The 144,179-nt window shown below is 40.0% G+C and overlaps 4 protein-coding genes across 10 annotated transcripts; 3 read left to right on the forward strand and 1 right to left on the reverse strand.

Annotated features, from left to right (window-relative positions):
• The first annotated feature begins 12,077 nt into the window (after positions 1–12,077).
• On the forward strand, positions 12,078–43,430 carry impg1b (interphotoreceptor matrix proteoglycan 1b). 4 transcript variants are annotated; one of them, XM_080871243.1, is made up of 18 exons: positions 12,078–12,613; positions 12,721–13,050; positions 17,470–17,685; positions 19,913–20,079; positions 20,195–20,217; positions 20,527–20,561; positions 20,784–20,830; positions 20,927–21,079; positions 22,483–22,541; positions 23,378–23,568; positions 23,651–24,073; positions 26,367–26,992; positions 34,953–35,172; positions 36,274–36,484; positions 38,235–38,420; positions 38,534–38,717; positions 41,873–41,956; positions 42,416–43,430. In XM_080871243.1, exons 2-18 carry the CDS (start codon positions 12,984–12,986, stop codon positions 42,497–42,499), a joined length of 2,976 nt encoding a protein of 991 aa, XP_080727369.1. In that variant the 5' UTR covers positions 12,078–12,613; positions 12,721–12,983; the 3' UTR covers positions 42,500–43,430. The 4 variants fall into 4 exon arrangements, with proteins under 4 accessions (XP_080727369.1, XP_080727368.1, XP_080727371.1 ...); XM_080871242.1 differs by having other exon boundaries at positions 12,078–13,050; XM_080871245.1 differs by lacking the exon at positions 12,721–13,050.
• An 806-nt stretch (positions 43,431–44,236) lies between these two features.
• Positions 44,237–88,381, reverse strand: myo6b (myosin VIb). 3 transcript variants are annotated; one of them, XM_080871062.1, is made up of 33 exons: positions 88,210–88,381; positions 84,829–84,977; positions 82,571–82,640; positions 82,416–82,489; positions 81,870–81,999; positions 81,514–81,619; positions 81,075–81,130; positions 80,884–80,981; positions 80,615–80,779; positions 79,914–79,994; positions 77,969–78,149; positions 75,720–75,864; positions 74,323–74,480; positions 74,092–74,183; positions 73,500–73,572; positions 72,053–72,180; positions 71,275–71,370; positions 69,660–69,830; positions 68,470–68,508; positions 68,208–68,301; positions 67,259–67,389; positions 66,945–67,022; positions 66,702–66,831; positions 63,987–64,077; positions 61,478–61,628; positions 59,990–60,198; positions 59,346–59,424; positions 55,676–55,836; positions 55,497–55,547; positions 53,073–53,176; positions 51,870–52,004; positions 50,564–50,782; positions 44,237–45,662 (listed from the first exon to the last, which is right to left on the reverse strand). In XM_080871062.1, the coding sequence occupies exons 2-33, from the start codon at positions 84,943–84,945 to the stop codon at positions 45,463–45,465; spliced, it is 3,813 nt and encodes a 1,270-aa protein (XP_080727188.1). In that variant the 5' UTR covers positions 84,946–84,977; positions 88,210–88,381; the 3' UTR covers positions 44,237–45,462. The 3 variants fall into 3 exon arrangements, with proteins under 3 accessions (XP_080727188.1, XP_080727186.1, XP_080727187.1); XM_080871060.1 differs by lacking the exon at positions 55,497–55,547; XM_080871061.1 differs by lacking the exons at positions 44,237–45,662; positions 50,564–50,782; positions 51,870–52,004; ... (13 more) ...; positions 71,275–71,370; positions 74,092–74,183.
• Positions 88,382–90,172: 1,791 nt separating this feature from the next.
• colec11 (collectin sub-family member 11) lies at positions 90,173–93,055 on the forward strand. Of its 2 annotated transcripts, none has more exons than XM_080870936.1 (7): positions 90,173–90,657; positions 90,933–91,098; positions 91,203–91,274; positions 91,796–91,867; positions 91,975–92,028; positions 92,148–92,243; positions 92,393–93,055. In XM_080870936.1, exons 2-7 carry the CDS (start codon positions 90,963–90,965, stop codon positions 92,800–92,802), a joined length of 840 nt encoding a protein of 279 aa, XP_080727062.1. In that variant the 5' UTR covers positions 90,173–90,657; positions 90,933–90,962; the 3' UTR covers positions 92,803–93,055. The 2 variants fall into 2 exon arrangements, with proteins under 2 accessions (XP_080727062.1, XP_080727063.1); XM_080870937.1 differs by having other exon boundaries at positions 92,411–93,055.
• Positions 93,056–96,052: 2,997 nt separating this feature from the next.
• dcdc2c (doublecortin domain containing 2C) lies at positions 96,053–109,951 on the forward strand (the record flags this gene model as incomplete). The annotated part of the gene is made up of 12 exons (XM_080870796.1): positions 96,053–96,336; positions 96,696–96,744; positions 96,918–96,994; positions 97,132–97,263; positions 97,566–97,721; positions 97,846–97,894; positions 101,474–101,597; positions 103,144–103,244; positions 103,829–103,957; positions 106,770–106,839; positions 108,806–108,863; positions 109,924–109,951. The coding sequence occupies 11 exons, from the start codon at positions 96,053–96,055 to the stop codon at positions 108,829–108,831; spliced, it is 1,197 nt and encodes a 398-aa protein (XP_080726922.1). The 3' UTR covers positions 108,832–108,863; positions 109,924–109,951.
• Positions 109,952–144,179: the final 34,228 nt, after the last annotated feature.

Here is a 144,179-nt window from a genome sequence, read left to right on the forward strand (position 1 = left end):
TCGCTCTGTGTTGTAGCGTCCTGATGACACCCAGTTTGTGCTCCAGTGGATGATGAGAGTCAAACCTTAGATACTGATCCGTATGTGTAGGTTTACGGTACACGTCAGCTTTTAGATGTCCCCCATTCCTGATGGAAATCTCACAGTCTAAGAAGGTTAACCTGCCACTTTTCATATCCTCCCTGGTGAATTTGATGTGTCGGTCCACCGAGTTAATGTGATCCGTGAACTGTGGTACGTCCTGAGATTTGATTTTCACCCAGGTGTCATCCACATATCTGAACCAATGGCTTGGTGGTGTCCCAGGGTAGGATAGCAAAGCCCTCTTTTCCACTTCTTCCATGTACAAATTGGCCACGATGGGTGAAACTGGGGAGCCCACGGCACACCCATGTTTCTGCCTGTAGAACTGACCCTTGTGTGTGAAGCAGGTGGAATGAAGACACAGTTCCAAAAGCAAACACACTTGGTCAATGCTGAGAGTGGTCCTGATGCTGAGGTTAGTGTCATCCTGTATCTCTTACGGACTACCTCCAACGCTTCTGTGACTGGGATGCAAGTGAAGAGAGATGTAACATCTCTCACCTTCTCAACAAAATCCAGGGTGTTCTGGATGTGGTGTTCAGAGCTGCCCACCAGCGGGTTGAGGATCAAAGCCAGAAACTTGGAGATGTTATAGGAGACAGAGTTGATCATGCAGACAATCGGTCTTAAAGGTGCATCCTGTTTATGTATTTCTGGTAAACCATACAGACTTGGTGTAGACTCCCCTGGGTATAGCCTGTGGTATGAGGTCCGGTCAATAGCCTCGTCTTGTTCTAACTGCTTCAGACAGTCTATCACCCTCTTCCTGTAGCCACTTCCTGGGTCTCGTTTCAGGGGCTCATAAGTATTTTCATCACTGAGTAGTGACAAAATTTTCTCATGATAGTCTTTCTGGTTTAGCAATACTGTGCACCTACCCTTGTCTGCCGGAAGGATGATAATGTTGTTGTCATCACTAAGTGATGTGAGTGCCTTCCTCTCCTCCATGGTGATGTTGGATGCTGGGGGCTTTGCATTGCTGAGACAGGCCAAAACTTTCATCCGTAGTTGCTCTGCTTCCACTTTTTTTCTAAACACCAGGTCTCAGTGGCTTTTAAACCCCAAAACACGCTGCGCCACGCTGCGTTCATTTAAAATGGTTACTTTCCCGGCATAGGCCTGGCTTTGAATCATAATCCATAAATTTTCAATAAGGTTGAGGTTGGGGTGTTGGGAAGGCTGTTTTGGAAGTTCGATGTCAGCCTTCTTTAACAAAACCAGTTTTAATGTTCGATCCGTGTCCTCTTGGAACACTCGTATCCAAGTTTCAACTGTCTTGCAGTTTAGTTGAAGGATTTTGAGGTAGTTCTGCTTCTCCATTATTCCATCCACTTTCTGCAGGGTACCTGATCCACTGGCAGCAAACCGGCCAAAGAGCATGATGCTGCTAACACCATGCATGCGGTTGCTATAGCGTTCTTAGCTCTGAAAAGCTCATCTTTACAGCTCCAAACATACAGTCCATGGCAATTTCTTTTTTTTTTTCTTTTTTTTTTGTGTCCCTGTCCATGGCGATTTCAAATTGGCTCCACTATGGCATTCCAGCAGTTTCCATTTTCTGGTAGGATTGAGTCTTGGTGGTTCCTGGGTTGATTTTGAACATCCTAAACAATTACCTCTCATCTGAGGGTCACAAGTTGGGTCTTCTTCTAGACCTCGGCTAAGTGTGACACATCTGAATAACTTACATACAATTTTTTGAACTGGTGATCTTGGAATCTTCAGTTGTTTAGAAAGGCTCCAAGATATTTTCTCAACTTAAAATCTACAATTTTTCTGCTTATATCTCCAGGTTCAAGGTTCGATCCCTCCAGTCTGCATGCCAAAAATATCCTTGGGCTAGATACCAACCTGAAATTGTTCTCCGATGTATCCATTGGAGCGTGAATGTGTGTTAATGCTAGATAGGAAGCAATTACATAGAAAGAGCATAGAAAAAGTCCTTGGGTGAATACAGCAAGTTGTGTAAATCGCTTTGAGTGCTCAGATAGAAAAGTAAAAAAAACATGTCCACTTATCATTTACCAAAAAAAAAAAAAAAAAAAATCTGTAAACTACCAGTTATAGTCAGTCATAATCATAAAGTTAATATTAGTTGGTTAAACAACATTATGGAACCTTCAGCACCATAAAATATTTAAGTGATTACATGCATATATTTTAGCCTCTCTATTATTTTGACCCTGTGTGTATTAGACAAAATCTGAAATAAATTTGAATTTGCACCACTTTAGCTCAGTGGGTGAGCAAAGGACCAAATACCAGATCTTCAGCATCAAACTATCCAATAAAGACGAAACATTATGGATGCTGCACAATCGTTCCACTGTTGTGGACAGTTCAAATAAATCCTTAAAATCTCAAAAATACCATGGCCTCGATGCCCATGATGAGTGTATGCAAACGTCTGACCACACTGACCTTTTGGTTTCTTTCTTCATTTCACTGACAGGGCAGAACGGGACAGCAGTTCTGTTGCGTAGCTATGACACACATCCTTGTATATAAGAACAACTAGGACTTTATTTTTCTTTTTAATACTCAGGAGATAAAAAGAAGCTGACCATTTCAAACCAATCTTTTGCGATCATCCTAAGGATTAAAATATACTTACTGAGCCAAATCGGGTTTCTCAGCTCTGCCCATAAAAAGCAAAAAACACGCTTAATCTCAACTTGGCAGATCTCTTCTCTGAATCATCTGCTTGTGCACCTCTGGATGACTTCCAGCTGTGTTTCTTCCTTGAAACTCCATTCTGCTCACTGGCATGTTCACATTTATTAATCAACCTTATATGTACAACCGATGCTTCTGCCTGACCCAGCTTTCCACCAGCTTCAGACCAAATAAGAGTATTCAGCCGAAGCATCCGCATGTCCAAGCTCACAGCAGCACGGGTCAACGTGGTGTTCTACTCCATCATCCCAAGGCCTCTGATGTAAAATGACCAGATCTATGGTGTGTCCTATCATAAGCATTAATTCATTTCCTCCTCGAAATGAGCTGTTGGCTCATTTCGAGGAGGAAGACACAAATCCCTTGAGGATTGTGTGAGAAAATCTAACATACCAGTGTTGTGACTTCTTATGTATAAGGTGGCAGTCAAAAGTACTTTTTAATCATCGTTGGAGTGGTAGACTTAGAAATGCATCACTTCTCAATTATTTTACCGATTACTTCTAAAGTGTTGTGGTTATCATATTATCTCAACAAATTAATCATGTTCTCCAATTTGAGATATTCGAAGCAAAAAGATAAAATAGAAGGAATGATCTTGTTTTTATTCAGGAGCTACATTTTTTGTAGAGTTTTAGTAGGTTCCAGTTTTTTTTTTTATTTCTGCTAACTGATGAATTTTGTCTATCAGGTTTAAATGAAGTCAAAACTGTGGAGACTGACCCACACCCACTTGAAACATGTGTAACATAAAGTACTACACCTTGAAATGTTATAGCTGTAAATCATGCTCCAGTGTAGGATGTGGGTGCAGTGTGTTTCCATTCATAGTTGCTTTTTTCCAGGTCAGCCTTATCTCAGAGGTCCACAAAAAACCTCTGAGGTCCACAAATTCATCTTAACTACACATTTTGAAGCTGCAGGTCCTTCCTGATTTGACGATGGCCTTCCACCGTGGAGGGAAAAAAAGATTTCACCCTAATTTCAAGTGGTTTGTGTCCAGAGGGGCAGGAAGTGGCAACATTGCCATTAGAAATTCTGATTGGAACCCCGCTGCTTCTGCTTAACACATCTCATGACTGTGATGGGTGAGTAGATAATCGATTTGAAATGTCTCAAAGAGGAGAAAGATGTGGGCCAATGGAAAAATCAAATCAAATGAAAGTAATGCTGTATTTCTTTGAAGAGCCTGAGGTTATATCTAGTACTCCCTCTTCGCTTCCTTACTGAATAATTCAGGTTATTATTCAAATCTCAGGTTGTTACATAGATTAACCAGTAAAGTCACAGCTTTGACAACCAAAAAGACACATGGCTGTGATCTAAAGATCAATGTCATCAAAGGGTTATTTTAAAAAGGTCTTTTTTTGTTACAGCACGTTGAAATAAAAACCCCTCACATGCTATGATAAACTGTTCATGCTCAGTTAGCAGTTAACATTTTGGTCAGCCCTATTTTAAGTGTGTATTCTTACTTATGTTAAAGAGATCGTGTTTCGCTACTAAGATTTCAAAGGCACTGAGAAAGATGCAGAGGATCTCCAGACAAAGCAAGAGCTCTCTAGTAAAGCTCCCCTGACAAGATTAAAAATGTCTGATCCACTTAATCTCGGAGGAGACGCGAAAACATACATAAATGAGCAGATGCGCACGGGAACAAGAGCGCGCATCACCTGTGCGGCAGTCTCGGGTTTGCTGCGTACTTCTGCACATGTCTGCTTTGATGGCCGTGAAATTCATCAGTCGCATCGGTCACTGTATTTGATTCATGTTTTCGTCACTTTTCATGCTTAACTCTGCTGTAATCAATCCTGTCATAACAGCGCTACAGATATATGTTTTGGCCTGTGGCTGATGCAGCTTTATATTGCACGTTTATATTCTGAGGTTGATTTAGTCATGGTTTCCGTGCTGCCCGTGTCATCCTGCTGTGGGACAGAGATTTACCCTGATGGGCTGTTACTTGACCTGACCTCCTCCTTTTTTATTTTCTCTTTGGCCTTTATTGTTCTTTTGAACTCTTCCATGTAAATCTTTTTTCCCCTTCTCAATATTTTCTGCTCACTGGGAACACAGTAGACCGGATACCAGGAGCCACAGTTCCATCCTGCTTCTCAGAACACGGGGGTGTAGGCTTTCCACTTCTCTCCAACTAAGAGAGCATGAGGAAAACCTCACGGGAATCTAAACTGGCACCTCTTATGAGAAAAAAGACATGAAGAATTAATTTCTAGACTTCCACCTGTCAACAAACTCCCCCAAGAAGCCACAAGCCTTTTTAAGCTCCAATTACACGGGATATTGAAAGGGTCATTGATGATGTTCATTTTGTCACATATCACAGATAACTTAATGATTGCTAATTTGAGAGAGTGCTCCCTGGTGTATGAGCTGATTTTGTCATTGTCTCCAGTGATGGAAGTAATCAGTGTTTGAAATCATTGTCTTCATTATCATATTCTGATTGATTGGATTTGAGTTGCATTGTGATTGGATTAGCATTAGGTGAGACAAACCCAACCCAATGTAAAATCTATTCAATAAAAACTGCATCTGACCCAGCTCGTACAATGAAACTCATTTGATTTATTCATTAGTTTTCCTCATCCAAACTTTTTATTCTCCATCATTTCGATTTTGTCCATCCATCCATCCATCCATCCATCCATCTTCATCCGCTTTATCCGGGGCCGGGTCGCGGGGGCAGCAGCATAAGCAGAGAAGCCCAGACCTCCCTCTCCCCAGCCACCTCCTCCAGCTTATCCGGGGGAATACCAAGGCGTTCCCAGGCCAGCCGAGAGATATAATCTCTCCAGCGTGTCCTGGGTCTGCCCCGGGGCCTCCTCCCGGTGGGACATGCCCGGAACACCTCACCCAGGAGGCGCCCAGGGGGCATCCTTGTCAGATGCCCGAACCACCTCAGCTGGCTCCTTTCGATGTGGAGGAGCAGCAGCTCTACTCTGAGCCCCTCCCGGATGGCCGGATTTCTCACCCTATCTCTAAGGGAGAGGCCAGCCACCCTTCGGAGGAAGCTCATTTCTGCCGCTTGTATCCGCGATCTCGTTCTTTCGGTCACTACCCACAGCTCGTGGCCATAGGTGAGGGTAGGGACGTAGATCGACCGGTAAATTGAGAGCTTCGCTTTTACACTCAGCTCCCTCTTCACCACGACGGACCGGTGCAGCGTCCGCATCACTGCAGCTGCCGCACCAATCCGTCTGTCGATCTCTGGCTCCCTTCTCCCATCACTCGCAAACAAGACCCCGAGATACTTGAACTCCTCCACTTGGGGCAGGAACTCATCCCCGACCCGGAGTGGGCACTCCACCCTTTTCCGGCTGAGAACCATGGCCTCAGATTTGGAGGTGCTGATCCTCATTCCCGCTGCTTCACACTCGGCTGCGAACTGTTCCAGTGCGAGCTGGAGGCCCTCACCTGATGAAGCCAACAGAACCACATCATCCGCGAAAAGCAGAGATGAGATTCTGAGGCCACCAAAGTGAAAGCCCTCCGCCACTTGGCTGTGCCTAGAAATCTTGTCCATAAAAATTATGAACAGAATCAGTGACAAAGGGCAGCCCTGGCGGAGCCCATCACCCACCGGGAACGAGTCCGACATATTGCCGGCAATGCGAACCAAGCTCTTGCAACGGTTGTATAGGAATCGAATGGCCCCCATTTCGATTTTGTTTTTAGTGTTATTGAGCAGTAAGCATACAGCGCAGCACGTCATGATGCTAAGAAGAACATAAACTAAATGTGTGTTTTCCATTTCATGGCATTAGCTGTTTTGATGTTTTAAATGTGAACCATAAATATCATTTAGGATCATGAATTCCTTCTTATTTCAGAGCAGCTGGCATAAGTGATGGATGGAGGGAATTTTACTATACTGCTACTATCTTAAATCTTAAATAAAGCAGGAGGAAGGTTTCCCAGGATCACTCTCCAGTATTCTCCTCATGTATTCTTTGTTTTTCCAGTTATTCACTGTGTATTATTTTTTTCTTGTCCAATTCTTTTTTTTTTTTTTTTTTACCTGAATCGTGCTGGATTTCTTTTCCTTTCCCCTTTTGCCTCTCTGTGTGTGACCTGTGTCTGTCTGGATTAAGTATTTGGAGTTTTGACTGCCTAATGGTGCAATGCATTTTGGCCCTCCTAGGAACTGTTGCTAACATGATCAGACTGAATAAGTAAATTCCTTTGAGCCCATGAGGCCGTCAGAACAGAAGCATATTTGGTAGTCCTGGCAACCTTGCAGCTTTAACCCTGTAACACTAAGTGTGCCATATTTGATACATGAGGGGTTTTTTGAGTCTTTGTGACTTCTACATCATCATTGTGATACCTTTCCCTTCAAAAACCCAAATAAATTGCACAATACATTTATTTAAAAAAAATGTAGTAAATATTATACAAATTAAAAATCCTGTATGCAAATTAATCTCTGATTTTATCTGTATTTTGTCAGGAGGTCAGAAGGTTGCTAGAAATGTTAATGTTTTAGCAATTATTTCATTAATAATTTAGGCTTTACAGGGTTAAGGGACTTTCCATGTCCCAGCCACATGTTTACAACCTCTCGCCTCATATTCTGTTATCTTGCAATTGCATATATTGCATACGTGCATGCATGCAAAGGGGTATCTTGCAAACTGTCTGTATACCTGTATACTGTAGAAAGAAATGCTTAAATGCATTGCTGCAGGTTCCTAATCATTTTAGTATCTTCTTTCAGCATGTTTGTCCAATCTTCAAATAATACTTCTTTCTTTCTTTCTTTCTTTCTTTCTTTCTTTCTTTCTTTCTTTCTTTCTTTCTTTCTTTCTTTCTTTCTTTCTTTCTTTCTTTGGGAGTATATGTCTGTGATTTTTCCACATTGTTTTCTAAAATATTTCCTACTTTAAGTGCTTATAAAGTGGGTCATGCGTTTTTTGGTAAAAGTAGCTTGGACAATAAGAGGTTTATTTCTGAATGAATTATTTTTGTATCTGCAGAGCCTGAACACTTTTTCTTTTCATTGGCTTTAAATAGTTCAGGTTTTGAATCCTGACTGGATTGCTTAGCATAACGCCCTCTGTTGGCGGTTCAGCAATTTTGGCCACGATGGTGCACAATAACAGGAAGGGAAGAAAACTGTAGGGTACAGATTGCTTCTTTTAGTAGATATTACTGCAGACATGTATCAAAGCCCCAAAACCACAAAATATTTATTATATTAATAGATACAAGTTTATTTATATTCGTCTTTTTCTATTCTCATTTTTATACTTGACATATCTATCTATCTATCTATCTATCTATCTATCTATCTATCTATCTATCTATCTATCTATCTATCTATCTATCTATCTATCTATCTATCTATCTATCTATCTATCTATCTATCTATCTATCTATAATTAAATAAATAAAACATGCACTATATAGTAAATTTGACTGCTAGATCAGTTGTCTGAGTATTAATTTGTCTTACTTATTTAACTAATTAGTGTATAATTTAGTTTGTGTAATTAATAAGTTCCCTCAAGGCTGGCAAAGCCCCCACAATTCTCAGAGAAGGCAGGATTGCCTCCACATGAGGAATTAAGTACACGATTAATGTGTCAAAAAACACTTTCATATTAAAGTGTCCATTAAAGTTTCCTCTGCTTAATCTCGACCTTAGAGAGCAGAGTACAACTTTGTAGACAAACATTACTTTAATTCCCATAATTCTACTGTAAAATGCAATATAGTAAAAAGTGTCTCAAATATGTAACAACCTGTGCTGCTACTGAATACTGTGGTGGTTATCCATGAACACAACCTGACCTTTACCATTCACAGTTCTTAATATGTGTCTACATGTGTTAACAGCCTCGAAAGAAATTCACAAGTTCAGTAGAAACTACACTTACAAACCTATCTTCATAAAAGATTATTAAAGAACGTCCTCGCTTATGAACTCCAGTAGCGATTCACAGAGCTGATGATGGCACTAGCTACGATGGCACGTTCACCGCTGCCGGTCTACTAGAGTGGATCACACTGATAATCAGCCCAGAGTGGATTTTCTCAAAGAGGAATGTTACGACAAACATGACTCTAATATTAGACTGCCAGCCCCGGGGCACTCATCTTCTCTGCTCTCCAAGGGAAGGTTAAAAGCTGGAACCTCAGTTGAAGCAGATCACACAAGTTTTTAGATGATGTGTTGTAATCTTTTGGTTACTCTTGTGCAGAGAATCGTAACTGCAAACAGTTAAATCGGATAAAAATCTCTTAGATGTTTTTTCGTTTTATGTCTGTTTAGGGTCATTACTGGCAGTGAATGCAAGACCTAAATGTATAAAAGTACTGCATTAGGGAATTGTACTTTACTGAGGGGGAAATTTTCATTTTCAAAAATGAAAAAGGACACAAATTAATTACAGTACAGAATAGGTTAGATATTTGTAGCTCCATACTGTTGAGGTTAACATCTTGTGTCAGGAGAGCAGCCGAAGGTACTTTTTATTTCGTTTAGAGATTTAAAAACAGTAAAGTGTCTTTACTTTCATAGCCTTCCCCTGCCATCCAAGATTTTATGTAATACATGGAGCATCTTGGAGTTGCAACAGATTTGTCAGCTGCACATCCATGATGTAAATCTTGGGAATATTATTGGGATCTGTTGACCATGGAGGTCATCTGACTTCAGTAATTTGCTATTATGTTCAAGAAATCACTACCATCACCAGTCTGAACTGTTGTTACAAGCAGAACAGATCCTTGGTTTCATGTTGATTATGTCAAATTCCAACAGGGTTGACTGAATCTAACGAAAAAAAAATAGCCTTTATTATAGCCAATGAAACATATTTAAATAAATGATAACATAAAGTGAACAAGAACTAACAAAACCAAAACTGGGAAAAACCAAAACATGAAACCTGAAAATCCTGACGCCATGAACCATGGAGACGTGAGGAGGTAAACAGAAAGCTCGACAATGGCTAATAATGGAAGTGAAAACACAGCTGACACGATACCAGAGGGGAAGCAAAACTAAACACACTAAACACGGAACACAAGACTGTCAAAATAAAACAGGAATCATACTGAGACGTAGACTGTGAAAACACACGCTTGACAATAGGACATGGAACACATGACAGATTAGGGAGCTGGAATAGAACACAAGGAGGGGAACACGGGGACAGGTAAGGGGGACGAGGCACGGGCATACACAGAGGACAAGACAGACTTACACAGGAAACAGAAAAAGACACATAAACAAGGAAGCATGGATGATAGCATTAATTAGACTGAAACCTAGCTAAACTATACTAACAGTAAGCACTAGAACTAAAAATGTCCCCAATACATCAAAAGAAATCAGAAATACAAAATAAACTCAAAATGCTAGGTCACTGACCCAGCACCCTGACAGCTGTAGCCCATCTGCTTCAATGTTTGATGTGTTATCCATTTAGAGATACTCTTCTGCATTCATTTTTGGATAATTTGAGTTGCTCTTGTCTTCTTATGATCTTGAAACAGTTTGTCCATTGTCTTCACCACTGAGATCAAGAAGGTACTCAGGCCTAGAAAAAGGATAAACCCTAGTAAACCCTGGAGATGATTGTGCAAGAAAATCCCAGCAAATCAGCAGTATCTATGTCTAATTTTATGTTGTAATGGCTAATTTATCATCAAGATTTATTTGTGAAATACCTCTTTGGCTGTTTATCCAATCAGTGTGTGGAGGATATCAACAGCAAAAGCAAAAGTAGTGTCGATGTAGTGCCAGTGTAGCAAAGCATGTGCACAGAGTCTAAGACACATAGTTGATTTAAGGTGTAAGGAGCACTTCTGCCATTTACAATAATCATGGAACAGCTACAAACACATGCAAACAGCCCCTCCATTGCAGATTTTCTGGCATTTTGTTTCTCGACAGAGAACAAACTCTATATCTTAGCCAGTGTTTTAAAGTATAGACTAATCATTTTGTGTCTCCAACACTGTGAGTTTTTCAGTGTGCACCCATAGCCTAAGCACACTTTCAAGCTCGGTACTCCGGCTGCTAGGCAGTCTGGGTATCCACATCAGTGCAGTTGTCTAGTACCCATTAACAAATACTGACCAAGGATGAAGTCAAATTCTCAGCCTGAAATCTTCTTTCAGTCTCCCTCTGGACAAATGATGAATTTAACGGCAGGTGTCTTTCCTGCTGTGCCAGACTGTGGCAGTCAGCAATACCCAGGCTCTGTCCCTAATGAAATAACCCCTTCTGACAGATGGCAAGTACCACTTTCCCTCTGCTGCATAATTTAAACTGACCTCTCTAATTGGACAATGATTCAAGTCATCAGCCAGTGGGAGAAGGTCAAGCCTGTCTGAATCAAATCTTAGTTGAGATGGACAAAGCTTTGTTTATCTTGGGAACAATATCAAAGTAACTCATGAAAACAGAGCTGAAATACATTATTAATGTGCAAGTCTCAGCTCCAAGATTAGCTGCTTTTATGCATAAACAATGCTTCAGTTTGACAGTGTTTTGCTTTATTTTCAGTTTATTCTAATCTCATCTCAGATGTTAAAAACAATTCTTCTTAATCGTCACCTTGAACCTTGAATCTCTGACTTTACCTTTTGTGTTATCATGAAGGATTCAGGTCAGCGTCACAAACTGGAGAGACATCCTGGAACAGTCAGATTTAACAACACAATTTCTCTTTTATTTACCTTTTTGAAATAGTCTTACAGAAAAAGAAGATCAAGACATTTGATCTTCTACCTTCTATTGCATGCACATTGATGCCCTGCCTGTTAGTAGCTCTGCAAAGCCCGTGACTGCTCTCTCACCAAGCTGTTGTTGGTGGTTGGTTGGACCGCAATCATTTCACAGATAGCCATGTGTAGTGACAGTAGCTGGGAAAAAATGATGGGGAAGAAGTCGGGCTACAAACTGGATTCTTGTTCGACAGGTTTTTGGAAACATCTCTATCACGTCTGATGGATGTGAAATTGTTTTTGGACACAAGGGTCTAGGTTCTATTTTTGCATAGAACAAGCAAAAATAAATGATTACTTTTGTTTTGAAAGGTTCAGAAAAAGTCATTGTTCAGATTAGTATGTATAAAAAAGTGCCTGGATGGATTATGAATATAATGAACAGGCTTATTTATTGCAAAAGAAAGAAGGAAAGAAAAAAAATTCTAACAGCCAACAACAGCAGTTAATCCTATTCACTAAAATATGTGGGTGGGGGTGGAGACTAACAACACAGAGCCTTTCCACCCTGGCACACCAAACCAGGAAAGCCTACTCACTTCAGTGCAGTCATCACATGTCAAGGATGCTGCTTATTTCATAGCTGTTAGTGTCGCAGCATCATGGGATTGGACGCAAGAAGAACTAGTCACAGATAGCAACCAAAGAACAAAAGCACACCATAGGAAAGTGCTCTCAAGTAAATTACCGAACTGGTAATGGGAAGGAAGGTCAGTAATGTTCTTCTTCAGGACCTAGAGGAAAGAGTCTTAGAGGCTCAACATGCCTGTGCAGCGAGAACAACAACAAAGCACATTGTTTGTCTGGTAGCTTGGTGTGTAGGACAGAAACAAACTGCTGACCTCTCTTGACATCTATAGGACGAAGAAGAGTTGGGCAGCTTTACAGTTGCACATAGAGGCAGACAAAAACACAAAGAGGCTGGTCGTGAGTGATCAAGCCCTAGCAATTGCGGGCAGTAGTTATCTGGTCTCAGCTGGTTGGCAGATCCCCACTTTTGTTCAGCTGACAGACGAGGGTCCAGAAGGTGACTAACAGGATGAGGCCAGGGAGCCACGTGGCCCCCTCGAGGATTACAAGCAGCAAGAAGAAGGTAAAGAGATTACGCTCAAAGCAGAGCCTGCTTTTTTAACCTTGTAACTGTTGTTACACTGACAGCATGGAAGGAAACTCCTGAGCCAAAATATCATCTATTCCCAGATTCTCTTCCTTTGCCTCTCCTTCCTCCCTTGCTCCCACTGCTCGTCCATTCATGCAATCACCTCTGCAGTGTACTGGGATCCCACAGCATCCAGAAACTAACGATTGCAGAAGCTGAGTTTTGGTGCCTGCCAAGAACTCCTATGCACCGATGAGGAGACTTTTATACATTCTGCTAAAGGACTCGAGATAAGGAGATTCTGGATTTTATTGCTTTTTGCCACAGTCACTTTACAAATGATAACTTTACACTTTAGCCCATCATGCTTTTGAAGTCGGGACTATGCTTAACTTTGTGTCTGTTTACCCTCCAAGCAAGTCAAATCAAAGGTAAGAATCATCTTGTAGAATGAAGAAACTTTCTTTAAGATGCATCTGATTGATAGCTTACTAAAATTTAGAAAATAAAAGTGACTGTTCGCATTCCTTTAAGTTTGGCCAGTGACAAATTATCCTTTAATGCAAAGATCTACCTGCAAGTTTGTTTGTTTTTTTTTAGCAAATTTAGTGGTGAAATTTAGAGGAACAACAGGGTATTTCTGTTTTATGTGCATGAGACTCTGTTACCTAAATTACTCTCCCGGCAGGCTACAAAATGCCAGTTCACCCTCGGAAAGATCTTTGATTTTTAGATGTCAAGCAAATGTCAAGCAGATAGCGAACCACTCTTAAGGTCATGAATATTCAGTGTGAATTAAACTGGTCGTGACATCTAATAGGTGTTCACTGAGAAAGATAGCGAAATTTCAACAGGGATAACATTTTCATCGGCACTGGTTGTCTTGTTCAGTGTGATGTGCCCGGGTGAGCTCATTATCCTGAAGGAAACAAAAGCCATTCTGTTCCCAGTGTCGCAGGACACTAATCTTTTCTGGCTTGTAATTCTGCTGTGGGGCCTTTTTGCGGATGCACTGGGCATTAAGGCCCGTGCCAACACTCCCTCCTTTTGCCTAGGCCCTCGTGTCTGTGCATGTGCAAATGAGGCTTCAAGCAAAACCAATTCAAATGTTATGCTATGAATCTTAGGAAAAAAATGATTTGGCAGCTTAACTTGCTGAAATGTTTGGAAACTATTTTGTTCAATCAGTCTGCCTGACAGTCTCTAAACTGGAGGCTACGTTCCTCATAAAGCTACAGGTTACAATGCTAAGCATTCATTGCATTTTCTTGGTCTTATGCTACATTTGGATTAAAGAGTACTGCTTATTTCAAAGGGTTTTATTTATGTAGTGGAGTTACACATGCAACATATTGACAAATGCAAAGTAATGAACATCTGTCTAAATAAGGCTTCTTTATAACTTCCAAGTTTTTACATAGAAATAACATCAAGCATAATGAGGTTTCTCATGTGATGTCATGTGGTCGGTTTTCAGCATTAGTTTGTTATCATTTTTATCATTAACTCGGTTTTCCTGGGTCTTTTCATGTGTGTTATGAATAAATCTTCTTTTTTTCGGTACCGGTACTAGTTTTATTTTGTTGTATTTATCCGCGACACCTAAAGTGAAAATATTGTCGGGCATAAACCGGTCTGTGGCGCAAAAAAGGTTGGGGACCGATGGGCTATAGCACTAAGCCACAACTTTTACTTTGAAGGCTAGTTGTTAGCAAGAATTTGCAGACGAAGATACAGTCATTTGTGGCAATATACAAGAAACCAAAGCATCACCTTTTCTGGTTTGTGTTGCACTTCTCACTGCAGCCCAAAGACCACCCAGACAGTGTTTGCAATGTCTGTCGCTTACACTCAAACTGCGACCGCAGCAATAAGCTAGTAACCAGTCACAAGGAGGTTTATATCAGCTGGTTTGGGGAATTTTTCCCTAGTGACAGATTGTTGCCAGGCAGTCACCGATTGGTCTCTACATCTGTGTGACTGGAACAGTGACCGTCCAGCAACCAGTCGGTGATTAATCATTTTCCCCTCATGACTGATGGTTGTGGACTGGTCCCTAGGTCACTCGATCCTACAGTGATTGTCACGTGTCCCAAACGGCGGTCAAGTTAATGCCACCTGATTAGCGGTCACATGTGTGCAAAACCTAAATAGGAGACCCTATGGAAACAATCGCCACCAACATACTGTATGACTTCCAAAAAGATTATGAGACTGAAACTAGGACTCAGTCTGGGACTATGTTATAAAAGATGGACACAGCCACAGTGATGTCACCTGGATTTCCACCTTCAACTGAAGCATTGGCCTGTCACTGTCTGAGTTATTTCAAAGAAGACATGATAAGTGAGGAATTGATGAGACAGTAGAAACGTATTTTTATAAGGTGGCAGAACTAAGATGCAGATAGTGACACTGCATCCATCTTTTATGTACAGTCTAAGGTATTAATTAAATGAAGTTAACATAAATTAACACGGTGGACAAAGATAGAGTGTACACAAGCATTGCCAGCTGCTTGATTGCAACACATATTCTATCAATGTAACAGCTTTGCAATAAAAATCATTTATAATATTGCACAATAACAGTAATTCAAGTACACTGTCCACTCACTGCAAATGTTTAAACTCACTTCTTGAAACTGTCACGTATGACAATGTTTGTGATTCACAATGCACTGGTGCAACATGCAAAACAGCTCCGTGTGCTTTTATAGATATGCAAAATTTAAGTACTGAGATAGCCCACTCTCTGTATCTCCCCAGAAATATACCAGCTTCAGCTAAAAGCTCTGAGTCGAATACAATTGCAACAGTAATTACACACTCCCTATTTCTATTTGTCCGTATTCTTCATTCTCTATCCTAATCCTGAAAAGGCACAGTTTTCTGTTTGGGCTCAATGACCTCCAGACTCTGTTTTGGGGCTCATAAATCCCAGCTTATTCTCTTAAGAAGTCCTCAAAGGTTTGCCACCTGGCACGACAATGATTGCTTTCTTCTAAAATAGCTTTATTCAATGGGGTAACTGTGTTGGAGAGACTGACTGGCACACTAGCTTTTGTAATGGCGCACAATTACCTTCCTGTAATTCACCAGTGTCACTGAAGCTCGTAAAGATTATTTAATTAAACTGATCAGAAAATTAGAGCAGCTCTCATCCTCTGTGCAGCATCTCAGCGGTATAATTCATGGAAACAGGGGAATCTGTGTCATTTCTTCAATGCCTTCATTTGCAGAATTGTTCTTTTCTAACCACTGTAGCTAAATTCAATCTCTTTAAGGTTTGCTATAGATGCACACCCTTATTCGACAGTAATCCACACGCACGCATTTCTGCTCATTCATACTTGGACGTGGCCCAGCACGATCTCATCGCTTACTCTTTTAGCCACTCACCAGTCTCAGTGACGTAACGTGGGTTAAGCTGCACAAGGTCACTTCAACTTAGAAAGTCTTTCTCCATATGTCTCTACATTTTTCCAGTCACAAACAAGCACCTCTAAGATTTAGTCTCTGGATGTCTTCATATTGAAGTAAACTTACAAGCTTGAATCAGTGTCTGCGCCTTTAAAAAATAATTAAATCACACACAGAGGCTGTCTTTGGATTAGACAGTCCTAAAATACATGTACTCTATGTGTGATTTCCTTTTCACTACAAATGCTCTTTAAAAGCAGCGGTAAAGCAAGCAGCAGTTAACATACCGTAGCACAACTAAACAGATGGCACCTTGCTGGATAAAATACCTGTCAAATTAAATTCTCTCTGGTGATAGTAAGTGCTGGCTGCCCATTTTCTGATATGACAAGATTAATAAGGGTTATTTGAGATTAATAAGGGTTATTTGAAAGGGCATGACAGCATTTTAGGATTGCGTTTCCTTAAATCTGGATGGATTTTTTTGTGAGCCACCTTTTAAAATGTGGAATTCTTCATGTGAAATATATTTTGGCTGTCTCGGTCTTATTTTTAATTTTTTTAAACCCGGATGAGGCGATATTTGGGTGAGATGATATAAAGCTGGAGCATTATCAACATAGACGGTATAAAAAAATCCCATGAAGTCACATCATGAAGCCTCAGCATTTTTGCCATTGCTGCTGCGACTGTGAAGCTGCATACTCATTGGCTACTGACATGTGATGGACAAGCTGTTAGTCACTAAACATATCCTGAATAATCCACTTATCTGACTCTTGATCACATGATGATGATAATTGAATAAAACTGATAATTGATAAATGATCATAATTTACAAGATGAGCCTAATGTTCAATTCAATATGACCTGAGCACTGAGGTCATGACTTCTATGGAACCAGAAGTCTTTTGAAGGCATTTGTGCTTTGACTTCACTTTTTAGAAGCAGAAAATATTTAAATTTTATCCTGTAACACTAGTGAAGACTGACAAACCTGTTTAGCAAGGTCTGTAATTCATTGTGATATTAAACAGGAAATTGATGGCTAATTCAAAAAACAATAATACGCTTATGCCAGATTAGTTGGATTCCCATCAGCAAGAAATAATGAACCTGTTAAAAATGCAAATAACAAAGAAACACGTTGCTGTTTAATGCAAACCATTCAGCCCAATTTATGCACAATATGTGACTCACTTTGGAGCATTTAGTACATGGAGTGCAATTTTACCTTTGTTTTGTCACCCATCAGTTGTTAATTATCCCAGCCATCCACACAAACACTTGTACTGCTGCGGGAGAAATCTCACACCAACCTGACAGTCAACAGAATTACATCCACTTATCATGAAGTGTTTGATTATTCATGTTGCGAGTAAAAACATTCTGCCTGACTTAATAACTTCTTCTTTGTGACTCTTGCAGACCTTCACAACCACAGTTTTTCTGGACTCAGGGATGTAAAGTACCGACACTTTCTGGAAGCTTCCAGGCCAATCCCACATGCAACCAATGTCAGAGCAGAGCAGGGTGGACATCGGGGAAAGAGGTCAACGATCTTCACTACGGGTGTCAAAGTGTGTCCCCAGGAGAGTGTGAAAGCAGTCATCGGCAGCCACCGGGCCTATTACAAACTCAGAGGTGAGATGAAATGAGCAGTGTTAGACTTTAGTGTAAGCTTATACTGTACATGGAGTCTTTAAACATTTACTTTGTGCCTAATCACAGCAGAGTGTATTAGTATAAGAAGCCTGTCCTGAAATATTTAGTCTATTAGAATAAGGGGCAAACAGAGATGTCCTAGCAGTTGAATGAACAGCTACCAAATTGGATGTTTTATCCAATCAAAACATTTTGTAAAGACAAGGTTTAGTCAGCTAGGTCCATAGGATTTTAAACCAGTGGATTTTAGAGCAATCGATATGTGACTGACATGTAATTCAGGAGTTTTAACAAAAGCAAATTACCTCAATTTTTAAACATAGTCCCACACATTCACCTGATACTTCTACAAGGATTCACATCATCAATAAATGTTAGTGACCTGGTTCCACTGGAAGCTGTAGATGCCTGTGCCACCATCTCTGATGGATAGTCGATGAAGTATATTTATATTTAGTCTGTCTAAAGAGTTTTTTTTCCAGGACTATGAAAGGCTAATCTGGCTTTCCTGTTCTTAAGTGTAACCAGTGGTTTGTATGTTGTTATAAATCCTCTGTATTCATGAAGGAGTCTCTTGACTGTTGATTTTGACAGTCTTGTTGAGAGTTTCTTGACTTAGTTAGATGTTGTGAAATAGTTTTTCTTAACCAAGAGAAGACTTTGGGGATCATCTACTTTAGCTATCTTCTGTGTCCAGAGCAGGCCAGCGAATTCAGTCTTTTTAAGAATATAGCAGATTTTTTTAGCCATCAGAATTGTTGTCTGAAGGCCAAGAAAGATGCCAAGCAGATTGACTTTACCAAGTGGATCATCATGGCCTTGCCATATTGGTCCATTTGATTGACCTTTATTATAATTATGTATTTATTTGATTTGATTTTCGGTTGTTACAGACGGGACAGACATGACTGGGGGATAGGACAGGGAGAAAGAATGAAAGAAAGAGAGGAAGAGAAAGAAAAATAGATGGGAGAAGAGATGGTGAGACAGGGGGAAGACAAAAAAAGAAAAACAACAATGTAACAGATTGTTGATTGAACCACTGGTAAAGTTTTTGCAATCTCTCTGAAGAGTTTATTTTGTTTTCTCGTTGTAATGAGGGCCCCTTCACTTGCATCAACACTCTTTGGACCTCATATTTAGAGTTCCAGTGAACATTTAACAAATACAAGTTCAATACTTGAAATAAACTAATGATTTTTCAGTGTCTATTTGTTATAGAACAACAAGAAGACAGGCCGTATCAGGCCAATTTACCTTGGAGCCTCTCCCCTTATTTTAAAGCTGAAAGTCTGCACTTCAATCACATCAAATTGTTTTTTTTATTTGCAAAAGAGTTTGTTCTAAGTTCCGTCATTGCTTTGGTCGCAGACCACATTGCCACAATAGATTTAATGGTGCTATGTCTCTAAATCTTAATGAATCTCACTGAATACTCCCTCATCCATGGTATGATTTTGATATTTAAAAAAAAATCTTTAGAGTCTAGCTACACTGCAAAAATCCCTCGTCTAAGAAAGATGGGTTATCAGTGATTTAATAAGCTAAAATTGCCACCTTTGTCATTGCAATCGGTTATTTAAGTGTCCCAAAACAGCTGCAGTGGCGTATGATTTTAAAATGAGGCAGATTAATTTGTTGTATGGGAGATGCTCAAATCATTACAGAAATGATTTTATAAGAGAACAAATTTCCCATGGGCATCAAGTTATTGAACAATATGGTGCTTGTTTCAGCCGCAGATGCGGATAAAAAATAATGTCGCTTCGGGACAGCTTTCTGTTTATAATTTTAATTTTCGCAGAAATGTCACAGGCACAGAATGACTTTTGAATATACACTTTGACATTTATGAAACAACAGCTATAATACTGTTTGTTGCGGTCTCTGTTATTTCACATTAAATCTGTTTTGTGATTGAATACATCTATAAGGTACTGTTGTATGTGTGCTCATATGTAAAGCTCCATTGAAATTCCTCCCCAAAGGTCATAATAAGCCAACTGTAACCTGTAAATCATGACTAGCTCTGTATACTAACCGATGGCAGGATTAATATCAACAACCCTCTTTAGCCTGAGTTATGTAATTGTTTTCTAGCAGGAATTCACCTCCTGTCTATTTATTTTTTCTGTCCTTTTGATTTCAATCAGATCAGACGGTGTCTTTTTTGGTAGTACTTTAAAAAATTGTGATTTATCTTCAGTTTGTCAGGAAGCAATTTGGGAAGCTTTTCGGATCTTCTTGGACAGAGTGCCAAACTCAGAAGAGTACAGGGCCTGGGTTTACACCTGCCAGCATGAAAACCTCTGCATGGACGACTTGGCTCACAATTTCAGCAGCTCTCAGGAGCACCTGGACATGGTCGCCAGAGTGAGTGTGGAAGTCCACTTTCCATAACAGTACATTTGTACTCTGTGCTTGCTTGGTGTAATAGTAATGTAATAGCTGATATCATTTCGTGTGTGTGTTTGTTTTTAATTTCCAGAGAGTAGCTGAGGAAAATGAAGGGTAGGTAAACTTCCCTCTGAAATGTGAAAGTGTTTTCTGTGCGTGGAGTCATTTTTTTAAGAATCAGCTACACTCCAGAAAGGAGAGGCTTTTCTTTTCTTTTCTTTTCTTTTCTTTACTTTTCTGTAACTGTGTAAAGTGCCTAGTAATTGCCAAAAGACTGACAGTTTTTTAATATATGTTGTTTTTGCAACAGCAAATATTTTTACACTCAATTACAAACAGAAGAATGTTGCAGATTTTTTTTTAAAAATGGTGAAGGTGAAGATCCCTGAAGTTTTTTAAATAGTATTTTTCTTCCATTTTCAGAATTGAATCTGGGACTGCAGAGCCAGGAAGTGAATGTGAGTTTGACAGATAAACACCATTAAGGTTGAACCAAAACAGACTTGACTTAAGCCACAACCACACGCCGAGAGATTGGTTGGCAATCCATTGGCAACCAACAGTCGCTAGGGAAAATATGCATTTCCCGACTGGTTGGCGAGTAGTTGTGTCATTTTGGGCGTCATAAAACATTCATAAAGATATCATGATTTAACTTATATGTTGCTTTATTGTGTCAGGCACCTGGACTCCACCTGTGATTCTCCTTCCAACTGAGGCTGATGTGGTAGGTCAACTATAACAGTTAGAACATTAACTCATTGTCAAGTTTCAGATTTTTAATTAGTAGTAAAAAAATGCCATGTGGATTTTGGTTTGCTAGGTAAAAGAGATAAACCCCAGCATGATGAAAGAAAACTATGAAGAGTATATTGTTGAGTTCAGGATCACCATCGTGGATCCGACATACAGCGAACTGCTCAGTAACCCCGAGACTGCACAGTACAATGACATCGCCCGAGACCTCAAACAAAGGGTGAGTTTAAGCATCAAGTCCCCCTCTGTATCTTACTCCTGTGATCGTCTTATTCTGTCATTAAAAACAAAAGCCCTTCTTAATGGCGGTGTTATGTAACAAGGTATTCGTGATTGCCAGCTTGTATTACATTGCAGCGTTAGGTCTAACACACACCCTGATTGATTTAACAGCTTTAAGGGTAACTGCAGGACTTAAGACTTCTAAATGAGCGTGAGCCTGGAATAGTAAGTTCTAATTATCTCTGACTAAGAAGGCCGGGATAGATTCTCACCACAGTTCAAACAGCCACTAATGCAGAATTTCGTTAAAGAAATAGGTGTAACAGTCAGCGAAAAAATAACGTTTTATTTGGGCAGGTCTGTGAAAAACTAAAGACACTCTTACGGCTTCTACAGGAATTACGAGTGCAAGTAGAAGCTAACAGATTGCACATCTGAAACATTCAGGTGTGTGTTAGCACTGTACAATATTTTTTTGCTCGTGGAAATTGCAAAAAACAAAGCAAAAAAACACCAAAAGCTTCATCTCCATGAGATATGTGGAGATATATTTATCGCAATCTGCAGCATCACGTTCGATGAGAAACAAACACAGCATATTCTAATGTTAAATGTGAGCTTATCTCTCCAAAAGCTAAAGCTAGGCTAAAACTGGGTCATGCAACAGGAGAGTGATTCTAAGCACAGCAGTAAAACATCAACAGAATGACTGAAAAAGAAAAGAATCAAGGTGTTGTAATGGCCTCATCGAAGTTCAGATCTCAATACAATTTAAGAGAGCTGAGGATCTACGAATGCCCACAAACTTACTTAAAGTCATTACTGCTAAAGGTGGTTATTGCAGCTATTGAGTCATGAGGTAATTCAGTAGCTTGCATGAGGTACTTAGTTTTTTACAGGACTCCACAGAGTCCTAAGCTATCCTGTCAGTACCATACATGCTCTTTATCAGCTTTTTCCAACAGGTTGAAGCTGTATGAGTGTATGAAAGTCCCATTCCATTAAATAAAAATGCTGCAGATGTGTTTTGCATCATTCTAAATATGCATTTTTCTGCATGGGGCTGCAAAGAGTGTGGACAGATTTTCGAGTAAGTGTAGTGTCAGGGAGCTGTTTACCTAGTTCATGTAGCTTTCAGGGCCTAAGATCTTGGAATAATGTTAAATCTGGTGAATTGAGAAAATTGCATTAATGCTGACTTTAGTTCACTGTGGGCATTACAAAACTTCCATATATGCCTCATGATTGCAATAGTTATGCACTCCATAATGTCCAAGCTGGATTCAAAAACTCCAAGTTAAAAATTGCTCTAATTTTTTTTTAACAGTAACAACAGAAAATTCTAGGATTTCTTTCACATTTGTTTTAATTATTTTAATGCTCTTTTCATTTTTTCTGCAGATGCTTCATGTGTTTGAAAAAGTTCCAGGATTCAAAGAGATACGTGTTCTGGGATTTCGGTGAGTTAAAAGAGGATTAATTAGTGTTGGAGCTATTTGTTCTTTATTTTTTATTTTTGTTCTTATTTTTGAAATTAGTTAAAGTTTGTTCGTTTACTTATATTTTGGGGTTTATTTGTTGGTTAATATTTTGTTTTAAATGATTTGTTTGTTTGTTGTTATTTTGTTAAATTAGTTAGTAAGAGCTGTAGGGCCATTTTTTCTATAAATAAAGAGACTGGTTTAGGACCAGCATGCATTGGGGTGGGCCTATGGTTTTTTACCAGAGCAGGAGAAGCAGCAGGAAGGATCTTGTTATTGCTTGCCAAGATGGATAAATAAACCAAAACTCTCAACAAAAATGTTTGGACAATGGACTTCTTTTGCCTGCGTACGAAATATTACCTCAACTTGTGGACTTTAAGTTGTGGGACGTTTGATCTTTCAAAAGTAAAGGAATTGCCACTACAATTAGGTTTATCGTAAAAAAAGAAAAGAAAAAAAAAGAACATAGAAATGGAAACATTGATTACGGTAAAAACACATCCTTCTTTAGTTTTCCCTTAAAATAGATTTTATTGAAACATTTCATTGCTTATGTCTCGAGAGAAGCTATCCCTTCTCTGTTTCATCTTATCTTTTGGCTTATGCCTGAGTGAACAACTATTACCACTGTCAAAGGAGCTTGCAAAGAAAAGCGTCTGGACTTCTTTAAGTTGCTTGAAGACGTTTCACCTCTCATCCGAGAAGCTTCTTCAGTTCAGTTTCAGAACTGAAGAAGCTTCTCGGATTACCACTATTACCACTGGAGTCTGTGTGTTGTGAGGCTTTCTGACATGATTTATCTTGTTGCCCAGACTGGAGGATGTGTCTGTACGGTATGCTGTGGTCTTTAATGGAGAAACAGAGCTGAATGAGGAACCTGAGGGTTATGTCACAAACACAGGGGAAGACGTAAATGCTCCTAAACTAAAGCACATCATTGTAAAAGCGTTAAAGCAGGAGACATCACTACCACTGGACATACAGACACTAAGCTTTGAGGCTGGTAAGCAAAATATCACACATTTACCTGAATTAGATATTAAGTTTGTGTTCAACATTGAAGTATTTTAACACTTCCTTCTCAGTAACCACAGTTTATCCAGTTGCTGAGCTCAACTTGAATCCTGTTGAGACTGTAATAACCGAGGACGACACCACAGAGGCACCAACAGAGGACAACGCTCTCACCCAAAGTTTCTTCCCCACCTTGGGAGTGATTGAAACCGCATTCGAAGCTTCTACTGTCAAACCAGAAACACACACGTTTGTGCCTTTCATCCCCAACATCCTCCCAGAAGTCACTTCTGCCTTCACAGTGGAGAATCCTTTATCGGCAGCTGTAGAAGAGGAGTCCACAAACGATGCTGCAGAGGAGGCCGTTACACAAGGAGCAAAAGTGGAGACTCTCACAGAGCAGGTGGAGGAAGCGGAGACAGAGGTGGAGGAAATACCATCAGCTGAACATGAAGAAGGAGGTGAGGGTGAATCAGAGGAGGAGGTAACAAAAGGTAAGGCTTCCTCAGGTTAAATGTTTATAAAGCGGGATGTTTCAAGAAGTGAAAGCTCTATTGATTAACCCACCAGTCTGCGTAGTGGGGATTCCATTAAGAGGTATTGACAGATAACAGGAAGAACTCAACAACGTGGCCATCATTATTGGTTTTCTATATCTTGTTTCTCTTAATGGTGGTAAAGCTGTTGAAGGATGACCTGCTGTTAAGGGCTGGGCAGCTCAGATACATAAACAACATTAGTGAGGATCGAAAAACAAAAGACACCCAGGCAAGAAAAGTAGGGAAAAGGAGCTTACAGTAAATTTTCAAAATTAACAGAAAAAGGCAGGGAAACAAGAATACAGATAGTAATATATGACAAAGTTGTTCCCGGTTGTTTGTACAGAACATTCATACTTCAGAGGAAATAGGAATGTCAGTACAATTAGATGTGGTGGTTCAGTTGTGCAGATGGAGATTTTTCATGCTGAGAGGATACATTATATTAGAACCCATTACTAAGTAACAACTTGCCGGTGGTCAAGTCATTACATTCTCATGCTGTGCAGGCCAACTTAAACCAGCAACAACTTGATTTTTGAATTCCAGACGAGTTTCCAAAGAGACTCAATATATCATGTCCTCGGGCATTGAGAGAAATGTGTATATAAAATGATGCACGACACATGTGCTGTATTATTATTTAGAGGAATGAGTAGGAAAACTTACAATGCCACTTAAGTTCACTGATGTTTAAAACCCTGCCACAGCAATACAGTCAGGTTAAGTTGTGGACCTTGAGCCACTGTAAAATTTGTATTCTTTTCATTGAAGACATTGTGTTGTAGATTTGCTGCAGTGCTTCAGAACATTTTCCTGTTGCATGACACAGTTTCAGCCAAACTTTGGATGTCAGACAGATGGCCTCAGATTTGATTCCAGATTATTTTGGTAAATAAAATCCTAGTTGATATTATTTCACAATAATGTGATTTGTTCACATGCATCTTTCCAAAGCTCTTCATAACCCTTCCTAAGGATCCGTATCTGTTCAGTCTTTTTCTAATTGCGCTTTCATGTATTTTAACATTTAACATGCTAATTGAGGGCTGTGGAGTCTGAAAGACAGTTTTTAGGGGTTGTTTTTAATTTCACTGAGCATTGCATGCTCTGACTTTGGGATTAATTTGCCAGCAGCTCTTTTGAATATTTTCTACTCGGGAATAATCTTTTTCGCTTTAGAATAGTGAATTTCAAATTGTTTGAAGATTACCTTACGACACTTCCCTTATTAATGGGCAGCAACTTTTGCTTCTCTAAGATCATTGTTAATGTCTTTCCTCCTTGGCATTATCTGAAAACACACCTGAATGCACCAGACCAGCAAACATCTGGTCTACAGAGGTTGTGAAAGTTGCTGATGAACAACTAACAAAGTGCATTTGATTATCAGCACCTGGCTGCTACTTACAGCCTAATTCCTATGGAAGATGTAAGAGTGTAAGAGTGATGTGCAAACTTTCTTTTTCACATGAGTGGAGAAATTTGGTGAGATTTTGGCATTATAGTTTGTCTTTTTAGTCTCTCTACTTACAGTTAGGCTAAGCAAGGATAACAGTTTCTTTACTCTTGTTCTAAAAGATGAAATAAATATAATAATTATACGAAGAAACAACAATAAAAGAAAAGAGAGAGCTGTAAGTAACTATGGTTTAATGAAATGGAACATGGAGTGAATATTAAAATGACTGAAGTGACTTGGCTAACAGCAACAGCAGCAGATCAGGGTATTAAATAAATGTGACTGGCATGGCCTCAGACATACAGTCAAATGATCAAAGCAGGGAGATAACAAGATCTGGCTCAAACAGCATCCTATGATTCATAAGTCGCCTGCAAGTGGTGCAGCTAGACAGCTAGTTATTTTTGTCTTCTGTGCAACAAATTTATGTGGAAGTACACCACAAAAAATTATACATAATATGCTTTTTGGGGTAAACTTCAGATACTCAAAATAAAAATAAAAATATAAGCACTGTTGCTAAAGTGTTTTTTGCATAAGATATTTAAGATGATAAGATATCCACATGGGAATAACTGCTGTAGATGAATGGTTCCACATAAAAGCTCTCCTAGAAAATTATAGTTACTAATGTAACTCAAATTCTATGATTGCTCATGCTGATCACTCCTTGTATCATCCTGGCTCTGCCTGTATTGCAGTTATGGTCATACATAACAATAAGTGTACAAGTACATTTAAATGCAAAATATCTTCTTCCTTTTCCTGCTGTATTTTACGTTCAAGAACCCAGACAAGCTGATGGGGGGAATGAGCATCCAGATCAAAAGGATGAGGACCTTTCTGTAACAACTCCAAATCTCCAGCCTAAGGAAGTTATGACTGATGCTGAGGTTTTGACTGACCTATCACTGCCTACTTACCCTATCCCAATTTTGGAGATGTCTATCACAGAAACAGCAGCACCAGTTTCCACACCATCACCACTTGAGGGCAAAGTCCAAGGCATTGAACCAGAAACAGATGTGAAGTCTTCGCCATCCCCTGAGGATGCCAATGAGTCAAGTGGAGGGCACAGTGGAGTAGCCCCGGTCTCAGTGGACCTTATTGCTGAGAGTTCAAACAGTCAAAAGAAAGGAGGACAGAGTCAGAATGGTACAGAGTTGGTGTCCAAGCCCCATGAAGTGGAAAGTGGTAGTGGAGTCGCCTCAGAGTCTGAAGAACGCCCATATGAGTCCACTGCTGCCCCAATCATTAGACAAGCCAGCACACCTCTGATGACAGCAGTGGATAAGAGCAAAGAGTTAGTGGTTTTCTTTAGCTTGAGGGTCACTAACATGATGTTTTCTGATGACCTGTTCAACAAGAGCTCTCCTGAGTATAAGACACTGGAGAATACGTTTCTTGAACTGGTAGGTACACAAGCATTTGTGCTTGATATTGTGCTTCTCCATGTTTCATTCTCATACTTGCTTTTGTAGCCCAGAGATGAAAACTCTCAGTTTCAGAAAGTGCAACCATCTTTCCAAAAAAACTGAAAGTCACTTTGTGTTAATAAAAGCACAACTGAATAATTTGCCAATCGATTAAACCCTACACGAAGAGAAATATCCAATGTTTAAATCAGGATTTGTTTTTAAAAAATGTGTTTACTTTTTATATAAAACACCTTAAAAGGGTTATTGTTCCAACTTTTTGGGAATGGGGTTTGGGAATTTCTTATTCTCTGTTTTGTTGTTCTATATTAGTGAGGAAGCACAGTGCAATAAGCCTTATCCTCACACCAGCTTTTAATCCCAAGAAGTTATTGTAATGAATTATAAAAAGTTATATTTTTCATTATTAAATGTTGTTTTCATTATTTTTGTAAAGTGAGGTAAAGCTTTAAACAATCGCCAAGGTGGTAAAATGATTCTGTTTCACTCAGACACAACACTCTGGGTCCAGAAATTCGCCAAACCCTGGAGCTTCCAGTAAATCTGGGCCTAGGAGACAGACGACTTTAGCCTCCATACCGGTATTTTTTTCCATATTGGAACTGCAATATAATTCTAATGCCTCAGAGAAAGTTAACTAACCTTTTCCAAATGCAGTAACTAAAAAATCACGACATCTCTTAACATTTCTGACAGTTCTCAATTATTCAGCTTTAAACTTAAGCTTTACTTTCAACCTTGTAGTAAATTATAGACTCTCCTGCTAGCCTGCTACAATGCATAGTTTTTATCTGTAAGTCTGATTCTGTTTAGGGGGTTTGACTTTGTGTGTTTCGCCTTAATGTTTGACTGCAGTTTTTCTTTTACTGCAAGATGTACTATGACGCAAAGTTGTTTTGCTAGTGCTTTGCTTAATGAATCATCAAATCCCAAATTTTAAATGTAGAATATGTAAAATTCAAAACCAGGCATGAGAAATTTTGTGCCGCCATGCAGACGGCTCAACAGGTTTTCTCTAAGTTGAGAATTGATACCAGTCACGGGGCATATCATGTTAAAAAGAAATAACCTTCTCATGTCTAGGTTATGTGTTCAGCATAGTTGACCATGGTGATGTTGCCAAGCTAAAAGAGAGTCACCATTGTGACACAAAAAACTCCTGTTGCATGGCCTCAGCTTACTTATCTTACCTATTAATCTTGCTTCCTGGTACAACTCTGAAGTCTAGACTCTCTTTGACTCATTGTCAGCATACTCCTGGTTTCTGCAAACAGAGGGGTGGCCATGGGTTTCTCAAAAGTTTCTCTATAAAAAACAGTAATGATTTTCTTTATTGCTCAATCTGTGTCAGGTTAGCTTAGCACAACATATCCCATTTGCCACTTGAGGTCACTGACCCCAACCAAGTAACAGAGCATCACATCACCGCTTAGGGTTGCCAACCGTCCCTTAAAAAACGGAATCGTCCCGTATTTAGAAACAAAAGTACACGTCCCGTATTGAGCTAATAAGGGACGCACTTTGTCCCGTAATACAGTGAGAATCAAAAGTAGTCTATAACTTTTAATGGAATTAACACTTTGTTTGAAAACATAATTCCCAGCCCCTCTCCTGCTTTGTGACCAATGAGCTGACAGCACACTTATGACAATTCGAGTATGACAAGTCAGATTACCGCTCATCTCATTGGTTGAGGAAAGGTCGCTTACGGAGAAAATACCGGAAGACAACCGATGACCACAACAACAAGCATGGCCAACAGGGAAACAAACGCCGACACTGCGGTGCAAGTCTCGGACGGCACACTGTGCGTCCATAAAATGAAGGTTATAACAGAAAATCTGTCGCTCGCTCTCTCTGTCTTTCACTCACACAGACACACCACCACATCAACTTTGCTAAATTGCTAATGAAAAACATTGATCAGGCAGCTGTGATTGAGCAGCAATGTAAATCCAACTATTTTCACGGTTGTTGTGGTCGTGATAATTTTGTGATGCCACATGGAAAAGGCTCGGATGAGCTTTCCAAAGTTCTACAAGTTGTGCCTCCATCGCTTGTGTCCAGATCACACGCTGCACAGCTGTGCTGCAACGTCTTTTTCACCGACGTTTACGTGTTTGCGCGTGAGCAGCTGCGGTGACACCCTCACGAGCGATTGATGATCGGGAGCTGGTCGTGAGGTGTTAATCGCTTCTCGTTACCCCACGTATACTACACGACGCACGATGAAGGCCAAAATCGGGCTGATCACCAAATCGGTCGCACGACTCAAAAATCGGCTCAAAATGGGCCAAAAATCGCACAGTGTGAGCCCAGCATTAGAGCAGCAATGTTTGTTCGCTCAGAGAAAGAAAAAAAAAGGCTGCAAAAGTACAGGGAGGAATGGGAAAAGGAAAACACCTGGCTGGAAAAGTGCACTATAAAGCGCACTGCACTGTGTGCTGGCGCACTTTTTCCATAGGCATGCTTCTATTGGTGGGCACATGAAGAACATGAGGGGCATGAAAGCTCGGGGAACCCTTTACCAATTTTTTGTCCGCCAGGCCACGGCAGAAGCAGATATGGTATGTAAACACTGGTTTGTTTTTTTTAAACCCTCTGGTTAAGGTTAATATGGGCATGTGCAGTGAATATCAGGGCTATGTGGCCAGAAGTGTAATAATATAATTTATTTTGTGTAATAAACAACAGCAAGGATAGATGATTACAACAAATAGATGACTAATACATAAAAGTAATACATAGATGAATAATGATGATGAGTTATGATGCGTAATCATGGGAACAAGTGGGTTTACAAACAGGAGCAGCTGATTAGCTTTAGAAAAGCTGAAATAATACCTCAACTGAAGCCAACTGTACTAAATGCACTAAATGTGCACTGTTACAAGAATATTTTTCGTTCTATTGCTTTCTATTAATTTATATAATTTTAAGTTAAGTAGGACAGAGTTCTTTTAAAGAAAGATTTACTTATATTCTCAAAAGTTAAGCATGACAGGCTTCTGTTTAAGAAAGAGACCTGTTTTATTGTGTTAATGTTGTCATTTTGAGCTAAAAATAAATGGCTAAATGATCATTTGTTTCACATGTGTTCATATCACAAAGAATATGCATCTGCTTAAATCAAGTTCAAGTCAAATGGTTAAAAAATAATTTCACACACAAAAAAAGAGCTACCACACTGGGAAGGGTGAAGACAACTGGGTTGCCCGGCCCTGGCCACGAGGTGTCCCTTATTTATTTTTCAGGGAGTTGGCAACCCTATCACCGCTCATAAAATCAGTCTAGCTAGCTGTTTCCCCACATTTCAGCTCTTAAAGGTTGCCTGCAAACTTTAAGGATCCTACATTTTTGTGCTAAGTTAGCTAAATCAGAGAGAGTCATATAAATCTGTGCACCTATTTCTTTAAAGTACAACACTGAAAGCAAAACATCTATGTAGTTATCCGTGCTTACAAGCTTTGTGGGAAGTACTGCAAATGTGCTACTAGCTGACATTGCTTTGTTATTATTTGTGAGCCTGTGAGTTTAAATTTACGTGTAAAGTGTATACTTCTTCAGGTTTTATCTTTTAAACTGGGAAATGCAGTATGCAGTGAAAGTGTCCTGCAGTTAGCTATTCACCGCAGTCTCTGACATTTATTTTTGCATTGTCATTTATTTATTGGTATGTGTGATTTTTGCTTGTTTGGGGCCTTAAAGATTAACCCAGAGAGTGGCGGAGTAAATAGTAAATAAGTGGGCCAAGAAAATATAGTACAGATGTCACATAGCTTTGTGAATTTTGTATATGTTAGAAAGCAACCTAGCTCAGGGCAGTGTGAGTCATGGGACCTTGGTCTGCCTTAGTCATTGGTTGTGACCCGAGGTAAGAAGCTTTAATTCTAGTCAGTTCCAGCACCACACACATTATGCTATTAGTGGTTTCCATCTGCTTAGTGTGATGGCAGTAAAGTTTATATGGACATCTGCATGCATTTTGCATCATTTATTCTGAATGGGTACCTGTCCAAATATGCACACTGTATATATGTACTACTATTGGCCAAGAGAAAATGAAATAAAGCCAATCACAAGCTGGACAATGTTATGTTATTTTATTTGGATATTTGAGTGTATGACCTGCATATATTTTATTTTCCCCCCAAAAAAGAAGTGTACATTAGCTGCTGGCATGTATGTACATGAGGACGATGTCTCTTTAAACCTGCATTTGCTACAAGCATCAAAGAAAGAGGCATCACTTGACATCTCTGTTTAGTTTTGATGCTTGCCCCTAGGTATTTTTAGGCTCACTCAGAAGAGCCCTGCGTTCTGTGTTATGTAAAGACCTTCAAATCAAGAAGAAGCAGCAATACAAACTGGATTGTATGCATGCAGTCATGCCAGTGGGCATAGGGAACATGTGTATTTAAAAAATATATAAATATATATATTAAAAAAATATGCATAAAAATCCTGAAAGAATAACACAAACAACACTCCATCTCCAATCTTTAATGGTTGCCCAAACCCCAGTTTCTGCAATTCTCCTTGTTAATTAATGTATTTAGCCGTTTTCAGATGAGTGCACTGGTAAGTATTTACTATACTTAATATATTATTTTGTCAGCACCCATTAGGATTTTTCAGTCTTCCTTTAAATGGGCTTTTTAAATAAAGACAGGCCCCAGTGTATCCAGGCGGGGTTATAAATCACTAAAACAATAACGAAGAAATGTCAAATAATGCATATGATGCAGCCCATTTAAATGGATGCAGTGTTTTCTTTGTTTTGTTCAAATATACATGAACAATTAGCCTTCATACCTTTTACCACACTCCCCCATTACTCCTGTACCTACTGGTTTGTGAAGCAACCAATAAAACTGGATATGGAGGTTGGAGGGACTTAGTTTGATACAGCAAATCAAAAAAATTAAAAACTTATGGAAGCAAAATACTTCTTGGGACTTTTGACACAGATGCAGGGATATTTCATTTGGGTTTTCCAAAGCAAGAACCAGTAGATACATGTGTAACCTCAGAGAAGCAAATGTGATTGTGTCAGACTGATGAAATCATAGTTTGTGCCATGCATCCTGCAAAGGTTTAGTGTATATATATATATATATATATATATATATATATATATATATATATATATATATATATATATATATAACATGGCAATTTAAAGTATCTTTAGCGTCTCAGTACAGACTCTAGTGAGAATTCTTGTAAAGAAACAAGCTTTGACCTTGCATGAAAGTCAATATAGCTGGATTGGTCATCTAAAGTGGGCGATTATAACTCAACGATTTTCTGCATTGAGACAAATGGATGACCAAACAACAGTGTGAATGTGTATTTATATTGCAAGCTGTGGCCCATTTGTTCTGGATGGTGGACCCTCCAGTAGCTACACCTTCCTTAGCTAAGACTGTTAGCTATAGGGAGCTAGCTGAGAGTAAACTGCTTGTCAATGATAAGTGAAATAACCAGATCAGAGCAGAGCTCCTTAAGGCCTCTTATCTCCCTCTCAACAGCCAGGCCTGCTAAAGCATCGTAATCTCTCTCCCGCACACTGTGGTGGTTTGATGTTTGCCTCATCTGTAGTGAACATGGAGTGGCTTGAAGGAGAGTGGTTCAGATCGATGGACATTGATGTAGGCCCATTACTTGAGCTGGTTGACTTCCTTCCTGCCTAAACAGCTCTGCAATCATTGGTTCGAAGTCCCAAAAGATTGGCTTCTCACTTATCTGGACTGCAAAGTCTGACAATGCGGGGATATTTTAAACATGTCTGCATGGGAAGTTAACTTTAACTTAAAGCTAAGACATGGCTGTGTAAATATAGAGTTCCAGACAGGTGCTGTGTTGTGTACTGCCTTTTAAAAGAAGAAGGCAGCACAGACGCAGTGAAGCCAATGTGTTTGTGCTTGTTGAGTTTTGTTGGCTATTTGGACCAATGAGTTACCTTATTGCATTTATTTGTAAATTAACACTTTTACCATCAACTTAACAAGTTTAACTGATATAAATCCCCCTAGTGTCAGGTGGCAAAGGAATAGCAGTTATCTGTGCTCCCAGAATCCTCTGTTCTCAGGGTGTGTATGTTCAATATTCTGGTGTTTGGGTCAGCATTATCATTTTACATGTGCTATACACTATAAGCAACTATAGATTATGCTTTTATGGTTCTCATGCGTTGTCCAAATACTGACATATAGCAAGATCCTTGGAACACTGGACCCTTTCCCATTACATGCCATACAATATAAGCCCGGGGACCACGGGACCCCGTGGAGCATATGCGGGTGGCTGTAGCTCAAGACTTCTAATTAAAGTGTAAAGCACTTTGAGTTGTTGATAATACCAAAATTGAAGTAAATAAACTCATCACATTTATGTAGAACTCGAGAGATCGTGACCCTTTTTTATATTTCTCATACTTCTTTGTCATGTTTCCATTATGTATCATGTAAATGTGGAGAACAACCTAACAACATAGCGTTGTTCCTGCATCACTATAATGTTTTTCTGAGACAATCAATCCAGCTGTTGACATTTTAGAGCTTTTTAATTAGAGAAAATATTACTCAGTGTAGAAGTTTGTCATCGGGTTTTTCTGCCTGGCTTTTTGTCGCATGGTTACCATTGTGAAATATTCTATTTGAACCCAAACATTATTTTCCCCCTTAACCTTAAAGTAACCACTGTAATGAAACCATGAAGGAGAAAACCAAACAGAAATAAAATCAACAAATTAACAAAGTAAAATCTAATCAGTGTTGATGACAACTGTAGACCTACATGGACTTTATTTTTTTGATAGGATTTCTAAATGAGTTGGTGCTTGGGTTCCTCACCTCTTTTTCCTTAATTACCTTAATTAATGACAGCTCAACAACATGGTTGGTCAGTTAGGTAATGTAACATCTTAGGAAGAGAACCAGCATAGGAATGACCCTGCAGTTACTGCTAAATATGCTAAGCAGGCCTACTGTATGTAGTTTTTTCTTTCCTTTTTGTGTCATTGTAATTCGTTTCTAATTAGATGCTATGGCATTAAAAAAAAAAGCTAAAAGGAAAAAGTTGTAAAAAACAAGTAGGAACAGCAGCAAGGCCTCTTCCCAGCTAGCATGAAACAGATTATTAAAAAAATGGATATGATACGTCTCAAATCAGTCTTGACTATGCTTCTCCTGTGCTTTATGTTTGTGGGGCAGTGTTACCACAGTAAGGCTGTAGTGATGCACAGATACTGGATCCAATAAACATTTACTGTCTGCCTTTGTGTTACTTTAAGGCACTTTAGATAAAAGCTTTCACTAAACAGTACAGTATATATTATAGATAGACTTGAGTTAGCTTTGTTGTAAGTGTATCATTTTTTGTCCCTGTGTTTTCTGACTGTTTTGCGACTAGAGTTAGCATGATTTGTGTTCTTATACTAATGCCTATGAACATAACCCTAATTTTATTCTGGATCTAATTACACAGCCTGAGCAGTGATGCCAGGATTTCATGCTTGCATCAAAATTTAATTATGAACTATTCATAGCATTAACACTGCAAAAAGTGACCTGAATAGCAAATTAAAAAAGAAGAAGAAGAAAAAGCTGTTGTATCATAGTGGCAGAATTAAATACTTCTCCTCCCCCGGGACTTAATCTCAGGAGGGAACAGCTCTTTTTTGACATAGGGTGGCACGTGTCTGGCATAATTTAATTACACCCAAAAATCAAAGTGAAGAAGTCCCTTTCTCTTCTTGGATCAAGAAATACATTTGTGGGATTTCCCCCCCCCCCCCCCCCCCCCCCCCCCCCCCACAGATTACTAACTTTACTAATGCCTTTTAAATAAACATTGAAAGAGAACTGCTAAATCAAATACTGAAATAGGAGCTTCTCAGAAATGAATATGCTTTTCCTCTCATTCTCCACAGCTTTTGCCATATTTGCAGTCCAACTTGACGGGATTTAAGCAGCTGGAAATTCTTAACTTCAGGAATGGAAGTGTTGTGGTAAACAGCAGGATGAAACTGGACAAGCCCGTACCTTATAATGTCACAGAAGCAGTGCACTGCGTGCTTGAAGACTTCTGTAATGCAGCTTCCAAAAGGCTTGATATTGAAATTGACAGTCGCTCCTTGGAAATAGAACCAGGTGAGATGTTCTTGCTTGTCCACTGCTCTGATTTGGTTCTTCTTTGTATTTAATAGAAAATAAATAATAAGTATACACTGATTAGTGTGTAATTATGTGTTCTGACAAACTGATGTATTCCCATGACCTTGACCATGACAGAGGTCAAATTATATATGACCATTTAACATCTGTACATGTGTATTTCCATCCTCTTTCTCATTATGTGTTACTCCTCCACCACTGTTGCTCAAACTCTTTTCTCATTTCCACACCGTCCCCTTCCCATCCTCAAGTCTCACCTCCTGAACTTAAGTCAGAACTAAAACACATGAAAAATGCATAAACTTGTTTATTTATCTCTGACATTCTTGCTATTACCTTTTGTAATACAACCTTCCTGTCTCCAGACATCTGACATAAAGCTAGCTAAACAACAAGAGCTGGTTCTAAGCTAACGTTACGCTAGCTAATGTTAGGCTCAACTGTCCTAAAAATCACACTTTCCCAGTTTGATTACCTCTCATATCATATGAGAGGTTATTCACTAAATGTTTGAGTCCAACAATGTGACAACTGAGGTAAACAGCTAACTGACAGTCCAGAGTTGTTTGTCCTAGAGGGCCACCATAGATAGTATTATGCACTTGAATTGGAAGGCGTAAGAAAACAGAATTCAGCTGATTTCAATGTGAAATCTAATGATATCTAGTGGCAAGATTTTACACACTACTTTTAATTTTGTGTGTCTCCAAGCAAAAGCGAGATCACAGTTCATTCCCATGTTGTGTGAATAAAATATGCAGGCAAGGCATAGGGAACAAAAATCCTTAATCTGCACATGCAGTGAATTATGCTTGTCAATATCATAAGGTTCGTGTTTATCTGCTGTCTGTTCACAGACTGTAACAAAGGTGTTGTGTATTGTGAGTTCATGATCGCATGGAGCCATATTAAAAGCACACGAAACAGAAAGCAGACACCTCTTGTCAAATCAGTCAGCATGCCTTCTTATTTCCCCTCTGAATCTGCAAACATGGAACGACTGCATTAATGCTAGTGAACACTCAGCCCTCTGTCTATATTTCTTTCACCTCTCTCTCCTGTTTCCGTTGGTTTTAGCTGACCAGGCAGACCCCTGCAAGTTCCTGGCCTGCAATGAGTTTTCACGCTGTGTGATAAACAGTTGGACCAACGAGGCAGAGTGTCTGTGTGATCCGGGCTACAGCACAGTGGACGGGTTGCCTTGTCAGAGCACTTGCACCCTGCAGCCAAACTACTGCCTGAACGGAGGCCTGTGTGAAATAATCCCAGGCCATGGAGCAACCTGCAGGTACACACAAGCTGATAAATGAAAGGAAGCACAAACAAAATGACCTTAAAGTTTATACTAGGTCCTTATTTTTTATTTTTTATTTTTAGCTGTGTTTGGATTTGATCCCTGATGTCACTTTCAGAGCCTTGAAGTTGGAAATCCACCATGTTTGTTTTTATTTTTCATTTGTTTTTCTTTTCTTTTTATCTTTATCCTGAATTGTAAGGCTGATGTAAACGTGTTGCTTTGTGGTGTACTCAAGGACATCCATCTCCTGAGAGCTGCTTGCTGAAAAATGTTGAATTCTACAACTGTCTTTAACAAAATTTAAAGAGATGCATCTGGAGGCAGTGCAGTAAGGATGAAAATGTGTATTTATTAATAACAATTATTATTATAGTTAGGCATCCAACTCGTAAAGGCTTTTTTAATTGTTCACAAATTTATCTTCAAGGATCATTCAGTCATTTATCAAGAACGCTACATATCTTTTTAATAGAAAGAATTTTTAATGTTTATGCAAATTTATACATATGCCATGAGGTATGTATTGAGACACAGGAACCTGAAAGCAATAGTGAGCTCTTTTGAACACGTCTCAGGAAAAAGAAAGCAAATTTTTCATTTTCTACTATGAAAAATGTCATTACCTTCAAAGGGTGCTTCTTTCTAACTTCCAGTTAGGTCTGCAAATCTGGACAGCGACACAATTTTCATAATATGAGCTCTGTATTTCACAGTAATAGATTTGTAATTAAATGGCACATTTAAGTACAGAATTTCTTTGACCCCAGGGTTTGAAAAAATATACCGTTTTAAAGTTTTTGCAACTTTATAGACTGTATTGCAGACAATTACTGTCAGAATTCACAGTGCACTCGCACGCACGCACGCACGCACACACACACACGCACACACACGCACACAGTGTGTTTTAGGTCACTGTAATGTCAAGTTCCATGCAATGAACTATATTGCATTTGGCAGAATCAGTAAAAAAAACAGCTTTTTTTAGGTTCTCCTGTCGCTTCGTCACTAAACACTCAGTGACTAAGTCCCACTGGAACGCATGGCCATGCATGTTCCACAGGTGCTGAACCTCATTAACCATTCTGGTCTGCTTCCGTGCTTTTTTCTTAGCATCATTCTGTTACACGTTGATCTGAATTCCATCTGTCTTCTAGGTTTTTTTTCGATGTTTTTGAAAGGCCATTCACTATGCAAAAATAGCCTTTCTATTCTTGAGGCTGATGAATGGTTTTCACTATGTGGCGAAGCTCTCATAAAGTCGTGCCTTTGTGGAAGAATGTTTAATGACATGCCCATCTGCTGGAGAGTGTTTTTGACTTGGGGTGAGGTTGTTAAGGGGTTTTCTTTACCAAGTGATCATCCAACACAGTTATCTTGCATGGCCTTCCAGGCCTTTTTAATTGGCCAAGCTCAACAGTGTGCTCTTTTTGTTCTCAGAACGTACCAAAGCATTGATTTGGACATTTTTATATTCCTGCCCACTCTCTTGTTTCTTGTACTTGTTTTGTTTTTTAGCAACCTATGCAAGGCATGTATCACTTGAATCGAAAGCTCTTTTAATCCCAATTTTGGGTTCGCAGTAACAGCTTCCAAGTGAAACGTCACAGATTTTTTTTTTGCTCAACTGATGATGAAATAAGAAAGGCCATATTTGGCCATAACTGTACCCAGTTATTATATATTAAGATTTTATTAAAATATTGTGCATAACTGCATGCATTTTTCTCATCTCTTTTAGATGCCCCGTGGGTAAATATTGGCACTACCATGGGGAACGCTGCAATGAGCTGGTGTCAGTGCCGGTAGACCCGTCACTAATTGTAACCTGCCTTGTGGGAAGTCTCTGCCTTGTTTGCGCCGTCCTTGGCATTATAATATTCATCAACAAGAAATGCATAAAAACCAGAAAGGCTGTAACTTTGGTGTAAGTATGAGCCCTATTTTGTGTAGTTTGTTTTTGTATACGTGACTATTTAGTCATTTTGTGTGGTATAGCCTACTGTTTCAAAAGCATTCATAATCTCCTTTACATTGTAGGCAGACTCTTGCCCCTTATGCCTTTGAGAATACTTTGAGGGAGAACCCAGTATTTGAGAATGATGATGGTGTCTTAACTCACGTGTCCACATTACCATGCCCGTCAACTTCTGCTTCCTCCCAGTCCCAACACTCTGAGCAAGAACATTTTGCCTCCATTGAAAATATACATCTGAGTATCGAGGTACACTGTGCTGCGTCGCACAGAAGACTAAACCAACTAAACTACTAACCTCAGCTCTTTGGCTACTAATAACTAAAATACTCCAACCAATTCTGTTCTAACAAATACGTTAGTATTATTTAACTTAGAGCAAACTTTGGGTTGATCTCCATCCTTCCATGCATTTAATCTAGGCTGACTTTTCATTTGTATTTAAAATTGCTCTGATGTATCTTCAAAATATCTGCCATAGACTGACAATCTGCTCAGGGTGCAGCCACCATGTCAATCCAAGACAGCTGGGATAGGCTCAGTGACCCTCAATTGGATGAGCAAAAGAAAATGGATTGATTGGTGGACGAATTACATTACAATGTGAAAAATATACTGCAGATTAAATCATTCACTGGGACTGAACATCCTCTGGTATATTCAGTAGACACTCAGAGGCTTTTATCGACAAAATGAAAGAGTTAACCGCATGATCCATAACAAAAACCCAACCGCTGTGTGTAGTTTTAACAGTGAACTGTGTGCTGATTGCTGTAGGTAGAGTCTCCTGGAGTAGACCCTTGAATAGTTACGTGTTTGCTTTCATTTGCCTTTTATATGTTTATCCTGTTCAAATGCCTTTGTTTTAATACAGTTTTTGCCCGTTGCTTGAACACATTTGGCAAAACGTCGCTCATTGTGCCAAAACTCTAAACACAAGTAAACACGACACAACACTGGGAAATATACCATACACATCTGTGCCAAAATGAAACTCCACTCCCAAAACCTAAACTCTGCTGTCAAAACCTAACATTCCTCTGTCAAAATGTAACTCTGTTGACAAAATGACACATACTTGCATCATATGCAAACACTTACAGATCAGGGGGAACACACTAGTCTTCTTTACATAAAACACTGCAGTCCTTGATTTCCATTGTGTATTCAGAAGGCACATTTACAGGAGACACATTTCCAAACAACCAAAAACGCAAATAGACCTACTCAATAGTGTACATCGCAGTACCATGAATTCAGATGAAGCAAAAAAACAAACAAACCACAACACAATAATACTGCAATAGAAAAAACACTATACTGTAAACACAAAAAACCATGACAAGTGTGCATAAGTGGGCTCATGGATCCCGCCGTCTGTTGGGGTCTGGCCACAGGACCTCATCAACATCGCAAGCTATGTCCTCTCCCGCTAGGCACCGGGGAAAATACCCTCTTGCATGCCGAAACCATCCATGGATCGCTGTCACCTCAATGTCGCCGCAGGCCTGTTCCATTGCCTGCAGAAGAGGCATGCGGGCATGTGGTTGGCAGTCATATACTCGCCATCTCCAAGCCGAAAAAAATTCCTCAATAGGGTTTAAAAATGGTGAGTAAGGGGGCAAGTATACCACTTCAAATTGATTGTGGTCGGTGAACCAGGCCTGGACCAGAGCAGCCCGATGGAAACTGACATTATCCCATATCACCACAAACCTGGGCTGATCTGGTCTGTTCTGTACAACTATGTTATGGAGAGCATCTAGAAATGTGAGTATGTGTTGGCTATTGTATGGACCTAGCATTGCATGATGGTGCAGAAGTCCTCGAAGGCATATGGCGGCACATAATGTGATGTTTCCCCCGCGCTGCCCTGGGACGTGCACAATTGCCCTGTGGCCAATCACATTACGACCCCGTCGTCTTGTTTTGCTCAGGTCGAATCCAGCTTCATCAATGAAAATGTATTCATGAGGCTGTGCAGCTCCATCCATGGCCATGATCCTCTGAAAAAAAGGGGAACATGTCACTGTACTACAGTGCTACACATACAGCACCCTCACCCCATCACACAGGTACCTGTGTAGCTCTCAGAATAGATCCATGTGGTACTGATATGGTACATATTCAGCTGCTACTGGACTTCACCAATACTCTATTGTAAATGTAAGGGACAGTTACACGTACCCGTACATATTCAGCTCGAAGTCCTTTGACCCTGTCACTGTTCCTCTCGAATGGGACTCTGTAGAGCTGCTTCATGGTGATGCTGTGTTTACCCAAGATGCGTCTGATGGTGGTGATGCTCACATGGTCTATGTTGCTGAACACTTGCCTGTCTGCAAGTATTGTCCGTCGTAGCTGGTGGAGACGGATGGCATTGTCTGCCCTCACTAGGTCCACAACGGCAAGTTCCTGCTGTTGTGTGAACAGGCGTTGCCGTCCACCCCCAGAAGGTCTTCGGGTCATTCTGGAGGAATACAACCACATATTGTCATCGGTTTGCTTATTTTTCATACAGTACTTTACTGTACGTACTGTGTCATCCACTGTACAACACTGTACTTCAATATGAGGAATCAGCCACTTTGGCTGCAAAAGGAGCATTAGCACCCCGTACACTTGATATGGTAATGTGATATACTGTAGAACAGTGCTATGGAACCATCTGAGTAGAGCAGAAGGTATGGAGGTGAAGACATACCTGTTTTCTAGTCGGAATGTTCGTATTATAGATGCCACTGTGAAGCGGCTTAGATGTGGGTGGACTCTCTGCCCAGCTTCCCTCATAGTCAGGCCATGGTTGATGACATGGTCCACCAAAGTTGCTCTTATTTCATCGGAAATATGGGTCCGTGCATGGCCTCTTCGGCCTCCTCCTCCTCTTCCTCCTCCTCCTCTACCTCTTCCTCTACCTCTTCCTCTTCCTCTTCCTCTTGCTCTCCCTCCATCCATGCTTGCGAAGTTCTTGAAATGGCTACGCTGAGGGCTTTTTGTAGTTGGCTAATTGGTGTTCGGTTTTGCAAGTAAGTGCCTTCAGGTGTGTATTTGCGTGGTTGCAATTACCCCATGTGTTTTGTATTTTGGATACATGTGTTTTCCGAATGGCACCCTGACATTTCATTTTGTGAGCGAAGTGTCTTATGTATGACATAGAGTGTAGCATGCAGGACCATGTGTGTTGCATAAAGGAGTAGGAGTGTTGCATAATTGGTACTGGGGTGCAAAGCAGCGCTTTTGTTTAAGGTATGGGTACATGTGTTTGAGGTATGGTAACAAAAGCTTCACGTTGTGTTACTTTAGTCTGAGCATGGGTTTATAGTGTTCAAGCAACGGGCAAAAACTGTAATACATTATTGAAGCGCACTGTAAATATGAAGCTTTTCTACTGCCTGCCTACACAGATCCCCAGACAACTCTACACAACAAGATCAGAAAGATTAGTCTCAGAAATGGTGGATTTTCATCACTGTATACCACACAATGAGGTAAGGAATATAAATGCACAATGTAAAATTGAGCTGTTATAAGATGTAGAATACATTTAAAGTTATATGCACTGATATTACAATTTAGGTGTTCAATAAGATTTAAAAAATAAGAAAATGTAATAACTTTAAACTGTAAATATTTTACAGCTATATGATGTTTGCAAAAGGTAAACCATCCGAGCAAGCAACTGTTTGAATGATTTTTCTTTTTACTCACAAACCAAATCACTGTTGACATTTGTGCAATTATCGCATTAACGCCTTCAAAATAAATTCTAGACCTCTAATGAGTAGTTTCAAAATAAAATTGTGCCCATCAGCACTTCAGCAGCATGCCTTTTATCATGTACCTTATGATTTAAGCAGTGCAAGCAAGTTGTAGATGCAGTTTCATTTTGTCATGTATAATTCCACCTGAAATGAGTCCATTTTTATTTTTGCTCTTGTCTGTTCCAGACGTGGCGACTGTCAAATGAATACAGAACGTGTCATGTTTTAAGGGCATCGGATAATGAATGTTTCGAAGTTTCAGTTCTCTGATGACTCCTTGTTCGTTTGAAGACTCCTGTTTCGCACTAACACGGTGCGAAACAGGAGGGAGGAAAAAAAGAACTAATGTTGCTGTCTAACTGTATATGGGTGCAGATACCGTAAAGCAGTGATCAAGTTTAATTGTTCATAGTGATGAAAGTCTCTTGTTAGACAGAGAGCTATGGATACTGCTGTGCACTTAGGTTGTGTTCAAGTGGAAGCTAATATTTATTTTATATAATGAATGGTAGGAACATTTCCTGTATACCCTTGACAAAGGTTTTTCTTTCCTCACAATGAGGTATTTATTATTTACATAAATACAAGGTGTTTACCACCACCTTGCTTACAAAAGGTGGTATCTTTTGTTTAGACTTTATGATATTGTTTACGGCAATGCCATCTTTAACATTACTGTGTTCCAAAAAGAGACTGAATGCATAAAGTATTTGGTCATACTGCATTATTCCTAAAAATACTGGCGTCTGTACCATTTACAATTTTTAACCACTAATCATGTGTCCATTAATACCAGGACATTTGTTTTTGCACATTCTATTTAAAACAAAAGAATAAAAAGTTTTTGAATTAACAAAAACATTTTTCTTTGTTTTGGCAGCTCAGAGTGTGTTAGGTCTGTGTAATTTGATCATATGTAAAGAACGAATAAAGAATGAGTTTAAAGCCTGACGTCAACGAACTTGGTTTTTGAAATAAAATCAAGATTATTGTGTTTATGAGTCCTAAAGCACCGTACAGTATACTCCTCTTACAGTCAATTCACATGTACTACTAAGTCTTTACGCAGTCTTGTAATTCTTCTTTTTTAGTAGTTTTCAGCAATTGTTCTCCAGCCTCTTTGTGCGTTGGCTGAACCCCTGTTGTGTCTACACATAACAGAAAACGTTTTTAAACCATTAAAAAAAAAAAAAAAAAAAAAGACACATTGCTATTAGCAACCTGTTGCAAAAACACAATTTTTTCCAGTTTCTGTAGTTGAAGCTATGAAAACGCCAAAGTAACGGCAGTAAGTGGTAAGAGGAGTTTTGGAGCGATGATTCCTAGTTTGGAATTTGCACTTTTTAAAATTGTAGTCAAAATGTACTGAGGAGGTCAGGAGCGAGGTGCCAAAGTGCGTTTCTACAGCCATCTGTAAAAGACGCTGGAGCCTCTGTCATGGTTAGGGGGAACAAAAGCCTGCTAGCATCCAAAGCAGAGCTTTAAACATCCTTCAAGAAACCTGGAGAACCATTCCTAAAGACTACTTAAAGAAGTTATGAGAAAGCTCCCTAAGAGATTTCTGGCTGTGTTAAAGAATAAAGGTAGTCATACCTAATATTCACTTTCAAGCTCATTAGAATTGTAAAAATGTTGCTTTTGCCTTGTAAACTGTATTTCTATATATGTTTGCACATGCTTTAATAAATCAGTGCACCTATTTCATATTTTTATAGCAAAATACAAAGAAATAAGGGGTGAGCCAAGGCTTCTGCAAAGTCTGTACATTGAAACAGCCTAAGATCCTTGAGTTTTAATCCTGTTGATCACGTAATTGGACTCACGAGCATCAGCTCGGTGACATCTGCAGTGTGTTAGCGTTTGTTGTTTAATTAACCTACATGCTAATCCTATTATCAGGAATTATCATCAGAATGTCAGATCCATTTACTGAGCACTGACCATTAACAGCTTGTTTGTGAATATTTGTGAATTAATTCGTGATTTTTCAGCTGTGTAAAATAACTTCAAAAGAAAAAGCAAATCCAGGAATATATTTATTTTCTACAATCTTCCAGTTTCAAGGCCAACATACAAGAGAAAACCAAAGAAAAAACACATAAGAGTGATTCAATAGTTACATTACTCTTGACTACTACATTTTAAACAAAGATTGACCCTTGAATAAGATGACTGAAACATTCCTGGCATAACCAACTGAGGAGTCAAGTAATCAACTTAAGAAAATACTACATAAACACAGCACACACACACACGCACGCACACAAATGACTGGCTGTAAAACAACCCCAAACCCAGAAAACTGCAAACATGAAAACAATTCCCTCTCAGATAACAAATGAGCAACAGTACAAAAGAAGTTTTTTCATGAAATTCCGTTGAGTTGTCAGAGCTCGTTAATGAATAATTAAATCAACTTATTATTATTCTGCCAGAAAAATGTATCCTACTTCATTAGGCTGTGTTGTGAGCAGTTGTGAGTATGACTTATAACATTACAGTCTTCTATATTTCACCTGTGATATTTCACATTATTACATTAGATGCACATAATCTATACAAAGTGAATTTAATTTGACTCTTGGTTGTATGGCCTTGTATTCATGATTGTCACCTTTAAGTACTTTAATCTGACAAATAAATGTGGTGTTTTTCATTACTGTCATCTCATACGAGCAGCTAGTGCATGGGCAATTATTCATAGCCACATCGCAGCTATTTATAGACACTAAATGGCAATTATGGTTGTAATATTCAGAAAACTCAAAGAATTAGAAGACAGTTATAACCCTTAAAAGTACGTCTGCTGAGGTTTTCATGATTTTGTCTAATATATTGTTGCTTTTGCAAACCATTAAGGTTTCGGGTTTATAGCTAAAAAGGCTATGCACCACTTAAGGCTTCTGTGATGTAATGTTATTGCAATATAAGGTCTCACGGTTGGATATTCTACAAACATCGATTGAGAAAACCCCCCACAAGTCGTTATGCTACATCACTGAGATGTTCTACTGCAAGCTGTAAAGAAATGTTGAAAATCTAAAAATAATAAAAATAAAGTAAATCATAAATTGTCTACAGAAAGAGTGTGTTTAGGGCACCTTTGTCTGTGATTACTGTGGGTGCAGTGTTCTGCAACCTGACTGTGCATCTTTTATATTTGTCTGTGTATAGTGTTGTGTTGTGTCTCAGGACGTAGACCAAGCTTTTGACTTTTCCCTTATCTTGTGTGTTCACTTGAGGAGGTTCTGAAGCATGGCGGTAGCGTATGTTGGGCGGGCCTGCTTGTTCTCAATGGCTTTCTTCAAGTACTGAATTCCATCACAGCGTTCCCAGATTTCTTCAAACTGCCTGGGCAGGATCTCTGCCCCTCTCTTCCGGGTCAAACCGGTCTCCTCCAGGCTCAGCTCACACATCTCCATGTCGTCTTTGCCTGAGCAGCCAAAGGGGAAGGATAAAGATTTACTAGCAGTGCATTCACTTGGACACTTGACATCACACAGTTTTAGCCAGAGTCATCTATTTATTAGACTACCACATGCCCATGCTTGGCGTGCTTGCGCTGCTGGCAGTAAACTGAAAATGATACAGTGCTTTTATAAGGTGCTAAAGGTGCATAAAGCAAAAGAATGGGCCGTTTTAGCTCATTGTTAGGTGGTTGCTTGGCAACGTGATGACGTTATATCATATCATGTATAATTTAACTTTTGTGGAGATAAATGAGATGCTACTGTCGTAAAATAAAAGAATAGGATGCTTTCATATGGGGTTATAGGTGCATAAAGGCAAAAACAAGTAAATATAGCCTGATGGTAGATGGTTGCCATGCGAGCTAGCTTACAGTGTTATAATATATTATGTGTAACTGCTGTTCTTTGGCTATAAATTTGATGACACTGTGGTGACATAAAACAGATATGATGCTTTCATAAGGCGCCGTAGGTTCATAAATGCAAAAAACAGCCGGCTGCAAATCATTTCGTAGGCAAGATGACAATGTCTGACAGATAATGTAATAATATGTGATTATCAGGGACCTAACCAAATTTGGTTGCTAAACTCCTAATCATACATTAGTTGGCAGCCAAAGAAACAAACAAATAAAAACACAAACAGAGAGTTCATGACTTCCAGGAAGATCATGTAGAGCTAAAATAGTGATCTATATATATATATGAGATATATATATATATATATATATATATATACACACATATATATATATGAGATATATATATATATATATATATATATATATATATATATATATATATATATATATATATATATATATATATATATATATATATATATATATATATATAAAACACCCAGCACGCCCCTGCGGGCGGTTTATCCTTCAAGCTCGGGTCCTCTACCAGAGGCCTGGGAGCTTGAGGGTCCTGCGCAGTATCTTAGCTGTTCCCAGGACTGCGCTCTTCTGGACAGAGATCTCCGATGTTATTCCCGGGATCTGCTGGAGCCACTCGCCTAGCTTGGGAGTCACCGCACCTAGTGCTCCGATTACCACGGGGACCACCGTTACCTTCACCCTCCACATCCTCTCGAGCTCTTCTCTGAGCCCTTGGTATTTCTCCAGCTTCTCGTGTTCCTTCTTCCTGATATTGCTGTCATTCGGAACCGCTACATCGATCACTACGGCCGTCTTCTTCTGTTTGTCTACCACCACTATGTCCGGTTGGTTAGCCACCACCATTTTGTCCGTCTGTATCTGGAAGTCCCACAGGATCTTAGCTCGGTCATTCTCCACCACCCTTGGGGGCATCTCCCATTTTGACCTCGGGACTTCCAGGTTATACTCGGCACAGATGTTCCTGTACACTATGCCGGCCACTTGGTTATGGCGTTCCATGTATGCCTTGCCTGCTAGCATCTTGCACCCTGCTGTTATGTGCTGGATTGTCTCTGGGGCATCTTTACACAGCCTGCACCTGGGGTCTTGCCTGGTGTGATAGACCCCAGCCTCTATGGATCTTGTGCTCAGAGCTTGTTCTTGTGCTGCCATGATTAGTGCCTCTGTGCTGTCTTTCAGTCCAGCTTTGTCCAGCCACTGGTAGGATTTCTGGATATCAGCCACCTCCTCTATCTGCCGGTGGTACATACCGTGCAGGGGCCTGTCCTTCCATGATGGTTCCTCATCTCCCTCCTCTTTCTTGGGTTTCTGCTGCCTGAGGTATTCACTGAGCACTCGGTCAGTTGGGGCCATCTTCCCAATGTATTCTTGGATGTTCGTTGTCTCATCCTGGACTGTGGTGCTGACACTCACCAGTCCCCGGCCCCCTTCCTTCCGCTTAGCGTACAGCCTCAGGGTGCTGGACTTGGGGTGAAACCCTCCATGCATGGTAAGGAGCTTTCTTGTCTTTATGTCAGTGGCTTCTATCTCCTCCTTTGGCCAGCCTATTACCCCAGCAGGGTACCTGATCACGGGTAGGGCGTACGTGTTGATGGCCCGGATCTTGTTCTTACCATTCAGCTGACTCCTCAGGACTTGCCTGACCCTCTGCAGGTACTTGGTGGTTGCAGCTTTTCTAGCGGCCTCTTCATGGTTCCCATTCGCCTGCGGGATCCCCATGTACTTGTAACTGTCCTCTATGTCTGCAATGTTGCCTTCTGGTAGTTCAATCCCCTCAGTTCTGACTACCTTCCCTCTCTTTGTTACCATCCGGCTACACTTCTCCAGTCCGAACGACATTCCAATGTCATTGCTGTATAGCCTGGTAGTGTGGATCAGTGAATCGATGTCTCGTTCACTCTTGGCATACAGCTTGATGTCATCCATGTACAGGAGGTGGCTGACAACTGCTCCGTTCCGTAGTCGGTATCCGTAGCCAGTCTTGTTAATGATCTCACTGAGGGGGTTCAGGCCTATGCAGAACAGCAGTGGGGACAGAGCATCTCCTTGGTAGATCCCGCACTTGATGGTGACTTGTGCTATGGGCTTGGAGTTGGCCTCTAGTGTTGTACGCCACATCCCCATTGAGTTCCTGATGAAGGCTCTTAGGGTCCCATTGATCTTGTACAATTCTAGGCATTCCAGTATCCAGCTGTGGGGCATTGAGTCATAGGCCTTCTTGTAATCAATCCAGGCAGTGCACAGGTTGGTCAGTCTGGTCTTGCAGTCTCGGCTGACTGTTCTGTCTACCAGTAGCTGGTGTTTTGCGCCTCTGGTATTCTTGCCAATTCCTTTCTGTGTCCCGCTCATGTATTGACCCATGTGCCTGTTCATCTTAGCCGATATGATGCCTGACAGGAGCTTCCATGTAGTACTGAGGCAGGTTATTGGTCAGTAGTTGGAGGGGACCGGTCCCTTCTTGGGGTCCTTGGGGATCAGGACCGTCCGACCTTCGGTTAGCCATTCCGGGTGTCTCTCGTTAACTAGCAGCTGGTTCATTTGTGCTGCCAGACGCTCGTGGAGTGCAGTCAGCTTCTTCAGCCAGTAGGCGTGAACCATGTCGGGCCCTGGTGCTGTCCAACTCTTCATACTGGAGACCCTTTCTTGGATATCTGCCACTGTGATGGTTACTGGACCCTGTTCAGGGAGGTCGCTGTGGTCTGCCCTCAGATCCTCTAGCCACTGAGCATTGCCGTTATGGGTTGCATCCTTCTCCCATATGCTCTTCCAGTATTGCTCCGTCTCCAGCCTTGGTGGTGCTGTTCTCTTATTGTTCCCTTGCCACTGAGAGTACACCTTTGCTGGTTCTGTGGAGAACAGCTGGTTTATTCTCCTGCCTTCTATCTCTCTGGTGTACCTCCTCAAGCGGCTGGCCAAGGCTGTGAGTCTTTGCTTGGCAGTTTCCAAGGCCTCAGGTATGGACAGCTTGCTGTATTTCTTAGGCACCTTATTTGTCTTACCTTTCTGCAACTCCGTTAGTTGGCTAACCTCCCTCCGTGCTACTTTGATCTTGCCCTCTAGCCTCCTTCTCCATGGAGGGTACTGCCCCTTGTCGCTGTTCAACTTGTAGCCAAGCATCTCACTGATCACTGCTGCCGTATTGTAGATCAGCTTGTTAGTGTCGGTAATCGTGGTTGTAGGTATTGCCCGTAGTGCTGCATTAACATCATCTAGCAGACCTTCTGAGGGTACTTCACGTAATCTTGGTAACCGGCTACGGGGGATCCAGGTTTCAAGCTTGGCCATGATCCTATTTTTCAGGTCAGTTCCTCTCACACTCAACGATCCTTCTCCTATCGCACTTGGGGCTATGTACCCAATCTCGGGTGGGGGTGATGATATCGCCCCCCTGACCTGGCGTCCTGACTCCTCCTTTCACTTACTTTGGTAAGTGAATGTGTTTAATTGTAGGCAGGGACATTACTGGATATTCTTGTGTAATTGCTACAGAATAATTTATGTTAAACTTTGTTATTGCTACAGGAGAATATTTATTTTATTATTTTACATATACATTTTTTTCCTGGGGACCCTGTGACACCCCATTGAAGAGCCATAGGCTGGATCTCTTAAGATCTCACTGTTGGGTTTGTAAGGCCATGTTACTCCTAAATTTCTATCTTGTTCAAAGAGAAGATATAAAACACAGTTCTAAGCTAATCGACTTTAGTGTTCTCCTTTTTAAAAAAAAAGAATCGATAAGAGAATCGATAAGGAATCGAATCGTTAAACAGAATCGAAAATGGAATCGGAATCGTTAAAATCTTATCAATACCCATCCCTAGTGGGGAGGTCCACTTCTGTCTCGCTAGCTTGCCCTGCGCTCTTCCTTCTGACCATCCTGTCTGTGTTGAGTGCTCAGTGAATCTGCGTTCGACTACTCCGCCTAGGCTGCACTCTCGAGCCTAGGCGGAGTAGTCGAACGCAGATTCACTGAGCGCTCAACACAGACAGCATCGTCAGAAGGAAAGTTGATAAAATAAATTACAAATTTTGTATTGTTCTTTTTTTTTTCTCCCCTTTGGTTTTCTTTCTTTCTCTCCCCCTCTTTCTTTCATTCTTTCCCCCTGTCCTATCCCACAGTCATGTCTGTCCCGTTTGCAACTGAAAATAAAATAAATTCATAATTATAATAAAGGTCAATCAAATGGACCAATATGATGATCCACTTAAAATAAATCCTCTTGGCATCTTTCTTGGCCTCAAGACAACAATTCTGATGGCTATAGATCCAAACGGGACACAAAAAAAAAAAAAAAAAAAAAAAAAATTGAAAAAAATTGTATTGTTCGATACATATGCGTACCGAACCGAAAGCACTGTATCGAACGGTTCAATATCGATACGAATATCGTTGCACCCCTAATTTATATATATATATATATATATATAAATAAAAATAAATAAAACTGTTGACTCACCTGCGACCAGCACGATGGGTTGTTTGTCTGGATGAAGCTCCATTTGTCTGGCTATCCAGGGCCCATCAAAGTGGGCATACCACCAGCCCTTCTTTTTATTCTGGGGATCCTTGTACTGGTCAGCGGGTCGGATAAAAGGAATGCGGAAATAACGCTGCTGCCGGTTCATGGCTACCTCTTGATGCTGGGTCGTCATCAGAGGAGCTGGGTTCTGTTCAGCTGTAGTGACACAGTGCAATCATTAGAAAAATTAGTAGTAGTAGAGGAGATGGTTTTGTACTTTCACGGCAACAGCTTTAAGTATTCACAACAAAGAACCTGTTATTTTGGCTTATATTAATGTAGCTTTGTACTAGCTTTGGTAAAAGACGAGAACATGCTGAGTGGGACAGGAAACAAAGAATACAGCTTTTAAAACATACAAGATCAAAAAGGAACAGGGATGCCCCATGTAAACACTACAGGGAAAGGCTGGGAAAGCAGCTTTTAGCCTTTTATGAAGTGGTCTCAAATACGACCCCTGCTACATCAGTACAGGCCAAAATCAGGATCCAAATATAAGGAAACAAAGTAAAGCTTTTAAGAGCCATCATATCAAAAGAGAAAGGCAAGAAAATATAGTAAAATTAGAAACAACATCTAATGTTCCCATTGTCCACAATCGAATATTTGTTTTTGAAATGAACAGGAAGACAAATGTAGTATGAGTGTGAGCTTTCAAGGAGCAGAGTAACACTTGTTTGTGTTTTGTGGCACAGAGTATGCTCGGTTGAATTGAGAAGGAAAGCAAGCTGTCATACTGGCAACATGGCTGGCAATTATTTGCTAATTAGAACACCCATTTTTGACAGAGTCGGACAGAAGGTGGCTGAATGTTTAGGCCTTGGCATTTCATCTGTTAACTGAGTGTTGGAAAACATAGGCAGGTTATCTGTGTGCAGGTCACACAGGCGGGTCTCTGCCAATAAAAGTGAAGGGCTGAGGTGGAGAAAATAACCTGCAGTAAGATTTGCATTAGTGACTGTTTATTACAGTACTCATATACAGCGTATGGGAGGGTGCAAATTTATGCTCATGTTTAAAGCAACTTTCAGCTGCTCCCTTATTGTCGAGGGGTCGCCACAACAGGTAGATCTGCATATTTGATTTGGAAGATTTTTATGCTAGATGTCCTTCTTGATGCACTCCAAACAGATTTGTGTCTCCTCTTGGGAACAAAATGGGAACCTTGTTACTCAAATGTGTAAACCACTACAGCACACTTAGTGGAATTATGAAGCAACAGAACACAATATCCTTTACTAACCATAGTCAGTGACACATTTAGGAGCCCTCAGATCGCTCCCGTCATCATTTTGTTTCTTGTTCTTGGATTTCCATGCATGATAGACCTTCAGACGACGGTGAAACTCCTCTCTGCAGGCTGCCAGCAGGTCAATGTCTGTCCCCACAACATAGCATCAGTAAGCATGCATGAAATCAAAACAATCACAAATTGGCAGAAGAATGAAAGAGAGAAGAATGAGCACCTATTTTTATTTAACACAGGCTGGTTTAATCTACATCTATCTTCTGTTTTTCAACATAAAATCCAAATCTGGAACAGATAAGTCGCAAATTACCATTTTATATAGTTTAAGAACCAGTAAAGACATCCAGCAACTAGTTGGCTGCCAACAGTTTCATAATGCCAGGACTGAAAAATTGAACTGCTATTTCCAGAAAACATTGTGTGTGCATGTCTGTGTTTTAGGGTGCAGCATGCCATCTCAGTGAAGAAAACATTCAAAACCGACAGCGCCTTTAGTGAGCATCGGGCTATAATCAGTCAGTTTTAAAGCAGAGTTTTTTGTTGGTAACACCACCGATCCCATCAAAGCAAATGGGTTCCACAAATTAGCCAGATGTCCTTGGAATCCCATCGGGGATATCAGAGTGCCTAACACTGATCAGAGTACTGTATACAGTGACAGTTATAAAGACGTTGGCATAAAGGCATCTGCTTTTCATGCTGACTGAGAAGAAGGTTGGCTGGGAATGACTAGAAAGAGTAAAAGTCAGCCATCCTCCATAATGATGATAATTTCCTCTCTCTCTAACAGTAAAAAACAAGTCGATGAGCCATAGCAGCTGTGGGAACATCCTCACATTGGGTTTTTTTACGTTGCAGGGAAGACATCTTGTGTTCTCACTCTCTACAGCTGCAGTTTTAGCTTTTTAACAGCCACTTTGGCAACTCGAGGAATGACTGAGAGTGCAGATGAAAAGCGTGTGCAGAGAGAGATGGTACCCCATGGTTTTGTGTACCAGAATGGCCAAAACATGAGCTGATGCAGAATTATTTAATGTGGGGGCTGAAAACTGTAAATAATTTTGTGATGAAGCCTCCACTGAAAAAAGCGACCTTCAATCAGGGCTTTAATAACTAAATGTGCATTTGACGGTCGAGTCAATGTGCAGACACTGCTTTTTGAGTGAGGTGAAACTGGGTAGGTTGAGGATTTCTCACCACAGGATGTGTTGATGACATCTCGCAACTCAGCATACTTCCACTTGCTAAGGTCGTACTTTTTCACACCAGCAGCAGCTTTGGTTGCCTGCACCTGAGGACCCCTATGGCAAGGAGCAGATGAGCGGGGGCGAGAGGGAGCAAAAAAGAAAAAGAAGGTGAGTGTGAAGACAGGTAAGTGTGACAAGGTGGGACTATCAAGGGATTGGGAGTTGTTACTTTCAAATATGATTCAGGTTTAACATTTTAGGGCTGTGTCAAAACAGAAAAAGCTACTTTTAACAATAAATCAGAAAATAATGAAAAAAAATTACATATGTACTTTAAAAAATATATAAAAAATTACTAAGATCTAATGTTTAAATTGCAGAAAGAATGGGTGAACATTTGCAACCAGCAGATTTATTAAGGATACCAACCTTAGTGAAAAAATGAAACAATCACTTCACTTCTTATAAACCTTCCTCATTGTCTCAGCTGTTAAAATTCACATTAGGAGCCAGACAGCAGGGGAGCTAAAGAGCACAGTTTGTCCACATCTCTGTGGCCTGTTTTTAAATTCCACGGAATTCCACTCCGTTGTGGAAGAGCTTTTGTACCAAATATTTCTTGTGGAACTTTGAGTGTATTTAAATTTATGTAAAAAAAAGAGAGATGAATGAAAAACAAAGTGTAACTGTGCACTGCTTTAATAAACAACTACTAAGTCAACTAATGGCAATTGATGGTGTTTTAGCTACTTAACAGACTATTGCAGAGCTCTTATCTCATGTCTCCAGCTTCCCTGCTGAGTATAGGCAGCTAATTCAATAATACAAAGGATTTGTCTCCTCTATTTACAGTTGGCACAACTGTTACTGTCTCTGGGTAGAGGATTGCTGATCTATGAATCATTTACTAAATTACCATTACCATTTAAGATTCACACAGACTGCAAAGATTAAACTGATTTGGGATGATGACCAGTGCTGGCTGAGGCGCGTGCCAGTGTGTAATGGTGATAAACCAGAGGAAAAAAGGTTTTACTTCTGTTGCGGAGAGAAAAAAAAGCTGTGGAAAGGATGTGATGCCCGGGGTTTTGCTTCTGGCAGAACGTAAATGTGAAATGAATCCCATTCCCCATTCAGGAAAAGGAAGACAGAAGGAGGCTGTGATCTTTCCAATATTCTTTAGCTACTAAGTCGGCCATGCCAGCCAATGTGCTTACCTCTACTGCACAAAATCGGCCTAATCTCTGTGCTAGGCACATGCAAAACATGTGTCTCTCTTCCTCTAGTTGGTTGCCAGAGGTCACCTGACTTACAGGAATACTTAGAGTCTACAACATGGGCTCTGGAGCCAGCGCTGACATAAGAAGCTTTTCGATCCAATGTAATTTGTGCTCACTGAAAACTACAGGTAAAAGCGTGCATAGGCTATTGAATGCTTTCTCCTAACATTAAACACAATGTAGCTGCAGAAATACAGTGATGCATATTGTATCTGAAACACCCGAGCTTTATTTAGGACAAGGTTTAGAGGTATAAGGAGAGCAGAGATAGAACTGTTAAACTTTCAGCAGTTTATGTAAATGGATCTGTTTTTCACTTCCCTTTTTTACATGGGATGTGCAGTTGTTCCCGCAAATAACCTCAAAATGCAGTTTCCTGCTCTGTAGCTACACAAAGATACTAAGTGTCCTCATATAGAAAGAGTGAAAAGTGAATGAGAGCGTGATTTTGAATACAGCTTGTTTGAGTACTAAACATTTTATATTAGTATTAAACATTTTGGGAAGGATATATCATATTTTGGTTAAACTTCTCTAACTGAAAACACTCTCAAAACTAGAGAATTAATACAGTCCAATTTTTTTTACCATTGAAAACTTTGTTTGTTAAGAGCCGCTGACACCACCAGTTAGAATACAGAGCGACAGTGGAGTAAGTCATACTGCCACAAAATTATAAACTACTGTATGCATGCAAATCCGAACCCATCGCTGAGGACAGTATGTTCAGTCTGTGTGGTACACCAGCACTATGAAGGCTGCAGTCATGGTTTAACCCCTGCAGAAACAAAAAGATCCGATACTGCGCTCATCTGACACTGATGATTTAGTGTGCCATATTAATTTATGGGTAATTATGATTACATATAATGAATTATCTTCTGATTCGTGTTAAAATTTGCTTTTGTAAAAGAAAAAGCAATCATGCAGATCATCAAAAAATTAGACTGGAGCGTTTTTTTCAGAATAAGGATTACAGATTTGTGTGTTGTTTTTGCATCATTGCTATAATCTTGCAGATATTTTAAGCGACTTAGCGATTCAGGACTACGACAGCAATTAAGCGAGTAAGGGAGTTAGTGAGTGAATCACTACTGCTGGTGTTAGGTACACTTGGACACTGGCAGTTACGGAAAGCTGCGCTGATATCTTACATGGCTCTGGCTGAGGATGAAGAGATAGGAAGATCTGAAAAAAACTCATCACTGGGAGAAAACACAGCAACAGGAGAAAAGGCAGTTACACAAGCAAACTGACGTCAATAGTGCTTATTTACTGTGTACAGAATACATCTGTATGCAAATGTGGGCACTGTGCTTTACATATACATTACCTGCGCAGAGCTGCATCCATCTGGCTTTCATCAGTTATGAGCTCGGCCTCATTCTGAGCGATTCTCATGGCTAACTCCCTGTCTCTTCTCTCCTGCTCGAGTACGGCAGCACGTTGGGCCTGCTCCTCACGTTCCTGAGCCAATTGGATTTCAAGCTCGGCCTGTAAACGGACACATAAACACAAAAGTATCGTAACACAGTACTTAATTCATCTGCCTAATGTGTCGATAAACCTAGCTCCAGTCAAAATACTATAATACTAATTATATTATAATACTATTATATACCAGACAGCACAGAGATGTGTTTGCCCAATGTGCCCAAGCCTGATTAGACTTATTTATCCCCCTTTTGGGCTGCTAATAAAGCTTTAGTGGTTATTTGTCTAGACAGAACAAAGCAAACAACTGAGAAACATTCAAAAGTTGGGAGATTTTTATAGACTTGACCCAAATTCAAAGTCCAGGTTTTTATGTGTTCATTTTTTCATTTTAACTAGCTAAGAGAAAGCTGTAACATAAATCAACAAATCAATAAATGTTCATGTATATAGGCTGCATAGTGTGCATTCTTCTCCTGTGTCTTATTATAGAAAGCCTCTAATAAAGTCCTCATTGCATACTTTTCTCTGAGGAGCTTTAAATATGAATACCTCTCCAGGTGAGAATATACTGCATTATTCATATTGTAGGGTGGCAGCTGTGTTACATGACCAGAGTGAAGCACGAGGGCTGAAACTCGACTGGAGAACACCCGAAACAATACATACTCTTTGGCACTGTCCTCGGGATTTTGACAATGTTTCCTGAATATACCAAATTGAATGTATTGTTTGTAAAATGAGGCACTGACTGACATCCTCATTCATTTCACAAGAAACACCAAGTTAAAAAAAGAAAAACAGAAAAAGGAAAAGGAAATGGCTGCAGAAATTACCAAAGTTATTTGTGTTGAAAAATATTCATTATACAACAGCGAACTACAGGAACACCACATGGGAAGTTTTTGTCTGAGCGGTGTTCCTTCAAGAAAATAAGCTCTGCAGAATTGAAGTGAAGGATATTGTGCTAGGGTAAGCTTTGTCATGGCTGAAAATAGCAGAGAACATAAAGCCAAATTCTATGAAAGTCACAGCAGACACCCATGGAAAGTTTACTGTTGAAGTCTGAGCTGTGGATCAAACCAGTTTTCCAAACAGTGTTCTTGGACATGTGGCTTATGACAGCCTGGTCTCACTTCTAGGGAAAAAAGTGCATACAGATGTCCAACTGGACTGGGGTGAATAAAAATGGGAGGATGGGTCAGGGCGGCTTTAGACATGAAAAGTAAGGAAAGGTGAGATATAAAAATAGAACTGAAAAAGAAAAAAAATGGTGTAGCATCAAGGTCAGAGGAGAGAACGGATAAACAGTACTGAAACAAAAATCAGCAAACACATAGAGCTGGAAAAGGTGGCAAAGTGGAGATGAGATTAAGGGGCATGATAATAAAACACTGGACAGAACAAGGTGGGATTAACTAGTTTAGTTAACAGAAACCAGGCAGAAGTGGAGTCATCAGTCAAGACCCTGTGGGTAATCCACTGGGAGTCCAACCAATGTCATGACCCAGCTGTTGCTGTAGGACACCAAACAGCAAATAAATGTTACAGCTGTAGGCAGCATTTGCCAGCAAGGGGAAACATTAGAGCCATTTCAATGGCTTTGGAGCTACATTATTTGGAGGTACACCGCTTTAGGTGTGTAATTTGTCAATTTTAACACCTTTGCTCGAAATCAAATATTAAAAATAGGCTTTTAAGGTGAAGCCGATATATTGCTCTGTTTATTACACAGTTGTGTGAAAAAGAAGTTTTCACTCAGTGAAAAACTAAGTAACCATTACAGCTTCTATAGGAATTAAGAGCATAAGTAGCAGCCATGTGATACTAATCAAATGCATCTCATTAACTGATCATTAGGAATTGTGAGCACTTCTATGAAAGCAGCGATTTTAGCATTTTGCTTTGTCTTTGTCTGGAGCATTCAGGTGTGTGTTAACACAACAGCACAAACCTTCCAGGAGTGGACCTCCCACCAAATTTTATTTTGGAATAATTAAGTTTGAGCCAAATAATCTTATGTTTGCACATAATGAACAGCTCCATATTTGGCACAAAAACCCAGACATAGCATATCAGCATAAATACCTCATACCAACTCTCAAGCACATTGGTGGAGAGGAGACAATTAGGCTACGTACACACTGCAGGTCTTAATGCTCAATTTCGATTTTTTGATCAAATCCGACTTTTTTGTCTGCTTGTTCACACTACAAATAAAATGTGACAGCAAACGCGCTCTAGTGTGAACCCTCAAAGCGGCCCGCATGTGCAAAAGAAGACGTCACACACAATGCGCTCTGTTCAGACCCAGACCAAACAGTATTGTTTGACTGATGGCCCTTAAAATGAAGACTTGTTTCGGACTTTACGTTTCCCAATTTTACTTAAAGTTATAAGGTTATTTTGTTATTTACATATGGCCTAATAATGATCCTTATTGCTGTTTTAGAGAGGAGCGGTGCTTCAAAGGATAGCTGCAGATTTCTGTCAGAATCTGCAGATTATACAGTACAAATAAAATGTTCACGTTTCTCCAACGTTGTCTTCCTAACAGTTTCACTGACATCTACACTAAATGGCCAGAAAGCGTTCATGATGTCTTCTCTGGCGCTGATAATCGGCATCTGTCTTGTTTCAGTGACGTAAAAGACGGATTTAATGCGACATGACCATTCAAACAGCAGTCGCTTTCTAAAACATCAGATATGTATCGGATTCAGTACCACATAGGAAAGTGACCCAGATCGGATTTGAAAATATCGGATTTGTGCCGTTCACACTGTCATACAATGATCGGATATGGGTCGCATAGGGTCAAAAAAATCGGATTTGATGCGCTTTCGCCTGCAGTGTGAACGTAGCCTTAGAGCTTCTTTCATATCCACACCTTGCAGTCATTGAGTTGATCATGAAGTCCTTTCTATTTCAAAGTATTCTAGGGTAAAATCTGAAACCATCTACCTTACAGCTAAAGCATGGCCCAAACTAGATCATACACCAGGGATATAATTCTAAGCACAGCTGCAAATTTACAACAAAATGAAAAAGAAAAGAATCAAAGTGTTGCAATGGCCCAGAGCTCAATCTGATTGAAATGCCATGGCGGGACATTAAGTGATTTGTGCAAAAATGAATGCCTGTAAACTTCAATGAACTGAAGCAATGCTGTATAGATGAGTGGGCCAAAATTCCTCTACGGCGATGTGAGAGACAGACAAAAACATACTGAAAAGGGTTACTTCAAATTATTACACAAGCAACTGAATCACAGGCAGGACTTAATTTTTCATAGGACTGTGAAAATTGTCTTTTCACACGATTCTATGAGTGCAACCAGTAAAGCACTATTTTTTATTTTAATCCAAGGACTGAAATTGTCTGCCACTGCAGTGGAGTGCAGGTCATTTATAAGAAGCTTAAATAAAACTGCAAGGTTTTCATTAAATTCATTCAGTGGAGTTAAAGTAGAATTTTGAAGAAGTTAGTAGTTGTTAGTTTTCCAATTTTTACGTTTTTACTTTTCAACAGAAGAGCACAGAAGTATTCAATGGGGAAATTTTCCAAACCTGCATGGCCTTGTCCTCTTCCTCTCTCTTTTTTCTGTCCTCCTCATCTTGCTTTCTTTTCAGCTCCATCTCTGCTTTCCTAAAATGTTGAGACAAAAAGGAAAATCAGAATATTTACTAAAAACAACATTTCTGAAAGTGTCAAAAAATGTTTCCTCCCCAGGCTGATTGCTCTAGAGGCCAGTGTGCCACATCAGTGAAGCACAGACCCCACTTTTGTCTTTTATTGTCTTTTGAGTCACAGTTGTTTTACACTAAAACTGTGTTTAATAATCACATTTTGGTTGCTAAACGATTGAGTGGAGTTGAACATATTTATTTTACATCTAACCTTGCAGCGTTTTATCTGTGCTTCTCAGGAGAGCTGTTAGAGCTCTGTGCAGGACTAGCTTCCCTGCAGCTTTTATTGCACTTATGCTTTTTTTGGCCAATTGAAACATTGTCTGCACTTTACCCAACTGTTCTTCTTTGTACTCCACTCTGTATGAAATGAGTGGACGTAAATTAGACTGTTAGTTTTTCTTCTTCTGGTTTCTTGGTGTGGAGTAGGGAATAAAAGTTTGTTTCTCCCAAGGCAATACTAGGAGAATCACTGTACATTATACACAAACACATATACTAGTAATTTTGCACTTAGCACTTACAGTCGTCTCTCTTCTTCCTCCTGTTTGCGTCGCTGCTCTTCCTGCTCCCTGCTCTTTCTCTCTTTCTCCATCTCGTCCTCGATGCATTTCAGCCTCTCGCTCTCTTCTTCCTCCTGCTTCTTCTTTTGCATGGAAGCAAGCAGCTGCTCTGAACGTTTCACCAGTCCTTGATACTCCGTGTCAATCTCCTTCCTGGTCATCAGTGTGGTCTAGTTGTTCAACAAAACAGCAAAGGATGATTGGAAAGGATAAAGTAGAAATACATGTCTTTATTCTGCTGTTCAACCATCAGATTTTGGGCCTCAGGTCTGAGTGGAGTTCAAACATGGCTCTCACAATGTATTTATCAGTATTAAAAACTGATCAAATGCCGATAGGATGTTAGCAGGCTAGCATGAGTGTGCTAGAATGAAAATATGCCCTGTGCTGATTTGAATTTGAATCATAAAGAAGAGTCACAAATGCCCAAACTTGCCACACTTTTCTGATTCCATAGCACAACCATCCCATGTGGCTACAAGTTAGACACTGACTGACATTGTGTGTACGTGTCACTTGAGTGCCACAGCCACAATGCTCACTTCTCCATGCACTTGTCAGACAATCAGCAGGGGGAGAAGAGGTCACCATATTGTGCACATTCATAAGAATGAGCCACTAACAGCATCACAGGGAGGGAAGATGACAAGGTCTTGTCCCTATTGTACAATGGTCTGATTGACAGGCACTGGCATCTCATGCATTATTCACAACGAGATGTCGTGCCATAAACAACTTCTACATACTTAGAACACCGTAAGTGTCAATAGCAGGGGTGTTAATAGGCTAACAAATCAACATTAGGAGGGCGGAGTGGCTTATTTGGATAGAGGGGGGAGAAAGAGCTAGGAGTCAATGGTTCTTTAGTGTGAGTCAGGATACTTCAAGGAACCTATGAGCTCTCTAACTTGTTAATTAGATACAGGCCACTACCAAAGAGAAAATCAAAACTACTGGAGAATACAGTGCCCAGATATCTGGATGATTTGCTGTACCTAGAGGGTCCAATAAGGTGGGTGTTTATTGCACAGGGAGGGCTGGGATTTCAATAGCCAAGTCCAATCATTTAGAAAAACAACCCCGCTAAATTAAATTATTGGAGAGAAGAAGAATCTTGCTCTACAAGCTCTTCTTTTTATCCTCAGGTGAGTGAAAATATTGATTCTGGAGGATAAAATGAGAATGGCCACTGCAAGACAGACTATAGTGTATAACTCCAGGATGAGGTCTTTGTCTAAAAGAAGACTGTCAGTGCCACAGAGCTAAAAGTCTGCATGCAGGTAGCAATATACAATAAATATGAGGCAGTAAGGCTTCAAACAATCTATCTGATCTGAAAAATCTTCCCTTAAAATACATAGTTCAAAAGAACAAAATATCCCACATACAGTACATACAGAGAAAACTCAGAGTGTATTATGCTTTGAACCAAAAATTAAAAGTCCTCACCTTTATCTTCGCTAACAGAGCATCTATGGCGGCAGCCAGCTCCTGAACTTGCTTGGCCATCTCCTGTTTTCCCTCCTTCAGCCCATTCACCACCTCATTGAACCTTTCCATGTGTTTCTTCAGGTTTCGAACCTTCACCATACCATCGATTCTGTGGGCCGTGATAAAAATGCAGACTTACAAATGAGCAGAGGTGTGGACTCGAGTCACATGACTTGGACTCGAGTCAGACTCGAGTCATTAATTTTATGACTTTAGACTTGACTTGAAAAAATGTTCTAAGACTTGTGACTTGACTTGGACTTTTACACCAATGACTTGGGACTTGAATTGGACTTGAACCGGTTTACTTGAAAAGACTTGATATTTTACCCCAAATATAAAATTTAACATGCATATTATATAGAGATTGAAAATGTGACGTCATTCACGGGTAGAACCGCAAAGGATTCTGGGAACTCGTGGCAAGCGGTACTAGCGCACGCAGGCTTTCAATTGAAATCAGTTATACAGCGATAAAAAGAAACACAAAAATGTCAAGAAGCTGTTGTATTATTAACTGCAATAGCCGGTCGCATGACAGCCACGAGAAGCCGACGGGTAAAGAGATCGGTTGTTATCGGATTACGTCGTTGAAGAGAAATTGTTCGAGCCATGTTTCCGAAGTAACAAAGAGGCGACGGGTGGCCTGGATCGCAGCCATTCAAAGATCAAATATAACGTCCCAGAACCCTCCAGCTCACAGGTTAGTCTGCTCCAAGCATTTACACGAAGGTCAGTGTTTTTTAGTAGTTAATACGTCATTTTCATAACATAACTGGTGATATAGGTTACAAGCAAGTCTGGCGCTGAACAGAAATTGTCGCGCTATGCTCCTTTATTTATTGTGCATAAATAGTGAATTGTCCTGACACAATATTGCGTTTCGCTTCTGTTATTATGGTACATTGACAAAAACATATACTTTTATTCACAGGATAAAACAGGTTTTTTGTATCACTAATTGCCCAGTACGATTACAGCATACAATATTATTGTCACTGCTACATTTCTGTGATGGGTACCAGAAATTATTTCCACTACTAATTAATTACCGTTGAGCTCAAAGGTCCTATTAATAAACGGTTAAGGAATGTGTATTTATGACGACGATTTGTGAGACTGGTAAACTTATGATACGTACGATGGTCTTTACTTTCTACACGGTGCATTTCAAGGTCCTGCACCCATCCGTCGGTAAACTGTACCTGGGCTTGTTGCAGTGACCTGAAGTTACTAAACTTCATGAGTGTATGCACTCACTCCAAGAACCGTATGATTATAAATATGCATATAAATATGCTAAGATGAGATAGCTGACTTCATCTAACTAGCAAATGTTGTCCAGGCTACGTTGGTGATACAGTTTTTTTAATGTGTATGATATTTTTGTCATGCGATTTTAAAGCTGGTCCTACAACCGCATCCAAGAATAACATGCAGCGTATCTCAGAACTGTCGGTGAAAATTATTCTTGGAGCTAGGTTTAATTGAGCTGCATTTTAAAGAGGTGCAATTTCACAATTTGTGTATATTTTCTAAGTTCACTATTTTGTCATGTGTTGAGAAAAACACAGATTTTAAAATTACATGGTCTAATATTTACATTTAGCATAACTGCAACATTATTTTTTCTTTTTTTTTTTTAAAGACTCGAAAGGACTTGAAATTCAAAGTTTCAGACTTGTGACTTGACTCGGACTTTTACACCAGTGACTTGAGACTCGACTCTGACTTGCCTGACATTACTTGAGACTTGACTTGAGACTTGAGGATAAAGACTTGAGACTTACTTGAGACTTGCAAAACAATGACTTGGTCCCACCTCTGCAAATGAGTATATTACTAAGAAATGAAAGCATAAGAGTTTTATTCTAATGACCGCTAATAAAATAACCCTGTTTAGTCCAACTGAGGAAAATGCATTTTAGTTTTCATTGCATTCTCTCTTTTATTACATCCCTCATTTATGTGAAAAGAAAGTGATGCCTTTGCATTTTAGCACTTGAAAGGAATTAAAAGATCAATGAATGTTTCCTCATCTTTGGATTCATTTTATTTGCATATTAAACATGAACTCAATTCTCAGTTCTTTTGTGGAACTGATGATATAAATGTGTGAATGCCAGCATAAACGTTTCCTGTGCACAAACTGCCACTCACCCACTCTCAATCAAAATCTCATTGCAAGGAACTATCTGAAAACGCATGTACAGTGAGACACTTCCCATATAGTGACACTCCATTTCTCCACAGTCCACTGATGACTTTTTAGATTGATTTAAACTTGTACATGCTTGATACAGGAAAGCCATCAAAACCTACCAAGTGTGAACCAGTTTCAAGAAAAAGCAAACTGAGAGTGCCAAGTGAAAAAAAGACAGCAAATGGCACAGAAAAGCAGAAATGATGCTGCATGTGTTTGTGGGCTTGTATAAGTTCTGGGTCCCAGGAACAGGAGGAGACTCACCGTGGCTTATGCTTCTTCTTAGACAACCACATGCGGACAGTCTTTTGCATCTTGATGCAGGCCACAGCTCTGTAACTCATCTTGTTCTTAACTAAAAAGAAAGAAAATACTTTTTCACAAAGCATAGAATCAAACCTACTTTCAATGACTGCATACCTTAAATCCTATATAATTTTTATACATCTTTGTACTTGGTGGCATAACAATCCTGCTCTAGTAATAGGTTATGCAAGGACAAGGTTTTGAAGAATCAAATAAAATATGAAATGCAGTAGTAAAAACAATACTTTAAAAGATAAACACCAGAAAACCTTGAGAGTGAGCACTCGTAATAACATAAACACTAAATCCTCCTTCTCTTGTGCTGTTTTGTAGCAGTGTATACACCTGAGACTGCCACCTGTCTGTCTGTCCTGCACTCTCTCTCTCTGGTTGTGCAATAAAAGTATGAACATGTATTTATAAGTTACACTTGTGCTTGAATCCTGCACACATTTGATTTCCATGTGTGACAACTGCAATTGTCCAGAGTGAGGACAGACTGAGGGACCCACTGCTGCACATCATCTGTGAGGCTTTGCACCCCTGATGATCCACCAGGACAATCTCAGCAGTGTGTGAGGAAGAGGAGGAGGAAGAGCCAGCAGCAGCTGACAGATGGAGAGAATAGACAGACTGTTCCCTGTTTGTGAAGGACTGCTGGAAAAGTTTAACATAACTAATTGTCTGTCCTGAATCAGTCTTATTAGGTAATGTTCAAATAATGTTATCATCCCAGTGTTTTCAGTGTGGGAGAAAGTACTCAGGGCCTTCAAGTTACACACTACGAAAGGCAGCAACTAGTTTAATGTTCAGAAACCTAAAGTATGTATCAGCAGCAGAATGGAGCTAAAAACAAATGTTTGATTCAGTTCTATGAAGCTTTGAGTATTTTGGATTAGTAGCACTGCTGTGTTTGTTGCATCATATTGCTGTAATTGTTTATATGCTTTATATATTCTGAGGTAAGTTGATCTATAGTGTTACATCATATTCTATAAGGATGTTATGTGTTTGTATACTTTCTGGCCAGTTTGACCCATTTAGCAGAAGTCAGCCTGTTTAAGGCTCTGATATCTATTCTGTATGACTTAAAGCAGTTATGACATGGTCTGATTTTCTCACCCAATAAAGGAATATTTCATATATCAGTCTACTCTTCATTTTATCAGAAACAGTTATCACAGCTCGTACATTTTCTTTTTACACATATATGTAAGCATTGAGCCAAATGTAATAATGCCAACAAATTAAACGAACAATATTTGTCTCTTATATATAATACATCTATAGATACACTGTCAAAGATACTTGTCTTTGAGTGAAGATTTAGGGTGATAGGAAATATAAATAACTGCAACTTGAATCTTTACTGAAGCTCAGTATTTGACACGGAGTTCAAACTCACTGCTGTAATAACTAATAATGATTAATATAATAACTATAATAGTGGCCATATTATATTTACATTACCAAAGTGAGATGACTTTAGTCTCATGAACAACATCAGCTAATTGTTATTTACTAGCTAATCTTAAAATGACTGTTCAGCACAGAAATGAAGCCCAAAAATCATGTTTTACTGTCCTGTGGTCTCAGCCTCAGATACTTATCAAATCACACAAAGCTCATGTAGAAAGAAATGAACAAAGCTGTATGAAACGTTTCCAGCTGTTAGTATCATGGTTGCTAGGCAACCTGGGCAGTTCGACGGAGGCTAGAGCATCCCATTTCACAAGCCTACAAGCCTCGCAGTTCCGGTCTCAGCGGTCTTTGAGTACGCGGCCCTTGAGGACCGTTAAGGCTGCGTACTTTAAGGCTGCAGACCCTGAATTGGGATACAGCCATACATACATGTTTTGGTTTGTGCAACTGGTCCGTCAGGTTATTGTCTCCCCAGAAACATTTCCGTTGTGTTTTGTGTAATTTTGCAGCGTTTTTCTTTTTGCAGCATTTTTCTTTTTGCAAGTGTTTTCTGAAGTTGCAGTCCGTTTGGCCTCTCAGAGCCACCGTAGCACAAACTACTATAATAGCTATTATTAACCAGCAGCAGTACACTATAAAAGGCTTTCTTTCACCTGCTCACCAACACAAACAAAGCAGCGATAATAAGATGAAGCACTGAAATCACAGGAAGGAAATAATGTCCAGGACCAGGGGTATAAATTTACTCAGGCCACTTATCCACAGAGTATGCGGTCAAGCAGAGGCAGCGTTCTGTTATAGCTGCCATGTAATTTCATTTTATGCTTTTGCACATACACACAGAAGCCAGCCTGCACTTTGTTAAATTATGGAAATCAATAGCTTGGCACTGACTGTAATGGTACAAGGAACTGCTTTTAGAATACTATTCAATCTTGCTGGAGGCTGCTTCATTTGATGTTCTGAAAGAAAAATCAGTGTAAAAGCACAAACCCAGGTGACGAAGTGTACGGCAGCAAAAAGGGACTCTCTATTTAAGCTACAAAGAGGCTGCTAATGTTCGACAGTAATTTCATGTTTGTTCATTCTCCTTAAAAGATGGTAAATGATTTCAAATAAACCACAGCGAAAACAGAGGAATGACATAACACAAAGAAAACTGAAATTATTTGACTACATTACAAATATTATTGCTTGCATATCTAAAGCTGGTTGGCTACTTATTTTAAATTCTTCACGAAATGAACCTACGTTTGATGACAGACAAGCAGCACCACTGGACCTTCTTCCAGAGGCTGCACACCAGCCACTTGTTGACTTTCTTCAGCAGCTCTGCGAGGTGGTCTGGATCAGACTTCATGATCTGGTCGAACTCGGCAAACTGGCGCACACACACAGCCAAATGTCAAGTTATAATTCAGTCAAATTTAGTATTAATGAAGATATTATGGCTAACAGATTCGTATGTAATGATCTACAACATTAATATTTTACCTTTCCGGGGCGGAAGAATACCCTTGTCAGTCCAAACTTGAAGTCCTTATCATTCAATCCTAGAGCTTTGAACAAAGCCTAATAGAAGAACAACATTCAATCACTCAACAATATCGTATAAGTGCAGGGTTTCAGGCTACTAAACTGTTTATATTTGTTAATCATTTCCCAAGTGGGTCAGTGTGGCTTTTTTTTGCAATGCAAATTACACAACTAATTAGGGTTTACTTTAAACAGATTAGCTTGTTGTTTAAACTCGACTGTAGACGCTGGATTTCTTCAGTGAAACAGAAAACTATTCAACTTAAGCCCACCTTGCAGAAAAGCCGAGGATTCAGCCGTGTAAGCTTATCCGGCATATACTGCTTATACATGTTGTAAAGCTCATGGAAAGGAGCCCTGGAGGGGAAGCCCCCCTGCATCAGGTCCAACACCGACACCATTCCTAATCATGAGAAACACACAAAGAGAGAAAGTAATCAGAAAAACACATCATCCATGCATGTATGTGAGAAAACCTCCATGCCTATCCAAGAGGGGCACAATAGCACAATCTACTTTAATGTGTTCTCATTCATAAAGGCTGTTGCAGGATTATATTGACATTAATTATTGAAAACACCAGCACCCTTTACCCAAATATTTTTTCTATCCCTCCTCTGTACATGTCCAAACCATCTTGAGTCTGTAACTTGGGCACTTCCAGCTAGGTCTCCTGCCTTTTCTTTAGTACCATCTCCAAACACCATAGCACATCTCACTACCATCCAGAAAACCTTTCACTCTTGCTGCTGTCCTTCTGTCATCCAATCCGCCCTTCCTGCACTCTCTTCTTCCCCTCTCTTGAGTACTAACATCCCAGATATTTAAACTACAACTACAACACCACCTTTCTTACGTCTATCTTCACCATTCCACCTGTCTCCCTCTCATCTGTCTTTCTTCTAGTGACGTTCATTCTTCTCGTCTCCAAGAAGAATTAAACATTTCACAATATCATCTGCAAATATCACAATACATGTAGACTCCCACTTGACTTCAAGTGTTATTGTGCCCATTACCACCGCAAATAAAAAAAGGCTCAGAGCCAATCACTGACATAATCCCACTTCCACCTTGAAACCATCTGAAGTGCTTCAAAGAGCAAGTCAGACTAACTTGTTGAAACTCTTCCATTAACAGTGGAGCTAAACTGGAAGTATTTTAATTCTCTTAAAGATTATAAATTATAACTATTTAATCAAAACACTGTTTTGGTTTTACCTGAGCATTGCAGCTGGGAGAGAATAAGAGCTCCTTCAAACTGGTGGTTGACCATCTTCAGATTGGGTTTTACACAGCGGATGAAACTTGAACCCTGTTAAAACAAAGACTAATTAGGAAATATTGGTCAAACATACACAAAATGCATTTTATAACATCCATTTTGTGTGCACAGTAAACACAAAGGCTGTAATAATGTTTTTAGACTCTGAGAAAAAGGATAGAAAATAGACGGCGAAACAGAGATGTAAATTTTACTTACAGTGCTACGAAGCTTCTCCAGCAGCAGATTCAGTTGGGTCTGTGTGTTAAAACAGACAAAAGGAAATGCTTATTTTTTATTTTGGGTATTTGTGGTGAAGGTCGCCAAGACACACATGCTGGAGAATACGTACAGGGTGGGGAGCAGTTATATATAGTCAAGCAAGACCCAAAGCACAGTAAATATCGTGCATCTCTTTTATGCAAAGAGACTGATCATTACAACAAAGGATATTTATCTTTCTAATTTTCTCTCCCCATAACACAATCTAGCTATTTATCTCTTTGTAAAATAGTGTGTAAGATGCACACAGTCCTTGTGCTTGAGTCCACATCTGGTGAATAAGTGATGATGACAAAGAAGCTACGTTAGTAATACAGAAACTCAGAGACTTTGAAAAGATGGTGCGATGATGTAAAGGTTTGAAATGGTGCACAAACACTTTTTATTCATCGAAAAAGACAGCCCAACACATGGAGCTGGGAGATAAGTCATGAGCAGCCTTGTATTACTTTGGTCTCTGTGATACGTAAGAAATGCACTTGAAAGTTGTGTACTTTCGCTTTTGTGTGAAACCCCGAGTGTCTCATCTCTTCTCTCTTTTATTTCTTTCCACTAGCCCTGCTTTCTAACTCCTCTCTAGTATACCTCAAGCTGACTTTATCCAGCTTTATCCACCAAGGAAGAATTTCTCAGAGGAAAGAATTGGAAGACTGGAGGATATCTAAGAGGGGGACCTTGAATAAAGGAAGGGAAACAGGGATGAGAAGGAGAGTGGAAAGGAGAAAAGTCACAGGAAAGGTCTGGATGTTAGAGTTGGTTTACTTTTTTTAAATCACAAATCTGAAACCTAATAAGGATAGTGATAATTGTGTTTTTACTTTTAAAGTCTAAAACAACAAATTTCTTAAATCAAGAAAATAAAATTCAAAATGTAAACCTACATAATGAAACAGTGGAAAAATTCCAGGATGCACAAAAGTCAAAATTAAAGCATTTCATCTTTAATTTGGACGACATGTGATACAATAATATGAAATATTATAGCGTCTTAGTGTTTGGTATGAAAAAGTGCAATATTTAAATTTTTTGGTAAAGTTAAGGGGTTTTGTTCACGTGTAGTTATGATATGTTTATGTTCAAGGACTTTTTCTAACAGTCAAGAAACTACCTTTAACCGTCACTCTGACCTTGAACTTATTCCCAACGCTGATGAAGCTGAGCTTCCCCGCCTTCTGTTTGGAGTCCTTGGAGGTGTTGGAGTTCTCAAACAGCTCTCGAACAAATTTGTCTTTTGATTCACAAACTAAGCTTTCCAAGGACATGTGGAGGGCATCATTATTCTTCTCCACAAACCGAATCTGAGAGTGCACACAGACAAATCCATACATGTACAATCACGAAAGACCTTTATACATATTAATAGAGGTCAAACCCAATGCAGGATGTGTCAGTCAGTAAAACGTATGGAACATGTTGTACCAGGACAACACGTGTGTTTTTAATTCACTGTGATAATAATGTTTTTAACTATCTATCATATGCATTAAAAAATTTATAATTGTGAAAAAACCAATAACTCAGTAACAAAAATAAATAAAAAATAACAAGCCGCGTGCTTAATATGTCATCTATTTTGCTTCAATGCCTGTTGATTGGCAACTTTCTAAGAGACATTATAGTCAGGTTTCTAACAATTATGGACAATGACACAGTATTTGTAGTTTTGCCTCTCTACACCACCACAGTGGGCTTTAAATCAAACAGTAAGGGTGTGATGAAAGAGCAGACGTTCAGCTTTATTTAAGGGGTGTAACAAAAGCATTGAATAAACTGTTGAGGTCATTTTTATTCAAAGGCCCAAATAGTATATTAATATAATGAATGTTTTAAATCCTTTAGGTATAGAACCCATGAACATCACCAAATACTGTGTTTCCTCCCTTCAGTTGTTCAGACAGGACGTTGCTCTTTACTGCAGCCTCCTTCAGGTGCTTCTTGTTTGTGCATGTTGGTTTGGGGTCAAGCGACTGACTTGGTTACTGAAGAATATCCAATTTCTTTACCTTGAGAAACTATCAGGTTGCTTTTGCAATGATTTGGATCATTATCCATTTGGATTGTGAAGCTCTGGCTGATCTGTTTTATAGCATTTGGCTGAATCTGAGCAGAGAGATTCTTCTATCAACAGTCACATCATTGATAAACAGTAGTAACCTGGTTCCACTGACAGGGTTTAATGCCCATGCCATAACATTGGCTCCAACAAGTATGAAAAATAATGTGCTATGCTTCATATCATTAACCCCTTCATTGCTTATCCATATGTTTCTTTTACCATTATTACAAGTTCATCTTGGTCTCATCTGTCCAGAGAGTTTTTACAAAACTGTGCAGGCTTTTTAGGTGTTTTCTGGGAAAGTCTAATCTAGCTTTCCTGTTCCTGGTTGTAACTAGTGGTTTGCTCCTTGTTCTAAGCCCCTGTCTTTCCATTCATGACATTCATGAATAGATGTGTCTTGATTCTAGACCTTAGTTCCACCGAGCAGCTAACGGAACAAAAGTTCAATACTTGGAATTGTCTCCAGAACTTTTATCTTCACATTTTGCCGTGGAATAACAAGGGAACAGGGCTCCTCTGGCCATAGAAGTGCTTTCCACTGTGGTGGTGTACTGGGGGCAAAATACCAAAAAAATACTTATGAACTTTGTGTAAAAATAGAGGTGAAACATATTTTCATATTGGATCTTGTCAGTACAACTCAGTCCCAATAGCCATACGTGATAATGAGTGTTAAGGATTACTGTTTCATAGCAGACTGCTCCAGCAAAGTGTCTGATGATGAAGCCTTCATCATCCCGGAGAGTCCTGTGAATGGTCAGCTTTGACTTTCTGGGAACCTAAGACAGAGACGATCAAAGTAAATCATATCATGCTAAAACACATATATTGATTTCATATTAAACCCATCCATCATCGTGTCTACAGCAGACTTTTGTTTGTCCACATGACGACTGAGTGCTCAGGGCTTCTTTATCTTCATCATTAGCTATTTAACAGGTGTAACCTGGATCAGATGATTTCACTTTAAATGTGAAATGTCTTTGCAAGTCAAGTTTTTTACAGAGTTTACAGGGCATTAGCTTAGTAAATGAACATCATTAAGAGCCTATGTACACTGCATAGCAGAGTTTAGCTCTTGGATTAAATTCTTCTCTCTATTAATATCTATATCTATATGTCTGAGTAGCAACTCTCCCTAATGTAGTGTGGCTGCAAGCAGCCTCCTCTTATCTTAAGCCTGAACTAGTGTCAAGGCAACATATTTAAAAAGATTTCATGCATGCAGAAATACAGGCGAAGTGACAAACAATAGCAGCAAAGGCAGCGACAGATGGAGGGAGTAAGATTGTGCGTCATTCACATAAGTGTTGTAACAAACAGGAAGAGTAAAAATGATTACAATGACAGTCCTGTCTTTAGTCTAACAAAGAATGAATAATAGTAGAACAAAGGAGAAAAAGCAAAAAAAGAAGGGAAAAGTGAATAACAAAGAGAGAAAGGATAAGGATGAAGTCTGACCGTGAGTCTGAAGTGGTCTTTATGCTTGCTGTGAACAGCCTGTGCAAAGTGTTGGTCACTGGCTTGTGGGAGACGGTTCTCTTCATCCAAAATGTCCAGGATTCCCGTCAGCTTTGCTTCCACTAGATCTGGAAACGTCAAATATTTGTCCATCAGCCACAGCATTGTGACATTAAGTCCAGACAGAATTTTTGTGAATAACAATCCTTTCATTCCTATTGTTCTAAATATTAGCTGACTAAATCTGAAAAATAATTTATGTTAACATCTCAAAGCAAGTGATATCCATTCATCCTTAAAATTTGAAATATTTAAAAACATTTTTAGAAACAACAAAGAGCATTCACGTAGAATAATGTGGAAATCACAAAAGCAATAATGAAACAAGTTGGAAAGAAATCACAAAACATTCTGTTCCTCGATATAGATTTATTGGAAATTTCCACTGCTTATCATATCTGGAATATGAATATTCAGAGCACAAACTGTTCGTCAGGATGCTCATTTAGCCAAATAACTGAATTATTCATCTGACATCCTGCGCTTGGAAAATAATCTAATGGCCAAGGACCTCCGAAAAAAAAAAATTTGCATGAACAAGCACCTGTGCATAAATCCTGAAGATTGATGAGTGAATTAATGGCCAACCCAAACGGTCATTTGCAAGTCATAAATGTTATTCATGGCTGTCAGTTAACCTCACACCTGAATAATCACAGCCTTTGAAATACAAATCAAACTGCTTCACCTTGATACACTGACTACTTCATCCCATTAATTCGAGGATTCATTCGAGGACATAGGCAACGACAACAAGGTGGTGGTGGGGGGGTATCATTTCGCTGTATTCTCATAGCACAATAGGGCCGTGAAACCCACAAATACTCATCGCGCTTGCTCCCTTCAGACACAGGGATGTGCCAGCTCCGAGGATAATGAGAAGTCGGTATTTTTGTCCCCCTGACAGGTGTATTTTCACTGCTGTGACGCGAAGCCTAGAGGAATGGCCCAAATTAATGTCATGTGGGTGAGCTGATGTTACACTTGAACTAACCTCGGTACATTTGTGGTGTGTGAGCTCTACAGAGAGTCACAACAATCTCTGTACATTTGCTATTTTGCAGTGCAAGCTCTCAAAGGCGACACTTCATGGTTATGATGCCCCAGAGTGTCAGTCTATCGACCTGTTTTCACTTACAAGAACCATCCAAGGTATGGACAGATACCAGGTAACAAATTAAAGAAAAAAAGCAAAGCAACATAAAGTCTCTGGAGGGATTAAACACCATTCTTCCAAAAGATATTAGCACATTTTGGGTGGTGCTTTTACAAATGCTTCATCACAGGACAAAGTTCCCGTTTGGTCATTTGGAAAAAGCTGAAATCAGCCATTTTATCAGCTTCAGGAGGAGATGTGGTCAAAGCAAAGAAGCTGGCACAGACTCACCTATGCAGTCCTGGTTGTCAACATAATGCACCTCATTCACACCCAGCCCTTCCTTTTGATAGAGCTCTTGCTCCTGTAAAAACATGATCAAATATCAAAAATCAACACTGAAAACAAGACTTACTCTAAAAGTTTGTAAAAGTTAATTCAGATTATTCTGAGTGGCCTTACAATATCCAATATCCATAACAATATCCATCTCCAAAAAAGAAACAAAAACCAAAAACCAAATAGAAACATCAAACCAACAATATGTGATTCAGATAACGAGAAAGAGGCTAAAGCCAGAATTGTGGCACACTAATTGGAGACCTTGGAAGAGAATAACGTTAAGAGATCACAGGAGAGAAACATGCGTTATCGTGTCCCTTGAGAAATTAGTATTCTAATGAATATGAGAGAGATGGGGGTGAAGATAAAAGTGAGAAAACAGAGAAAGAAACAAAAGAAAAGCTTAGCATGCCAACAACTTCCACCTGCCTCATGAAAGAGTCAGTAAGTTTGGCTTTTCAGTGACATGATGTGGCAGGTTTCCCAGGATAAAGAAGTAAACTGCCCCAAAATCAACTCAATTCACCCAGGGCTCACCCACCTCCTTGAGAATACGTTCGTTGAAGAACTGTTGCAGTTTCTCATTGCAGTAATTGATACAGAACTGCTCAAAGCTGTTATGCTCAAAATACTCTAAGAAGAAATAAACAGAAAACACACATTTCAATTATTTAAGAAAATGAAATGTTTTTATGTTAGTGGATGAAATGTTAAAGCCAGTAGAAAAAAGAAATCATACAGTAAATTTAGATCTTTTTCTGTATATTATTACCAAACCCAGCAATGTCCAACACTCCAATAAAGTTGGAGGAGGTCTCGAAGGGGAAGCACTGGTTCACTCGCTTGACCACGTGATCGAAGAGGCGGCTGTACACAGCCTTGGCCAGGGCATCGCGGGCATTGTTTGCTTGCTCCACCTTTAGAGGCACCCTGGAGAGAGACACAAAGTGGGGCATTGACACAGTCCAAAACTGGGACATGCCTGTGTCTTATTAAACCTCCCTCTTTTACTTTTTATAATTAAACCAAAAGTTTTGTTGCGTCGATGTGACACTTTTTGCTACCCAGTATCTTTCCACCTTTTGTTCCAGGTTATTCTTAAAAATGTGGAATTCTGTGCCAAAGACAAGATATTCAAATTAAAATCTGAACCTTGAACTTAAACTTTATTTTTAAATATTTAAAGAGGGGACTGATGACAAAGTGCAGCTCCACAGTGGCTAAGAGTTCAACTCGGCAGTCCCAGCTGGAAAGCAGATGAATTTCAAATAAAAAGGTTTCGCTCTTGCCATATCTTTACCTCTATTTTCTTTTGATATTCAACACACCCAACCCAATCCAAAAAGCCCTTATCCATTACAAACAGTAACAGCAGTAATAGACTGCAGGGAAAACACATGAGATCTTTACAGTTTATCTCAGTGACAGGTGTTTTTATCTGTTGCAGTGTTTCATGCACACCCCAATGCATTCAACGCCCCCTCTGTTATCCTCAGCCTTACAGGGCCAGGGTGGATTTGTCTGAGGCTTAATGACAAAACCAAACCCCCCCTCTTATCTCCACCTGCTCCCTTGACACCCGGGCTTGTACTGTACTGCAGCCATGCTCCCCTCCCTGCCTCCTCAGATACAGGCTGCATTATTTATGTGGAGAAAATACTTCCAGGCCAGGCCAGCATCTGGCCCTCCTGAAATATTAATTTAGCAAACCTGGCCCCATCACTCCAACACCACATCATCACAAAAATGACACAAGAGCACTGCCAATGCCATATTCTAGTCTGAACATGCTCTATTTAACCCAACAAAAAAAAAAAAAAAAAAAATCACAATAACAAAGCTTGACTAGTTAAAATACTACTATACAAAAAGTATTAATATATATTTGTGCGACTGGTGTACTCAAATAGACAAGGCTGCAACTGACTTAGTTATATTAATTCGATTTTGTTCACTGTCAGGATAAGTAGAGCAAAGCCCATCTTACCACTGCCCGGGTCTTATTTGAATTTTTCCCTGACTACAGATATTTTATCTGTAGTATATTTCTTCAGTCAGTTCAGTGACTTCAGACTGTTTGAAACGACTGTGGCTTCCTAATAAAATGAACTTTGTCTCTAAACAAAACCACTCAAAAAAAGACGATCAAAACTGTGCCGTTCCTCTTACTTGATAACTGTTCCTTTGGCGCCCCCTGCTGTAGTGAGCATCACCCTTGTTGTGAGGCTGACGCGTAGGTCATCCTGATCCAGGCCCAACAAATCAGCACAGTACTGAAGAGAGTCGTTGGACTGATTCTTCAGGACACAGCCACCTAAGACAAATAGCAACACACATAAGCATTAAAAAGGACTTTTTATAGCAAATTGTCGTTCTGTATGTGCAAGACTCCTTTTCTCTACGTCGTTATAATCTGCTAACTGGAATAGTAAGACTCATTTTTCTGAGTTTTCTTTTGGCAACCAAACTCAACCAAATCATACTATAAGAAAGGTGTAAGTAAAATCTAATTTTACAAAATTGTGATGCTGTTCAAAGTGTAAGTAAAAACAAAATGCATCTTACAAGCAAATCTCATAAGACCTTATTTTACTGACAACGGAACATAACAAATGTTTGAATTGAGAAAATCTAGCATTTTAAGAAAAATATTTGCTCATTTTGATATCGATGCCAGCAAAACATCTCAAAAAAGTTGGGACAAGATAACAAAAGGGTTTAAAAAGACAGCTTTCTAAAAGGGAAAAAAAGTTAGAGGTTCATCAATACATGAAAAAACTGCCTACAAATTATGGCACATTTTTGGAATACTTTTCCCACACATAAAATTTCAAAGACTTTAAATATCTCATTATCTGTATCATGAAAAGATTCCGAGAATCTGGAGAAAGCTCTGTGTGTAAGAGACACGGCTGAAGGTCAACATTGGATGCCTATGATCTTTGAGCCTTCTTGCAGCACTGTATTAAAAAAAAAAACAAAACAGGATTCTGTTGTGGAAATCACAGGCTCAGGAACACCATAATTAACTGTCTGTAAATACAGTTCACTGAAAGTGCAGGTTAAAGCTCTATCATGCAAAGAAGAAGGCATATTTGAACACGATCCAGAGACGCTGCCATTTTCTCTGCGTCAAAACTCATGTACAATGAACTGAGGCAAAGTGGAAAACTGTTCTGTGCTCAGACGAATTGAAATGTGAAATTCTTTTTGGAAAATACAGACTCCGCATCTTCAAGTGGACGAGGATTATCCAGCTTGTTATCAAGTTTTAAAGCCTGCATCTTTGATGGAATTAGCAGTCTGCAAACCTGGCAAGATACCATCAATGCTGAAAGGTATATAAAGTTTTAGAGCAACATATGCTCCCATCAAGACATGTTTTTCAGAGGCCTTGCATATTTCAGCAAGACAATGCGAAACCACATAGCAATTCTATTACATCAGCAAGGCTTCATAGTAGAAGAGTCTGGATGCTGAACTGACCCACCTGTAGTCTAGACCTTTCACCAACTAAAAACATTTGATGCATCATTAAATGGAAGAAATAACAGTGAAAACTCTGTTAAACAGCTAGTACCCAATATCAGACAACCAACATCATTCCTATCTCAGCAATATTGCTCCTCTGTTTTCAGACATTTACAGACTGTTGCTAAAAGAAGAGGGGATGCTACACAGTGGTAAACATGGAGCTATACCAACTTTTCTGATATTTGTTGCTTCTATCAAATTCATGTTTTAATGATACAGTAAATAGCAATAAATTAGCAAATCATTCTGTTCTCATTTATATTTTACAGTGTCCTAACTTTTTGGGGAATTTGATTTATAGCAGCACCAAGCATGAATAAGTGTTCTAACAAGGTGTTTGTGTGAGCAAGAACTGTACTGAAGTGAGAGAGAAACTGGGCACCCAGAGGAGTTTGAAAGTACACTCACAGAGATTTTGATTATAGACACAGAATGAGAAAGAACGAGGAAGAAAAATAAATGGAACAAGAGCTCATGTTTACTCGGGTAACAGATGCTCTTTTTCATCACAACTCCAGATTTATCTGTGGTGACACTTTTCTTAAAACTCCATATTGGATTCCATGTGCTAAGATTCAATAAAAAAGTAAATAGATATTGATTTGTTTTACTCATTACTATGGGCAGCTTATTGAGTTTAATGGCATATTTTGAAATGTAAAAAAATCCTGTGAAGTAGAGAAAACAGAAAAGCAAGGTAAAAATGGACGATGCTGGTCTCAGAAATGACTAACTGCTTCTGAGAAGATAAGCATTAAAAAAAAAAAAAAAAAGCTACAGCAAAAGAAAGTCCCTACCCCACACAGAAAGTCAAAGTTCTTGAAAATGACTTCATATTATTCTAAATGTTTTGCAAGGTATTGCACAGATAATGTTTATCTAACCCGAAGAGCTGCCTGTTTCCTCAAAATCAATGTTGCCCAGATGCAGGACACCGGCGACAACCCTGAACAGGTCCAGCTTCTCTGTGTCGTTCAGACCAATCTTTTTCATGGCCTCACACATCCTGTTAAAGTCACCGTGGTCATCCAGAAGAGGGTCCTTTAGTGCGCCCGTCTTTACGTGCTGCAAAAGACACGAAAGTTAGAAACCACAAAGTGACAGGAAGTGTTTAAAAAGTCAGCTCAAATCAAGATTTACTCAAGCATCATGATATAATCATTTGTAAATGGTATCTATGTTCTAGAAAATTCATTAACTTGATGTTGTATAATGAGTAAATCTGATTTAGAACTGAACTGGACCCAACAGCTCCCACTAAATAGAAAAGCCACACGTATGAGGTAAAACTGAACAAACGAAAACATTTTACAACAGCAGGTTAAAAGAACCTTCACCAGCAGCACACAGCAAGCAGGAAATCCTTAAAACTAGGGCTGCTCAGCTGTCGTAACAGCTGAATAAAGCAGAAAGGCCAGGAATACAGTGAAATAATCTAATCAGTGAAATAGAACCTATTAGAAATCATCAGGAAACTAAGTTGGAGATTAATTATATAGTAATAGTTACTATAACAAGGCGTGTAGAGTTATGCCTAAATATTGAGTCCTGATTATACTTTAATATAAGAAGCACAGGTTGAGTGATGGGAACTGAATCCTTTAATTTTTCATGTTTTATTAAGGTTAATTTTCAAAAAATGAGAACATTCAAAATTAAATCTTAATTGTACTTCTTTGGGTAAAACAAATACTCTAATTATGCTCCACTGCACTGTATAACTGGCAGAAGTTGATTCTTTTTATATTTCTATTTAAACACCATCTGCACCAAAGCAAATCCAAACCAGGCATGCACACGCAAAGAAGAGGAAGCAAGCGCTCATGTTTCCTGTTTGAACTACAAACAGCAGCATGTAAAACCAGAGAGTGTCAGTCTTCAGTTTAGGAAACTCATAGGAAAAGAGCAGGAAGCACAGAAAGTAACACACAGAAAGAAACATCACCTTATTGTCCTATATATAACAAAAATGTGGTGGGAACAAACAAATACACAATTATTTAATTAGCAGCACACATTTACTAGTGATGCACACTTTTCCTTACATCCACAGAGCTCACTTGCCTTTCATCATTAAATAAGTAAAAATTTAGTGAGAAAAAAACATCTGCAAGCATATAAACAAACACACCTATGACATTTAGTGCTAGTTTGACTTATGAATCATTCAAGCATTAAAATCATTCAACATTAGTTCAAACCCAAGGGATGAACTAATGTTGCGACTACATATAAGGTGCAAAGAACCTATTTTAAATCATAAATTTAAATAATTTGTTACTAGTAGGCTGTTGCAAGAACATAGTTTGCTAACATCAAGTAACTATCATTTAAAACCAAAGCATACATGTTCTCATTAAGCTTTTCTTCATGACTCTTTCATTTTGAATGAAATTTTCGTAGAAGATATTTATAAAAAAAACAAGAAGTAAAATGAACATAATAATTAGTCCCTAAGGGACCAACTTCTAATCGTTCCATATTAATTAGACGTCTTCTGAACAATGCATTATTTTTTTGTGTTATTTATAATTTGCTAAATTCACATATCTTGGCATAAAATATTGGTATCAACCAGTTCCTGCATATCAACTCAGTTTGGCAATATACTTTCTTAGCTACAATCTGGGATTTGTTTTGAACTTTCCTCACTGTTGGGAACGTAAAAATATCTATTTTTCATTCTGCATAAGAAAGAACTCTAAAGTGTTCTTTGTTTCTTCTTACAAAGGTAATTTAAGTGTTAAAACAGAATTCAGATTAATACCCAACGTTTAATTATTATTTCATAATTTGGGCCAGAAGGATTAAGTCAGGACACGACATTACCTCAGGACTCTTACGATTCTGCATGATTTGTTTGTCGGAGTCCTTACTGGCAAAATATCTGGTGCATCCTCGGTTCAGGTACTGCAACAGAGAAAAAAAAAACACTTAGAAACATTTTAATATGTTTAGTATTTTAATAAATTCAATTTATTCATGGTGGCAAATCTACTGAGGATGTTTATATTGATTTTCATCACTGAAAAAATCTACTCTGCTGTCTCCAAATATTGCTCCACAGCTGACTAGTAGTGGATTGCATGAAGTAATTGCCTCTGTTGATGTGGGTGTCGCCTCAGGGACTTGATACGATGATAAACATCTGAGGGAACAGCTTGAAATGCTTGTTGTTCTGTTAACCATTGTTTTGTAGAGTATTTAGAGGAAAGTAAAAGCCATGGTAAACACTTTAATACTCTCTCTCTCCCCTACTGAGCTGATAATTGCATCCTAAAGAGCCAAAATTCAATTGTGAACTATTATGTTACTGAAGGGCTTTTGATCACACTTGGGAGGATGTCTTGGATTTAAGACATTGCTAAAAAAAACCTCATGTGACATCTAGTGGGCCTCCACAGAAATGCTAACCAATAGAAAAATACCAAAAAGATGTTTGTAGTGTCAATATAGCTAATTAATAATAATAAAAAAACTTCTTTCAGTTGGCAGTTGGCAAATTAATAAAAACCTCTGCACCCACTGACCCTGAAACTATCTGGAGAGTCAAGGTGTAATTTCTTCTTTAGGTCTTCAGATGCTCCCGCACAAAGTCTGTAGAAGATGTGGTAGTTCCTCTCTTCATTACTTTGCATGCAAATCCTTGACTTCTCCAACAAGTAATGTGAGACGAATCCACCCACAACTGCATTCTGGTAGCACAAGGGAAAAAATCAAGTCTTCAGTGCAAATTTTAAAACTGATGAAACACAAACAAACAGAACAAACTAGAGCTTAATCTGTTTACATTGCTTACCTTGCTGTTGAAGTGGATTTCTACAAACTTCCCAAAGCGACTGCTGTTATTGTTTCGGACTGTTTTTGCATTTCCAAAGGCCTCAAGAAGGGGATTTGCTGACATTTGCAAAAAAAATACACTCAACATCACCTTCTCTATTAAAACTTTAATACATTACGAATAAGTGTTGAATTCTTTTAATATAGTACCTTCAACAATTCTCTCATCAATGTCTTGACCGCTTCCATATGATGTGGTCAGATATCTGAAAAGTTTAAAATCCATTAAAAATAAAAGTCAGATTAAGATTTAAAGCAGCAGCTCTCCCTTTAAAACTGCTGGTAAAACGTTCTAGAATCCATCAACATTAAATGGGAACTTGATAGTTAATTAAACTTTAGATAGTTCTATGTTAAATAGTGAAATTATAATTTATTAATACAATAGGCTTTTTAACATTATCTGCATGGTTTTTGATTTCGAAGATATTACCAATGGCTCTCTTTGAATTCAATACAGGAGCAATTGGGAGTGTGAACAGGTTTGAACTAAAGTCATTCTTCATATTCGCATGAATTAGAAAGGAAAAGATCAAATGTGAAGGAAAAACAGGGGCTAGAATGTAAAATAATTCATACGGACTCTTACCTGAGAACAAATTTGGTGTTTTCAGTCTTTCCTGCACCAGATTCACCTGAAACTATGATGGACTGGCTCATCTTCAAAACCTTCATGTCCCTGTAGGCTTTGTCCGCTAAAATAAAACATAACACCAAACACACAAAAATAAAATAAGTAGTAATGTAATGGCAAAATCAGGGCATGATGACGGACAATCTTTTAAAGTGCAGCTTTTAAGCTTAAAAGAATCATGTAACAAAAGTTACTTCCAAAAGACGGCAAGTTTGAATACACTTCATGATTATAATACATTATACATGTGCATTTCAGTTACTTATATATTGAACCCCCCTTTTTAACACTGAGCATGTGTGAGCTCTCACCTATAGCATAGACATGAGGTGGCAGGGTGCCCAGTGACTTCCCTTGGTATGACTTGATGGCATCTGGGCTGTACAGTTTTGGAATGTCAAAGTATGGATTAACAGCTATCAAGATATTTGCCACATACGTCTGTGGAAGAAATAAATAAAAGCATGATTAGGGTCTCTGCATTTGAGTGAATTGCTAGATATTACAAATAAATATGTTTTAATAATCAATTAAAGGAAGAAGAAGTGAAAAACACCCCACTGAAGGCTGCTGAGATAATCCATTCTAATTTTCTCATCTACCAGCTGTCCCTTATTATCTAAGTGAGTGACTGAAGTCAGAACTGGGATTGCCAGTCTGACCATGACTACTAGCTTCCCTTCACTCTTTACAAGCTGGTACTTTTCCCCACTGGGAAACAAGAAAATTGATTCTTTGTTTTTTTACACTCAACCCTGTTACTCTATCTCCTCATGATGAAGCATATGCCGCATAAAGGACAGGCGTATTATTACTTGTGCTAAGGCAGCTTAGTGTGGATGGTAATAACAACATACATAGATGTGGTCTTTACTGTACCGCACTCTAACATTGTTGAGGAGAGTGGCTTCATTCAAGTACATTAAGGAACCTGCAAACAGACGGGTTACACATAATTAACATTTTATCGTTAACAATATGTTGAACAAATATTGTTTGTGTGAAGACTCACAGTTGTCATCTACATGCTTGTTGACATCATCCTCAGCAGGGAAGACTTGGTTCATCGGAGCGAGAAAAGTCTAAAACGTGAACAGTTTCACTTTTACATTTACATAATATCATTTCCAGGATAGACAGGTGTGCTACATGTGGCGCTGTCTTTGCTTTTTCCGACCAACATTATACACTAGATTAATTGTTGCTTACTCCTTGCAGTTTACAGAGCTTATGACACAAAACAAATGTTTATTAGCATTCTCAAGCATCATAAACAGTTAAGCAAGAGTGAATAAACATGAAAAGTTTACCATGCTTAAAGATCACAGTAACGATGTTCAGTGTGACATGTTCCCAGGCTAAATTAGTTACTGATATTCTCACTCTATTGTTTATGAGTCTGAGTTCATGGAAATAAACTCAATGGAACAAGTCGGCTATGAGAGAAACAAGGAGAGACATGGCAGGATAATGAATAATTTGGTGGGAGAGAACAGGATCTGAACACCTGACTGAGTAAGTGGGTGGGTTACAGCTGGTAGGGATGGTGGTAAGGTTATTTGCTGATCTTGCAGTAACCAGACAACTTGGCACCATCATTCAGTGATGCAAGAACGACACTGACATCAACAGTGAGTTGCTATATACAGTATATATTAAAAGTATCTGTTTCTTTTATATATATTTAATGTTTGCTACACACTGACTATAAACAACTGCTTATCTGTGTGAGACTGATCCATCTTGTGCTTTGACGCATGGTTTCTTGCCAAAAACTGACTGGAAGCGTAACGAGAATATGCTTTGTGTGCCCGCTAACAGGTCTTGGCACAAACTGGTCGTCCACAATAACAATCATGCGAGAAATGTCCAACTAGTAAACTGACAGAGGAAAGCAGGCAGCCAGACCGAGAGTCTTGCAGAAAGCTGAGGCACTAATGAGTTCAACAGAGCACTGAAAAAAACACTCAACTGCCCTTTCATTTGAATGGGAGTTTAAGCTTTGTAAGAAGGCATAAACTGATTATTATCATACAAAGTTTTGACCATCTAGTCAACAATATTTTTTAGCTAATGTTATTGCCTCCAATGGCAATATAATCAGTGCAGGACATGGACATAATCTGATGCAACTGCAATATCCAGAGCCTCAGGACACTTCTAATGCAATCGGGGCCTTGTAATCGGAAGGTTGCCGGTTCGAGCCCCGGCTTGGACAGTCTCGGTCGTTGTGTCCTTGGGCAAGATACTTCAACCGTTGCCTACTGGTGGTGGTCAGAGGGCCCGGTGGCGCCAGTGTCCGGCAGCCTCGCCTCTGTCAGTGCGCCCCAGGGTGGCTGTGGCTACAATGTAGCTTGCCATCACCAGTGTGTGAATGGGTGGATGCCATTTACCATTTTAAACATTTTTTGTATCTTTAGCATGTGAAATTAACATGTTTTATCTCAAGAAAATAAAAATACAAATAAATTCTCAATGTAGATTCTTATATGCCATAGATGCACACCAATGCATATAATGTTTTCCCTGTACAACCACCATGCATAATAGCTGATATTACATGAACTCTAACATTGATGATCACTACATTTCATAGTAAAGTTATAAAGGAATGATGGTTGAATTTAGCTAATTTTGGGTCTTGGGGTTATGTATGATGACAGTCAGACTGTCACGGCGTGAGCATAGGACACAGAACAGAGCTAACATTATAGTTCATAATAACGCTTTTATTTTTGCAAATATGCAAATTATCTTGAGGGCGCTTGTTGACTAACTTGTTACCTTGCCACGATATCTGCGGTTTGACAGACATTTGCCTGCCACAACAAACTATGTTTTATAGCATGACTTCGCTATCCAGTACCTGAAAACAAAGGCAAAAGCAGCTGCTACTGCACAGGTCTGTTGTAAGCAGTAGAGGCCTGCTTGCTGGGGATACATGATGGCTCAGGTGTAACAGGTGGCCTTTACCTCCTAATGAGCAGCTCTCCCTCCTGGCAACACTATCAGCACACCTGCTGCTGCCCTTTATTTATTCATGTCTCTGTACATGTGGTCTCTCATGTTTCTCACATTGTACACATTGTTGTGCTAACGCCTTTCTACCTGAAATCACGCTTAATAAAATTATTGAACGTTTTATTCAACACACTACTTTCAAATTCCTAATAAAAATAGTCATTTGGAATAATTTTTTATATTAAAAGTAATGTTGTGTGCGCGTGTGTGTGTACACGTGTGTTTTACTTTACTTGTGTGATAACCCACCTTGCCCTTTTGGTTCAGCGGTTCTATGGTGAGTGTGTCGGCTCCTATGTCAGTGATCGTGCCCAGCTGGAACCCGTCAGTGGGGTGGGGCGCCCACACTGGCTTCCCATCCTCCATGATTTACCTCCAGTCAGCACAGGCACACAACTCTGCAAAAGGGAGAGACAAAAAGAGGAACACAGACGTAAATTAAAATAAATATGTAAAGCACTGTTTTGCATTTTACTTTAAGCAAACAGAGTCTGCTTCTAGGTTTATGGCCACTTACTATGTATTACACCTAGTCTCCACAACTGCAAAACGGAAGTTGATATCACTATCGTAAATTTGACGTCAGAACTTCAATCGCCTGTGAGGAGGGCAGCTTCTCAGAACCGCCACCACATTTTTGTTTACCATCTATTCTGTATTTGCATGGTATTTGCCAAAGTCTTCATTACACCCTGCAGCTTGTAAAAAGCCTTGGGAACTATAACATTTTGCTATTACTTCACACTTGAAGACAATATTAAAGTAGCCAGCAACTAGGCCTACCAACTATGGTGAAATCTCACCTAAATAGAAATAAATAAATACAAGAATTCATGATCAAACTGATCTGCTATATCTGATCTCTACCTATTTGCATTGCATGACTGGGATCTGACAATTTGATGGTGCTTGCTGGTCCTTTGAGAGAGGAGTTGTCTGCTGCAATCTTAGTGAAGACAACACTCCCCCGAATGACCCCACAAATCTGACAAGAGAAACAATCCACTTTGCAAGTGTGCTGCTAGGGTTCAGTGGTACGCCAAGTTAAGAAGCTAAATATGGTACGCTACAACCACTGGTTAATGGTTTGTGAGGTATAAAATACAGTATTTAATTTTTCTATTTATTGGTTATTTTAAACACTGTTAGTTTTACCAAATGCACAGCTTTATGAGTGAGGCTGAGTAAGGTAATTTTGTAATTCTTTAAAGATTCATATGATCACTGAGTGGATAACATGTGTCTGAATCTGTCAAGTAAAGTTTCTTTTTAGTTGTAGGATTAACTAACCTGAGTTAATCCTACAACTGAAGAGCTCCTCAAAGCAAAAGTGCTGATGTTATGCTTGAGTATCCAATAAGCTTCAGGGATTGAGGTCAAATGTCAAAGTAGACATCTAACGGAAACTGCTGATAAAGCTTCAACGACAACTAAAAGTTCAGCAGGTGAATGCACTCAGCATTAGGACTGATCCAACTTAGGTATCTCTTTTTCTTTTTCTGTTTAGACTTACAATAAGAAAAATGAGCACACTTCATATATTATTAAATCCTTTTCATGAGATAATGTTAACATTTCAGACACTTTCATTGCTTCTATGTCCCAGATAACAACTACTGAAACAAGTGATTTCTTTATGTCGGTTTAGTTACCACTTCTTACATGACAATAGCAATGAAGGACCAAAGATCACAGTTTTACTCCTTTATTACCAAACGCATTTCCCTTCAGGTCAGTACGTTTATGTCTGGGAAGTGCATGAGGTTGATTTCTAAACACAACTACACTGGTTGAGGAAACACACATGGCTAAACTGCTAAGGCCATTAAAATACACATACATCCACTGTCTGGCTATGTATAATAAAGTGCATATTCTACATTTTTAAACAATCTGCTGCCACAGATAATGAAAGGCATTGAAGAAAAAGACATGCTGTTATCTCAGTTTATTGTTATGTGGCCTATCTATTTATATTTATAGAGGAATACTAAACTTTCAACAGTAGATGTCTTTGTCCAAAGTAGGCGCTCAGACCAGCAAAGGAAAGAGTTCATATATCAAAGGATAAATGTTCCATCAAACTCCTAAATGTAACCATCGGAATTCATAACAGCAAAGACTCTGCACCATTAAAGTCAGGTAGCAGGTCAGGTACTAGGATGGGTAGATAGATCTATCTTAGTGTCCTAGTTGTATCTTAAATATCTATCTCAATAGATAAATTGATAGATAGATAGAAAATCACATTCTAACATAAGCAGAAGAAAAACGCACAATGACATTCCCGGTCTATTATCTCTAACCTTCAAGTGTGAGATCAAGGCTAGAGGGAATCCTAAGGATTGTTTTTGTTAGATAACTGATAACCACATAACTATCCCACAGTTCCTTTCAAGTTAATTTACAGTTTGTTCACACATAAATTCACAGTTTGTTCACAAATGAAATTCAGTCACTTGAATGGTTCATGAACACGGAAAGCTTAAATGGCTACACGCATTTTGCTATAGCGGAAAGACTTTGCATACTGGAAAACCACAATAAAATGAACCGTACTTTGCCAGAACATTCTATAAGCCAAGTTCCATTCATTATAAAGGGCGTTATATTGGGCTCTTTTAGAAGAGCCCTCCAAACTGTCTGCATCCTTGGCTGCATACAACAAAACTGAGACCAGCCCCTCATGAGTAACTTTGACTCTGCAGCCTCAAATCCTCTTAGTATCTGACCCTAATCCAGACAGAGAGGTGAGACGCCTGAAGTGAGATGTAAACCTCACAAATAAAAGTCAGTGAGCAGGTTTGAGACAATGCAAATCAGAAGGGTGTCACATATCCAGTGAAACAGAGAGCCAGAAAGTACGGAGAGGAGGAAATATGAAAACACACACACAAATATATATACACTCCCACACAAATGAACACTGCTTGAGAGTCAAAGCAGTACGCGGTGAAACACCCCTCGTGTTTCCTGCCTCCTGTTTCCGGTTCTCTCTCAGGGAAGGGAGGCATGGAAAAAGCATTGGACGATGGCTACAGAGCAACAGGATGAAAGATGCACACACAACACAGGGTACACTTTCAGAAGTGCATGCCAAGAAAGCATTTAGTTTAAGTGGTGTGCCTACATTTGAATGAAAAGTGACATGTCAGAGAAAGAAATTGTAAAATAAAATAAATAAATACATAAGAATAAAGAATCCTGGTTTACGTTTGTTAATCCCGTGAGGACACTTTAAACGCATCACGGCTAAATTATGTACAGGAGAAATATCTAGGACAGAATTTCCTGATAGCAATCAAGCAGAAACGAGATGTGGGCTAAACTGTCGGCTGTTGTGATTACTGGAGACAACCTTAAAATGAGGTTTTCATAATTACGATTAACCCCAAATAACTTTTTCAAAGAAACTTATGGAACTAAGCACGACTACTGCACCAAGACACCAAACAGTACACCAGTGGAAGTAAGTCAAAAGTACAGGTTTAAACAGAAGCCCACAGAAAACTCAGTTCCCAAATTGCTCTTAAATCAGACAAAGTACTTCAAAATACTTGTAACGTTAGCTATTTGGAATAAAATTTTAAAAAGCTTAACAGGTAGACAAAAAAACAACCACACACTTACAAGTGAAATCCTTCAAGCAGTTGAATTTACGTTCACGGTGACAGTAAGACGTTTTATGCTCCTCATTCGGTTGTATGTGTGCAGCACTGGTCCAGCTTTCCAGCTTTGTCGGTGTTTCTTCCTGCAGCAGGACGGATGAGGTAGCAGCGGGCTGTCTGGGTGACAGGCTACGCTCGAGCTCCGGTGAACACCGGTGACGTCACCCTCACCGCGAAAGGTGCGTTAAAGTGTCCCTCGTAAGATCCTGTGACGTTTTTATTTTTGGCTTATGGTTTATACTGATAACTAAACATTAAAAAGCCACTCATATTGTAAAAATCTAAACAAAAACAGCTCAGGTCGGCGATCGTGAGTGTGAATAATTTCAGTTATATCACTTAATACTTTTTATATTCGAATTGTTTTCCATCAATGTATTAATGCATGTGAATCTCATTAAAAAATTGTTCCGTATAAACAATCACAAGAATCACAAGAATTTTAAATATGCAATGTTTGAGTGTCTGAATGTAGGTATTTTATTTCACTAATTGATGGGCTATTTGTTTGGTCTGTCATCCTTATAAAAATAACAGAGGATTAGCAGAGAGCACGTGGCTGCGAAGAAAAGACTGCAAATGTTGCCTCGAGCTTCATGAATATTTGAGTGGCAGGTAATCTGAAACTTTTGGGGGGATTTTTGAAGGAGACATCCAATCCACAACTGAAACACAGGCTGCCACTCGGTTTGTAAATCTAATTAGGACACCTGATACGCCAGTACTGGATCATATCTGATTACGGACAGTAGTTGACAGCAAGCACTAAAATGTAGCTTTTATTTTTAAAGCCCCCAGATCAACACCAATCTACAAAACTCTTACCTTTTTTTTGTATCCAACCACTTTGGAGTTAAGACAGTTAATGAATTTGATCTTGTGTGATTTAACGCAATGTTATATTGACTGATGAATAGCAGACTAAAAAAGTAAATGGTCTGGTTAGCTTTTATATTAAAGATCAAAGCTTTACTGCTTTGCCTGATGGACAATGTCTCCCCCATGTGCTCATATGGCATATAAGCAACCATATCCCATGTAATTACAGTTCACATGGAAGGGATGCACTAGAAGGTTCATGATGGCGAGAATCCCAGTGCACACTGGAGGAAATGAGAGCAATAGAGACACCAAGGAGCACAGAGTTAAGCAAAACACAAATAAACAATAATTTCAAACCCACATGCTTGTAGGAAATGTGTAGTGAATGGAACTTGGTATACTTATAGAAAGAATGCATGGCATAAAGTGAAATCCTCCACTGAAGCTAAAGGAAGGTTTTTTGTAGAAGGTGAGGACTCAACGTTTTCTGTGTTAAAAAAATAGTGTTTTTATTTTGATACTTTCTCGTTGTTATTTTATGAAATTATTTGTTAAGTTATTTAAACAATTTAATTTAGGGAGGTCAAACTCATTTTGCATCATGGGCCACATACATTAAACAGTTAACGGCTGTCTCAATTTTGCTACAGGATAAAGAGATATTGCTGTAGTAAATGAAAGAAAGCTGTCCACACAAATAAAGACATGTGTAATGTTACAGAAAAAATTATGGTAGTAATTACAATAATAGAAGAGTAATTCACAGAAATTCACAAAATAGTTTTTCCTCTGTGGACTCACTGCAAAACATAGAAATTTACAGCAGCTAGTGAAAAATCAGGCACTCTTCTGTGTTTTAACTGTTATTTTTTTTAATCAATTATTTAATTACTCTGGTATAGTATGGTTAGCGATGGGAGAGCTCTTTATCAGTAGGAAAAACTGTAAAAGCAATGACAAAACAGTAAAAACGTAGAAATCGATGCCCTCTCTCACATTTTCCAAAGCTCTCTAGCAGGCCAGATTGGAGTCTTTCCTGGGCCAAATGTGCCCCCCGAGCCTTATGTTTTACACCTTTGATTTAAATCCTTAATGTTAAATAAATAACATCATATGATAGACATAACATAAAAAAACAACTCTCCTTGTAACCATTTCATATGGACCACAGCATATGTAATGATAATCACCACTACTGGTTTGTATACAAACCAAAATACTACAGCGACTTGCTAAAATAATAGATGCTACCTTGTTACTAAATCAATGTGCATGCTAGCTCTGTAAAATGCATTATATATTTAACTCTCCCAATTATCTGATAGCATTAAAAAGTTGAGTCAGTATATTTATCAGGCCTCTTTGCTGTCAATCTCTTGATCGCTTTCCCAGCTAATTATCTGTGGGGAGCCCAAATGCTTTGGAGTTTATCTGTGAACTGTTTACAAAAGTCCTATCACACACATTCTGTGGTGCCTGTGTAGAGGAACATGAAATGCTCTTGTAGGACCACCAGCACTCAAAGCTCCTGCAAATCTTTGGACATCGGCATTACTTTTTTACTTCTGTCTGGAAAATACTTCTAAAGGTAGGCGTTTCCGATTTTGAAATACTGTATAGTTTTCAAGTAAAAACGCTTTCTTAGAGTTACTAAAAAGCTGTGTGTGTGTACTTGGTTTATGCAAATGTAGTTCTAAATGCAGCTTTGCAGTCTCTTTTTTATTTATTTTCAGTGGAAGGAAATTCTCACTTCTAATTCCACTATTTTAATTCTGAAATATACAGATACATATAAACCAAGCCTTGCTTTTTATGAATGATTTTTTTATATTAGCATTTCCTTAAATTGTTTTGTTTCTCCAGCATAGCCCCCTAATCATCCCATGTAGAAGAATGACCGGTGAGAAACTGTTACTGCCAATGATACTAATGTCTGTAGTGATGAGTTTATTACCAATGCAGACATCATATGGACAACACTTGCCAGAGGAGTCTTGCACTGTTCAGATCCTTGTCCCTGGACTCAAAGGCATGCAGCTCTTTGTTCTTTCTTACAAAATGCATACCAGACACCTTAAAAACCAAGAATAGACTCTATCTGATATAATAATTGTTTTTCTTCTGCTCTAAAAGGAGAACCCGGAGAAAAAGGACAAAAGGGAGCACCTGGGAGACCAGGAAGAGTTGGTCCGCCAGGGGAGACTGGTATATTTTATGCAGTTGCACCAAAAAAATATATTATAGAATGTGTTTGTTTGTTTTGTGAGTAAAAGTGCATTCCCCTAAAATGCAAATCTTTAAAGAGAGAATATTTTCCACATGCCCACATTTATAGATCTCCTCATTTTCTCATTACTACCACTAATACAAGAAAAACTGGGGTAAAGATCACATTTCTCGGGCTGATAATGTGCCGTTACATCACTACCAGGCCATCCAGAAATGGTCAAGTGTTTATATTAGGGTAAGAGGTCAAATGAGAAATGGTTTGTGGAATCCAGAGCTGTGGACAAGTGTTTATGGAAGACCTTAATGAGGAGTGAAGGGTGTTCTCTGAAGCATATTCATCATTTTAATTAATTAACCTTTAGTGAAAGTAAAGATTTATTGTTTAATATATATAATTTTGCTTTCATTTGTGCTGTTTTAAGTTTGTCTTGACTATAAGATATACAGTATGTCTCTATCTTCATATGAACAATTTACTCATGTTGCATTCTTTTTAGGTCCACCTGGGGTCAAAGGACACAAAGGCATTATGGGACGTTATGGAAAAGTTGGCCCAAGTGGAATGAAAGGTGCTATAAGAAGCAGAGATGTACTGTCTGCACACTTTTTCAGGAATGCATCAATTATTTGTTTAGTGTGTTTTTATGATTGATAAATATTTACATCTCTGACGCAGGATCCAAGGGAGATCCAGGTGACCCTGGTACAAGGGGCCCAGACGGAGAGCCAGGTGGGTTCTAAAACCATCTTATTTTGTTTGTCAAACAGATGGCAGCAGGATTAGACAGACACATCTGTAAATGAATAAAGTCAACTTTGTGATAGTCCCACACATTTTTGTCTTATCAGGGGTTCCCTGTGAGTGTGCGCCAATTAGAAGGATGATTGGAGAAATGGACATTCTTGTGGCTCAGCTTTCCTCAGAACTAAAATTCATTAAAAATGGTAAAAGATTTGCAGTCTTTAAAAATGCTTTTGTATTTAAAAAAAAATATTTATCAGTTTTGGTATTTTGCTGATTTCCTGTCCTATAGAATTGAAAATGCGGGCATGTCAATGTGAAATTTATAGAAATACAAGTGCTCATTTTTCAGCACTGCCCTCCCCTGCAGCTGTTGCTGGCATTAAGGAAACAGACAGTAAAGTCTATCTGTTGGTGAAGGAAGCGAAGCGCTACACCGAGGCTGAGGGCTACTGCCAGACGAGGGGAGGGCACCTGGTCATGCCGAAGGATGAGGGAGCAAACGCAGCCATCGCAGGGTATATAACCGACGCTGGCCTGAGCAGAGTTTACATTGGCATTCATGACCTCGAGCGCGAAGGTGTTTTCACCTACGTAGATCACTCTCCCATGACCACTTTCAGCAAATGGAGAAAAGGAGAACCCAACAATGCCTATGATGATGAGGACTGTGCTGAGATGGTGACCTCTGGGGAGTGGACTGATGTGGCGTGCCACCCGACAATGTATTTTGTTTGTGAATTTGACAAGGACAACATCTGAGGCCAGTATATGTTAAACAGACTGCAGACTGGACAAATGTAATGGAGCAAAAACTGTAATCTTATTATTTTGCTGTATCCTCTATCTGTAAATATGAATACGAAATGATACGCAAGTTGTGCAAAGTAGTATACTTTCAACTTCCTTTTTGCTTATGAGCTAATAAGCTATTTATTTTCTGAACATACAAAATATCCAAATGTTTGTAAATTTTTTTTTTACGTCCTTGATACATACTGAAATAAATTAGTGTTTCCAAAAGCATGCCAGGAACTGAGTTTTTATTTAATTCAGAAAATCCACTGAGCAATATTTGTAGCAGTACGATAGACAAACAGTGTAAATAAGCAAATATAGAGAGCTGTGGATTGTGTAGAAAAAAAAATACAATTAAAAGACATTCCAGTTGAGTGAATTTAATCAGATGAACAGAATACAGCATGCATTCCACATTCATGTGCTGTGCAATAAACATTTATACATAGTTTAAAAATAATTTTTTTGCACATTAGTTTTTGCTCTTGAACTAGTTGCGCTTATTTACTGCAGCAGTTAAAGCAAACTTATGGAAGAAATATACGATAAATGATGCAACACAAAGCTGCAGGAGTTAACACTACTACCTCACAGAAACAAGGTTCTCGGTTTGAATCCACTGGCTGGCTTCTGTGTGCAGAAGTTGGGCTCTTGGTGTCCAGGCTTCCTCCCACAGTCCAACGACGTGCATGCTAGTTTAACTGCTGGTTCTGAATTGGTCAGATGTGAGTGTGAACAGCTATTTGTCTCTGTGAGTTAGCCCTGCAATAGACTGGCGACCATGAACATGTATACATGCATGTCGCAAAATACTTATATGGCTTACATTATGTTTTAATCATTAAAGTGACCCATTTTATATTATTGTAAAATAACAAAATAATTACTTTTCTGTTGTAATTTCCACATGGACCATCGCCACCCAGTGGGCGAAAGCTCATCTTACAGCAAAAATCCCTTACAGGGGACTGAAGTCAGTGGCTGCTCCACATTTTATCTGTTATGTTAAGGAAAGCACAGGTGTTACAAAAAAACAATAACTGTCATGCTAAAAGTGCAGAAGCCAGGAAATTCATTAATTTTAATGTTTACAGTTGTTCTTCTATTAGGTTGATTTTAGGCTGTTCTGTAGCACTGCATAAATACCAAGCAGTAATTGGTATATGTGCTAAATATGTTAAACATGAATCATATCAAAGTCAAATCATTGCGACAATGTCCTTCTGAAGTATGCAAACATCCTAACGAGTGAACACGGTAAGGTTCTCATGTATTATCCAGCGAGCAATGCAATTACACCGGAGTCACCTTACATCTTTATAACATTCACTCTGCACCTTAGTGTGCTGTAATAAATGGGAGTTTTAAAATGGATGGCACTGACCTTTAAGAGCGCCAAAGGAAACTCACCCACTGCTTCCCCTTGATTCCTGACATGACATATCACACTTTGGCTAAGCACAATTTGAATCACAGTTACCCTACGACATGTATCCTGGCTAAGAACTGATAAGAACTAATTGCTGGAGACTTTTATGACTTTGCATAAAATTCTGAAAACCATTTGATGCAGTGTCTAAAACCTGATCACATACTAAGCACATTGACATATTCTCGATTTGTAGTGTTAAATTAATGCTGTCAGTTTTTTTTTATATAAAAATAATTTGCCACCTAAAGTTTAAAATAAAAATAACAGATTACACATGACAATAATATGACAGCCTATTGTTTGCTGAATGACAGAAACAAGATATAACATACCTTAGATTAGTTTGACATTTTCATCTTTGAAAATCCTCCAACGGTTTGGTTGTGTGACTAATAGGAGATGTCTTGCGGCCCTGGCAGCTATTGTTTTAGGATGGGTGTCCCAGCTGAGATGATATCCTATTGCATCCCTCTAAGAAGAGGAATTTGAATATGCATGATGCATTTCTCCTAATAAAGCAGAACACCAGTCCCTTAAGAAATGAATAATTAATGCTGAGATGAATTATGTATTTAATTGACCAGGAGTTGTCCGCCATAAACCAATTAAGTGCCATTGTTGCAGCAATCTCTGGTTACCTTTGTAGTAAACAGTTTGGACAGCTCTGTCTAAAAGTGAAGGGGCTGCAGTCACTCTGCTACAGTTGTAATATACAATAGGAGTCTGTCAAAAATTTGAATGGGATACATGTTTTCTTCAAAAAAGAATACACTTCTTTGGCTTTCTATTATATTTATTATCACCATTATACACTTACAATAGATTTTGGAGGAGGGCATAAATGGTAAACCATATGGCATGGATCATGAGGAAAGATCTATAGTAGCCTTGTGTTAAACTTAAGTTGGCTTTGTCAGACAGAATATGTGTAGATTTCATTATTTTCAACATTTACATATGTTATGAGTGTATATAAATAAACACTGAGAGAAGATTGGAGTCAAACAGTAAATGTGTTTTATATTAGCGGATTAAACCTGGGAAAAAACTGCATCCGAAAAGGATGTACAGTGCTTAAAAAAGTTATTATGCATGCGAAAGTATCCTTGGGCAAGATTCCGAACCCGCAGTTACTCCCATTTATAATATGCCATAAACGTAAGAAAAAAAGGGGGAAAATAGAAATGTGTTGAAAACACGTTTAAAGCTAAAAAGTACTGAATTGAATTCACCATAACATTTCTGTCTGTTCAGGAATGAAAGTAAATAACAGCAATTTGGGATCTAAAAAATGAAGATAATAACAATAATAAAAAATTAACGACATATGCTTTGTTACAGCGTACTTTACATTGGGTAGTGGCCTAATAAATTTATTAAGCAATGAAATTCACCGCTGTGTTCTGTCAATTAGTTTCTCGATAAATACCATGAGATTGAATCAGCCAGCTGGTAATGAAAATTAAAAATGAGTTTGTTTGTTTTTTAATACAGACCTATGAGCGGTTTAGCTAAATATGTAAAACCCACTGGGGTCACCCCACTGGTTGCCTTGGTAGCACCAGAGGTTTGGTATCGAACACTAAATTAACCTTAGCTACACAATAGAAGACACGACGAAGACGTGGATACGTATCTTAATACTACACCTCTCATGTGGAAGAACTGAGAAGCTGTCTCCAGTTACGTCTCCGGAGGCCAGCAGAGCTGACACATTAACTTCTGACACCAAGGGCCACCGCTGTTTGTTGTTTGAAATCGTTCCCATTAGCTAACACAAGTATGCCCAGCACAACAGGGAGAAGTGACTTGCCACCCACAAAAATAATCGTCGTCTACAGGAACGGAGATGCCTATTTTCCCGGCAGGAAAGTAGTTGTGAATCCGCGGTACGTGCCATACTTTGACAACTTTTTGACATCTCTGACCAAAGGGATTGAAGCACCTTTTGGCGCTGTGAGGAGGCTCTACACCGCCACACAAGGCCACCAAGTTCACCATCTGGATGACCTTCAGCACGGGAGTGAGTATGTCGCGGCCGGAAATGAGGCGTTCAAGAAACTGAAGTAAGTGTCATGTTTTAGGGGTGTCCTGTCTGAGTTTACTTGTATATACTGGAATCTACAGGTTTTTTCTTTAGCTTCATTTGTTGGCAAGGGGATTTGACTAGGCTGGTACTTAATATTCATTAAAACGCTCTGAATATGTCAGCTTATCTTAAATAAAGTCTAATCTGTCTTTAAATGTGATCTTTTGGACCCAGTATTTTAGTCTAGTCAGCAGAGCACTGATCTTGAGCATACTTTTACATATATAACTATTTGATTTCAATTAGTTTTATCAGATCTAAAGATGCCTTACACCCACATCCTTGCATAAGTTTCCTTGTACCTAAAGGTAATTTGATTTTTTTATTGCCTTCAAGTTATTGGGAAATAGCAGCCAAGAAGCCACAGAATAAGAAAAAAGAACAGGTAGGAGCAATGTTTTGTGTGTGTGGTCAGTTATAGTGAAACTTTTTTCATGTGTCCTTGTTTTAAGTTTAACCATTCTGCCTGAATGCTGATGCCATCCTTAAAATCTAAGTTGCTCATGAAGGTGCTGAAAAAAAACCCCCCACTCAGTTCCTCCTTTATGAAATTTTCAGATCCAACCTGTTGTTCACAGCAGGATAGTAGTTTCTGCCCGCTGGAAGAGAACTGCTGATGAGTCTTGCACAATAAAGTGAGTATTGATTTTAAACTGCATACATATTTTTCCACGGTGTTAAAAGAATAATGTTCTCTGCCGTGCTGTGCAATGCAAGAAACAATTCCATTTATTTATTCATGGATCTTTGTGTGTCGTGTTTTGTTTCATAGTGTCTTCACCAACGGAGAAGTGCTGGTTCCTCCGGCTCGAATACGGATCCCAAAGTATACCCTTAGAAGCTGGGAAAACGTTTTAGCTATGGTGACAGAGAAAGTGCGTCTTCGCACGGGTGCTGTTTTCAGGTAATGTCAGGACATTTAGTCATACATCATTTTTAAACTAGTTAACTGGAGTATCAGTGAAGGTTGTTTTCCTCTTGCCTTCTAATTTAGAACGTAATGTGATTAGTGGACACTTTACAGTCAATTTAAATGCAGAAAAATGATACTTGGGAAGGAGAGTAGAGGGACTTTTGCAATTAATTAGAGATCGAGACCATGTGTGGTTGTGATGTATTCAATAGATTTCATTCAGGCAAAGACGTAGCTGAAACTATCACTAAACATTACTGCAGTGAGTTGTTTTTCTTTATTTGAGCTTTCAGGCTTTGCACATTAAATGGACACCCTGTCTCCGGTCCCACTGAACTGGAGAACAACCACTACTATGTTGCAGTCGGTTCAGAAAAGTTTAAGGCTCTCCCATATTACCAGTGTGTCCCCAGGAGGGATTTGCTTAGGGAAAATAACATGACTGAAGGGTACGAGATGTGATCTTTCATGGCTTTTTCTATATGTCCAGAATAAACACTGGATTTGATTTTATTTCGATAAAGAAAGCAAAAATGTGTTTGTCAGTATTGTTTTTCCTTTTCTTCCCTGCAGCCAAGGCATCCTGCCCAGTACCAAAATCAAAAGATGTGCAAAGAATGTGGTGAGTGTTGATGCACTTTGCCATCTGGTCCTTCACGTTCTCCTAACGTGCTAAATTGGTACCCTTTTCCCCCTGAACTCCCTCCGGGTCATTGTTGTAACACTTTGTTAGACTCACAGTTGAAAAGCGTATCTTTGCACACACAGCATTTCAATTAACATTTCCCACGTGTGAGACTTGTTGTGGGGGCGCAATTCGTTATGAAACACCACTATCATCTATCACTGTCTGCAGGAGGCATTGAGTTACCGTTGCTTTCCAGTTTGATGGGTAATTCCCACAGAGACAGGCTGGCCCACTTGATCAAGTGCAGTGAGCCTCATAGACAGATCATATGCACAAGGGGGACTTCGTTTACAGCAAACTAAAAGAAAAAGAAATCTCTTATTCAAACAAGAGCTGGGACTATTTGTATTGTGATTAAGTTGACAGTGAAATGCTGCGAACCCATACGGGGATTGCGCTGCTGTGGGCCCGAGATGAACACCAAATCACGTGATGAAGATGAGAACATGCCCACTCAGCAGGTCTAGGTAGAGATGGGCCCCACTGTGACAAATGTGCCTGACATGTGATTTTTATAACCATGAAAGATGACAGTGCTCTGGCAGATGTCAATTTTTGTTAGATATAGAAAAATGTCCCTTGCTTTATCTCCAGCTTTATCTGCATTGGATTGCCTTTGAATTTAGAAATAATTTGAATATTTATTAGTTATATATAAAAGATCTCTTCATTATATTAACAGCTATGCAGCCATAAAGCAGTAGATGAAAATTACATTGTTACGCAACTTTGCTTATCTGATACATTAGCTAATAAGACACAACAACCACAACTTTTGCCATTTCACTTAGTACCATGAGGTGGAGACAGAGACAGAGCTATGCCTGTGTTTTGCATCCTTCGTTTCAGTGTAGTGTTAGTCATTCACTAGACATGAGGCTGCCACATTTTACTTTCCTCGCCTCTGTGTCTGATCCCTCATGAATTTGTAAACATGATCTGACCAGTTAATAAGGGCCTTTCAGAGGGGGAGATATGCAAGTGACAAAAAATTACCCAATCTGTCTTGATCTGTCAGCTGTTTAGCTTACTGATTACACATACATTTATAGGGTCGTGTCCATCATTAATTTCAGTTTGACCTCACAAAACAACAGCAGTCTGATTTGAAACGCCCGTAAAAAAAGACCCTTTAAACATGCCCACTGAGGTTGTGTAAAATGTAACCTTGCTCTGCACGGGAGCCGTGTCTGTCCTGTCCGCACCGGCGGCGGACCCGTTTCTGCACTGCTGGACGGGACATCTGGTGTGGAGCAACCACCGACTAAACTGACAGCTCTGCAGAGTGTAATAATGAAACTCTCCAGCACATCGTGTTCCCATTGGAAGCAAGCATGCTGTATATGCTGAGTTAAGTGTTTTACAGACATGATGAGGTAGAAACTTTTGAGGTAGACATAGCATAAAGAGAAGATTAATAGGGGAGAGAGGAATACAAAGAGACAAAGCGAAAAAGAGAACAACGGCGTGCATCGTGCAGTACACTTAGTTATTATGGCAATCGTTATTATGGCAGTTAAGCAGTGCTTTATATGTGCTCCACATAAAGAGCCCTGTGTAAAAAAAAAAAAAAAAAGCCCAGAAAGGCTGACTAAACCTTTAATATCTGTGCTTTCTGACATCATTGATGATTTGCTGCTTCTCCTCGTTTCCTCTGTTTCCCATGTATGAGCTCATTGGTTAGGGGAAATAGCAATGCCCCGAGGAAGACTTTACCCCCTCGCTGCTGCCAGTGTGTCTACTCACTGAGGACTCGGCCCTGGGAGTGGCTCAGACTGATATCACAGTCAGTATGGCTGGAGGCTGGTCAGTCCAATTGTTTAGGACCCCCTTTTTTCCCCTGGCTATCATATCACCGTGTCCTCTTGTTGACTCCAGTTTTTGGCCACACGAGAGAGCCACAGATTACTTGCTGTCCAGCCCTCCTGAGCCCCCTTCACACTAACTCTAGCACTCTCTTTGTCTTTCTCTCTCTCTGTCTCTGGAGCCTGATGACACACACAGTTGTCTGCTCCCGCAGGACCTGGTACTGTAGATATGTAATGCAGACCGAGAGGCTATACTGTATGACCTCAGCTTTTCCACTGCCATGTCTCTACTTCTGCTGCTGCTTGTTTTTGCAATCTTCCGGCTCCTTCAGCACCCCTCGTCCTCTGCTTTCTCCTCCCCTGTGCCCTGCTTGCCACTCTCCCTGAGCGAGACAGCTTTGGATTGAGCTCGGTTTATTTAAATACCATCTATTTACATCTCACCGCAAGCAAGAAAACAAGCTGCTCAATATTTGATGGGCCAGATAGAGTTTGATTTAAAACTTTATCGCAAAGTTGTTTCACATCACTCGCAGATGAACCGAGGTTACAGGAGCTGAATTAGCAGCTTATCACCGCGACGGTGCCACTGCTCCTTTGTCTTTGATCTCATGCGGCCGCGGACACCGCCGCGCTAGAACATGAACTCTCTTTCAACTCTCCTCCTCTGAATATAGCAGACAAACTTCACACTTCTTTTGTTCTTTTACTTTTTTTTTTCTCCCTCAGCCCACTAACGGCTGTATAAATTCAAAAGAATATCAACAGACTTTGCCTCTGCATTAAAGTAAGCAAACAAGTGCAGAAACAACGCCGCTATTCCCCGGACTCCATGTTAGTGAGCTTGCAAACACCACTGCCAGAAGTGTATTCTGGTGGAAGCCCGAGATCACTACACTATCCCCCGAGCCAGCCCAGGGATCCTGCAGTAAAGAGCACTGTAGCTGAAAAGTCACATTAAGTCAGCTCTCTCTCTCGATCTCTATGTCTGTGTCTCTCATTCTCTGTAAGGGAGACATACCTCACCTTGCTACCTGCGGAGGGGATGAGGAGCCTGCGAGGAGAAAATTGCCTTTTGTGGAAGCATTAATTCAGATGTGTACCCTGCTGTCTGAACATCACTGAACTCTCCCCACTGCTCTCTCTCTCTCTTCTCTTCCTCTCTCACTCCTTTGCTCTCCCACCATGCAACTGAGTCCCAAACCTTTTTTTTCCTCCCCTCCCCATCAATAACCTTCTGCTGTCTGCTGCTGAAGAATAAGTTATTCCCTACGACTCCCTCCCTTTCCCTTTAAGCTTGTTTGGATTTTCATTGTTTGATCTGGGTTGATAAATAAGACAAATGCAGTTAGAAATTCATGGCTGCCCTATTTCATCAATAAATGATTAGTTTGCCACGCTCCCTAGTGATTGATAGGTTGTGCACGGGATGTATTGGAACCAGATGAATTCAATACAGTAGGAGTCAGCGGGGAGTTACAAAACATATCAGCTCATGAAAAATTGAGGTCAATGGAAAATGTAAAAAAGCTGCTGAAAAAAGAGGAGAAACAAGCCTTCCTGTCTTGTTTTCTTGTTTTACTTCTTCCTCTTTACAAAATGAGCGATAAGTCAATGATGAATCACAGACCGAATGTGAGGACATATACCTTAATCCGGGCCTCTCTGCTCTCCTCTCTTTTGTACCTCCATGTGGTTTGCTCAGACAAGCTCTGGAGAAGACCTTGAGCACACAGCCAGGGGCCAGACAAAGAAACTCACAGCCAAGGCAGAGAGAACCAAACAACAAGGGCAGGTGTCCAAGAACCCAGTTCTCTTCCCCCCAGTGGGTAAGCAGAGCACTATAGAAATATTGTCTTTACTGCCTCGCTCTCTAGCCCCTCTGTCCGCAGAGTTTTTGTTTTCTTTCTTTTTTGTTGTTGTTGTTCTTCTTCAACACTTTCTTCTTTGCTATGATGACAGAAAGAAACCTGTTGGATTTTGAAGACCATCTATGCGCTTTGTGTAAAGCATGTTTGTGTTTGCAACTGTACATTTGTAAGTCTTCTGTGTGTGTAAGTAAAGAGATGTAACTCCTAGTCTGTGCTGATAATGCAGAAAATCTGCCATTTGGCAGGTGAAGGAGATTTCTTTGGAATCTCAGCCTGTTCTTTTTAAGTCCAAACAGAACAGAGCTGTGCGCCGTTTCAAAGGAACACTGCTCTTTTCTGTGAATATTAATAAAGAAAAAGACTTCAAACACTATCAAGGGGGCTTAAATCATAGATGAATTCAATCAGGCCATTTTGTTGAATACGTATCCTGAAAGCCTGGTTAACTATCTAGGGGGAAACAAAAATGCTCTTATTTTCTCTTGATGCAGGAATCAAGATGGTAATGAGTTATTAATCTTAAGCAACACTGACAGAAGTAAAGACAAATATTCTTTGTGTGCTTTAAATGTGATACTCAGTATATCAATAATAATAACACTGTCTGTATCTACTCATGCAGTTGTTGTTGTGCCATCTGTGCGCAGTAGTACGATTGCTTCACTTGAAAAACACATACTGGTATGGTAGCATTCGCAGGCTAATTGCTACTGTTTGAATCCTGCCATGATTTCATATGTTGTGACTGAGATACTCAGTTCTCAGGACACATTTCTGCTTACTACTGTATCTGTAACCACATTAGCAAAGTCCCTAAAGTTAAAAAGCAAAGTTTTATGTCTTCTTTATAATTATATCAGCTCTTAAAACCCTTCATACAGACAATAGCTCTGTGCAGTGTTCACAAGATTAATCTGGAATGAGGTCAGAGATTTAAGACTTTTTATAGATTTCTAGACAAAAAAGTAATTCTAAGCTTTTTTGTGGTTGTGTAAATGTCTCTTTTCACTTAACACATGAAGCAGAGGCATTTTTTGTTTACATTGTCTTTTAGTGTTTTCGATGATAAATCTTGCATGTGTGGTTATTTATTATTTAAATTAAATTACTTAGGGCAATTGAAGTAGATTTAAGTTCAAGAGCATGTTTCATTATTCACATTCTACGCCGTATCAGATCTAGCAGACGAAAAGGAATTTGTTTACAAGGGTGACGTTGCTGTATGAGGCACGTCCCCACATGCATCAAGAGCAGCCTGTCACTGTCAGGATGTAACCCTGGACCAAAAGTTCACGCCGGCTGGCCATATTTGTGGCAGGGCAGCTGTGGCTTTCTGTGGCCCTTAAGTCTGGGGGACCACTATAAATAAATAAATGGCTTGACAGCAACATTGATCTCTTGTGAAGTTGAACAGGAGTAGAGAGGAGAGAGAAAGCGAGTGTGTAGAAGAATGAGACGGCGACTGCCAGCAGATGAGGTAATTGTGATTAATCACTTTTCTCAGAGGGCAGCGTGTTCAATGCACAAAACAAAAGGAGTGAGATGGCAGGAGCAGCAGAGGTGCAGGAAGACCGCCAGTTGAAGGTGGATCTGCCAATTGATCAGGTAAAACATAATCCCATACTGTAGCGCTACAGTCTGATGAGGTCCTTAAAGCTCGCAGTTATTTAACAGCTTGGCCTGATATCAGACAGGAAATAAGAAGTGATTTGAGTGTGAAAACACAGCACTGCCAGAGAAAAACATAACCCACGTGAACATGGAGAAACATGTAAAGCTCCTTGGCTCCTTGCGGATTTTATTACGCTTTATATGTCAGTTATTATAATTTTTACAGCTCGTCATTGGAGACACACTAAAGTATACAAGTTGATCATCACAACAAGCTGTTTGCATTTGATGTAAAATGAAAGGGTTAGATGAAAGACGTGCCTGCAGCTTTAGTAACCTCTCTCCCCCCATCGGTGTTCTTCCTATTAAGCTTTACCTTTCTGTATGTTTCCCAACATCAAACGGAATTGCGAATATACTTCTAGTACAGTATAATACTATTTTCTGCTCAGAATAAGGGCTCATGAATGCTCAGCAGAACAAGCTACATAAATATATAAATATTGTAAAATCAATACAGCACTACAGTACAGTGTAAGCCAAAGGGGATCTTGTGTGTTTTTTCCCCCTCCCTGCAGGTTGAGGCCAAGATAGTTGAAGAGGAGTATGAAGATGGGAATCGTTGTGCGAGTTCCTGCAAGGCCTCCCTCCGTAATTCAGATGACTCGAGTACGCAAAGGTCTTCCACCACAGATTCCGGGAAAAATGTAAGTACACTTATTATTAGTTTAATGCAGTTAGTATTTCACATTCAGTTCATTTTTACTTTATTATTATGTCCAATTTTCTCATTTCCTTTTGGATTAGGTCACATAAAAAATGGTCTAACCAGCAATTATGGTAATGATCATTTCCATAATTGTAATAGGGTCACATAGACCTGCTTTCAGCAACTATACTTTCACTTAATGCACGTGTAACATTTTTTTCTGTCTCCATGGTTATTTTGGTGTATTTGCTATTTACTAACACAATCTTTCTAAGGGGCAGAAGGGAACATTAAAAGGTACAGAACACATTACTAGTACTACAAAGGATTTAAATTACCTGTGTCTCAGTTACGTTTTTGTAGGACGCGTTTAGAGCCAAGCTGTCGCCCCAGATACTGCAAATCATGGAGTTTTCATGGTTGAAAAAGAGGCCCATAATAATAATATGCAGTTGTATTTGATGTCTGTCCTTTACTCTGGTTATTGTGCGCATTAACATTGATGAAGTGGCGAGTGAGCTGTGTATACAGATGTTGTTGCACGGATCTGTGGTCCCCCCGAAATTACGCTCATTTAAATAAACTTATTTTGCTCTAATAATCCTCGAGGGACAGCGATATGAAGCCGTGTAACTGTGATAAATGCACACAATAGTTGGGTGATATTACTATTCCATGCAATTTCATTCGGCTTTGAAATGAGAAGATATTGAGTCTTATTTAAGCAATCAATAACCTAGAACATTTCGTTTTAATGAAAACTATAATTTTAAGCAGTGGCAATTACACCGTAGGGGAATGTTTTGGTGTGGTGATGATTTTGCTGCCGTATGCACTTTTGCAATAAAGATATTCTTCGTGGGATAATTATTGACTTCTGGGGGTCGGTTATGACCCTGGCTAAAGACCTCATCAATAGCTTAATTCATTACTTATCACTTTTAGTCATACATGAATATTGCTGATTCAGATTTACTATGGATTGGGGTGGAGTGACCATTAGATAATGGGAAATAATAATAATGATAATCCCTGTATGGACTCAGCTATGTTTGCAATAATCATCTTGCCAAGTAGCTTTTGATCTGTCAGCGAATGGAGAGTGGCATAAGATGGAATTTTAGCTGAAAGAACAAATCCTAAGCAAAAATAACTCTAGTTTGCAGTAAAAGTGTGTCAGCACTTTTAATCAGACCGGCTGCCTTACCAAACTTTGATTTGTTTATGTTCATTAATGTTTTATCAGCACTGTACTTACATTATAGTTAAATGCCTTTGTCAAGCCAGAAATAATAGCTCTGCAGGTAAGACTTACCTTACCTAACGTCTAATCATCCTTCATGCATACTCATACTTGTTTTTTCCCACTGAGGCCAAACAAGCTGTCGCTGTCTCGTTGTCAGCAACCTCATCATTTAGAGGGCTGTGAATAATAATGAGGGATAACTGCACTGCTATGACTCATACTTTCAGCTGAGTCCAGACAGATTTCCTCCCACTCCGGTGCTCGTGAAATGCCCCGTGTACTCTGTATACGTGCATGTATATGGTAGATATTGATGACCAAATTCAATTACATGATTACATTTTCAGTTGAAGCTTTAAATGATTTATTGCAGTGCATTTAAATAGTGAATACATTTGCAGACAGTACAGCGGTGAGGCGGTGCTGTGCATGTGGTATTGACCTGTGTGGTCCAGGCCAAGGAAAGAATAACGAGATTCAGCGTCTCTGCCAAGTGGAGATGTCCGCTGAGAGTGAACACAGGCTATCTTGGTGTTAGGAAGCAAAGGATGGCGGGCTGGAGCTTGATGCACATTTATCAAAGCTGCTCTTACACTCACTCCACTGACTTTTGTTGGGCTCTCTGCAGGTTGGCTTTTCCTTTAGAGTGCACTCTGTTAAGGATCTGATTGATTTCATGACGGCCTACTCTGTCTGTATTGTAGATGTCATACACTTTGAGGAAATGTGGACAAGGGTAGATTTGTACTCACCAGTGTAATATTGTGTTCACAATTATCATTTGTTTTGATTTAACAGTATCGGCTGATTTATCAGCCAGTCGGCTAAGCATTTTTTCTTAATTAATATTGTTGGAAATGCCAATGAAACTAGGTATGCTTGATCAATTGCCTTCCTCTCCTTAAGAATTTTGTGATAAAAAAAATCAAATCAATATTGACCACACCATTGATCCATTCCTCTTCTTTCTCCGTTGCATTTGTCTTTCATCTGTTTTCCTGCTGCTCTTCCATGAAGCTTAGGTTAGCCATTTCATAGACCTTAGTCTCCACATGCAAGGTCAACTATAATCAACTCTAGACAATGTCACCGCCTTGCTTTTCCAGAGAGCTAAGCGGAGGAAGACGACTCCTCTGGGCTTTTAAGGACCTGCAGTATTATACCATTCAATTACTGTTCATTAGACAGTGTACAGCCATTAATCAGACTGAGATGTTCTGCTAGTCCTCAGCGGGGACAATGAACTGGGGAAATTTATTCTGGCTTCCTGTCTAGGCCACTGTTTAGTGGTAGGGAGAGAGATGACACATGGGAGCGCGCTGAAGCTTTCAGTGCTTCACTCTCCCTGGTATCTGTTTTCAAGTGAACTTCTTCACTTCATGCAGCCCCGTCGCTGAGTTTCAAAAACACGGGCTTTGTCAGAGATTTACTGCATATGTGGGAGAGTATTACAAATCTGATATATCACCGAAAGGGGAGAAAGCTGACAGATTAACTGATTAGCGCTTCATATGCATTGAATATGACTAGATGATGATATGAAAAGTGGATTTATGTTTTCCAGGAGGCTAAAGAGAGGGAGGCGTCTTCCAAGCTCGGCAGAACACGGTCGCAGATGTCCCTGTTTTTCAAGGGTATGTTCATCAAAGCATAAAGCCTGGTAGGAGATCAGTGGCAGCCCCCATGTTCCTCTCCACAGCACCTAATGCACCCATAAAGAGACCGCTAATACACTCGGCATTACCAGTTCCTCCCTGACATTGCATGTCGCTGGAACCGCAACCACCTCTCAACATCTGGGAGAGCTTTATAGCGTGCTTTATGGAGAGCATGTGGTTGAGTTTTTTTTCTTTTTGACTAATCTAAGATGACTTATTCTAGTATTAAAGGCACCTGCACATCAAGGTGTGCCATGCTCAGGGCTGGCATTGTTCACCACTCTTTATATTTCCCATGTTGTTTGCAATCTTGAACCATTCAGACAGAATAAGAATTATACATACTTATGTTACCATTAGGAAAAAATTTTTTTTAATTGGCTTTACATGAGCTGGCCTTTATATAATTATTTAAAAAAGAACATATCTGAATGAATTATGAAAAAAATGTACCATGAACTTTTTTTCCCCTTTTTATGGAGGTGAGAGTAACCTAGCTGAACCTCAACCAAAACAATGACATTCTCCTTTCTTGGGGAATGTGCCTTGCAGTTGGTTCAAGCAATTTCGTTATAATTGCCTACAGAACATTGGCTTTGATTTTTAGGACCATTCACTGGTTTCACAATATCGTCTTCTGTCCCTGGAGGAAATTCCGAAGGTGACTAAATAAAGCAGGATGCGAATCCCTGCAGGTGGTTATCTCTGTCTGCCCTTCAGTTTGAGGTTCGCTCTGTCGGTGTCCAGGAAATCACTGCATCCAGCGCTAACAGCGGGCCTCCTACCTCCCTCATCTGCCATCCATATACACTCACATATGCACAGAGTTATCTAACAGACAGGAGGTTAGATTAAATGTTTCTCTTATACAGCTGCACATGATTTTTGTGTACATACATGCATTCTCTTTCAATTATCTTCATATTGATAGTAGCAGAGGATGCAAGGCAGCCCCGTACACTCCAGTGAGTGATTTCCCTGCAGAATATCAGTGGGCACTACAGGGGGCATTCGAAATAAATCACAGCACGTTATTGCTTGCCGACTTGAGACCCACATCCACATTTTTCTGTCCCTATCACATTGCGTTGTTGTTGCTGTTTATGAATTGTTCTGCATCATTCATACCTCATATTCTCCAGCTGTCACAGTGGATCTGCAGATGACACAGATGCACAGCATAACTGGAGAGTCAGCGGAGGGAATAGGGATGTGATAGGAAATGCAAGTTATCTCTAACAGAATCATACCTGCCTGCCACCTGCTTTGCATCAAAATGTCAATATGTGAACGAGTTTTTATTCTAGAAGGTTTTTTTGGCACAGTTTTCTAAGAGCAAATCAACCATCAAAGCATTTGGCCTGCTTTTTTCCACATTTTTTTTTAACTCAGGAGAATTGCGTCTTGATGTCCACATATAATAGGAAGAGAAACTGGCTTCAGTTTGGTGGAGATTCTCCTTCAAAAGTTATTGGCACCATGTACAATGGCTTTATAATTTATGAGAACTGTTAGGCCCTCTGACAGAAGTTGTAAACCATCTTGACTGATTGGGTAGATATAGGATGTGTGCAGTCATGGCATATTGTTGCCTGCATGTGCGTGCGGCATGCACAGTTCCACGGCTTGCTCTGTCACAGATAAATTACTCCACACAGTCAAATTAAGTTGTTGTAAATCACCTCGTGGACCCGAGACTAGTCCTGAGTGACGACCTTTACGCCTATTTGACTTTAACTCTTATTTATGTTAATCACATCTGTATTATGCCCACAGTAAAACTGTGTCATATTTGAAAAGGTCATTGTTTTCTGGAAAAGAATAGAACTGTGACACACACACACACACACACAAGCTTTGTTTATTAGCACGTGAAGTAAGACTTCAAAATTTTGCATGGTTACCAGTTTTTGTGTTTTTCTTTTTCAAACTCTTTTTACAGGAAGAAAATTGAAACTTCAACATTAGTTGTTTAGATCTGCATGAGATTCACTCCAGAGGTATGCTCTATAAAAACACTATAAATGATTTCATCGATTGAACTTTTAGCTCAAATGCACAAAATATATTGTTGTGTAGTCGAGCTGCATATAAAGCACAGCAGTGTTCATTAATCATACAGCATGTACAAATTATAACAATTTGTGCACGTTACGATTACCTGGTGGGAAATGATTATGAAATCCCCGTACGAAGAGTCTGATTATAGCTTTGGCAGTAAATAATCTCATGTTCAATGGCTGTTAATCCCGTTTACTACAGAATATATAGCATATTCTTCATTTGCTTTTTATTATCTTTCAGTTTTTATTAAATCAAATATCAGACTGTCTCCACTTCCAATGACAAAAAGCAGCCTTTCTTCAAAGTTGGAAGAAAACATATGCTTTTCTTCTTATTCAGCATATACATGTCGTGAGTGGCCTTCAAGAAGCTGCGCGTCTCAATAGCAGTATGTTTTTTTTCTCTATAATTTACCATGGTGAAGAATAAGAAGGACCAAAGGCTGTGTGTTAGAAATCAGCCATTGTGATGTGAAAGAGGCATCTGTGTGTGATCTTCGCAACACTTGAGACGACAGGCTCTGTGAAGTGCACCACTGCCCAGTTACACATGAGCTTTGATTGCTAGTTTGTTCTGTGCGTAGCCCCATAGCTTTGAACTGTGTCTCAAGATGAAAGCCAACCTTGTCCACAGTATGTCCACTGCAGACCGCTGCTGTTGCTTATTTGCTTCAGGCATGATCAAGAGCTTTGGGACTATTCTTTTTTTACAGTTTTTTACCATACTGCATTATGTATAATTTATCATACAGTGGATCCTGAGACAGCACCCTGTCTCCACTCCATTTTAATTTAAAGCCTCGTCTCTCTTTCCGTATCTTGCATTGACTGTGGTCAGTGTATGATACCACTCAGGTATGTCTTTGTTGTGTCCAGTTAACAGACTTTGATATTTGTGGCATTGGAGCATGCGCACAAAAAAAAGAAGAAAAACTCAGTTCCTTTTCTCTCTCTCTCTCTCTTGTCCTCTCTTTGCAACCCTCTCTCTGTTTCTCAGAATCATAGAATACAGTGTCACACTGCTAAGGACCAGACGTCCTCATTCTCTTCTGTCTCAAGAAGCCAGCTGCTCATGTATAAGATGAAACAGTGTTATAAACCAAATAAAAATGTCTTTTCTCCTGACAGCCCCGGCGTGAATATATGGCCTCTTATTCCAGTGAATATATTGCATAATTATGTATGGTTATGAATATTACATGGAGCCTCACACTGGGTGCATGGTAAGACGCCTAATTGCAGAGTTTAATTATTAAGAAGCAAAGGTCCTGAGCGGGCTTTGCGAGAAGCACTTTTGATAAATTATTTTTTGCAGTTTTCTGATGAATTATTTTGGGGGCTTGTGTCTAATCAGCGGGCATAGTGGACGGCGTAACTGCTCTTGAGAGGGACTTATCTTCCCATGGAGAGGAATTACTATGCTGATTAAATCCACTGAAATCAACTAATAACTTAATGATATTGGAGTGGCCCAAAAAAAAAAAAAAAAAAAAGAATCATTGCCTCTCATAGTGCTGGCCATGAATAACACAAGGGCACAGTGATGGGTAGAATGAGGGCTATTGCTGTTGACCTTGGGGCACAGCTTTAATATTTCTCTGTAACACGAGGGAGGGAAAGTGTGTGATGGTATGTACTAAAGCAAACCTCATTTTAAATAGTGTCATAGTGCTTTACTTTATACTTCATATAAAGCACTTCAAGGAAAAAGTCCAGAGAGGCTGACTAAACAAGGAATAATAAACTAGATCACCCTCAAGTACTGCCAAATCCACAAAGCACAGTTGCTTGTGTAACTACAGCACTTTGCTACAGCCACATCTTCCTCTCCAGCATGTACTATAGCTTAGACACCCACACAGTGTTGCTCAAGTGTTATATATTCACTTCAAATGCTCACTGCATTGAGAAAAGTTTAAGGGTTGACCTCAGTTTTATGTCAAAAGACATTTCAAAAATGGATAAAGCAGACTTCTCCGCATGTTACCTCAAATACAGAACTATTGCACTTGATGTATTCTTCCATAAAAGCTAATGGCTGTAATGCTGACAGTAAGAGTCACTGACCCACTTAATCACAGTTCTATATCACGCTGTGATGTTGCGAAATTTAGTTCACTATAAATGTGGGATAAAATGCGAGGGAATAGCGGTGCTCCTTCCTTTCACCTCCTACAAAATGAATACTGGTCTAGCACATATGAAAGGGAGTGCAGCTGCTTTTCTTCAGATAGCACAAATATGTGAATAATTGATCGATATTGATGTGAAAATCACCTAAGTGTAACCAGGAGCTGTTTGTTTGGAAGCCTCCCATGGAGGGCAGGAGTCTAGCCATCTGCCAATAGCACGTCAGTCATCGTGCGCGGCGGGCACTCTGACTGATTCACAGAGCTGAACAATTGTTCTCAGTGTGATGTTTCTGTAAATCACACATTCTGCTTTTAACCAATGCTTGACGCTTGCTTTGAATGTTTCAGGTTGGTTTCAGTCAGGGGTCCGCAATGCTGTCTGGAAGTAATGGGTATATACCGATTCGGTTTTCTAGTTGTTATATAATTGCAGTGATTATAAATGATAGATTTGTGTTTGCATTTAATCTATAGAACTCAGCGAAACAGATGATGCATCTACATACACAATGTAATACTCTGCAAAATTCTTGAGCCATGCCTCACTACACGGAAAGTCAGTATATAAGGAAAGGAAGAGTTTGTACAATCTAATGAGCTTGAAAGTCAGTATTGGGTGTTCTTTATCTCAACTCCCTTAGGCAGCTTTTGTGTAATTTCTTTGAGTAGTCTTCAGGAATAGTTTTCCAGGCCTTTTGTTCTGTTCTCTGTCAAGATAATCCCAAACTGCTTCAATAATGTTGAAGTCTGAGTTCTGGGGAGGCAAGTCCATGACTGATTGAGTTTCATTGTGTGTTTTTCAAACCTAATATACTTACTGTACTGACAGTGTGTTTGAAATTGGTGTCATGCTTAAATCAGACACGTTCCAGATGATGTTGCAGGGTGGATAAAAATCTGATGGTACTTTTCTGTCTTCATAATTCCAATCCAGTCTTGACAACCCTCCCCCCAACACTGGCCTCCTTAATGACCAAAAATTTCTCATTTGGATTCATCACTACATGATACCTTTGCCACTGATTTTTCACTCCAGTTTTTCTGTAATTTGGTTTACCTTAGCCTTTTCTCCCTGTTTTTTTCTACCTTCAGAGGGCTTCTATGTAGGCCTTTGCAAACAGTAGATGCAAAAACTTTCATTTGTCCTCCACTCGTCCAATTTCCTCAAACCTTGTTAAGAACACATTGCACACCATGCTGAGATATGCCACGTTGTTGGCTAATTATTATATGCTTTTGCTTTAGGTTCATCTCTTGAGTTAGATGTCTTTTTATGCTTGACTCATATAGGTCAGTGCTAAAGTATGTGACATAAAAAACACAAAAACATTTCTTTAAAAATGGTCAGGTACAAGGACTGAACTGAAAATGAGTGAAAAAGCAGCCATATCATGTCCACAGAAAGGCTTTTAAAGACTTTGAAAAAGCTTTAATACTCATCATTACTTTTTACAAGAATTACAAGAAAGTCTGGCTCCTTGGATATAAAATATAAAGAAGTGAGGGATGGTTCAAGACGTTTAGACAATACTGCACGTGTTGCTTTTTAATCTTTACCCAGCTAAATTAACGTATTTGGAAACAGTGTAAATGTAGCATATGGTAGTTGTGCTACTTGTACAACAGCCTTGTATGATAAGGTGTGGGGCAGCTTTGTGCAGGTAAAAAGTTACTTTAGTGCCTTTTTCCTAGTTACACGAAAGCTATTAGCATTTGTATCAGAAACGTATTTGAAAATTGCTGATGGTCATTTTATACAGAGGCACCATGTGCCTTGAAACCTGCACAGATAGTTGGTGTTACAAAAAGGCCTTTTTACAGCTGACATCACCCAGAGCCACCAGGAGGCCACTTTTCCCTCACTCTGTTCTGTAGCTACCCACTGTCTAAAGCTAATGGCTGGTAACACAACTGAAAGCTCTCAGTCTGATAAGATAATATAGAGTCAGAGAGAAAGCAAGCGAGTTTAAGAGCGCTATATAAGTGGGATATATATTCAGACTATTCAACGATGAGGAAATGCTCTAAAAATAAAAAATAAAAAAACAAATGGAAAATGCTGCGATGATATCACTGAGCCCGGAATGCTGACGGCAGTGTTTTGAGTCACATCCAGATGGCTATGAAGCAGGGATGACAGTGGGAGCTGGGACTTACTGCTGTCCTCTCACCTGATGTCATGCTTAATAAAATAAATGAGGATGACATTATGCTTTGCAAACAGATTCATGAATTATAGAGCTTCGTTAAAAAAATTACCTGTATTTTTATGATCATGACGTTCAGTGTTTACAGCTATTGTGAGTCACTGTCAAAGCAAGTTAGGTTGGCAAGATGCATTCATAGACTGTATGGGTGCATCTTACAGACGCAGATACCTGCTAACAAATAAATAAAAGAAAATTCACTGGAGAGTCTCCAACGCAAGTCCTGTTATTTGTTATGTAACTGAATTAAAAATGTTCCAAGAGACAGCAACATCATAGAAAAACAATCCTGTTCAGTGACTTGAATTGCTATTCCTGGCACACTAAAACAGTCCACCTAGCAGCCTGTTCCACTTTACATAAAAGAGGCCACATCCCTGATAAAGATTATTGTTTTTTGTGTGTGCTAGGATATAAATATGTTTATTTCTGGTCTAAAATTGGCTTAATTTTTCTCATCCTTTCACTTACTAACTTGGTCCCTCCATCAGCTCTGGCATGCCCCACTACCAGACATACTTTCATACCATATGCTCTCATCTGTTACTTTGTTGCAGGCATATACATTCAGCACAAGGTTTAGTTTATAGCCAATCATATGCCACTGGCTTTTACCGTCTATAGTGAACGAGGGAAGCGGCTTTCAGCAGCTGTGCAATCAGGCAAGCTGAAAAACGAAAAGATCTAATCTGTGCAGAAAGGCGAAAACAAGTGTATAGTTCCCGGGACTCTTTCACACCAGTAGTCTGCTCATTCACCTTTTTGCAGCTCCCTGCCACCACCAGCAGCGTGCCAATACATATGTTTACAAATTTGTTTTTACATTTCTATTTTTTTCTAGTTTCCCTACTGCTTCTTTTTCATTGCTTCTCTCTCTCCTTTCTCTTCCCCCCTTTGTCTTTTCCTTCACTGGCTGTCTTTAGTAAGATGGATGTGTGCATTCCCAGGGCAGATGGCTTTGTTGTTACTCCGTGTACCCGGCTAGCACTTTAACACCCGGCCTCCTTGTCTGGCCTGACGGGCCATTGCCTGGGGAAAGAACTCTACCAATACACTGTGCAGAAAACGTGTGTCGTGCAGCTAACTGCATGGGTGCTCACACCTTTTTTGTTACTGGTAGACCCTCACAGTCTGTGCACCAGATACACACATAGATTTGTTTTAGCACGGTTGTTGGTATATAAAAACTTCAGTATATAGTACACATGCACTATGCAGTAGCTTGTAAAATAACTTTTAATAGAAATAACTTGAAGTAAACATTTTCTGTATGACTATCAGTTTCCCACGTGCTTGTGGGGGAATTTTAGCTTACTATTCTTTATAACGTAGCCTAGTTCATTGATGTTTGTGGACATCTGTTTATGCCAAGATCAGTTGAGGTCAGTTTGAGGTCTGAACTTTGACTGGGCCATTGCAACAACTTTATTATTTACTTTTTTGGCCATTCTCCACCACCCTGCTTGATGTGTTAGACTCAGTGACCACCTCTCCACCACCTTGCTTGACAGTTGGTATGAGGTGTTTAAGCCGATTTGATGCATCTGTTTTTCTCCAAATGTGGTGCTATACATTATGGCACAGCATCTCTACGTTGGTGTCATCTGTCCAAAGGACATTTCGTGGGTTTATTCAGATGCAACATTACAAACCTAACATGAGCCATGCTTGTTTTAGAAAGAAAAGGCTTTCTCATGGCGAAGCTTCCAGACAAGTTTCTCTTGTTCAGTCTTTTTCTAATTGTGCTGTCATGAACTTTAACATTTAACATGCCATCTGAGGCCATTAGTGACTGAGAGGCACCTCTTGGCTTTTCTTTTTCTTTGCACACTCTGACCTTGGAGTGAATTTGCTGGGACATTGACTCCTGGGAAGAGTGTGGCTTTGTGTTAACACTTATCTGAATGCTCCAGAGCAGTAAAAATGCCAGAACATCTGCCTTTATGGAGGTGGTCACACTTGCCGATGATCATTTAATCAACTGGATGTGATTAGCAGCACCTGTCTGCTGTTACCCTATTAATTCCCATGGAAGCAGTAAGGGTGTACTTAGTTTTTCACAGGCCCGAATAGAGTCCTGTGAAAAACTAGGTGCACTCTTACCTATACACACACACACACTTGTGTATGGGAATCCATATGATCTGTCTTTAAGCTTATATATAATGTCATACCCACTTGCCTTGTACTGGTCAGTGGTTTGCATATTGATAAACTGTGTCTTGTTGATTTTTTTTTCAATTTCCATGATAAACTTTAAGAACAGCTATCCTTTAAAAGGCAACATGTGTGGATCTCTTTAGGTCACCTGCTTGATTTCCATGCTGTGATCTAAGGATGATAAATTGCTGGGTACACATAAATTATATCAGTGAAATCACATTCAGTGCAGGCCTTTTGTGTGCACATATGTAAATTCAGCTGAGTGAAATTGCAGTCTTTGTCTACCCTCTAACCATACAATTTCTTTCATTTCAATCTAAGCACACATTCGGAATATTGTCCCTTAGCTGCTCCTATCATATGTAATGAATGTGCTGCCCCAAAGGTGAGAGCCATAATTGATTAAAACCATGTTTTTTTCATGGCTCAGTGTAGTCAGCGATAAGAATATCTGTGATGTGAGTGCGTGCATGTAAGTGTCATTTATGCGCGTGTGTCAGCATGTCTACTGGTCTGTGTGAGGAGGACGGGACATCAAAGTCGTCTATGAACTGGCTCTGTTTCATCCCAGCTAATGAAGAAGCTGTGAGTATGCTTCTGGGTCACAGTGGGAACATGCACAGTGAGGTCACTTCAAAGGCGGGATAATGACGGATTAAGTCTAAATCACCGCCGCGCTTTAGTCGCTGTCTCACATCTAGCCTGTCGTTTTGCATTTTATTAACAAATCATGGCAATATGATCTGGTAAAATGTGCCTGCCTTAATTTCCCTTGTCCATCTTACTCTGTGCAAATCCTCTACATCCAGATTATTGCATCGTGGTAGGCAGAGTGGTGGGCCTTTTTATAAACCCCTGATGGTGATGAAATATTCTTTCATCAGTGTCCATATATGTCCCCATGTATTCACGTTTTAATGAACTGCTCTCTCTGCAGTTTCTTATTGCCTTGTGTTGTGTCCATGACAGTGATACAGCTTTTCATTTATATGAGCCCTACAGCTTGCAAGCAAGATATTTCATCCTTGGCTGGTTTGGGTTGGCATTCAAAATTAACCAACACACCCACAGACCTCTCAGTTGATGAGCACAGGTAAAGCTGGGATTTCTGTATCATAAGCCAAAGTGTTATAATGTTCCAGCCTTTCACATCATATGGGAAATGGAATTGGTTTGAAAGGGGGCTATATGCCAAGATTATTGAGCTCTAGGTACTCTTATGTACAGGAGGATGCCACGAAGATTTACTGTTTTACCGCAATTCATCTTGTTCAGTGTGTAGCCCTTACATTCTCTGACCCTAAGCCTGCTGCGCTTGTAGAAATACAGGTATGTTGGAAGCACTCAGGGAAGCGTAAGTGCTGCTGGAGTGATTTATCCTCTCTAGACCCTCCAAGGGCTCTCGAATACTCAGATGCTTTGGTCAACAACGCACCCCAGCAATTATAATTAAGGGGTACTATGGTCTGTCTCCAAAATGCTTTCATGTGATAAAGAGGTGTAATGTCAGGACATATTTAATAAATTCTAGCATTAATTGGGGGTGAATGAGGTTTGGTGTTGTTCAAAGTTCGAGTAACAGACTGCCTGAAACTCCTTCTGAACTTTGGGGTGCTTTTAGATTTGTGTGGAAACAACTAAATCATTTAAACTTAGCCTAGATCACTTTTTGAGAAGTATTTGGTTTATCTTGAAAACTCTTTTAAACCAAGGTTTCGAATCTTATGTTGTCCTCAGTCAATTATGTATGTGTAACCTTAGCATGAATCTAAGTGTTTAGGTTTTTTATTTTTTATCAGACTGTGTAACATATACTGTACTAACACAGACAGGAATTATCAAAACAGCATGATATATGTATGTGTGTATTAGGGGTGCAACGATATTCGTATCGATATTGAACCGTTCGATACAGTGCTTTCGGTTCGGTACGCATATGTATCGAACAATACAACATTTGTAATTTATTTTATCAACTTTCCTTCTGACGATGCTGTCTGTGTTGAGCGCTCAGTGAATCTGCGTTCGACTACTCCGCCTAGGCTGCACTGTCGAGCGCAGATCCACTGAGCGCTCAACACAGACAGCATAGTCAGGAGGAAGAGCGCAGGGCAAGCTAGCGAGACAGAAGTTAAGCTCTCCTTGCAAGATGGACCTCCCCCACCCTCATTCAGATCTGGCGTTTGGAATTATTTTGGTTTTCATGTGACGTATGACCCTGAAGGTAAGCGAGTCATGGACTAAAGTAAAACAGTATGTTGGATGTGCCATGCAATGCTTAATTACATTGGTGTGAACTAGTGTGTTAGCGCAGTTAGCTCGTTAACGTGTTGGCCGTCTAGCCCCATGCACGGGGCGATCGGCGGTAGCTCGTTAACGGAGATTTGCCGTGTTGTGGCGTTAAGGTCATTTCAACGAGATTAACCTGAAAGCACTAGTGGGAACACAACGAATATGACTGCACATTTACGCCGACATCATCCTAGTGCAAAGACAAAAACAACAAGCATGCTACTAACTTTAGCCGAGTCATTTAGACAGCTGTTAGCACGTGATTCTCCTTATGCTGCTGAGAATATAGCCCAGAAGAAGCGGATAGTATAGCTTTTATTTTGGAAAGAGACATTTCTCTGTAATAAACTCTCTTTTCCAAAGATGAGTGATTCCTCAATCAGATACAGGGCTTGCAAAATCGCTAGCCCGACGTCCCGGAGCTAGTGATCTTTCCAGTCGGGCTACAAAAATCTCTCTGCCCTGCCCGTCGGGCTATTGTATTTAGTATTTTAGTATTTAGTATTTAGTATTTATTTATTTATTGTCAAGAACAATGAAATTGCGTTTGGGGCTTCCATACAACCCCCCAAAAAAGAAGAAAATAATAAATACCCCTTAAAACCCAAGTGTACATATTTAACCCAGTGTGACTCCAATGCAATAAGACAATCCTTAGCAATAATGTTCGTAGAAATTCAGACAAAGACCTGAGAAACATGACAAAATACAACAATGCAACCCATTCAATATTATTGTACTGTGAGATATGATATCAGATATGATAGTTATCTATTTAAGAAAGAGGGGGGGGGCAGGAGGGGGAAGAGAATAAAGATATGATGCACCAATGCAGACCAGTTCATTGCTATTAAGAAGTTGGATATGGTTATTGTCCGTGAGAGGGGGGCAGAGAGTTCAGGAGCCTCACAGCCTGTGGATACAGGCTGTTGGCCAGTCTGGATGTTCTGGCCTGTATAGACCTGTACCTTCTCCCTGAGGGCAGCAGATGGAAAAGGTGGCGCGCAGGGTGATGTTGGTCCCGCAGGATACTGTGCACCCTCCTCAGACAGCGAGTGGGGAAGATATTACTGATCTCTGGCAGACTTGTTCCAATAATTCTGCCAGCTTCTTTCACCACCCGCTGGAGTGCTTGCTGATCGGCCTTGGTGCAGCTGGGGAACCACACTAGAAATCCATACGTCAGAACGCTGCTGATGGCACAGTTGTAGAAGTTCAACATCAGAGATCTGGGAATGTGTGCGCTCCGCAGTCTCCTCAGGTAGTAGAGGTGCTGTTGGGCCTTCCGTACAACTGAGGTGATATGGTTGCCCCAGGACAGGTCCTCGGTCACAGTTACCCCCAAGAATTTAAAACTGCTCACCCTCTCCACCGCCTCACTGCCAATGAAGAGAGGCAGATGGTTGTTATGACCCCTCTTCCGGAAATCTACAATGATCTCCTTGGTCTTTTTGGTGTTTAAGACCAAGTTATTGTCGTGGCACCATGACTCTAGTTGTTGCACCTCTGTCCTATAGTTTGTCTCATCATTGTTGGATATAAGTCCGAGCACTGTAGTGTCATCTGCAAACTTAACAATGAGATTGGACGCGCAGGAGGAAATACAGTCATGGGTGAAGAGAGTGTATAGCAGAGGGCTCAGAACACACCCCTGAGGGGCACCGGTGTTGACCACAAGGGTGGAAGAGGTGTTCTTACCCACTCTGACACTCTGTCTACGGTTAGTGAGGAAGTCCACAATCCAGTTGCACAGAGAGGAGTTAAGTCCCAGTTGGTGGAGTTTGGGACGGAGTTTGTATGGCCGGATGGTATTAAAAGCCGAGCTGTAGTCTACAAAGAGGAGCCATGCATAGGTGTTCCTGTGTTCCAAGTGCTTCAGTAATGTGTGCAGCACTGTGGCGATCGCATCCTCGGTTGACCGGTTCTCCCTGTATGCAAACTGGTGCGAGTCCAGGGATGGTGGAAAAGCAGCTCTGATGTGTTTAATGACCAGTCTCTCCAGGCATTTGGCGGGAATGGGGGTGAGTGCCACAGGTCTGAAATCGTTCAGACATGTGACATTTGACTGTTTTGGGATGGGAACGATGGTTGCTGCTTTGAAACAGGATGGTACCAGTGAACAGGACAACGAGGTGTTATATATAGAGGTGAAGACGTCCGCCAGGTCCGCAGCACAGTCTTTTAGCACCCGGCCCAGCACTCCATCCGGCCCGGCCGCCTTCCTGGTGTTAATGCTCCGGAACACACGCCTCAGCTCATGAGTGCTCAGGACCGGAGCAGGGTCGGTTGAGGGGAGAGGGGACAGGACAGGGTCGGTGTTCTCCCTATCAAAATGGGCATAAAAGAGATTTAGATCCTCAGCCAGAGTAGAACTGTCGGCTGAGGGTGATGGTGTTCTTCTTTTGTAGTCCGTGATAGCCCTGATGCCCTCCCAGACCTGCCTTGGGTTTGTGTTGTTCTCAAACCTGGCCTCGATACGCCTCCTGTGCTGCTGCTTGGCAGTCTTGATGCCTCTTCTCAGGTTGGCCCTGGCAGCACTGTATGCCTCCTGGTCCCCGGATTTGAAAGCGTTGTTCCTTGTTCGAATAAGTTGTTGAACTCCGTGTGTCATCCAGGGTGGATTATTAGGGAACACACGGAATCGTTTCCAAGTTGTTACATTGTCCACACAGAAACAGATGTAGTCCAAGACAGTGGAGGTGTAACTGTCCAATGCGACACGATTGTCAGTGTCCTGCACCTTGAATACATCCCAGTCTGTGCAGTGGAAACAGTCCTGAAGCATCGGAATAGCATCCTGCGGCCATGTTCTCACGGTTTTGGTTGTAATCCCAGTGCTCTTGATCTTTTGTGTGTATATTGGGTGTAGCAGAAGGGAGAGATGGTCTGACAGACCCAGGTGGGGATAAGCCTGGGCTCTGTACGCATTCGCCATGTTGGTGTACACCTGGTCTAGGAAAAATATATGTCAATGCTTTTGCATTCTTTCAGAAATGTAGCTGGGTAATTATGTCATTGGCATCGGTGAGCCACTGTCAATATGTGACATATTGAAATCGCGTTTGAATTTGCGCTTGTTTTTTTGCTTTCACTTTGCAATGACAGCACTGATCTGTGAGTGATGATAATTTGTGCACCAATTCCTCTGACATCGTCTTATTAATCGTTAGCTTACTATGCAAACATGACAAGTGAAATCTCCCGCAGCTTAAACATGTGAGAGGTTGATCGCGCAGAGAATCGCTGAGCTTATGTGAGTCCGTGTGTAAAAGTAGCAGTATATATATTTTAGTTCTGCTGAGCCAAATAAGACAGGTCGGGGTGAAGAAGTGACAGCCAAAGAAAAGCTTACCACAAAACGGAGAAGTTATGACAAATGAGACTATAAGGCAAAAAGAAAGTGCAGCTTTATGGTTTCATGGACAAAAGAATTTCTGTGGCTGCAATATGACGAGCTAAATAACCAGGGCTGCACATAAGTGGTCCGCAGGTGCGCTTTCGCTGTCAAAATAAAAAACGCGCACAAGGGTTAGGGTTAAATTTAAAAACTGTACTTTTGAGTTAAAATATATATTTATAATTTTAATAAATGACAAATTAAAAAGGCATGAACATTTTTTTGTATCGAAAAAATATCGAACCGTGACACCAAAGTATCGAACCGAACCGTGAATTTTGTGTATCATTGCACCCCTAGTGTGTATATATATATATATATATATATATATATATATATATATATATATATATACACACATATGTACGGGGGTGCACATAAGTGGTCCGCAGGTGCGCATTCGCTGTCAAAATAAAAGACGCCACCAGATAAGAATGTGCAACGCTCTTTGCGTACATAAGATTTTCTGGAGGAGGACAGACATTTGTTTAGAACTCTTAAAGATGTTGAAGAAGCAAGCTCCTTTAAGCAATTACTTTGGTGTTCCTCCACCTCCAAAGAAATGTCAGAAGGAGTCCGAACCGCATAAGAGGCGCGTATTCTCGGAAAAGTGGTTGCAGGAGGCGAGCTGGCTTCAAACAAATGACAAACGCACAGAGATTTGGTGCAGAATATGCTGTGAAAATCCCACTCTAGCGGACAAAAACATGTACGCAAACGCACGCTGCAACTTCTTATCTGGTGCGCATCTTTTATTTTGACAGCGAATGCGCGCCTGCGGACCAATCATATATATATATATATATATATATATGTGTGTGTGTGTGTGTGTGTGTGTGTGTGTGTGTGTGTGTGTGTTTTCTTATAGGCTATTATAAATTTATAGAGTTTTGAATGAAAAGCAATGAAAATATACACCTGTCAAAAAAAAGAGATATCAATATGAACAAAGTAAAGAGATGACAACGTTTTTCTTTTTCCTGGTCTGTAAGATGTATATGCCTGTGCATCAATAGGATAAAGCCTATAAATGTTGCTGAATTTTATAGAAGATTATTGGAGCTGAAAATGGGTTGTCCAGCATCGGTCCAGAGAGGGAATTGGCTGAGCTGCAGAGCCTCATTTAGTGGAGGCTCAGTGGCAGCTCCCATTTCACCTGGGTTCTCCGATGTTTAATTGGCCTCATTATGTGATTAACTTAGCAAATTTACCCCTTACCCTCAAGGCAAAGCTTTGAACACTGGCAGACCGCAAACCCTCTCAAAGTCACTCCATCACTGAAACCACAATGTCAGCATTTAGGCTGGCCATCACATTCCACTGGGAAGTTTTCATTTTCCTGCAGAGATGCCTGTTTGCCTATATTAACCTCCCCACCTTTGACTCAACATGCTGCTTAAGAATGCAGTAATTCATTCTAGGATAACTAGCAATATATCATTGTTTCCTTAGAAATGCTCAGTATGCATATTACGTTGCTTATCACACTTTATATGCTGAGCATGATTTTTTCAAGCTCTGTAAATTATAGGTTATTGTGCAGACATGTGTTGAATCATTTGATGTTTGCATTCAGAGCCTAGCCCTACACTTTCAAAATGTATGGAATTTTATATGCAAAATCTATTTTATTTCAGGGTATACAAGAGTGCATGTTGCCATGTAGGCCGAGCTGTTCATTTCCTGTTTATTAGGTGGATTAGGGTGTTTCTTTTCTCTCTCAAGTCAACACCGACCATGTAGCGAGTGGAAAGAAACAGTTGATTGTCCAATCCAGCAAACAAAATCTAATATTTGGAAAGCTCTGGTTATTTGTTTGTGGTTTCATAGATATTGGTTTCATTTTGCTGATCTCCTCAGAGAATAGTATAGGAAATGAAAGGAAGATGAAAAAACAAAGTCTGTGATGTTAATCTATCCTGTCATCACTGAAATCTCACAGGTCCTTTTTGGGCTCCCTGACAGTCGGATGAAATGGTCGCTAAAGTGCCAATTTTACCCAACCGCTTGCTATTTGCCAGCAAAGTCACAGGTTGGCTTCCTTGTTCAATAACCAGTCTTGGAGAATAGGGTTGACGGTGGAGCGAGGAATCGTATGTGTTGCGGATGTGTCCGTGTTCGAGGGTAGAGGGGGAGAGGATGGGCAGGAGGGAAGAGAAGAGAGAAGTTTACAAATGGGATCCATCATTTTTCATGCACGAGGGTGACATCCCTCCGTCAGCCAATTTCGCTCCGATAGCACAGTCCCTTGGTTCATTGATATCTGCATTAGGGACCTTTGTCAAAGGTCTCATCTAAATGCATTGAAAAACGCTTTGCTCCCTCTGTGTACGTCCCGCTTTTAGAAGTGTGTGCGTGCATGCTGTGCAAAGATTTGCCGACTTGGCTTTGTCTACATTAAGGTTGGTCTTTGTGGCAAAGAAATGCGGTGTCACTGAACCTGGAAAGGGGAAAAAACAACTTGTGAGAAACGCATCAACAAAGCTGCCGCCAGCTGCTCAGTGCTGTGAGAGCTGCGGCTACGAGTGTTTTCTCACTCTGTTGTTACTGAGTAACTCTTTTAGTCTGCAGCGTAATGAATTTAATAAATATACTCAAATTAATGGCAACGACTGAAATGACCTATGAACGTGTTTCAAGAAAGGGGCCATGAAACATTGTGAAGGAGCTAATTTCAAATTGATATAAAGATGGCAGGGTCTTCTGTATGAAGTTGGTTGGAGTAGGCTTATTAACCAAAACACTTCAGAGCCACTTCATTTATCCCACTAAACACACCACCCCTCATCTCCACACATGTACAGTCCTACAGTTCAGTCTAACCTGACTGTACATCCTTTGCTACTATTAAGAAGATTTAATTTGCTATTCCTGTCCATCTATTTTACGTGACTATAGCACGCTACGGCAGGGGCGCCGCGGGGCTAATGTCGCTGTCAATCCAGTGTCCCCTTAGCTACAATCTCACGGCTTAATTTCCACACAGATCCAAGCACCCTTGAGCTCTAAGAGGTCTCATTCGCACACTTGAATCAAAATTGCCCCAAACTCTCTTGTCCTGCAATTTTGCAACACTTGGGTTGTAAGCAATGTTACGTTTTGAGCAATTTTACCAGGTCCCTGAACTGTCAAGTAAAAGGCGAGCTAAACACCAGCCAATCTAGCGTTTCATTAATATGTTTAATATAAATTTATGTCGACCATTTCAGTTAAAGCCTTTAGGTGGTTAGGCTATATCTCCTGGCACTCTCATAAGATATATTAAGAATAGTAATTAATAAATCTGATAATCTGAAATTGACTAATAATTTGGTGCTTGAGGACATCCCTTCCGTGTGTTCCCATAGGGATTCCATTAAAAGTCCTACTGACTATAATCTATAGTTGTGCAATTGTTCTATAGAATTCAGCAATGCTGCCCTTTTAACATTGTTCAAATCCACTTTCAAATGACTTTGAAATGAATAATTTATGTTAAGTTTAATAGACCTTGAGGTGCGTCACAGTAACTGAATGATATATTGTGTCCCAGAATGTTTACAGAGAATTGCAATGGGAGCATCTGTCACTGCCTGTCACTAGTTTAAATAGAAAATCTAAGTGTTTGACACATGCTATTACTGTTTGTTATTGTCCCCGTTTTCAGGTATGGGCAGATGAAGAGAGTTCTGTGTGAATATTCTTCAGTCAGAGCTGTTTAGCTTTCTGAAGACGACTTTAAGTCCGATTAAGAGTACTGAGGCCTTGAATACTTGAATAATGCTCAGTGAATCAGAGGGAGTGGTACACGTAATGCTTCTGTGGCGATGTGCTGTCCTTTAAGGGGAAAGAATCAACTATTGCTGCCCTGCTTCCCTCTTTTATCTTGTGAGTCGGAAATGTCAGTGCCAGCTCAAACAGGACCAGCCAAACCTCCTGAACATGGCGAGATTGGATGCGAAATCAGTGCAAGGGTCACTGACAAAAGAAATTGGGTTTTATGCAGAGCGTGCCTCAATACACAACACTCCCAAACCAAAAGGTAGAAGCAAAGCCCTTACCAGCTATTTTCAACCCATCATTATTTCTCATAAATCCCAAACTAGCCAAGACCAGTGCCTTTGACAGCATGACTGATGAGTTTGCCATCGTGAATGTCAAAAGAAATGGTCTCCTGCACCTTATCTCCCCTATTTCTCATTGTGAGTGAGACTTGGGGGTTTTTATGGAGAAAAGCCACGGCCGTTGTGATGAGCATTACCCAGTGATAATGAAGGGCACGCTGCTGTACCGTCAGCCACTACAGACAGACAGGCAGGGGAAGCGGGCAGGCTGGGAGGTGCTGTGTGCTGAGAGTTGCCCATTCATGAGTTTATGTGACCTTATGTCTTTATCTAGAGACCAGACAAATGAGCATATTTTTATATTTACACTGTGTAGGTGCCATGATTGCCTTATCTACTGCCGCCTTCATTCACAGAGGGAAATGTTAAGAGGTAATCAAGTCAAATGTGTCATTTGTCAATGGATTTAAAACTGTATATAAGGAAATACTGTATGTAGGTAACATTTCTGTGAATTCTATATGATATACTTAATTTAACTGGAGATGTTGATTTAAGCACACCTCGCATGTCATGCGTAGATTTCCCCCCCCCCCTCTAAATTATGGAAAAACATCCTTTGATTTGATGAGTTTGTTTTCAAGTCTCATAAGTAAACCACATATTCCGCTGAGGCTTAAGTGAAAGGGGTTTTAGTTATCCTGCCTGTAAGTTGGCATGCAAACCAGCCGGCACAGACGAAGGATAATGAGGTTGGACGCAGGTCTGAGTAGTGACTGTTAAGCAGGAAGCTGCATTTATGATGGCTTTAAGAGGCATTTATTGCCTCGTTTCCATCAGAGCATTGTCTGCAGAGACCCAACAGCTTTCCATAGAGATTAATCTCAGATACCCCCCTCTTAGGTGGTGGCAGTCTTGGTGAAGTTGCTCACCATGGCGGCTCTCTCTCACTTTCTCTATTTTAGTTAGGCTTTAGTGTCTGTTTTTCTTCTTTTGCTTTGCTCTTCCCAGTACTCACTTCCCTGCCTTTCTCCTTCTATTTTCTACTCCCTCTACTCTCAGGGGGTTTCCACACTTGGTGTCACTGCATGTCCTCCGGTTACACTTACACAAATCAGGGTTAACCCTTGTGTCATACTGGGCCCTTTTTGGGTCCCTTTGTGTGTTTGCATGAAAGCCATTTTCACTGTGTTGGGTGTAATATAGCCAAACTTGCCAAACGGCTTCGTTTTTGTAAAATATTTAAAATTCCAGTCTGATTTTCTTAAATCAGCCTAACACGGCTGAGCAGTAAAAATACTCACACTGATCACCCTAGGGACCGTTTTGGGCCCATTGACTTCCATTATAAACGCTATTTTTCACGCCAGAAAAATTACGGTCAAAGGGATCGTCAGGTCTCCAGCTTAGGTTTCGTTTTGGACTACAGGCCTTAGAGTTGTAATTTTTTTATTTGTCCACCGGGTGGCGCCCTTGCTTCACATTTGACCTCTGCTGGAAAACAGCGGGCTGCTTGGACAGACCTGCCGGAAATGACGCCTCTTTTCCGGCGTGCAGCAGCCATTTTTTGGTCCCTAGGACCATGAGAGGGTGCATTTTTTTTTTTTAGTCAACAGGAAATGACGTATTTGTTGTCACGTGGTACCGGAAGTGTGCGCTGGAAAAAGGAGTCCGACGCAACATGCCCCGATCATCGTCGCGAGTTAACCCGGGAGAATGCACTCATTTCGGCCTCGACGAGCAGCATTTGCCACCTGGAGACCATTTTCTGGTTCTGGAAAAAAAAAAAAAAGGCGATCGAAATGACTCTTGGTGCCAATCTTTAGTCCATCTAAAGGCCTAATTATAATAACAATCAAATATTACTTCAAATGTTTTTTTTTGAAAATATTTAGTTTTTTTGTTTTTTGGGGCTAAAAAAACAGGGCGTTCATGTAATAAAACTGGGATTTAAAGGGTTAAAACAACGAAAATATAATTAAAACTTTATGTGAATATTTCAGGCAGAAGTAGTCTTAAAAGACTGACTCATTTAAAGTGGTAAAAAATATTAGTATATAACATTTTTATTGCACTTTTTGGGGCGGGACCTTTTTTGGTCCCCAGGGTGATCAACGTAAGTTTTTTAAAGGATGACACAATTAAACCATTTGTTTACAGTGAAGAAGGGAAGAGCGAGAGAAACAGCGCTGTGCTAAATGTCAAGGATGATGAGGTGGGTCAGGCTGGCAGTGCTGTTGTGATTACGGCTGTCTTCGCGCTACATCATCAAAAAACTCTGAAAAGGGCTAAGTCCTCCAGTTCGACTGTTTCGCCAAGAAATTAGATTCACATGTAATCTTTGAGAATATCCTTCCTGCTTTCCCTCCAATAACAGTGCCAAAGTAAAGGAATGTGTGGTGTGGAGCTGCACTTTTCAAGCCAAGGAGTAGTGGATTCTGACATAAGGATTTAAAAAATGTTTTTGTGGGCAAAACCACATCCACAACAGTGCCCCAATCTACCTGCTGTGTCTTTGTTGAATAGTTAACGAGATATATAGGTACTAGTAGGATTTCAACTACACGAGAAAAGTTTGATATCAATTTTTAATGACTTTTTAATCAGAGAAAACCAGGCAGGTTCTCTACAATTTAGCCTGAATGTGCACACACCTACATGCCACGCCTGTATGTTTGCCGAGCACCTTGTGTATGATTCTTTCATGAGCTGTGTGGTGGCTGGCCTTTCATAGGCGTGCTCTCATTGAGCACTTAATCAATACCTGTCATCTTGATCTCATCCTCTAAAGTGGGCCCCTGTTCTTTGTCTTCCCCTTAATCCATCTCCATACCGCTATTTGAATTTGTATTAGAGACCTAAGGACCTTCTTCACTATCAGAAGATTTAACAGATTGTTTAAGGACCCTTAGTACTATTTTCATAAGCACAAGACCAGGTTTATAAAAATCTATACAAGGGCCTGGAGACTTGGGGCAGTGTGGCAGGAAGGGTAAGCCGTGAATGTGTGGAGAATTTCAGATTTGGAGGAAGGCAATTTCAGCATCTTGCCTTTTTCTGATTGTTTTGTTAAAGCTGGTTTTATTGCTGTTGCTCGGCTCTTCTGTCGTTCTATTTGCTTTGGGTTTTAAGGAGTCGCCAAAGGTAATTTATAGTATTTCCCCCCTTAGGAGAGTATTTGATGGGGCACTCCTAAAGCTGCCTGACTACAGGCTCGAGAAAGGGAAACTCACTTTTGATTCTGCATGAGTACAGTTTCTAAATCACTACCAGCTTCTTGTGATTGTACTTTTGTGAATCTATCTGCAGTAAAAACTGATAGCGGGCGCAATGGTAGAGTGATTGCAGTTTGTGAGTTCAAACATTGATAGCATTGGAAGCACAAAGAGACTATACATTCAAGTGTCTCTTTTTTACCCCCCCTCCAACTTCTCTGTATTTCAGTCCTGCTGCTCAGTCTTCTCAGAAACAAATGTGCAGTGATCCATGCTCTTAACACAGTTAAGAAAATAGTTTTCAAAAATTGGACCTTGAAGAATTCAGAGTGGGTGAGTAATTGGAGGTCAATAGAAAGCAATGCTCCACGACAGAGCTGAACCCGCAGAGAGAGCAAGAGAGAGCGCGACTGAGAGACGGCGAGAGAGAGGAACCAGCAGAGTGTCAATCAGCCAGCGTTTTGCCCGCATTGCCCCTTAATTTAATCACTGTTTAATTACTGCTGTCCCCAGAGGGGCGCTCTGCTAGGTTCAGTTACTGAGCTTTTTCCCTTCCTCTGACTCCGTCTCTTGGTGCGTATTTAGCCCACGGACAGCCTCTCTAAAGCAGGCCACTCTCCTCAGAAGCCTCAGCAGTATTTCAACCTTACCTCAGGGCCCTTTGCACAAATCTGCTGATGATAATGTCAAGGGCAGGCACATATGCATATGCGTGATGAAAGGTGCCTGCGGGAAGAGAGACACCACAAATATACAAGTTTATCCAGCAAAGCAAAGGCAGGGAAAATGGTGAATATGTTTAAGTACCCACTACTTGTCCACTCCCCTCCCATTCCCTTTAGGACCACCGCCACCCCGCTGAGAGTCGGTGTATTCAGATTTGGATGTAGTTGATATGGATGTGGATAAAATCCAAGAGCTGTGCAATCATCAATAAAAATCACTGCTGCAAGACATGGCCAGCTTCCCATAAATGTTCCCTGCCATAGTATAATGTGTGCTGCCATATCTGTGGCCAAATATGGTGCACGTGTCATGGTTTCTCTGGATTACCAACAGCCCCTCACCGCAGACTCCACACAGGGACTGCATCAGGGGAATAAGTCACAGTTTAGCTCTCAAGCTACAGCAATCAATATAAATTTGGCATGGTAATGATCAGGTGCAGTGGGTGTAGGTCTCTTGTATCTATCTTCTTCCCTTTTCCCAGCATATGCTGCGGTGCTCTATCTCCCAGAGGCCTGCGGGTAACACAGCTAAGGCTGTGCGCTGCACGTCAGACCTCTGAGGAGTAAGGGGAAACAAACAAGCAGGGCTGTCTCAGAACCTCAGCAGCAGGCACAGGCAGTAGCCCATGCTTGCAATGAAGCCCCTGATGCCACACACATAAGCACAGGCACACACAGACTTTACCGGCCCTTGCCTCTCAACCATTCCCTTATTGGAGAAGCAGAGGTATTTTACACTGTGTTAAGGATATAATGGGACAAATAGAGATGGTGTGATGAGGAGCTGTGTGTTTGTGTGTGTGAGACTGACTGATAGATGAGATGCTGTCTCTCAAGAGGGTCCGTGATCATGATGATTGCCAGCGGAGGAGAGTTGAGATAGTTGTGACTCCTGGGTATTCAAATTGGAGTGTTGACAGGTTTATTATTGAAGTTTGTCCTCCCCCTCTCTCTGTTTTTCCCCTGAACCAGATAAGTGAGGGTGCGATAGTCACCATTTTCTGCAGCTTGATTCTTCACATGCAACAAGGCTACTGTTTCGAAACCAGCGAAGACATCAAGAGGGGACTCGTAACAAGAACGCAGTTTGATTAAAATGGCACTAAATTATTTATTTATTTATTTTTCACACAAACTTAATTTCGCTCGGAGAGATGCAGTGTTAATACCAAACCTAAATTAAAACTGGCTCAAGTGGATGGTGCCAAATGTAATCCCTCTGCCTCATTTATGTCAAGCTGGAGCCAGAGCGCCGTGGCCTGCGCTGCAATTGAAGACCCGCAGCCTGTGACATTAATAAAGACGGAACATGTACAGGAAATTAAACTTTCACATTCCTGTTGTAATGAGATCTTATCCATCATGTTACTGTTTGCCTCACAATCAAATCAAATGCTAAAATGGAAGCTCAATCAGGTCCTCCCGCAACGGCATCGCTGTAACCTCCTGGCATCGTTCTTCTAAATGGATGGCAAAGCGAATGGGATTTGAATAAAAACTCTATATGTTAATGGGCAGGTTTCACCCCTGAGATCCACTTTGTATAGAGATACAAGAGGAGAGGAGGGGGGGAGGGAGGAGAGGGGCATGCTACCAGCACTAAAGAGGAATATCTGTAGGGTGTTGTTGCATTGTATGCATTTCTGATCTGCATGTTGCTTTAAAAAAATGCAAGTAGGAGGAAAATGAGCACCTTGACCTTAGTAAGCGCATCTCTGTGTCCTGGTTGGCCACAAGAGGGTAGCAGCTAGTTGCAGAGATGGGAGCCAGGCCACAGGTTCATATTCACACTGGAGAGATTTGAAATATATTAACTAAAAGATATTATCTTCAGCCTTACATTTATAGATCACACTAGGATTTTTTTTTTCCTTTACACGAGCCTATGATCTTTGGAAGAAGAGAGGAAAGCTCTACGGACAAGGAGATGAGGCAGTGCTAAATTTAATGGTATTGGCTTTTATAGGTAATAAGGGGGCACTGATCAAAGGTGCACAATACTCAAAAGCAGTGAGGTTGCACTCAGGAGGGGAACCAAGTGCTCTCCAGCCAGGCTGAGCAAATTGCCAGATCAGCTAATCAGGATTCAACTGGAAGATGTAAGTTAGTGGAGAGTAATTGAACACAGATTTAAGGGACATCCATCTGGATATTGCAGCACTCCTCTCTTGCTCTCCTTAGTAAATTCTGGTGAATATTAATAATGTTTTTTATATAATAGTGTGCAGGCGAGGAGTAGGGATGGGGGTGGGTTTGGGGTTCTTTTAACAGGGCCTCTGAAAAGCTTCAAACATACAGGGAGAAATTACTCAAAGAAAATGTAAAGCAGAATATCCATTTACTTACCCTCTCCACTCTTCCCTTCCATGTGTGCCCTCTTCTCTCGGGCACACATGGAAGGCAAAGATGGAGGAGCCACCCACTTGTGGAAAATAGTGCATGTGGGATGTTATCAGCACCTGCTCAACATCAGTATATAGGCCAATTAAATGTGTATGGGTGCATGTTGTCCCCTTGGACATGATTAGAATCACAATTCGTGGCTTTGTAGTCCTGCCTGACCTGACTCACATTACGACTGAATATTCTCTGGAAAAAGGTTCGGTTAATGAACAGTCGAATATACAAGGATGGATGCAACTGCAGATTAATGAAGCTTCAGAGGTAGGAGCGGATTGAATTTGCTTAAGACATTCGAAAAGAGTCAATAATATATACAGTATGAAATATTGGCAGTTTAAATAAATCTGAATAAATTACCCAGAACTGTATACAGTCCACAGTCTGCACAGCTACCTCAGTGTGCATTAAATGATTGAGTTAGGATGCACTTATTGTTTTCAGAGCACTCATATATTTTTAAAACCACAAAGCTATTTTTCTTTCACAGGGTTTGTGATCTTTTTTTTTTTTTTTTTTTAAATTCTGTGACCTTCTAACACGATTCTCTCCTTGTGCTTTCCAGCAGATCCTGATCTGACAGTGAAAACACCTGGGCGAAGAACATTGTCAATATGTGGTTCGCAACTGCTGTTATTTCCCCCAGGACCTGAAATCACACATTTGAAGCATTCCTCTGGGGGTATATTTAGAAAATGGGCCGATCAAAACTGCTTGTAACTCAAATCTCACGTCACACAGCTGCTTTTAACAGACTGTAAAATAGGGGGAAAAAGGGAAGGATAATGAGAGGAGAATGGGTAGATAAATGCAGACACCCTAACTGCCACAGTATGTGACTTTTTATGTGCACAGAAAACATGAAAAAGAAAAAGAAGTTTCTCTCTTTTCTCTCTTGAAGAATGTTTCATTTGAGAGTTTGCTTTTCCTGCCACTGAAGAATGCTTACTTCTTTGACTATTTCGCCGAATGATCCCCAGCACCTGATAGAAAATGAAAGTAGTATAACAGTGTTTAGTGAAAATGATAAATCCAAAAAGCTGACACCATTGCAGTGATTTCATTTAAGGTATGATTACTGTTCCAGATGTCAGTGATGATGGAGGCATCGAGGAGGACTGTTACATTAGTCCCTGAAGCCTGACAACCATAATACATTTCCTTTTTTTTTTCTTCTTCTTCTTTTTTTTTTACAATGTAAATTCCTCTTACTCCACAAGGAGACTTTTTCGCTCTTCTTCTTTGATATGCCTGGCTGCTTGGTAGCTGTCGAAGGGGGAAAAAATGGCAACAAAAACCCACCCTCGTGTCCCACTGTCAGGTGTCTGATACCTATTCCCATGGCAAACACGCACCACAGCTAGATGCAAATTGCCTGTGGAGATTCACCGTTTGTGGAAGAATAATAGGGTGCCTGGAAATGCTGGCCCTGGGACGGTCTGCGGGCCCTCAGATGTGATGTGTGTTTGAGAAAAAATAATACAACAGTGAGAGTGATTGCTGTAATGATAGATCCCTAACCAGACATTTTCCAGAAATGGAAACTGGAATGCGGGCCTGAAAAGAGTTGACTATGGGTATGGCGATGTGTGGAACAATTTAGAGAAGATGTTTTGGACTAAATTGCTGCATCATGGATGCTTTAGGGTAATAAAGCTGAAATAGAATCACACGCTGAAGTTTAGAAAAGACTGTTGACAGACAAGAAAAGGTTTGAGCAAGTTCGTATCAGTCTTGTCTTACTTTGCCTTTTCTTTTATTGATGGCTTTACATTCAGGCACAATGCTCCGCTATGGCACGAAAAAAAATGGAGCACCTTTTCCACATATCAAGGCTCTCCTTCAATGCCATTTTCTTCTAGTATGCAAAATGGAAGTTCTAACCTGAGGGTATGATAATATGATTAGAATGGGAAGTCATTCCCCCTCCACCTTCATGGCCACAGTGATAAAAAATAAGAAAGTGATTAGGGGGGTAGAAAAAGCTTTAGTTCATTTATATTTCATACCATATGAAAAAGTAATCTGACCTATAGACACAGCGGCTCGTGCTGGATGTGGAAGTAGGAGAACCTTCTTCTGCTTAGTTTCAACAGAATTACTACATTATTTACGTCATTAAAAACCAGACTGACTATTGAAAAAAACATATTCAGAGGACAAATGCACCAATACAAGGTTGGAGAGGAAAATAAGGTGACAGTGGAGGCACTTTCCAGAGAGTCATCTTAAATCAATCTGATCATTCTAGCATAATGTGATTACACGAGGCTGTACATATAAATATCTCAGGGAATATGCAATGCAGTTAGTGTGGATTAAATACAGCATTACAGTAAATGCAGCCTGAGAGTTTGACATCAGGGAAACATTGGTTGGACTCTGTGCGTTTGCTAGTGATGAAATGTGTTTTTATGAGTTTGTGCTATAATACTCAATAAATGAAAATTAACCATATTATATTTTTTTATTTTGCCTCTCAACAATAACTCAATGAGCCTTAATCCTGCATTACTTTTTTCCCATGAAAAAACAATGCCAAAGGTGCACTTGAAACAGCAAACTAAATCTGGTGACTGACAGAGAGCATATTGGGAAAACAGTACAACTTTGTTATGTTGTACTGTACTGGATAAAGGGTGAGTCGATGCTATAAATAGACACTCAAGGTAGTCAGAGATATTGGAAACACCAGGGTAACAAAACTCAGCTTAATCTAATCTAAAAAGATGAGACGAGGGAAACGAAACTGGAAACATAGCACACAAAACAGGAAGTAACAAAACAAGATGTAACACAGAAATGGAGACTTTACAGGGGGAACACAGGAGGGCAGGAAAACTGAAACTCAGGGATTAACTCTAAATAATTAGCTCTAAAAATCAATTACAAAAGGCTAAAACTGAGAATAAACTTGTTACGATAAAAAGCAAAAAACAAACTGGGTAGAAAACATACAATAATAAACAGAAATGAAATATTAAACTCAGCGTAGAAGTCCCAAGACATTATTTCAATATGAGAAATTCTTTAGCAAATTGTTTGCACATCTAACAGCTGTAGAGCAATATTAGCATTCATCTGGAGCTCTGTTTCTGACCACCTGGTGAGCGCAAGTCTGACACTGTCTGCGTAGAAGGTGTAGTGTTTGCAGAGCAGCAGCAGCTGCCCTGGTGCTTTGTTTGTGTCCTCACAGGCAGAGGCATTCAGGCACAATATTGAGTTGTTAGTCTTAATATTCTCCTTTTAGTTCTGTTTTTGGCTTCAGCCAACTCCCAATTATTCGATAAATACATTATGTATCAGCGAGACGTAGCCAAAAGTAATGGTGAGGTAATCAGTGAGAGTAACTAAAATGGTTCAGTTATACACTGTTGCTCTGAAAAGCAAAATGGTGCCTATGAAGCCATAAAGTCTTATAACACATCTAAAATAATTCAGTTTGTATTTTTTTTTTTTTGCAAATGAGTCTAAAATGTCTTTCTAATCATGGAAACCTGTTTAAGGTACAGCACGGTGTTTTTTATGCAGCGTGGCTTGTTCACATTCTGTTCTGCATCACCAAACCAAGGTGGAGACATGCATTAACTTTGACCCTGCCCAAACATTTACATACACAGACCAACTCAACTGATGCTCCCCACCATACACATGACACATGCGTGACATGCCTGTCATACATGAGCCATGTCACTGTGACCGTGTGACACCGTGACAGAGCTTGTATGCCTATGTGCAGTCTTGTGTACGGGTGACATGGGAGTCTGGAGGCGTGGGGGGAAGGGCTGTTTGCCTTTGTGCGATTTAGATGAGTGTGATTGTGCGGGTGCATTTATGCTGCCTCACTTTGACAGCGCTGGTCTCGCCCTATCCCGCAGGTCAGCTGGGGTTTAATTGTCAGCCTTTAATATTCATGGGCACATTGAGTAGATAAATGAAGGTATAAGCACACTGTAAAATTTTCAATAGGTCAGATGTCACTGAATCCACCGGATACAATTTACTGTATGATCTGACATTCACTGTAACGCCGATTAATATGTTAAGAGCATGAAAAGTAACCCAAATGGCATTTTTCCATTTATGCTTTATGAAGTAGTCCACACTAAGATAGATGCTGTTAAGTCGAAAGGTGCACTGCAGTAAAAAGGTGTGCTTTATGAGGGTGTTTTATATAGATATGAATCTATATAATTCTAACATAGTCCCCCACCTTCCTGTCACTTTTTACCTGAATACATGGTCCTCCTTGATCACCTGAGCATAGTGGTCAAAATAGTTCACAGTATGTCACGGCACTGGACAAAGGCATCTGTGCTGTACCTGAAATTGGTTACAACAGGAGGTTCAGTCACAGTTACAAGGTAATTGTTACGAATTAGATACATGCACAAGATTAAAGTAAAACTGCACCGCACTAGTTTTTACAAAAACATTAGTTGTAGTTACAGTTACACCGTAAATTTTACATTTATCTATTTAATGTCACTGTAATTTATTCTAGTAAATGGCCAAACTAATGCTTTCTGGTAGACTATATAGTAGTAAACTTTTTTATGGTATGTTCTAAACAGTGAAGCCCAATTTAGAAACTCACTGGCCTGAAATTGGCTTGTCGCCTCTAAGAACTTGGCACTGCTACAAAAGTAGTCTTTCCAGAAATTAGTTACCTTAGCAACACAATCAAAAGCCAACTTAACCTAACTCCGCAACCCAGCTGTCCCCCTCTTGCCAAGGTTAGCATCCCCTCATACTTTGTGCTTCCATCCTTCTCTTTAATGGCTTATTTGATGATAATTAACCCTGAATCCTACAGAGACAGGCGTGCTAGAGATTGATGGCCTCATCGGCCTGCAACACCTGTTCTGCTACAAGGCTCACAGTTACCAAACCATGGCCAAATATGACTGCCCTGGAGCCGTGCATGTTAATGTCAAAGACAAACACAGGTCCTCCCCAGTGGCCTGGGTGTGCTGTATGGGGCAACACTGTGACCACAACCTCTGATTAGACTCATTATTCCACTCAAGCCTGGCTGCTCTAGGGGCCATCCTGTGGTCCCTTTTGTCCCAATTAGCTACAGTGTCCCTTAAAATGTCCATTCATCTCCAGATACAAGTCTTCTTGCATACAGATGCTCTGGCTTACTGGAAAGCATATTTCATCGGGCCAGCCCTATTATCTGAGTATCCATTTAGGGAAAGAAACGAGTGCACATTTGGGATTTTTTTCAGTGTACGAGTATTTAATTGACAGTTGGAGGGGAACTTTTTGTTTTAACATTGGTTTGCTGTTGTGCAGAACACTCCGTGTATTTGCATGGAGTTAACATTATAATTTCCTGCCATTTTACTCTATTAGTTTCAGTATACTAATATGAATAGCACGTTGTACAGCACATGCAATTTTGGTGTCAGTGTTTATCAAACTGCTATTTTGATATAGCACATTGCTGCTGTGAATGCAGATAATCATACCAGTGATGAGTGGCATTTCCAGACTCCACACGTGCTTACCATTACCATGAACAGATGTTAATTTTTTCCACTTTACTTGAGATGTTCGTCCCTCCTGTAGGTGGAAGCCCTGGTCGTCTTCTTAACATGTTGGGGTGAAGCATGGGCCTCTGTCATGCAGCAGTGGGGCTCTTGGGAGTGGGGAAATAATCGAATGCAGAAAAAGTGTTTAATTTTTCATAAACAGAGGAACCACCGAATGCACACAACTAACAATGTACCCCAAAGCAGATGTAGGGCGTTTTTAATTTATGGAGAACTGAGCGAAATGGGCAGATGGAGCAAGAGGAGGTGGAGGCATGCTGAGGGACTCCACTTTTCTCTCTTCTCACCTCACAAACAAGAGAAGGCTGTGAGCGTGTGCCACAACACACACACACAAACACACTCCCACACACACACACCGCTCAAAGACGCAAGCACACGCACAAATGCAGACATGTTCAACCCCCACCGTTCACATGCACGCTTCACACCGCCGCCATCATTTCCACGACAGATGCGTGAAAACACGCACACGCTTATATACCCCCCTGTTTTTTTCAAACACATTCCCACTCTCCCCTGCAACCCACAGCAAAACTCACATGGATCCATCCTCCACCCACACAAGCTCAAATTCAACTAACTAAAAATTATTCCACCACCAACAGTCCCTTCACACACTTCTCCACACACACACACACACACACACACACACACACACACACACACACACACACACACACACACACACACACACACACACACACACACACACACACACACATACATACAGAAAAGGAAATCATCAGGGTTTAACTGGACCCAATTGAGAACTCCCAGTAATGAAGTTCCTCATGTGCTTTATAGTCTGCAGCAAGTAGACAGACTTCATTCCGATGGGCCATATGTAGGTATGAATATGCATGGGAATCTGTCATACAGGCAACAAGGACCACATATATATGATGCCAAAGGCCACCAGTGTGAGGAGTGAAATTGACTCTCTGTTGGACATTTGGAGATGTAAGACTATGTTTGGAAGGCGTGGGTAGACTGTGAATCATGCTAATGTGCGAGTTTAGTCCTTGGCTCAATTTTAGAGGACAACATTGATTGAGAATTTTGGCTACTTAATATTATCTGTATTCATTGAGAGGTAGAGGATAGTGAAGTCAGCGATACAACAGAGGGATTTCAATTCAATACACAGTGTTTGGTCAGGGATCAAAGTCCTATGTTTGTCATTAACCACATTGTAATAAGACTTTCTATGTCTACTAACATTACAGTATAGCATAGCATGATATTGTTTAGCATAGTAGTGTCAGTGTAATATGTAGTGTAGTGTTGTAATGTTTTTTTGCTGCAAACTCATTCAAATTTCAATGCAATACTAGACATTTAAGGGAATCTATATTATTGTGGTTTACTATAGATTATTTGCCAATCCGGTGAAAGACCCCTGGTTCAGTTCTGGGAGGACACCCAGATCCCTCGGGGACTGCATCAGGAAGGGCATTTGGCAAAAGAATCTGCTAAATCAAACCTGTAAAGCTTCTTTCTGCAGCAACCCCTTGTGAATAAGGAAGCAGCTGAAAGTAGCATTGATTGATGTCCATTGTTAACTACTTGACTATTCTCAGAAGACTCCCTCCATCCCACCCACTCTCAAATGACTGTGTAAAGTTGTGTTAGAAATGTGATATGCTAGCTTTATGTAGCACTAGTAGTTTGCACTGGAGTTCATTGCCATTTATTTATTTTTTTGGCAGACCACACACTATACAACACTATATGGGCAAAAATATTCACTCGTCTAGCTTCACATGCATATGAACTTGAGTGACATCCCATTCTTAATCCTTAGGGTGTAATATGATATCAGCCCACCCCTTGCAGCTAGAACAGATTCAAGTCTTCTGGATGAGAAGACCTGGCTCGCAGCGTCCAGTGTCCAAAGGTGTTGGGATGAATTAGCAACATCTTTATGGACCTTGCTTTGTGCACTGGTGTTCAGTCATGGTGGAAGAGGCCATCCCCAAACTGCTCCCAAAGTCGGGAGCAAATTGTGCAAAATGCCTTGGTGTGCTGAAGCATTAGGAGTTCCTTTCTCTGGAACTGAGCTGAGCCCAACTCCTGAAAAACAACCTCCGCAACATAATCTGCCATCTACCAAATCTTACATTTTGCACTATGCAGTCAGACAAGTACTGTTCTCCTGGCAAAGGCTAAACCCAGACTCGGATTGCAAAGTGGAGAATCACGATTCATCACTCCAGACTTTGCAAGAAGTTGGCAACCTCTGTGCACCATGGACCTCAGCATCTGCTGAACCTGCTCTGTGGATGAGTTGCTGTCCTTCCCACTTGTTAGCTGCCCACTGCGGTAATTATCAAAGTGTTATCATATTGTTTCGGTGTAGATGCTGTTAAGGTAGTAGTGGCATATTACATACTACTAGGTGCTGGTAATAAAGAGAGAAAATATATAAAACATATAGTTTGCTTTCACAAACTTTAAAAAAATAATAATTTGAAAATTCTGGCCATGCCTATGAAATGCTTTAAAAATATTCATTTTCTCTTTTGATTTTGATGCTACAGAGAAAAACTGCTAACAATCTTTAAGATATAAAAAATAGCTTTTATTTGTACAAGGCCATCGCATGAAAACAAACACAGAAAACAAATATTGAAACTATTTCACATATTTTTTTGGAACAGCAGGCCTGGTTATAATAAAAGGTGGGCAAGAGCTGTGGAAATTAAATGAAATGTGTTAACACTACATTATGAGACTGAGTTTTCATTAGCCTCCCTGCTTGGTTTAAACTACATGAGTAAATATAGACCACCCACTGTGTGCTTTTCACACCGAGCGAAAATACCAAAAATCCCCTGTTGTTTTTGTCCCGTGACAAAAAGTCAGTAAAGTTTTATTTTTTCACACAAGATAAGGAGGCTAGATGGTGATGCTGAAGATGGTCACGGTCGCTCTTTCTCTGCTCGGCAGGAATCAGGAACTCAGTGTAGTGACACATGAGGCACGAGTGGTGGGACTAGTGAATTGATCACGTTAGATAAAAAATGAATAAAAACTGCAAGAAAATGATAGCCTATTAACTTTATCTGTTATACGTATCTGGTGATACTTATACTTTTAAGTTTTAAAGTTTTATATTCTTTTCAATGTTTTTCCTTCTGAAGCTGTTATATTAAACACTGAATACAAAATCTGCGCAATATTGGGATGTTGGCAGTTGCACTGCAGTAGCCTCAGTACTTTTGCTTTATGTCAGCATCTTTTTAAGCTTGATATTATTGGAATTTGATTGCAAGCAGTCCATCCTATATGCTTTGAACTAGGCACGGCTTTGTAAGAGTAACATTCAGCCCTGCAGTAGATGTTTTTCATTTCTCCCAACTGACTTGTCACTTTATTTCCAAACTCAAATTCTTCTGGTGAAAAATAAGGAAGGAAGATGTGTTTGCGAGCCAGGCTGCAGTTCAAACACACGCAAGTATCTCTGGCTTGTTAACTATTTATTTGCGGTGACATTAGACCAGCATAATGCTTCACCAAAACACATGTGTCCCCAGGCATGGCCCAGACGGCCTCACTGTCCCGCAGCCTTTCGGCTGTAAATTCCCCACTTAAAATTTCATGATCTCCGCTCTGCAGGATACCACTTCCATCATGAAAGAGTTCTCAAACCTAATAACCGTTACTACTCTAGCGGAGCCATCAAAAACCTATTTGTTTCAACAAAAGCCCTCTCCCCCATGCACTGCTGCTGGGTAATAATGCTAGATAGGTTTTAAGGGCAATGAATTGTGGAATTGACATTTTCTCTTTTCTCTCTCTTTCTTTCTGTTTTACTCTCGCGCTTTCTCTCTCTCAAGATCATTATATTAAACACTTAATTATTCATTGGTAATGCCTGTCATAGTGAAATATTGTCCTCTGCCAATCTGAATGCATCATACTGCCTAGGACTGCCTCTTTTCCTGAGGTTAATGGCACAGCCTTCACTTGCATTAGCTTGGCTAAATGCAGTGCACCTCATAAGTCAAAGTTCCTTAAGTGAGTGGAGAAGTCATCACCTCGAGCGCTCTCTTCTTCTTTCTCCTTCAGCTTGTGGGTCAGTGAGATCATCCTCACACACGCACACATATTCACATCATATCTTTGTTGTCACTGAAGAATGGCGTGTGCTTGATAGAGGGGCTGCATGTGGATGGTGCTTGCCATCAGAGCTCTTAAAGGTGAGGGGTGAATGGATCACTATTCATGCAGTTTGCTCATGAAGTGAGCATCCAGTGAAGGCCCTTATAGTGTACAGGCTGTTATGACTAAATTATGACCCGAGCATTAGTCATTCCACACCACACCTTCAATTCCAATGGACATAAACAGTATTAAAACAGATTACAGGAGATAGTGGTGACAAGGATCTCTCAGGTTGGACTCAAAGACAAGGCAGCCTCCTTGTGTTAATACACTCTGGCTCAGCAAATATGCAGTGCTAACAAAAATTATAGTTTTGTGCACTTAAGCAGATTGCATGTTGATTATATCTGCCTGGTATTGCTAAAATTAATTTTACCATTGACTAACAGGGTATTATATATAATAGCGGGTGGTGAAAGAAGCTGGCAGAATTATTGGAACAAGTCTGCCAGAGATCAGTAATATCTTCCCCACTCGCTGTCTGAGGAGGGTGCACAGTATCCTGCGGGACCAACATCACCCTGCGCGCCACCTTTTCCATCTGCTGCCCTCAGGGAGAAGGTACAGGTCTATACAGGCCAGAACATCCAGACTGGCCAACAGCCTGTATCCACAGGCTGTGAGGCTCCTGAACTCTCTGCCCCCCTCTCACGGACAATAACCATATCCAACTTCTTAATAGCAATGAACTGGTCTGCATTGGTGCATCATATCTTTATTCTCTCCCCCCTCCTGCCCCCCCCCCCCCCCCCTCTTTCTTAAATAGATAACTATCATATCTGATATCATATCTCACAGTACAATAATATTGAATGGGTTGCATTGTTGTATTTTGTCATGTTTCTCAGGTCTTTGTCTGAATTTCTACGAACATTATTGCTAAGGATTGTCTTATTGCATTGGAGTCACACTGGGTTAAATATGTACACTTGGGTTTTAAGGGGTATTTATTATTTTCTTCTTTTTTTTGGGTTGTATGGAAGCCCCAAACGCAATTTCATTGTTCTTGACAATGACAATAAATAAATAAATACTAATACTAATAAGAAATCCTTCTGGGGTAGGAAAAAAAAGCTAACATTTAGTAGGGAGTCAATAACAGGAAATGCTGACAAACGGGTAAGAAATTCTACTAGCAATGCATCTTTTACCTGCGGCAAATAAAACGAATGGAAAAAAACAATTAATTTTATTTGAAGGGAGGTCAATCTGTTTTAACCCTTGCTTAACAAAGTCACAGAGAAAAAGGGCAAAAGTAGACTGGAGATTAATACTTGTCTCAACAGCAAATATGGATCATTATTTTGCAGCCTTCTGTTACCTGGTTAAAGATGTATGACTTTATGTCAGCACATTTTTAAAGGTGCCAGCAAAAAGGCTCGTTTTCTGCTTTGATGCTTACCTCACCACTGAGGCATCTGGTAAAGATCACACAGAGAAAAGTTATTGGACAAGGTTGAGGTCTTTCTCAGCAGATTATGTACCCTCTCAAAGGACTATAATGAATACAATGTGCTTATGTGTGTGATTTGATCTCAATCTGCAGAAAACATAAATTACTGTGCAACTGCGCAAACTGCGTTTTTTTTTTCTTTACACGTATGGTTTCCTATAGAAAATTATTTGGGAAGAAAAATCAAGCTGTCTTTGTTTCCCAGATCGTTTCCATTCACAAAGTGGAGAGAGAAATTCTTGAGGGACCGATGGAAACACCATAGCCAGTTCTTTTAAATCATTTGTTTGTTATTAGTTAATGACTCCTGAAGTCCAACAGCACATTTGAGTGATGACATTTCTGACCTTCACTTCACAGTTGACTCTCCTCACTGTAGAGCTCATTAGTGAGCCATCTAATCTCATTAGACGATGCTGGGCTAAGATGGCACAGCGACAAAGTAACCAGCCCCTCTTTCTTTCCCTCTCCCTCTCTTCGCTTTTGGACCGGGAGCAGAAACAGGTGCGGGAGCAGGCGTGAGTCTGGGACAGGCGGAGTCCTCACTAACCCTTCTCTTCTAATTGCTGCGGATGCCAGTATGCTCGCTATCCTCTGCCTTTCATAACAGTTGGTGTTTGGCAGGAAGCTTTTATGTTGATTTTAGCTGATGCTTTGCTACTTAGTTTGTCTTTGTCAAAGGAATGCTTTAGCATCCTCACTTGAATTGAAATGTGTGCGTCCCTCATGGATGTTGATGCCAGCTGCCCCAACCTGCTTCACAGTGAAACTTCCAGCAACAGTCTGATGTGTTCATATTTTTCTGTAACTGTTTAAAGCAAACTTCTGCACATGGAGACGGAGACTGTGGCACAGCTGTGGAGATCAAGCAGTGTTTGAGGAGCCTTAGTGGTTTCACCAGTGCCTTAGGCCTTAGCCATATAGGACTAGTCATTTCCATGTTGACAACAAAGACAATCAATTTTTTGCTCGCTTTAACACATGAAAGTCTTAAATCATTCATCACTAGTTTCCTGCCACACTGTACTTGAGCTTTGTTTTGGAGTCTAATCCTAGTGTAACAATGAGGTTTTATTTTGTTCTCTGCTTGATATACCTGATTGATATTTTCTACCCTCAGACTCTGATTACCTCAGCTCCACACTTAGATTTCACTTTCCTGTCGGCACATTCTCTCTGTGAGGCTCCATCTCCAGCTCATGTAGAGTCGTATTTATTGTCGCAGCTTATTTAAATAATCACCAGCATGTCAACGCACATTATGGCCCTCTGTCAAGGTAATAACAGATTGTCATTGCTGTTGGGAAGCAAATATTAAACCATAGATCAACATTTAACAATGCATAATGGACTGAATCTGCATGTTCCTGTTTCCATTTCAGTTGGCCTTGGGCTATATTAAAATAATTTAATGCTCCAAATAATATGGAAAAAAAAACTGCTATTATTGCTTCTTTTGATAAATAGTTAAAGGAATCTGAGTTGCATTATA

Source organism: Rhamphochromis sp. 'chilingali' (assembly GCF_963969265.1).
Source record: "Rhamphochromis sp. 'chilingali' genome assembly, chromosome: 21".
In the NCBI taxonomy this organism is placed as follows: domain Eukaryota; kingdom Metazoa; phylum Chordata; class Actinopteri; order Cichliformes; family Cichlidae; genus Rhamphochromis; species Rhamphochromis sp. 'chilingali'.

What these genes read in the sequence shown, in the direction of transcription:
- impg1b (XM_080871242.1), top strand. Translation starts at nt 12,984, where the DNA reads ATGCTTTTGAAGTCGGGACTATGCTTAACTTTGTGTCTGTTTACCCTC. An exon ending in ACCTGGACATGGTCGCCAGA is followed by an intron (nt 20,080 to 20,194) that starts GTGAGTGTGGAA and finishes TTTAATTTCCAG; the next exon opens with AGAGTAGCTGAGGAAAATGA. An exon ending in GTAGCTGAGGAAAATGAAGG is followed by an intron (nt 20,218 to 20,526) that starts GTAGGTAAACTT and finishes TTCCATTTTCAG; the next exon opens with AATTGAATCTGGGACTGCAG.
- myo6b (XM_080871062.1), bottom strand. Translation starts at nt 84,945, where the DNA reads ATGGAGGATGGGAAGCCAGTGTGGGCGCCCCACCCCACTGACGGGTTC. An exon ending in TGATGAGAGAATTGTTGAAG is followed by an intron (nt 80,982 to 81,074) that starts GTACTATATTAA and finishes TGCAAATGTCAG; the next exon opens with CAAATCCCCTTCTTGAGGCC. An exon ending in GAGGAAGAAGAGAGACGACT is followed by an intron (nt 59,425 to 59,989) that starts GTAAGTGCTAAG and finishes TCAACATTTTAG; the next exon opens with GAAAGCAGAGATGGAGCTGA.
- colec11 (XM_080870936.1), top strand. Translation starts at nt 90,963, where the DNA reads ATGACCGGTGAGAAACTGTTACTGCCAATGATACTAATGTCTGTAGTG. An exon ending in TGGCCCAAGTGGAATGAAAG is followed by an intron (nt 91,868 to 91,974) that starts GTGCTATAAGAA and finishes TCTCTGACGCAG; the next exon opens with GATCCAAGGGAGATCCAGGT. An exon ending in ACTAAAATTCATTAAAAATG is followed by an intron (nt 92,244 to 92,392) that starts GTAAAAGATTTG and finishes CTCATTTTTCAG; the next exon opens with CACTGCCCTCCCCTGCAGCT.